The sequence below is a fragment of the Geotrypetes seraphini genome, chromosome 18 (genome assembly GCF_902459505.1).
Source record: "Geotrypetes seraphini chromosome 18, aGeoSer1.1, whole genome shotgun sequence".
In the NCBI taxonomy this organism is placed as follows: domain Eukaryota; kingdom Metazoa; phylum Chordata; class Amphibia; order Gymnophiona; family Dermophiidae; genus Geotrypetes; species Geotrypetes seraphini.
Window position 1 is genome coordinate 6,688,679 of NC_047101.1, and position 144,179 is coordinate 6,832,857.

At 42.8% G+C, this 144,179-nt stretch overlaps 2 protein-coding genes across 2 annotated transcripts; one reads left to right on the plus strand and one right to left on the minus strand.

Moving 5' to 3' along the window:
• Positions 1 to 8,622: 8,622 nt before the first annotated feature.
• Positions 8,623 to 107,571, minus strand: KCTD16 (potassium channel tetramerization domain containing 16). Its single transcript, XM_033927772.1, has 2 exons — positions 106,740 to 107,571; positions 8,623 to 9,077 (listed from the first exon to the last, which is right to left on the minus strand). The coding sequence occupies exons 1-2, from the start codon at positions 107,569 to 107,571 to the stop codon at positions 8,623 to 8,625; spliced, it is 1,287 nt and encodes a 428-aa protein (XP_033783663.1).
• Positions 107,572 to 131,354: 23,783 nt separating this feature from the next.
• YIPF5 (Yip1 domain family member 5) lies at positions 131,355 to 143,543 on the plus strand. The gene is made up of 6 exons (XM_033927739.1): positions 131,355 to 131,509; positions 133,222 to 133,338; positions 137,208 to 137,380; positions 139,606 to 139,751; positions 141,233 to 141,414; positions 142,620 to 143,543. Exons 2-6 carry the CDS (start codon positions 133,229 to 133,231, stop codon positions 142,780 to 142,782), a joined length of 774 nt encoding a protein of 257 aa, XP_033783630.1. The 5' UTR covers positions 131,355 to 131,509; positions 133,222 to 133,228; the 3' UTR covers positions 142,783 to 143,543.
• The last annotated feature ends 636 nt before the right edge of the window (positions 143,544 to 144,179 follow it).

The window sequence follows — 144,179 nt, forward strand, 5'->3', positions numbered from 1 at the left end:
GATATACATCTTTCACTATCCTGTTTGTAATCCAAAACACTCATAAGAACATAAGAAGTGCCATCTCCAGAACAGACCCTAGGTCCATCAAGTCCGGCAATCCGCACACGCGGAGGCCCCGCCAGGTGAACCCTGGCATAGTATTAGTCCCCATACTCTAAGCTTCTCATAAGAGATGCGCATCTAGCTTGACCTTACCTATGTTCTATGTTATCTTAAGCCACTCATCTAACTTACCTTTAAACCCTGAAACGGTGGATTCCGCAATTATCTCCTCCGCGAGAGCATTCCAGGTGTCCACCACTCGTTGCGTGAAGCAGAACTTCCTGATATTTGTCCTGGACTTGTCCCCCCTTAGCTTCAGTCCATGTCCTCTTGTCCGTGTCACATTAGACATTGTAAATAATTTTTTATCGTGCTCTATTTGGTCGATTCCTTTCAGTATCTTGAAAGTCTCGATCATATCCCCTCACAGTCTTCTCTTCTCAAGGGAGAACAATCCCAGTCTCTTAAATCGTTCCTCATATTCCAAGTTCTCCATACCTTTTATTAGCTTCTTTGCTCATCTAATCTTTACTCTTTTGCGTTCCTGTTAACCGATTTGAGCTCCTATTGGTGGTAACCCAGTCTACAAATCTAAGTTTTAGTTTAGATTAGTTTTAGTTTAAGTCTTCCACAGCACGGATTTTACAGCGAGGTGAAACATGGGTTGAGTCTAAGTGACACATAGGCAGGGCACACAGTTATGTGCCTGTCTGCGGGCATTTAAGTGGGAGTACCTCTGTGATCTCTATGGCTGGCATAGGTGCTAGAGCTAACATTGGGGGGGGGGGAGGGGAAGTCTATATGTGAGTTGAACATTAGGCACCATTTCTGTGCAGAAGTTTTGGTGCGAAAAAGTGTCTAAACAGCTGACAGAACCATGTGAAAACACACTTATGTCCCCATTTATAGAATAGTGCCTATGTCAGTAGTCTCTGACTTGTGGCTCCCCCTTGGCCACATGTGGCTCCGAAGTCCTCCTTTGTAGGACTCAAACAGTTCTCTTTGACTGTTACCCGCATTGAACTGAAAAGTAATGTGGAATAGAAATAAAGCTTTGTATTAAGTTCTGCTCCTTAAATTCTGTAAAAGCATTCATTTCAATTTTGGCCACTTCATGTAGCAACTGAAAGCAATCTCCTAAGTGCGTTACTCAAGTGTCTCATTTGGGGAATTGGCTGCTTTTGGCAACCAAAAAACAAAGTGGGGATTTTAAAATATATCCTTGAAGTGTTGTGGAATCAATATTAGTGTTAAATATCAATTTTAATGTTTAATATCCAGTCTGAAGAAGCAGGTCAAAGCAGATTTACAAAATCACTAGCATGTATAAGCTTGAAATCTTTTGGTGGCCCTCGGAGCTTCTTTGTAATGACAATGTGCCTCTTTATATTAAAAAAAAAAAAAAGGTTGGAAAGCACTGGCCTGGGTGTTTCAATGCAGATCTGCACAGGGGGTGTGGCCATGGGACGGTCAGAGGCATTCCCTTAAAATGCACGCAGTGTTCTAGAACAATGCAGATTTGGACCCAACTTGTGCACCCAAATTTTCACCTGGATGCAGTTTGAGTAACTCTAACTCCTTGTTCTCAAAGCTGAGCACCGATCCTGGCACTACATACCGTTCTATAAAGGGCAGCAATCCTGTAACACCCGTTACGACAGTGTTTCGCAAACTTTTTTTTTTTTAGCTCTGGCACACTAAACGCAGCAAATGCTATTTGCAGCGCATTATACCTCTAGAAATGTTTCCCGGCGTGAGCGGCATCGTCCACCTGCTCCTCGCACTGCCCTTGGCTCCCTTCTGATGTCACATCCTGGTCCTGGGACAGGAAGTGAAGTCAGAAAGGGAGCTAAGGCTAACGCGAGCAGTAGGTGGAAAATGCTGCTTGCACTGGCAAACATTTACAGAGGTACACCGGGAAAGGGGGGGGGGGGGTGAAGAGGAGGCGAGGCACAAGAGGTGACAGACTCTTGCGTACATGACGTACACTTCTCATCTATTTTAGTGTATTTATTTTATGAATTACGAGTATTTCTTATGACGGGAATTTTAAACATAAATTCTGGAATCTCTCTGGAATCCTGGAAACTCTTCGTGGCACACCACTGTGCTGCGGCACGCGGTTTGCGAGACACTGCATTATACGATACTGTTCAGCGCCATTTATAGACTTTGCTCTTCTATGCCCACCTTGCATGAATGCACTGTACCACTTATACACATTAGCACAAAATTGAGCTAACATATGTAAGTGTTACTTTTTTTTTCTCTCATAAGGGGCAACTAATAGCAGGTGCCTAGATAAAGAATTGCCTTTCACATGTGGTCACAGATACATGGATGCACTTACCAATGTGACCTTGGGCAAGTCACTTAATCCTCTACTGCCCCTGGAACATTAGATAGACAGTGAGCCCACCGGGACAGAGAGCAAAAATGCTTGAAGTGCCTGCATATAAACCGCTTTGAGTGTGGTTATATAACTACAAAAAGGCGGTATACAAGTCCCAAACCCTGGCCCTAAATGCAGTGCGCAACCCATGCCAAGGTTATATGAAGTAGGGTGCACTATTTGTCACGCTAGCATGGTAGCAGTTATCACGCATTAATGAAAAGTCACCATAGTTATCCTCAGTCAATATCAGAGGCACTTGGACCCAGTCTTAATAAAGTGAAAGTAGAATGGTCTATGCCAGTGGTCTCAAACTCAAACCCCTTTGCAAGGCCACATTTTGGATTTGTCGGTACTTGGAGGGCATCAGAAAAAAATAGTTAATGTCTTATTAAAGAAATGACAATTTTGCATGAGGTAAAACTCTTTATAGTTTATAAATCTTTCCTTTTGGCTAAGTCTTAATAATAATATTGTCATTTATTGCGAAAGAGACATGTGATCAAGAAACTCTTTTATTTTACTTTTGTGATTATGATAAACGTACCGAGGGCCTCAAAATAGTACCTGGCGGGCCACGAGCTTGAGACCACTGGTCTATGTTCTTAGCAAAGGCAAAGTAGAATGGTTTGTGCTCTGAACTGATACTTGTATCCTTGTCTTTTCATTTTGTAAGGAAGCAGAGGCCCTACTTTGATTCCACATAACACAGTCCTTCATTGTGACTGGGAAAAAGACGGGTCAGCGTTCGGCTGATTTTGTATTTTTTAAGCACACAGATTCTGGCTACCTCAACTTGAAAGGCACCTACCGAGTTAGGCACCTAACATCCAATTAAGTGCAAATTACGTCAATTACAAGATACTATTTGTTAATTATTAGTGACAATTAAGCTTCTTCATTAATTAGCCCCCTCCATTACAAAGCTGTGCTAGCGTTTATGAGTGCCGGCCGCCACTGTAACAGCTCCAACACTCATAGAATTCCTAGGAGCGTCTGAGCTGTTACCGCTGCGGCCGGCGCTAAAGACACTAGCGTGGCTTTGCAAAAGGTGGCTAGATTAGCTAGGTGCACTAATCTAGTCGATCTGGGCAGCTACCTTTAAGTATCATTTATATATTCAGGGCCTAAATGCATTCAAGATTCTCTATTCACAAATAATGGCATAATTCTAAAAGGTGACACCTAGTTTTAGGTATAAAAATGCATATAAATATTGGTATTCTAGTCCTTTCTGCATGTACGAGTATGAGTGTGTCATTTGCATGGGCGAAGTGTGGGCGGCGTGAGAAGTCCATGCATCCTCTATAATAAAACCCTAAGCGCGCATGCGCATTTAGGGGTTTGTGATCCCTGACCATGTTCTGTGTCCTTCCGTGGTCGTATTCTATTTGCGTCTTGAGGCGCTTGCGCCGCCTTGCGCCGGCTGTTGGCGCGTGCAGGGATTTGAGGGGTGGTGACGGTTTCATTCCTGATAGCTGGCGCATAGAAGAACGGCTAGAGAGTGTCGTGCAGCTGCTGCGAGGTGTCCCATGCTGGCTGGTAAAAATTACCTCCTGGAAGGGGTGCTGCTGGACATGGGGGAGCAGGGAAGGGGTGCTGCTGGACAGGGGGGGGAGATAAAATGAAGGGAGAAGGCCTACCTCTGGAAAGGGGGAGCAGGGAAGAAGTGCTGCTGGACAGGGGGGAGCAGGGAAGGGGTGCTGCTGGACGGGGGGGGGAGGTAAAATGAAGAGAGAAGGCCTACTGCTGGACAGGGGGAGCAGTAAAATGAAGGTAGAAGGCCTACTGCTGGACACGGGGAAGCAGGGAAGAGGTGCTGCTGGACAGGGGGGGAGATAAAATGAAGGGAGATGGCCTACTTCTGGACAGGGGGAGCAGGGAAGAGATGCTGCTGGACAGGGGGGAGATAAAACGAAGAGAGAAGGGCTATTGCTGGACAGGGGGAGCAGGCAAGGGGTGGTGATGGACAGCCGAGGAAAGAGTCAGAAAGAAAGAAAGACAGACAGACAGAAAGTGGCCAAGGAGAAAGAGAGAAAAAGAGAAAGAAAGAAAGACACATCTATTCTAGCACCCGTTAATGTAACGGCTTTAAAGACTAGTAGATCATAGAATATTATATTTTATGCATGTCCTTGTTAAATGTAGGTGAGACCACTTACACCAGCTATAAGGCTTTTTTGACCACCTAATTTTCTTTATTAAACAGGTATGAAAAAGACTCATTTTGCTGCCTTAAACTAAGTGCCTTCTACATGCATTTAAGATGCCGCGTTTGCAAATAATACGCACTACAAACAGAAAATGAAATATAACCAAAGAACGTTCTGTTAACATTTTTGTTTCATTTACAAAATAGCTTTCTTCGTTGATATTTTCACAGTGTTTCAAAAAGAAACCACAGCCCTATCCAGAAATGCAGATGCACAAGTGGAAATCTATGTGAAATATCAAAAAAGGCACCTAGTTTAGGTCTGGGCAGTGGAAGAGAAACTGGGACTGGCTTAACATGTCCTCCATTGCCAGGCGCCGGTGCGCAGCAGAAAGCTTGGGGTCGATATCCCAAGGAATTTAACCAGCCGGATAATGCTCCTGGCTTGCTAAATTGTCTGTTTGGGGCCAACTGTTCATTTTCACCGATTAGTGCTACTGAATATAACTGCTTCACCGATGAAAACATAAACCAAAAACTGTGGATACAGATGTTCTGGAGATAATTTATTATACACTGACATATAAAAACATGAAAATTCAATGATAAAAAATACAGTGATAAAAATCCAACCGGACCCTACACGCCTTCCTCACATATAAAGAATTGGACTGAAAACAGTCTATTGTCTTTAAACATGTGAGAAAAGAACACCGCAGACAAGCTGAAGTAGCAAAAAAAATACTTAGTATGTGTTCTTTGCTCACAGATTTAAAGACAATAGACTTTTTTCAGTCCAATTCTTTATATGTGAGGTTGCAAACCATTGGACCCCTGAGGAAGGCGTGTTCGCCGAAACACGGACTGTGTAGGGTCCGGTTCATAGACAACAGCGCGAAAGACAAAGGCGCGCGCCGACAACTGAGCGCAAGACGGAGGCGCGCGCCGAAGAAAATTAGTTTTTAGGGGCTCCGACGGGGGTTTTTGTTGGGGAACCCCCCCACTTTACTTAATAGACATCTCACCGGTGTTATGGGGGGTGTGGGGGGTTGTAACCCTCCACATTTTACTGTAAACTTAACTTTTTCCCTAAAAACAGGGAAAAAGTGAAGTTTTCATTAAAATGTGGGGGGTTACAACCCCCTACAAAGCCCCCACAATGCGGTGCGATGTCTATTAAGTAAATTGGGGGGGTTCCCCAACAAAAACCCCCGTCGGAGCCCTAAAAACTGTAATTTTGAGCGGCGCATGCCTCCGCGCTGCGCTCAATTGTCTGGGCGCGCCTTTGTCCCGGTGTGCTTTTGACCTGACACCATAGGGTCCGGGTGGATTTTTAATCACTATATTTTTTAGCATTGTACTTTTTTCATTGAATTTTCATGGTTTTATATGTCAGTGTTTAATAAATTATCTCCAGAACATCTGTATCCACAGTTTTTTTGTTTTCATCGGTGTCTCCCCATTTTTCTTTGTTGTGGAACTGCTTCACCCCAAAGTGAAAACTGGCTATTTTAGACATGTCAAAACAATACTGGGGAAATCAAAAACTTTTGGTCTAGTATCACTGGGAGTGATTGAAGAAAGGTATCCGAAAACTGTAAAAAAATCACTCTCCTATAAGACATTCAAACTCCTTCATTTGCTAGAACCCCCGATAAAAGAAGTTCTTTCGTTATAGTTCAATTAATTATATATACCATCATTTAGACTGCATAAGCAGCGAAGGAAGTACGTTTTTTGAAGCTTGTTCATATATATGCAATGATTGGGTGGTGAGGCGACATTCTTGGGGTTCGCCCCTTGTTTCTGCCTCTATGTCTCTGAGCATATTTTTGAAGATATCTCTAGCAATTTAAGGAGTTTGAATGTCTTATCGGAGAGTGATTTTTTTTGCAGTGTATTTTAGAGAGTCGGCAAATGGCGGGTTAAGTACTAAGTCCTATCTTTATGTGGCAACTCCCAGACAGTTACGTGCTGAATATTGCACTTAACCAGTTGGGCATTAGGGCGATCAGATTCTAGAATGGAAGCCTTAAAAAGATTCACGCCGACTCCACGTTGACTCACACTTAGGGCTCCTTTTACGAAGCTGCGTTAGCGGCTTTGTCGCGCGTGCCTTTTTAGCGCGCGCTAGCCAAAAAACTACCGCCTGCTCGAGAGGAGGCGGTAGCGGCTAGAGCGGCCGGCAAATTAGCGTGCGCTATTACACGCGTTAAACCGAGCCCTTAGGCACCCATTCCAGAACTGGGCTTAGTAGTGCCTAATTTAAATCTTAGGCTCCTGTACTGTAGGCCAGGATTTAAAAGGCTTACATTATAGGTGCCTAAATCCTTCTCCATCCTTGAACACGCCTACTTTGGTGTCAGGCACCACACGATAGGCCCTGATCTTTTGTAGACTCACACCTAAGAAGATAGGTGCCTATATCCCAATTTAAAATTTTTTTTCATGAAGCCAATTTACTTTTATAGAATTTCCCTCTAGCTGTCTCTGGAAATACAGAAATTCAATGTTGGACCTTAGACTCGATTGGGGATTGAATGCCTGGGTTTTACACTGCCACAGTCATCAAACCACCGATCGATGCCAGCTGAATATCAGGCTTCTTGGTATTCAGACCAGTTTGGATCAGATATTTTTTTTTTTTTGTCTGACAGACAAATTTATACTGGCCAATCTCGCTAACCTAAGCCCCAGAATAGCCCATTTCTGTCTGCACTGCAACGATGTTCATCTTTTCCTGTTTGTTTGCTCTTAAACACCAGAAAGTGACATCAAAGTTTCAGCCCAATGATTAACAAGTCTAGCCTGACACAGTTTTCAAACATAATACCGAAGTGTTGAACACCTCACCTCCCTGAAGGCAAGGGAGGAAAGAGGATCGCGAAATAGCTCTCAGCCAAGGTCTGGAATGTTTTCTTGTAAGCGACGATGCCTTAAAATATTATTTTCTCACAACTGTCAGTGAAAGATCAGATGGCGTTTGAAATAAAAGCATCAGATGGTGGGAAATGAGGGGGGGGAGGGGAAGAAAGGTTGTCATAACTCACACATCTGACCATCCTAGAAAGAGGAAGTCAAACAACCATGGATTATCTGAGCTCGCAAAGTAGCTGTCCTGTGTTTGTTTCTTAAAAAGTGCATATCAAAGACAAATTATTTATAGTTTTATATACGTGGATGTACACTGTCATGGCAATTTTTTTTTGTTTGTTTTGTAATCATGTATTGTGAATTATTTCTCATTAAAAAAACATGCACAATAAAGCAGAACTCCTAACTAGAGAACGACACGGTGACAAAATTCGTCACCGTTCCCGTCCCCGCGGATAACCACGGGAAACCATCTTCATGTCATTCTTTGAGGAGAGAGGGAAGAATCAGAGTATGAATGGCCACAACCACTGACCCGCAAGCTTTGCTTTAAAGAATGCTGAGATTGAGCAGCAACATTCCAGAGCAGATATTGTGATGTCATAATGCCTCATTCCACCAGTGCCTAAGAGCCAATCACATCAGTGATGTCACAATGGCTTCATTATCCTTGGCTCACATAAGAATCAGAGTATGAATGGCCACAACCACTGACCCGCAAGCTTTGCTTTGAAGAATGCTGGTGTAGAAGGACCGAGGTTGAAATAGACACTAGAAAATGACATGGGAGTGTTTCCCGCGGTTATCCACGGGGACGGGAACGGTGATGAATTTTGTCACCATGTCATTCTCTACTCCTAGCATTACCTTTCCATCATGAATTTCCAAACTTGCATCTGTGCACTAGGATTGTGTGTGTTTGTGTGCGTGTGTGTTTATTCTGTGGCTGTTTCTTAAATTAAAAATATTCAACCTACTCAACAGATCGCCAACAAAAGCTTTTTAACTGTGCTTCCACGACTGGAAAACATCGTTGATACCCTGTGATTATAAATGTTAATGTGAAACAGGCAGATTAGAGGGTACTTGAGATAATGTGCCGTGACCTAACAAAAGGAATTGTAAATTTATGGATGGCATTGCTGCTTTGCGATGCCCCCTATAGGTGATACTTTCGGAGCAGATCAGACTGCCAGGGGTACTTCCTCTCTGGAAACCTGTCAGGTATTTTGATCTTCATAAAATCCTGGATGCATTTCTCCAGCTCTTCCTCGATGGACAGTTTTTCTTTCGCCGCCTTCTTTTTGCCGGAATTGGACTCCCTGGAGCCGCTGGTCAGAGTCCGCAGCAGGTCGCTTTTCCGTCGGATTTCGGACTGCTGCAGCAGCTGCACGGGGCCTTTTTTGGCAGGTCGGTCCAGAGTCTGTATGTTGGTTTGGCGGGTTACGGGACCGCAGATAACTGTCTCCTGGGGGGAACTGGCCTCCGACTGGCTGTCGCAGCTCGACGTGGAGAGTTCATTGCAGGACGTGCCGCTTTCCCCCTCCTTCTCCCCTTTGCCATTTTTACAGCAGCAGTCACAGTGGGGCGATGACCACCGTCGTGAAAGTCCCCCTAAAAAAAAAACCATACATATATAACAAATTAGTAAAGCCCTGGAATAGCCAGTCGGTGTCTGTATTATGATATATTGAATGCACAATATTTTTATGGAAAATAAGCACTAAACCTCAAATTCTATGTATTTTCACACTTAAATTTACATTTAACGATCAAATTTGCATGTAGCAGTTATAGAATGGGGTCAGTTGCATATGTAAATTAATGTAACAATAAGGACTAATTGACATTAATCACAATGATAGCACATAAATAACCTTAATTGATGTTAATTGGCACCAGTTAGAAGTGAGGTGTGCAACTGCCCTTGGTTGGTATTCTAGAAGTTGAGTATACAACATCTGTTGCGTGCAACTTTTAGTGGTATGGACAGGTCAGGGACAAGGACAGGATGAGTGCTATCATTTATGATCGTAACTGATATCAGTTAGGGAAGCGCACTTACACCAGTCATTGAACTGTCATAAGTGTTCACGCTTAAAGTTACTACGTAAATGAACGCTTACTCAAGTCAATACGCAGTATGCTTCAGCTGCTGACGTCAGCATTCCCGCGCATCTCAGTTCTTGTTGAACGGAGTGTGCGTAGGAGGGCCAGTGGATGTAGCTGAAGCATGCCACTGCCTTGGACCCCTTCAGCTGCTGGAGCTTGGACAGCAAAGGTAGGACTTAACTCCATCGAGGGGGACGGAGACCTGAGAGGAAATGTGTAGTCTAGGAGCGCTATGAACCAATAAAGTTTGGGAACCACTGCCATATTCTGTAAGTTGCGCACCCAAGCTCCACCCCCTTGCGAAATGTGTTGTCCAATATGGCTGCTTAACTTAGGCAGTTAAATGCTGACTCAGCACTCTGCACAAATGGACTGAGGCGAAGGTCAGCAGCAATTAATAATTCAGCCAGCCCAACGAGAGTGCGCACTGAGGCAGCCGGCCAATGATCACAATGCATGCAAGTAAATCATGGTGAGCCTCTCTCTCTCTCCATGGTGTCGCCAGCAGCCAATCTGCAGGCAGATGCCTGAATATTCAGTACGCCAATCTACCTCTGTGTGCTAGATAGAAAAAAAGCCATTAAAATATATATATATATATATTTTTAATCTGGAAGAATGAATTGATCTAAAAATCATAACAGTCCCAACATCAAGAATTCCACAGTTGTGGAAAATGCCCAATTTATTACTAGCCTGTAGACACGACACATCTTTTTAATTGCATTTTTAATCTAAAATACATGGTCTGGTTAACACAATGCTCTTAAGCTATCCTCCCTTTGCACTGCAATCATCACAGTGATTTGTTTATGGATTTTTATTAGAGGCAACATTACTGGCAGATGCCTTAAGTTTCTGTTGAATTATAGACCGGCTGAGAAAATACTCATCAAAACTGGCAAGCTAAATAGAGAGCTTTTCCGTGCTCCTCTTATCACAAAGCAGGCGTGCACAGCGTCTCCGTCTTCATGGCTTTCAAATTCTGGTTGATCACGGATGAACGCTCTCAACTCACATTTTAGGAGCAGAAAAAGGCTTTGCTACTAAGTACAAGTACAATCTGCTGGGTTTTATTGCAATCTATGCCTGCCATGTATGTACACTGATTCTCCTTTTCACAGTTAAAATGATTTTTTTTTTCTTTACACAGCATCAGATATACTGAGCATGTCATACTTAGAGAAAAAAAAGATTCAAAAATAACGCTTTTAGTCCCATTGATGTGGAACGGAGGAGTAACCTAACGATTAGCACAGTGGACTGAGCCAAAGTCCCTTGTGACCGTGGGCAAAATCACTTGATCCTCTATTGTCTTTGATACAAAAACTTAGAATTTGAGGGCCGGATCCCCCATGGGAGGGGCCATAGGGATTTGGCCAATGGGAGTCTTAGGCCACTCCCAGTGCATCCAAGAATGAACTGGAAAAGAAGTGCACTGGTTGGCCCAGGTGCCTAAAGCCCCTCATGTGATCATTTAGTTAAGGTTGCTGGAGCTGAAGAATCAAGCAGCCATTTTGTTCTGGCTCAGTAGCCACGCCCCAGCGAATATCAATTCTATTGTATACTATTTAAAATACATTTTGGAGAAATTCCAGATAATATACTTCAACTCTCTAATTTTTCCAATAATCCATCTTTGCATCTGAGAAATAATGACACTTTTCGGTATCCAGTCATTAAGAATATAAGATACAATAGATTTGGCCAATGGGAGTCTTAGGCCACTCCCAGTGCATCCAAGAATGAACTGGAAAAGAAGTGCACTGGTTGGCCCAGGTGCCTAAAGCCCCTCATGTGATCATTTAGTTAAGGTTGCTGGAGCTGAAGAATCAAGCAGCCATTTTGTTCTGGCTCAGTAGCCACGCCCCAGCGAATATCAATTCTATTGTATACTATTTAAAATACATTTTGGAGACATTCCAGATAATATACTTCAACTCTCTAATTTTTCCAATAATCCATCTTTGCATCTGAGAAATAATGACACTTTTCGGTATCCAGTCATTAAGAATATAAGATACAATAGATCTTTTAACCCCACATGGGCTTATCAAGCAGGAAAACCTTGGAAAATTTACCGACTAATATTAACCAGCAATATAATTTTAAGATTTTCAAAAAAAGATCTGAAGACCTATCGATTTCAAGAATTTGTTATTGATAATTCCTAAATATTATTATGCTATTTAATAATTTGTAGCTTCATAATTATTTATGTAAACCACTGTGAACTTCATGGAGGTATTGGCAGTATATAAATAGAAATTGTATTGTACTGTATTGTTTGCATGTTGAATGTGTGTGGGTCTGGGGAGTGAATGTTGAATAGTATGGTTTGTGTGTTTGTTAGTGAGTGGATTTTTTGTGCGTGCATTTGGGGGTAAAATTTAAAAGGTGGACGAATGATAAGGTCCACTGCACGCTCTTTTTCATTACTTTATAGATTGTTGATTGGACGATGTACTTTTTTCTTGTTTTCTGGTAAGGTTTGTCTTATACCTGATATCCTTCTGTACACAATTGCCAATATATTGTTCACTCTCTAAAATTGAAAGGGGATAGATTCTGTACGAACATAAGGAAGTTCTTCTTTACCCAGAGAGTGGTAGAAAACTGGAATGCTCTTCCGGAATCTGTCATAGGGGAAAACACCCTCCAGTGATTCAAGACAAAGTTAGACAAGTTCCTGCTGAACAAGAACGCTCGCTGGTAGGGCTAATCTCAGTTAGGGTGCTGGTCATTGACTAGAGGGCCGCCGCGTGAGTGGACTGCAGGGCACGATGGACCACTCGTCTGACCCAGCAGCGGCAATTCTTATGTTCTTATGTTCAATACTTGTTGATTCTTGAGAGTGGTTTGCTTTGTATGCATTCTACCACTGTTAATAAAGTACATTAAAAAATAAATAAATAGTGTCTATAAAATTGACCCAAACAGATATCTACTAGAGAATGACACGGTGACAAAATTCATCACTGTTCCCGTCCCCGCGGATAACCGCGGGAAACCATCTTCATGTCATTCTTTAAGGGGAGAGGGAAGAATCAGAGTATAATTGGGCACAACCACTGACCCACAAGCTTTGCTTTGAAGAATGCTGAGATTGAGCAGCAACATTCCAGAGCAGAGATTGTGATGTCATAATGCCTCATTCCACCAGTGCCTAAGAGCCAATCACATCAGTGATGTCACAATGGCTTCATTATCCTTGGCTCCCATAAGAATCAGAGTATGAATGGCCACAACCACTGACCCGCAAGCTTTGCTTTGAAGAATGCTGGTGTAGAAGGACCGAGGTTGAAATAGACACTAGAAAATGACATGGGATTATTTCCTGCGGTTATATGCGGGGACAGGAACAGTGATGAATTTTGTCACCGTGTCATTCTCTAATATCTACTTGTCCATCTCATCTAGGTGGCCTGTTATAAAGCAATCTCCATCTGTCAACTGAATAAGAGCCCCACTTCACGCAGATTATCAGTCTTTGTTCAGAGGAAGGCTCTGAATTCTGAAAATACACATCATATTCTGTGCACAGTAAAGCCATATGTAGACTTTTGTTTCATGCGCTGATGCTTGGTGACCTTTCTGTGACCACACCTCATTCTTGCTCAGAAGGGCTAGGCAGCTGCAATTACAAAACTCTTCTGTAGCTGAACGGCTGCTCAGATCATTTATCAACTTGCATTTGGCAAGTTATGTGCTCATAGTAAAATGTAATTATCACCTCCTGTTTGCACAGATTGGCAAATTTATTTTAGTAATAAATAAATAAAATTGCCCAAGTCATGCCAGGGCCCTAAATCTGGAAAATAACACTGAACAAAGCACACTGCTTATCATAAGGTAACACAATCCTTCAAAGAGCCATGATCCTAACATATTTTTCTCCACGAGTTTGCATGACTGGCTACTATGATTATGTGATAACTGTGATATTTAACAACACACCATCTAAGGAAGTGATATACATCCACATATGCTATAATGTAACACAATGGTTCTTAGGACACACCTGTCTCCACTCCTAACAAAAATGAAGACAAAATAGATTGCAAGACTTCAGCACCATGGACAGTTCCATAAGGATGACACCCTTAGGACTCATAGTAACATAGTAACATAATAGATGACGGCAGATAAAGACCCGAATGGTCCATCCAGTCTGCCCAACCTGATTCAATTTAAATTTTTTAATTTTTTCTTCTTAGCTATTTCTGGGCAAGAATCCAAAGCTCTACCTGGTACTGTGCTTGGGTTCCAACTGCCGAAATCTCTGTTAAGACTTACTCCAGCCCATCTACACCCTCCCAGCCATTGAAGCCCTCCCCTGCCCATCCTCCACCAAACGGCCATACACAGACACAGACCATGCAAGTCTGCCCAGTAACTGGCCTAGTTCAATATTTAATATTATTTTCTGATTCTCGTGCAAAGTATTTGGTTTCACTTGGGATAAAACGGTCTGGTCAGTTCACAATAGCAACATTTGTTTAAGTGTGCGTGGGGAATTAGACCATCATGGGGTACATCCGACAGGCATATCCCAAACTCCTGAAAGCTGATGATTTTAGGATTTTTTTTCAATAAAGCATTATTCTTATTTTCTGATTTCTCGCAAGCTGTCTGAAAATAGGGACTTTCTTCATCTATCGCAATCTCTTAATTCAGACACAGAATAGATTTTTTTTTTTGGGGGGGTGGGGAGATTTAAACTTTTCTCAGATTCCACTGTATATCTGTGATATACAATGGAGCAGGAAGGAGGAGGAAGTTTATTGTCTGAGAAAAAGATTCCATACCGAAGATGCAACTGCAGGCATTCAGACCACTCCCCAAACAACACAGGATATCCTTATTAAGTAAGGGAATCTCTTGAAAGTGCCGGTAATACAGTAGGTGCATTTAACTCCTGTCCATGCAATGGTTGTACATTAACTGAAGCTCATTTACACAGAACTTATCCCTTTTATGTTTCCCCCCTTTGCTCCCTTTTTCTATCCCTTGGATGAGCTAAGCCGGCTTTGAAATTCCACTTTTCATAACTAGCCTCCCAACTGAATGCTGAAAAAAAATCTATCATTCCTGTCTATTCTTCAACTTTCACTTAAAAAAATACAAAAAAGAGTGTGCAAAAGCGGCAATTCTATAAAGCTTAAAGGCCTGATTCTGCAAACGCGCATCCTACCACTGTTTCTCAGCCAATCGGGCCACACTTTTTTTTTTTAAAGGGGAAGGACACCTACATTGTAGGCGTGTGTCGTACATTTATGGAGATGCATAGGGATGCTTAAGCACACCCAAGGCAGGGTGGGGATGTGGTTTTGTCCAGAAGTGGCCTTGGGCTTAAGTGTCTCCATAGGTGCAAGATAGACGCCTTAACATTAAAGTGTCTGTTAGCGATTTAGGACCTCGATGAGTGATTGGCAGGCATTCGACCAGATTGGCGTCCTATAGATGCACTGATGCACTGGCAAGCCAAAAGATAGGTGAGCCCACTTACAATAGGTGAACAGCTGGTGTACACGTGTGCCAGTCAGTGTGTGCAACTGACAGTATTCTACAAGTTGAGCACACACCCAGGACATAGAAACATAGAAATAGACGGCAGATAAGGGCCACGGCCCATCTAGTCTGCCCACCCCAATGACCCTCCCCTACCTTTCTCTGTGAATAGATCCCACGTGTCGATCCCATTTGGCCTTAAAATCAGGCACGCTGCTGGCCTCAATCACCTGAAGTGGAAGACTATTCCAGCGATCAACCACCCTTTCAGTGAAAAAGAATTTCCTGGTGTCCCCGTGCAGTTTCCCGCCCCTGATTTTCCATGGATGCCCCCTTGTTGCCGCTTCTCCTACATGTGTGCACTAAACAAAATTTAGGAGCACTCCAGGTGATTTTCAGCCCGTTCCAAGCAGAGCAGTCTCCACCCGACTCCGGCGCTCAACCTGGAGTGGGCAAAGATAGGACTGCTATTTAAGCAGTTTGATTTACCTGCTAAACTTAGCCAGCCTCGTTTCTAACAAAAAACAGGGATAATATCCTATATTGGAAGTCAGTAAAGTCGTTTTATAAAACTGAAGGAAACTGACTAGAGTAAGCAAAAATCTCAAGATTGGAATCATTGTGTGATCTTTTTTGAGCGATTAACATTCACGGACATCAAAATTGTGTGTCAGCTGTTATTTGTTCGAGTGAGAGCTATATAAATTTACAGCTGGGTCTCCTGAAGCAGATATCGAAACGGGGCCGCATTGGGACCCTAGAATTATCCCTTAAAAGATAAGTTCAAATACTTAAAGGGTATTAACGTAGAACAAAATCTTTTCCAGAGAAAGGAAAATGGTAAAACCAGAGGACATAATTTGAGGTTGAGGGGTGGTAGATTCAGGGGCAATGTTAGGAAATTCTACTTTACGGAGAGGGTGGTGGATGCCTGGAATGCGCTCCCGAGAGAGGTGGTGGAGAGTAAAACTGTGACTGAGTTCAAAGAAGCGTGGGATGAACACAGAAGATTTAGAATCAGAAAATAATATTAAAGATTGAACTAGGCCAGTTACTGGGCAGACTTGTACGGTCTGTGTCTGGGTATGGCCGTTTGGAGGAGGATGGGCAGGGGAGGGCTTCAATGGCTGGGAGGGTGTAGATGGGCTGGAGTAAGTCTTAACAGAGATTTCGGCAGTTGGAACCCAAGCACAGTACCGGGTAAAGCTTTGGATTCTCGCCCAGAAATAGCTAAGAAGAAAAAAAAAAAAATTTTTAAATTGAATCAGGTTGGGCAGACTGGATGGACCATTCGGGTCTTTATCTGCCGTCATCTACTATGTTACTATGTTATAAGTGAGGTTTTTTTTTACCAATGTTCCAGTGATTTTTTGAATGCAAACATATATATATATGTGTATATATATATATATATATATATATATATATATATATATATATAAAAATAGAAAAAAGAACAAAACTTGTTTTTTTTAATATTCAAGAAGATACAAAGTGCTTGTTACATCTCAGAGAGTGACCTATTTTATAACAAGTACACTATGACTGGATGGTAAACTCTTGCTCCAAGAGGGGGTTACCTCCCCCTCGTCAGAGTTTCACTTCTCTGAGCGCATTTAAAATATAGGACCTCTCTCTTGAGATTTTTGCTTACTCTAGTCAGTTTCCTTCACTTTTATAAACTTAGCCTGTCAGCACTGAATATTTGCAGCTAGTCATTAACTGCAAATATTCAGCAGAGATAACCTGCTATCTCCTGCGAAATAATAGCAGTTAGCCAGCTAAAATAAGAACATAAGAACCTAAGCAATGCCTCCGCTGGGTCAGACCTGAGGTCCATCGTGCCCAGCAGTCCCCTCACGCGGTGGCCCAACAGGTCCAGGACCTGTGCAGTAATCCTCTATTTATACCCCTCTATCCCCTTTTCCAGCAGGAAATTGTCCAATCCTTTCTTGAACCCCAGTACCGTACTCTGCCCTATTACGCCCTCTGGAAGCGCATTCCAGGTGTCCACCACACGCTGGGTAAAGAAAAACTTCCTAGCATTCGTTTTGAATCTGTCCCCTTTCAACTTTTCCGAATGCCCTCTTGTTTTTTTTATGTTTTGAAAGTTTGAAGAATCTGTCCCTCTCTACTCTCTCTATGCCCTTGGCGAGAGCCGCTCCTGGCCTGTTAAATAGAGGGGCATTGTTTATAGAATAGCATGTAGCATTTTTGCAAGTAATTGTCAATTGTCAGCATCGGTCAGAAGGATCTGCGCGCAGTATTGGCACCTAGCTTTAAGTGAGAAAAAGAAGGAAAAAAAAACTCTCAAAAGACACTTAGGGCTCCTTTCACTAAGGTGCGCTAGCGTTTTTCGCGCCTGCTACACCGCCACGTGCGCTATCCCCACGCTACACGGACAATACTAATGCCAGCTCTATGGAGGCGTTTGCATCTAGCGTGCGTGCTAAGCATGCGTCAAAAACACGAGCGCCCTAAATGTGAGTTATGATACCTCCAGTCTATGGTAAAAATGAGTCTTTATTCGCAAGATCAATTAGAAAGGAGGACGCGACACGGCCGTGTTTCAGCTAGGCGGCCTGTCTTAGGAGTCACACCGAATAGAAATCCATACCTTATTGTAAATCCTAAGCGGACATGGATATGGGCTGAGGAATCTATGCATCATTTTTCATAAGTTTCTTCGGAACACAGCCGGGCCAGACCTAATTTTGCTTATGATTTTCTTCAGCCTGCATTCCTGCAACCTATCACTCTGTTCTTCTCATTATCTGTCCGCTGATAGCTGTGAACACCGAACACACCATTTACAGACCTAGGAAAGATGACTTCCCCTCCTCTCGGCATTTCCATTGTCAGTGATGAAGGAGCCCTGCAGTCTGCAAGAAGTGTGGGCAAATTTAATTTATAAACCTGCTAGAACACTTTCTCTCTGTGCTGTGGGAAACAGAAAGAGTCAATAATGGTTCAATTGAAAGTTTTAATATTCTAGCTTTGGGAAAGGCAGTAGATTGATGCTTGATAAAACCAAGTCACGAGAACCCTTGCCTGAGATCCCTTGGTTTTTTTTTTTTTTTCAATAAGTAATGTGGTTAAGAGCCTAAAGAGAAATTCTTCCAATCCTTAAGGGACATCAGATTTATTATCCATGTGCCACCGATGGCTGAGTGGACATTTTACCTAGAAGTGTGAACACACAGGCTCATTATCTAATCCCTGCTCTCTCACTGACTTTATGTCACTCTAGGCAAGCCACCCTACCAATAGGAACAAATGAGTGGCTCGACATCTATCGATTAGAACCTCATCAGGTTTGGGCATTTTAAGTAGGACATCTAAGTTTGGACATCCTGGGAAAGACGTCCCGAAATCCAGTGGAGAAAATGTTTATTTTCAAAACTACAAGATGTAAATCTTTTTTGTTTGAAAATGTATTATCTAGATGTTTGGACTCTTAGTATGTCTATCTTTTTTGGCCATTCTCGAATATAAAGATGCCCGCATAAAAAAAACAACCCACTCAAAAACAATCTTTTTGGTCATCCAAACAGCCAGCATTCTTAGCAAACTGTTCATAGACAGCTGAGCACAGCAGAGGGGCACTCTAAGGATTACTGCAGAGAATGTCATATTAAAAGTCCCAGGTACAGATGCCACTATAACTTGCTTATATTGTATGGTGAGCCCTCCAAAACCCACCCAAAACATACTATACCCACCTGTACACCACAGCAATAGCCTTTATACCTTCAGATGGCATCTTTATGTGGGTAGAGTAGGTTTTGGAGGACTTCCCATACATCGGCATCTCACAGACTTTCCCTACCCCTTTTCATCCATTATATGCTCTGTATTGTGTTTCATTTCTAGGAACCCCCTCCTGCCACAGCCTTTGCTTGCTGAAGGCTCCCCATGTTTTATGTAAAGTTACAGCCATCCTGTTGCTCCCCATATTCACTGCACAGTCTTTGCGATTACATAGAAACATGATGGCAGATAAAGGCCAAATGGCCCATCCAGTCTGCCCATCCATAGCATCCACTATCTCTTCATCTCCCTATTGGCTAAGGCTCTTAACATTTGCATCTCCTCTTCCTATAGGCTAAGGCTCTGTGCACCTGCATTGTGAGGTCATAGAGCTTTATGGTTAAAGAAACAGAGAAACATGATGGCAGATAAAGGCCAAATGTCCCATCTGCAGCATCCACTATCTCCTCTTCTCCCTATTGGCTAAGGCTCTTAACATTTGCATCTCCTCTTCCTATAGGCTAAGGCTCTGTGCACCTGCATTGTGAGGTCATAGAGCTTTATGGTTAAAGAAACAGAGAAACATGATGGCAGATAAAGGCCAAATGTCCCATCCGCAGCATCCACTATCTCCTCTTCTCCCTATTGGCTAAGGCTCTTAACATTTGCATCTCCTCTTCCTATAGGCTAAGGCTCTGTGCACCTGCATTGTGAGGTCATAGAGCTGCCCATCTACAGTAACCATTATCTCTTTCTCTCTCCGAGAGATCCCATGTGCCTATCCCAGGCCCTCTTGAATTCACACACAGTCTCTGTTTCCACCACCTCTTCCGGGAGACTGTTCCACGCATCTACCACCCTTTCTGTAAAAAAGTATTTCCTTACATTACTCCTGAGCCTACCACCTCTTAACTTCATCCTATGACCTCTCGTTCCAGAGCTTCCTTTCAACCGAAAGAGAATTGACTCAGGTGCTATTAGCATGGGATACACGCAAAGCTTCTACCACACTTTAGCAGAAGAGCACCCTCAGTTTCCGAGCCATTTCAACACACCTATTTTCATTTGACAAGCTCTAGTCCGTCCAGCACAGAGACTGTCTGCTGTTATGGTTTTAAGCAGCAATAGACTGTTGTCTATATTAAATCTCTTCTGACATTCTTTCCTGCTTATTTCCCTTGATCCTCTTACAACAGAAGTGAATAATTAAGCCATGCATAGCTAATCATAATTATTTGTTACTGGTTTACTATAGATAATAAGTACAAGACAAATTTTCAAACAACTCCTGATTATTTGCTCCTCATCTCGCAACCACCCCCTGCTCCCGTTGTCATTACATTCAATGAATTGTTTTGTTGTTCGTTTTTTAAACTATTTCCATGATTTTATTTTTTACATCCCCATTTTTTTTTTTTTTTGTCTTCAGGCTTCCATCTCCTGCAAAACATTTTCTATAGAAACCCCTGAAAGAGCAGCTGGACAGCGAAGTCAACTGGCTAATTTTAAAAGGTCGCATTGTCTAGAAAGCCAGCTGTTGCTAGCCACTGCGGTCAGATGTAGGGAAGTGATTTCTGTGACTCCACTTAGGCAGACAAAGGTAGACATTTAGGGCCAAATTCTGCAAAGGACGTCTAAAATGATATAACGGCACTAGAAAAGGTTCAAAGAAGAGCAACCAAGATGATAAAGGGGAGGGAACTCCTCTCGTATGAGGAAAGACTAAAAAGGTTAGGACTCTTCAGGTTGGAAAAGAGACGGCTGAGAGGAGATAGGATTGAAGTCTACAAAATCCTGAGTGGAGTAGAATGGGGACAAGTGGATCGATTTTTCACTCCGTCAAAAATGACAAAGACTAGGGGGACACTCGATGAAGTTACAGGGAAATACTTTTAAAGCCAATAGGAGGAAATATATTTTCACTCAGAGAATAGTTAAGCTCTGGAACGCGTTGCCAGAGGATGTGGTATGAGCAGATGGCGTAGCTGGTTTTAAGAAAGGTTTGGACAAGTTCCTGGAGGAAAAGTCCATAGTCTGCTATTGAGACAGACATGGGGGGAGCCACTGCTTGCCCTGAATCAGTAGCATGGAATGTTGCTACTCCTTGGGTTTTGGCCAGGGACTAGTGACCTGGATTGGCCACCGTGAGAACGGGCTACTGGGCTTGATGGATCATTGGCCTGACCCAGTATGGCTATTCTTATGTTCTTAAGTGAGCCAAGTATAGGACAATCAAGCCATTGTAACATCACTAATGAGGTTGGCTCTGAGGCATTGGTGGAGAGTCATTATGACATCACAATCTCAGCTCTAGAATGTTGCTCTCATTGGGGTTCCAGAATCTTGCTACTCTTTGGGATTCTGAAGGAATGTTGCTACTCTTTGGGTTTTGGCCACCGTGAGAACAGGTTACTGAGTTTGATAGACCTTTGGTCTGACCCAATAAGGCTATTCTTATGCTCTTATGCACAGGCCACTTTCAAAATAGCAGAGGGGAAAAAAAGGAAATGGTTTAAGGTTTGGTATAATTAGCCATGACAAGTACAGCTGTGCCAGTCTGCTCCTTCCATAATCATATTCTCAGCTAATCGTTCTACTAATTAGTGACGTTCAAACTTCATTTCTGGTTGTCTTGCAGATTGACTGCAGTCCCTGAAGATTAGGGAAAGGAGGAGAGAAGGGTTGTGGGGTGAATTCCAACCTGGCATATATTTTAACGAGAAAAGAAACAAGGCAGAGACTTTCTTGGGGTGGATTTTGCATTGGTACAATGAAGGACACGTAGCTCTAAAGAGAGGCAATGAGATATGAGAAAGAAAATTGATTTCAGTTAGAATCTTATATTGCCGAGCAGTGCCCCTACTAGAGCTGCTTCATACGCTCCATGGAGTTGGCGCTTAGAGTGTTTCATTGTTTATAAACAATGGCAGTCAATGACAAATACGCCCCTAATTACAGCCAAACTCCTATTGACCAGCTCGTATCTTAAATTTATTTCTTTAGTGATTTATATATTAGGATATGTTTACCACCTTTTTGAAGGAATTCACTCACGATGGTGTACAACAAGAGTAGATCAAACCTAGGCAATTATGAATTACAGCAGTAAAAATATTCAAATAACAATACAAAATGTAGAGCATTTTAGACAGCATAAGGTGTAAGCAAAGATGGAACATATAGATAGAATAACAGGATTTAGAAAATAAGGGGGTTAATTATTTTTTTTAAAAAAAGTTTTGGGACCCTGGGCAAATCAATTAATCCTCTGATGCCCCAGGTACATTAGATAGATTGTGAGCCTGCCAGAACAGACAGGGGAATATGCTTCAGTACCTGAATAAATTCATGTCAACTGTTTTGAGCTCCCCTGGGAAAACAGGATAGAAAACCAGAGCTGCTATTGTGACATCATAATGCCTCATTCCACCAATAAGCGCCAGCCTCATCAGTGATGTCACAATGGCTTGATTGTCCTATATTACTACATTTTGATTTCTAGAGTAGCTCAGTGGTTAAAGCTACAGCCTCAGCCCCCCCCCCCCCCCCCGAAGTTGTGGGTTCAAACCCTCACTGCTCCTTGTGGCCATGGCCAAGTCACTTAATCCTCCACTGCCCCAGGTACGTTCGAAAGTGAGCCCACTGGGACAGACAGGGGAAAATGCTTGAGTACCTGATGTAAACCGCCTAGACAGCCTCCACTGAGAGGTGGCATATAAATAATTTTAAGAAATTAAGAAATAAAAAATACATGTGGTCAGAAAGGTGCTTGACTATTATCTTAGCTAAAGTACGAGTGGAATAACATGGCCTGCTATAGTGTGAGCAGCCAATTCCACTCCTTATGTGGGTGTGTGTGGGTGTGGGTGGGTGTGTGTGGGTGTGGGTGTGTGTGGGGGTGTGTGTGTGTGTGTGTGTGTGTGTGTGTGTGTGTGGGTGTGGGTGTGGGTGTGGGTGGGTGTGGGTGTGTGTGGGTGTGGGTGTGTGTGGGTGTGTGTGTGTGTGTGTGTGTGTGTGGGTGTGGGTGTGTGTGGGTGTGGGTGTGTGTGGGTGTGGGTGGGTGTGGGTATGTGTGGGTGTGGGTGGGTGTGGGTGTGGTGTGTGGGTGTGTGTGTGTGTGTGGGTGTGACCAGTAGGTTAGTTATTTCTTCCGTTAAATCCAAGTTTATTCAAATCTTACTATCCTGTACTGGACCTTCTGGGAGGTTTACAATTTAAAATTTAATGGAAAACCAAGGAGAATTGCTGACACAATATATCACATAATGACATGAAAGTGTGGTTAAGGGGGAGAACTACATTTTTGAAAAGCACAGAAGCGAGGATAAACCCATTAGGTAAGCTTTGTATTTAGCATGACTCCTCCACTGTGATTAAACATCTGTCATATTTGACATGCGTCTGAAAAGAGGAATGTTCTTAATCAGTTTTAAACTTATCAACGGAAGTCAGTAGTCAAAGAGATAAAGGTTCGGAATTCCAGAGCTGTGGGCCATGTACGGAAAAAGTGGCAGCTCCAACGTGTTCCTGAACAATTTCACGGCACGTTGGAATTATAAAATGATTTTGATTTGCTGAGCTAAGCGATCGCAAAGGTGCGTAAGGACTGGTTGAAGACCCAAGCTTTCACTTGCTTCCTGAAACAGAGATGGTCTTGTGTTGAGTTTGTCCTTTCAGGGAGTGCATTCCCGAGCGTGAGGCTCGCTGGCGGGCATCATTTGTAGAGGGTGTGGTTAGGGATATATAGGTTTCTAGTAAATGTCAGCAGATTAAAGACCTGCCATTGGTTACATGCATTATAAATTCATGATTAAGTTAAATTGACCTTTTTTCTTTGATATTTCTGGGCTATAGACCACAAAGTCCACCCGCTACGTCCCGAAGAGAAATGAAAACCCTGCTATTCAGAAAATTTGTCAAGATAAACTAATGCTGTACCTTAATTATCCCTGATCCTGTAAATAGTACCTAATTCTGTAAACCTCCTGGCAATCTCCAGCTTACCTCTTTTGCACCTAGAACTGCATTGCCTGTTGGATAGTTCGTCCACGCTCAGTACAGCGCTGGGTCTTTAGTTGTGTGGGCAGCCATGAGGTCAGAAACATGGACGCTCCATTGAAAGATTGCACCATCGAAAAACAACGTGCAGTAGTGCGCTTTCTTTGGGCAGACGGAGTGAGATCTTGTGGAAATTCGCTGTCGGATATGGGCTCAGTATGGTCACAGCACCATGAATCAACGAAAGGTTTATAAGCGGGAAGAACAGGTGTAACGGGTAAAGGTCATTCGGTCGCCCATCAAACATCACACCCAGAAAAGCACATTGACAGGGGGGATATCTGGTGGTCTTCTCTAATCAAGGAAGCAAATTTGGATATTAGCTATGGATCTGCATTTACCATAATGCACGATGACTTGGGATACAGGAAAGTCTGCGCCCGCTGGGTTCCCTTTCCTCTCCCTCTTACCTTTCCACCTCCTCTCTTTCCCTCCGCTTTCTCTCCCCTCTTACCTCTCTTTACAGTCGCCTTGAGTCTTTATAGGTATGAGCAACAGCGTGTGGAGGTTGCTACAACATGAAAAAGAGCCAAGTAGTCTGGAGAGAATGATCACCGGTGATGAGACATGGGTGCATCACTGCGACCCAGAGAGCAAAAGTCAAAGCGTGATGAAGTAAAGGAAGCGGCGCTCACCTGGCTTCGGGAGCAGCCCAAAACCTTCTTCTCGGCAGGAATGCTGAAGCGAGTTGAGCGATACAACAAATGCATACTTCACCCCCTCCCTTCTCCCCTGTTTTATCTCTTTACTCCCAATTCTTCTATCTTTCCCCATCACTTGAATTGTACGTCGCCTTGAACCTATGTAGGCAAAGAGCGACTCGCAAATCGATTTGATTAGGTTAGAAAGTGATTAAAGTCGTTAAATGTATTGTGCCTTTACTTTTTGATTTACCCTCGTATAATGCGGCTTGTGAAACTCAACAGAAGCTGTATTATTTGATTCACATCATAATGAGGTGGACATGAGCCAACTTTTCTAAATTATTAGGGGTGCTGAATAATATGGCAATTACCTCTTTCTGGACACAGTCAAGAATATTGGGGTGCTCAAGTCACCCACAGAGAGTGGTGGACGCTTGGAATGCTCTCCCGGAGGAGGTTGTGGCGGAGACTACCGTTCTGGGATTCAAGGGCAAGTTGGATGTAGACTTTCTTGCAAATCACATCAAGGGATACAGGAAATCAGGGTCTCCAACAGGGAGAACCTAGCTTGGCCTCCGCGTGTGCGGGTCACTGGACTAGATGGACCAAGGGTCTGATCCAGTGAAGGCGTTTCTTATGTTCTTACATAGTAACATAGTAACATAGTAGATGACGGCAGATAAAGACCCGAATGGTCCATCCAGTCTGCCCAACCTGATTCAATTGAAAATTTTTTTTTTTTTTCTTAGCTATTTCTGGGCGAGAATCCAAAGCTTTACCCGGTACTGTGCTTGGGTTCCAACTGCCGAAATCTCCGTTAAGATTTACTCCAGCCCATCTACACCCTCCCAGCCATTGAAGCCCTCCCCTGCCCATCCTCCTCCAAACGGCCATACACAGACACAGACCGTGCAAGTCTGCCCAGTAACTGGCCTAGTTCAATATTTAATATTATTTTCTGATTCTAAATCTTCTGTGTTCATCCCACGCTTCTTTGAACTCAGTCACAGTTTTACTTTCCACCACCTCTCTCGGGAGCACATTCCAGGCATCCACTACCCTCTCCGTAAAGTAGAATTTCCTAACATTGCCCCTGAATCTACCACCCCTCAACCTCAAATTATGTCCTCTGGTTTTACCATTTTCCTTTCTCTGGAAAAGATTTTGTTCTACATTAATACCCTTCAAGTATTTGAACGTCTGAATCATATCTCCCCTGTCTCTCCTTTCCTCTAGGGTATACATATTCAGGGCTTCCAGTCTCTCCTCATACGTCTTCTGGCGCAAGCCTCCTATCATTTTTGTTGCCCTCCTCTGGACCGCCTCAAGTCTTCTTACGTCTTTTGCCAGATACGGTCTCCAAAAAGTCTTATGTTCTTATGATGAGGTGCCTTAAACTGATGCATATTACAGGCAAAATCATGCAACTTTTGCACTTTTGCATGCATTAAGAGGCAAAAATCGTGCATTATTTCCTTAACACACCTTGGTAACTACCTTCCTGAATTAGTAAACTATTTTAGTATAGTTGCCTTAAGAGAAATGGAAGAACTCCTTCTTACACTGTTGTCAAAACAGTTCAGTCTGCACGTTAAGACAATAATACCTGAATGACGCATTATGGTTTAAGTTACTAACCTCTGCAATAAACACTTATGTCTGTTGCAGAAAATTCAGGCTTACACTGCCAGCCTCTGAGAACGATCGTGGGTGCATATATTGATCAACTGATAAGTCTTTTTTCACCATAGCATGCAATCAGCTCTCAGTGCGCTGGAAACCAATTCAAAGATTAGCAGAGTTTTAGTGCTGCTAGCGGGTGAAATACAAAAACTCCTTCTAGAATTGTGACAATTCACAGAACGCCAGGAGAATATTCTTTCTGACAGCTCTTTGTAAGGAAAATAAATGCGCATAAGAATACACAGTAAGAGCTAGTCGTGATCAACTCAAGGGTTCCTGGAAATGTATTAGAGTTACAGATATCCAACAGGTTTCCTGTGCCGGTCTCATTGTACACCTTTGAATGAGCAGTTCCTGAAGGGCAGCACAGCTTCGTAAAACTCACATGATTACCTTAGAATCGATATAGCGATATAGTCACAGCAAGAAAATAAAGTTCAGAAGCACAGTCGCAGAGAGGTCGATTTTCAAATGGAGTTTATGCATTTGCCTGTGCTAAGGGGGTAATCGTACAAAAAAGGCACAAATTCTCTAAATGGTGCTGTTTTTTTAGGCACCCCCAGCTCGGTGAAAAACGCCACTTAAATGATGTTTTTCACTGATTTTCAAGGCGCCTACTGGCACCCAAAAAAACATCGCTGGAATCCACCTCCTTAGGCGCTTTATGGTACCTAACGCCCCTGTAGGTGTGGCTAACACCAGAACTGGCATTAGGCGCCGTAAGACGCCTACAGAGGCGTGATTCACGTCAAAGGTAAGTGCCGGAAATGTAGGTCTGGAAAACCCTGGCCCCCACTTTATACAGATCACGCCGCGTTGGGGGGGGTTTGGGGGGTTGTAACCCCCCCACATTTTACTAAAAACTTCACTTTTTCCCTAAAAAACAGGGAAACAGTTAAGTTTACAGTATAATGAGGGCGGTTACAACCCCCCCAAACCCCCCACAACGCCGCTGCGATCTGTATTAAGTAAAGTGGGGGGGGTTCCCCAACAAAAACCCCCATCGGAACCCCTAAAAACACTCTTTTTCTTCGGCGCGCGCTTCCGTCTTGCACTCAGTTGTTAGCGCACGCCTTTGTCTTCGGCGGTTTTGTCTATGAACCGTACCTATGACGTCCCCACTTCTAATGATTCTCAAAGAAGGAAGAGCATAAAAAACCCTCCCTAATGTACCCCTCTTTTTACATATTCTACTCTATTTACAATTGCATTTCATCCCACTTTTCCACTCGCTGCTCTACGTCATGTCACGTCATGTGCCTTTGTTTTTATCCCCCGAAATTTTAAACTTTTTATATTAGAACCTTGTATACCGCTTACACGGCTATTATAAGCGGTATATTCATTTATAAATTTATTTAGCAATATTGACTATGCAGTTTACAGATTACATATAAATCAACTTAGGCCATATAGAAAGAACAGAATAACAGGAATAACACAGGAAGGCATTCATAGTCAGATGCATTTTCAACATATCATCCTCCCAGCACAATATCATAATAGTCCAGGAAAGCATTAACAAATGCAAAGAGGTATTAGCAGAGGAAGGCATTCACAAATAGTTGAAATGAATCCTCCCAGCTCAAAGTCACAGGATACCAGGCAGTGCATTCTAGAACTTAGCACCTACCCCAGACACCATTGTTGCCCCAATCCTAACACGACACAATGGCATCTAGCTCCCCTAAACTCAATGCCAGGCTATTTAATGATCTCAAACATTTCCTGGGTTGGTATATCAAATTTTAATAAACATGGAAACTTGGAAATGCCACCAAAAAGGTAATGAATGGAAAATAGGTGGTAAAGAGGACAAGTACCAAAATAACTCTTAGGGGTCCTTTTATTAAGAAGGTTAGTTTTCCCACTAGCTCTGTGAAGTGGTACCTGTTGGCGTTCCATGAAGAATGAGTCTGACACCCCTCCATTGTATGAACACTGCTACGATATCCCAAAGAAATATGAATCCGAGAGGAGAGAAGCAGAGATACGCAGATTCGCTTACTCTTCAAGAGACTGTTGGAAGGTAGAGTACTTCCATATTTATGGGGGTTGAATTATCAATTCTATAGGGTACCTGGTCCCCTGCTCCCAACCCCCAAAAATTCAAGAATATGAATCTCAAAATTTAAGAAACTGGATTCCAGCAGGGAAAGCAATGAGCTTTATCACTCAGAGGACAAGAGTAGAGGAGCCTTTGTCTAGTTCAATAATTTAGGCCATCAGCCTTCAGGTAGGTTGCCAAGGAGATCCACTTAGTTTCCGAGCAAATGGATGCTGGCTGGCTCTTGTCTGTTTGAGCAGAACTCTCTCCCTGTCGAAAGAAGATTTTCTCGAAAGAGATCTGCGTTGCCCCTGCTGTTTTACTTACGAGAGAAAGGAAAGAGCGGCCAATTCAACAGCAAATGGGGAAAAGAGAAATGTTATAAAATCTCCTGCAGAACTAAAGGATGGAGAGAGCTCACAAGGGGAAAGAAAGAGACAGAAGGAAGGAGAGGGATAGAGAACTTAAAGGGGGAGAAGGAGAGAGAGAAAAAAGACAGAGAACATACAAGGGTGGAGAGAAAGAAAACTTACAAGGGGGAGAGGAGAGAAAAAAATGACAAGTTGCAAAGAGTGACAGAGAACTTAAAATGATAGATTTAAGAGTAACTTAAAATGCTTTCTTTTCAGAAATGCCTTTAAGTATAGGAGATTGCAGGGACAAATCTACCCCCTACCTATTTTCTAATGCAGAAGAGAGTTGCTATAGCTTGTTTTAAGGTTTTCCAACTCTTTCCTGTGGATTTATGTTCCTGGCATTTAAATACACCATTTTGAAAAATATTTTGCCACAGGAATAGAAATAGGGTTTATTACGATAACGTATTTATTTAAAAAAAAAAAAAAATCAAAGAGACACCCCCTTAAGAAATGAGTATAAGAACTTTTCTATAATATTAGCTAAAAGGGTCCATATGTGAAAGGTCCAGAAAAGCACCTATTTATAAAGGCAATTAGGCGCCTGTAACCCTGTCTAGCAAAGGTGGAACTATTTCTAAGGGTGCACAATTCTCTCACACAAATTTACACCTGTTCTGAAAGGGGTGCTTGTCTATGCCCGCATTCTATCCATGTAAAGGTGTGCATTGGCTCGTGTGTGTTGGTAAAGCGTCACCTTATATTTGCCCCATTTTTCCAATTCAAGCTACATGGACTTCTGAGGACGGCTTAGTGCCCTTCTTGCTGACTTACAAGTGCATTCACTCTGAAGCCCCCCCCCCGCCCCAATATCTCTCCTCAGTTATGTCCCCCTATGCTGTCCCCCGTGATCGCCGCTCATCAGGCAAGCCCCTTTTATCTGTACCCTTCTCTTCCACTGCCAACTCCAGACTCCGTCCCTTCTTTCTTGTGGCGTCGTGTGCCTGGAACGGGCTGCCTGAATCAATGTGCGTGCTCCGTCCCTGGCAGTGTTCAAATCCAAGCTAAAGGCCCACTTTTTTTGAATCTGCTTCCAACTCTTAATTCCCACTCACTGCTGTCAGATACCTAGACCCACTATAATCTCCCCAACCCCGAAATGTCCTGTCTAAATTAGATTGTAAGCTCTTCTGAGCAGGGACTGTCTATTGTATGTTAAAATGTGCAGTACTAGTAGTAGTGCCAAAATACTGACCATGTTGGGTCCTTTGAACAGCAATTGTCCTGTTGATTGGATTTTCTGTGCATTCATAGCCCTATTTGTAAAGTCTTTTTTTTACATGTTTTTTTTATATTTTTTTGTTTTCTAATCCTTCCTGTACTTTTTATCCACTTTCTTTTTTTTTGGTACAGTACTCCTTTTAGTGCATTTTTCTCCCCTCCCCCCTTTTCCAGCTGTCATTATAAAATTCGGCCATTTTCTTTTTTAGCAGCCATTTTGCACATGTAAAATATGTTTTATAGAATTATTGCTATATTGTATTTCCTGCGTTCAGCAACTAGTCTTTTTCCTGCCATTAGACAGGCATAGCGTGAGTGCTCTGCAAAAGTTTCTCCATTGATTCTGGTCCCCTTCCAACTCTTAATTGTTTTCTCTGCTCTTGGTTTTATATCAATTAGTGTCTTTTCTCTATCTATCTGTCATTAGTCTTTAGCCTTCAAAATGCACTCTTCATGAGCTGAGATGTTAATAATTTTTCAGAACTGTCAAATCTGTTGTGCTTTGTTAGCTATCGTGAATTAAAAACCTCACTGCAGTTCAAAATTGAAAGAAGCGGCACTGGCTTTGGGGGGGGGAGGGGTTTGTTCTTTCTAGAAAAGCTATACTGCTGTTCTGGTCTGAGGGTGTGGAAGGATACTGGTGAAGCTCCAGAGATGGGTTGGAAAGATATTTGTGGGGATAATGGTGCTGAGTTCATAAGAACATAAGAATAGCCTTACTGGGTCAGACCCAGTAGCCCGTTCTCACTGTGGCTAATCCGGGTCCCTAGTACCTGGCCAAAACCCAAGGAATAGCAACATTCCAGCATCTCAAAGAATAGTAAGATTCTGGAACCCCAATGAGAACAACTTTCCAGAGCTGAAATTGTGATGTCATAATGCCTCTCCACCAATGCCTAAGAGCCAGCCTCATCAGTGATGATACAATGGCTTAATTGTCCTGTACTTGGCTCATATAAGAACATAAGAATAGCCTTACTGGGTCAGACCATTGGTCCATCCAGCCCAGTACCCCATTCTCACGGTGGCCAATCTGGGTCCCTAGTACCTGGCCAAAACCCAAGGAATAGCAACATTCCAGCATCTCAAAGAATAGTAAGATTCTGGAACCCCAATGAGAACATCATTCCGGAGCTGAGATAGTGATGTCATATTGCCTCAGTCCACAGTGCCTCAGAGCCAACCTCATCAGTGATGTTACAATGGCTTAATGGTCCTATACTTGACTCACGTAAGAACATAAGAACAGCTTTACTGGGTCAGATTAATAGTCCATCAAGCCCAGTAGCCCGTTCTCACGGTGGCCAATCCAGGTCTCTAGTACCTGGCCAAAACCCAAAGAGTAGCAACATTCCATGCATCCTTCTAGTGTGCGGCTGTCAGACATTTTCCATCATAAGATTGTTGGGTTTCTTCCAATGCATGGCCACAGGGCTTGCGCAGATGACCACGGCACAACCAGGATCCCTCAAGCATGTGCTGTCTAGTGCAGGGTCCTTGGCATCCTTTAAGCATGGAACTCCAAGTTTTGTCCTGTGCAGGGCAGTGGCGTTGTAAGGGGAGGCAGGGGGGGGGGGATTGTCCTAAGGATACGCATCCCAACTCCTCTCCACCCACCCCCACCATCGTGCTCCTCTCCTTGCCGCACACGTGCACCCTTTGCCTTCCCCAATATCTTTTTTATTTCCCCGGCGTGAGCATTGGCGCTCTCTGACATCACTTCTGGGATCCCGCGCCTAGGATATGATGTCAAAGGACAGGCCGACACTGATGTGGGCATGCTGTTCATGCTGGAGAAGTTAAAAAGGTAGGGGAAAGAGAATGGGGCATGTGTACAGCCGGGGGGGGGGGGGCAGGGAAGGGGTGCCACTACCCCGGATACCGCCTACTACTGTTGCAAGTCTAGCGCATCTGCTGATATCATCAAAGCAAGGGAGTACATTACATTACATTGATGTCTTCTATCCCGCCAGTACCTTTCAGTTCTAAGTGGTTTACAACAAGAAATTAGCCTTGGCATTCCCACGGAGATTACAAGGTTGATAGCTATAGTATGCGTCGGGATCTGGGAATGGTCGATACAGTTTGGTTAGATCATTTGACAAATTTCTTGAATAGTATGGTTTTCAGTTCTTTCCTGAAAATCTTGTATTTGGGCATCGTGGTCAACAGAGTAGCCTAACAGAGCAGCAGGAGAGAATCGGGGATGCCCAGGTCCCGATCTCACTGTGAGATCTTGGTCAACTCACGTAATGCTCCATTGTCTTGGATGTAAACTGAAGATTGTGAGCTACTACTGAAAAAAGGCAAAAGATAAATCCAATCTATGTGTTCGTCAAAAGACAGGTCAACCCTTTAGAAGCCACACGGCATTGAGGACTATTATTAACCTGATTTTCGAATGGGGTGCTTTAAAAACTGCTTATTTCGCTTCGTTAAAGTTCATGTTTTAGTGAGAGAAGGGTTTAGCAATACAAGACTAAAAATGTTCTATCTAATGCCTCTGTATTGCTCGATGATGTGACTCCACCTTGAGTATCTCGTTCAGTTCTGGTCTCCTTATCTCAAGAAAGATAGAGCTGCACTAGAAAAGCTTCAAAGAAGAGTGATCAAGATGATAAAAGGGGATGGAACTCCACTCGTATGAGGAAAGACCAAAATGATTAGGGTTCTTCAGCTTGGAAAAGAGATGGCTGAGAGGAAATATGATTGAAGTCTACAAAATCCTGAGTGGAGTAGACCAGGTACAAATGGATCGATTTTTCACTCCGTCAAAAATGACAAAGATTAGGGGACACTCGATGAAGTTACAGGGAAATACTTTTAAAACCAATAGGAGGAAATATTTGTTCACTCAAGAGAATAGTTAAGCTCTAGAACGTGTGGTAAGAGTGGTTAATGTAGCTGGTTGAAAAAAAGGTTTGGACAAGTTCTTGGAGGAAAAATCCATGGTCTGCTGTAGAGACAGACATGGGAGAAGCCAGTGCTTGGCCTGGATCGGTGGCATGGAATGCTGCTACTATTTCGTTTTTTGCCAGGTACATGTGACTTGAATTGGCCTCTGTGAAGACGGGTTACTGGCCTAGATCGACCATTGGTTTGACCCAGTAAGGCTAGTCTTATGTTCTTTTTATTGTATTTTAAATATTCTATCATTCTTTTCAAAAGATGTGTCTACAGGGTTTAGTAAGGCAGGACACAAGTCTACACATAATGGAATAAGCACATCATTTAGATGAGATGTAAAATAATTTATGGGTCTTTCAACCATCAGAGTGCTCAGATAATCAGAATATGAATCATTTTTGCAGGATAATTAATCAACTGTGGGTACGATGAAGAATGTATAGCGGAGATTCAGGTGGGGTTGAGCACTGCTGCCCCAGAAGAAAGAAACTGATGGGATCCTTCAGAAAGGAAATATTAGAGCTGACCCTGACTATTTTTACTAGAATGAAAGGTGTAATTACCCTGAAAGGCTTTGGGAAAGAAAAAAAAGACCTTGGTGCCGCATATTGGTACAATTAAAGAAATAATTACGTTCTTCTCTTGGTCTTCAAACTGCAGTGACAATTCTAGGGATGAGCTTTCATTTAAGATTTAAAAAAAGGAAATGCGTCAAAGGCATTTCTTATTTTGTTTTCTTAAAACTGAAAACGAGAAGACATTTTGTTTTGTGATGAACTCTCTTTTGGCCACTTACGAAAGGCTCCTTTTATTAAGCTGCGGTAAGCAAAACACGCGTGTTTATTAGTGTAGCGGTTAGAGCTACACCCTCAGCACCCTGAGGATGTGGGTTCAAATCCCATGCTGCTCCTTGTGACCCTGGGCAAGTCACTTAATCCTCCACTACCCCAGGTACATTAGATAGATTGTGGAAAAATCGACCATTTTCGAAAGTGTCAAGAAGCTTAAAAGAAGGTCCCTGGGATTGCACCCATTCATAGAAACATAGAAACATAGAAATAGACGGCAGATAAGTCTAGTCTGCCCACCCTAATGCCCATCCAGTCTGCCCACCCTAATGTCCCTCCCCTACCTTTGCCCTGTGAATAGATCCCATGTGCCGATCCCATTTGGCCTTAAAATCAGGCACGCTGCTGGCCTCAATCACCTGTAGTGGAAGACTATTCCAGCGATCAACCACCCTTTCAGTGAAAAAGAATTTCCTGGTGTCACCTCGTAGTTTCCCGCCCCTGATTTTCAACGGATGCCCTCTTGTTGTCGTGGGACCCTTGAAAAAGAAGATATCTTCCTCCGCCTCGATGTGGCCCGTAAGATATTTGAACGTCTCGATCATGTCCCCCCTCTCTCTGCGCTCCTCGAGCGAGTATAGCTGTAATTTGTGAAGCCGTTTTTCGTATGGTAGATCCTTGAGTCCCGAGACCATCCGGGTGGCCATTCTTTGCACCGACTCCAGTCTCAGCACATCCTTGCGATAATGCGGCCTCCAGAATTGCACACAGTATTCCAGGTGGGGCCTCACCATGGATCTATACAATGGCATAATGACTTCCGCCTTACGACTGACGAAACCCCTTCGTATGCAGCCCATGATTTGTCTTGCCTTGGACGAAGCCTGCTCCACTTGATTGGCAGACTTCATGTCCTCACTGACGATTACCCCCAAGTCTCGTTCTGCTACCGTTTTTGCTAGGATCTCGCCATTAAGGGTATAAGACTTGCATGGATTCTGGCTGCCCAGGTGCATAACTTTGCATTTTTTGGCTTTGAAGTTGAGTTGCCATGTCCTAGACCATCGCTCCAGTAGGAGTAGGTCGTGCATCATGTTGTCGGGCACTGAATCTTCGTCTGTTGTGCATTTGCCCACTACATTACTCAGTTTGGCGTCATCGGCGAATAATGTTATTTTACCTCGAAGCCCTTCTGCCAAGTCTCTTATAAAGATGTTGAATAGGATTGGGCCGCCTTCCTGGAGCCCCCACCTTCCATGTTCCCCCTCCTGTGGATTCAAAGGGAGCAGAAAGCTATCCCAAGTGGTACAATATTTTCAAAATGTGAGCAGAGGGTCCTAGGATGTGGGGGAAATGTGTATGAGGCAGGGTTTCCTTAAAGTTTCTTGTAAAATATCACACACTGGAAAAAAAAAAATCCAAAATGAAATGTTAAAAAAAGATATATTTGATGAAATGGAATGGAGCCTTAGCCCTAATTATGAAACAAATCAAAAACATGATGGAAAAAAAAAAAAAATCCCTGCACATTCAAAATGGATTCTACGAGAGACAGTCATGCTAATACCCGACAGTCTTTCACTGTGCGATCAATCACGGCCTTCTATCTCTAAACCCTGACGTGCAGCAGTGAAGACGATGAATGACAAATTAGCAAGCGTTTTAAGTGATTTTGAGTTCCTTACTACCCAGCTCTCTCAATGATGAATCTTGCCAACTTGGCAATCTAATATGACAGGGATACAGACACAGCTGAAATAAGCAAAGCGATGGTTTCACGTTGCAGGGTATCGGGGCCATCGTCCTTGATTCAATCAAGCAAAATCTAATGCAAATGCTCTGCTCCCCAAATCATACGGTTCAGCTAAGGTTCGTGAAGCACCATTTTCCTACCCATCAATCATATCTCCTGGTTTGCTTCTCAAGTAAAAGCCCATTAGCTGAGCCCACCTCATAATGAATCTCATGCACCATATTAGAGAATCCTGGCAATACGGTAACAGTGGATGAAGACACATAAAGAACAATATGGTCCACCCAGTCTGCCCACTAAGGTTGCTGGGATAGGACCTTCCATGCAGTGTAGGTTATTTTTCCCATGGCTTCTTTGGATAAGCAGAACTATTGTGTTGAATAGATGTTTCTATCTCCCAGTGAGAGGGTTAGTAAACCAAGAGGAGGGTATGCCTGATGGATCTAATCAGAAGTAAGATCCGTTGGAGAATTTAACTCTATTTTTCGGAACAACTCAGGATGATATTTCCGAACGCGCCATCCTCTTGGTTACCTTCGCCTTGTAAAAGTATTGTCTTGAAAAATTATTTCTTGAAAAAAGATTTCCTGTTTTGTGGGCAGAAGCTACAAATGTTTCCAGCTGTTCTCAAATTTGTAGAGATCTGGAACGAACTTCCCGACTCCATTAGGCTTTTAGGCCAGCTGCAATTATTTTGTAAATTCCTGAAAACTTTGTTGTTCTCACAATTTTTAAATGGTTTAACTACAGCCTCAACGAAATGATCATATTATAACTATTTTTCTTATGCTTTTCTTATGTACTTTAGTTTTTAATTAGTTCTTCCTTCTCTTATGTTTTCTGCTATGTATTCTAGTCTTAATTATATGTGAACCGAATCGAGCTCCACTGGGACATGACCTGGTATATAAACCAAAGATTAGATTAGATAGGCGGAAACAATTCCTTCAGTATAAATCTCAAGTACTATCACTGGGAGATACTTTTTGTCCTATACAGTAATTTCCTGCCAAATGTATGGTTACTTATTTAAATATTTTGTATGCTTCTTTTGAACCTGATCAGTTGGAAAGATTCCTGTTAGATAGAAAGACGGATGTTCGAGGTGCTCCATTCTTGTCTTCCATCCCACTGCTTTTTGAATTCCAGCACCGTTCTTGCCTCTACCACATCCTTCTGGAGGGCATTGCAGGCTTCCACCACCTCCTTCAGGAGGTTGCTTTTAGCCTCATACCATACTCCTTAGCTCTAGAGTTTCCTTTCGTGTCAGAACCAGTTTGATCTTTTTTCTCTGTACCAGCTGTCTAGTCAGGCTATTAAATTTGGGAGGTGTCTGAGCCCTTAGTGGAGGGAGGCATAAAGTTTTGCCCTGCCACCCTAATCTCTGTGCTCCCTCCCATGATCCCAAATACCTAAAACAGCTAGCAAGGATGCCCAAGCCATGCCAGCTGAAAAGGTCCCCTTCTGGTGGTCTAGAGGTGACAATACTTTCTTTGGGCTGATGCTATCTTGCTAACCCCTCTCCCAACTGAATGTGGCAGACCTTAGAAAATGCTGTTTAATGCCAGGCTGCTGCTGGAGGACCTCGTCGGCTATAGCAGCAGAAGCCCAGTATTTTCACCTGGTATCATTCTCTATGACATTTTTTTGTGTTAGCCACATGCATTCCCTCTATGACCCATATTTCAGCAAGGAACACAGTTGGCTAGCTCCTTATTTTGTATCAGGTTTCTGGCAACAAAGATATTAGCATCTGCCCAGTAGCCAAGAAGAACGTCTTTTAGGTCCAGGTTACTTCCTGTCTTGCAGGATGGAATCGATAAATGATCTAAAAAGGAATTGTTTTCTCTGCTTTTGTGCTGTGATTATTAGTATTCTTTTGATAAAGAATCCTTCCATCTAATGAGGAGAATTTCTCATTCAATTTTCTCAGACCTATGATTGCTCCCTCCTCTCATTACAGTGTGTCCAGATGCCAAAGTCATGGTTCGTGTGATTTTATAATAAGAACATATATCACTCTGTTGTATGTAATCATGAAAACACCTGTTTCACTTAGCCCAGCCAATGGCTCAGTCACTAGTGGTATAAGGGACCTGCTAGCAATCCGAGCTAAACTTAGCACCATGAGTGGATTATGAGTAGAAACTAAAGGCACCTTCACAGTAGGACTCCAGGCTTATAGATTGCCTTTTATACAGTATGGGCTTCATAACATGGGACAGGCTAGGGAAAGGAAAGGAGGAGTTAATGGATGCTGTGGATGGGCAGAATGGATGGGCCATTTGGCCTTTATCTGCCATCATGCTTCTATATACATAAAGCTCTATGACCTCACAAGTGTTAAAAGCCTTATCTTATACTGTAACAATAATGCTCTATGACCTCACTAAGTATGTAGGTGTAAAGAACCTTAGGGCTCCTTTTACTAAGCTGTGATAGCGTTTATAGCGCACGCAGGATTTTAGCACGCGCTAAACCTGCGTTACATGGCTAGAACTAATACCAGCTCAATGCTGGCGTCAAGGTCTGGCGCGCATGCTAAAACCGCTATCACAGCTTAGTAAAAGGAGCCCTTAAGTCTATAGGGATAGGAGGAGATAGTTGATGCTACACAAAGCCAAACTGCTACTGGCCCAAGGGAAGCTAGCACCCCCTACTGGTGAAGCGTGAGAGCAAAACTCAAGTGAAGAGGCCGGTTGGATGGGATAAGTTCCAGGAGTGAAAGTTTGATAAGTTCAAGCAAGGGAGAGCTAAAAAACTGAGTTACCTCCAAATGAGAAGACCAAAAAGATAAGTGATATTGATGATTTCTTGATATAAGATAGCTAAAGGATGCACAAATGTCAGTCAAGTGGTTTAGGTGGTTTGGGACCGTGAATGTGACTTGTAACTGATTAGTGCGTCATTAACGTGTAACCCTTTTCACTTACAAAATGGGTGGTAGCAAATGCTCATTCACTAATGTTTGCTAATGTCCACACACTAATAGCAACATTATTTCTGATGTCTGGTCATTATTGCCCGAAATCGGCCATTTTCTAGCTGCTGGAAGAAATAGCCTTAGCACGTGAGAAAGATCCTCGTAAGGGAACACCAAGGCCAGTTATAAAAGGACCCCAGAGTGAGGAGTGAGACACCAAAGCCTGCGTAAAGATTGAACAGAGGTAGGACCTTGAGACATGTCTTCCCCCTTCACTCAGGATCTCAAATAAGAAGTGAGGAAGATCTCTACCTTCATTACAGTAGCCTTGGACCTACCACACAAACAGTCCACGAGAGAGCTGCTATATCCCAATGTAAGACTGTATTGTAAAAGCCAGGTAGTGGGCACGATAAAATAAACCACCTACTAAGGGATGATATAGTGAGATTATTGAAGATAGAAGTCAGTGTGCTTTATTCAAAAATGGACTTTTCCCATTTTTACTCACTGGTAAAAAAAAAAACACAAAAAAAACCCAAAAGTTTTTTCGAGTAGGTCTCAGGGGATAATACTTTTATTCAGTACAATGTACAGACACATCTAGGAAAACAGAAGGACACTTTGGTGTCATTCATTTGTGGCACAATCTCCTCCTCATTTCATCTCAAAGCCTTCCTAGAGAGGAAACCAGCTGCCATGGGAACAGCGCATTCCCTTTGAAAAATGTGACTGCTCTTGACCAGAAAAATATTTTTTGACAATGGCTATATTTTCATAACAGGATTAACTTGCATTAGTACTGACATCAATTCCTAATTAGGGGCTCACAATAAAACAATCCCTCAGCAAAAACTGAAAAGGGGACGGCAAGTACATTTGGGGATTTAATTAAGCCAGGCTTGCATTTGGCAGCATTTGCTCTGCTCATAGGCAATGAGAACTATATTTCCCATTATTCAGTTCCACGTAACAGGATGTGAATTCATACCGGTATTTTTCTTTTTAAAATTTATAAGAGTCAATTATTCAACCAGCGGCGACTGGCATTTTGCTGAATGTTGCCAGCGAAATCTCTGGAAATTTGATGCCAGGCCATGTCCAGGCTCCAGAATAGAGAGTTGCGCGGGGACAGAAATTCCAGCAGCCCTCCCTCCGACGTCAGCGCTGACATCGTGGAAGACTACCGTACCGATCGGCTGTGTTCTGCGGCAGAGCAGGTAGGGAGAAGATGAGCCTCGCATCCAACCCCGCAGGAACCCCACGACCCTCGGAGGCGTCCCCACGGGATCCCCGTGACCCAAAGGGGGAACCCGCGGGATTCCCGTCGTCCCCGTTCCCGTGCAGCTCTCTACTCCAGAATTGAATTTCTGTACATACGGAATCAGCACAGCTGGTGCCAGGAACATTACAAAAGCATGGGGGGGGGGGGGGGTAAGAGAAGCGGGTTTTGAAAAACTTCCAGCTCAGGACTGTGTCGTGAGGACTTCTGCACGTGCGCAGATGCAATGCGTCATGTGCCTCATCACGTCACACCGATGCATGCACAGAGGCCCTCCCGACGCGGCTCTGAACACAAGAACAGGTTGATGGGGGCGAGACTGGGGCAGAAAAGGGCGTGACTTGGGCAGAAAGGTGTGGGGCTGGGAGGAACTGGACAGGCCTGGGAGTGGGGCCATGAGGTCAGCAGCCATTTCTGGCCAGTTAAATCACTGTGAATTTTGACCCTATAGTTTTTATCTGGTTTTTCAGCAATTGCGTGCAATCTTATTTACTTTGTTCGAACACATGCTTTTTAAAGATTCTACTCAACAAAACATTACAATTTTTAACCATGGATGGAACGACTTGATTAAGAGAGATGAAATAGCCTTGGTGAAGAATACCTCTCGTCTTTAAAAAGAAATATAGAATATGCCAGCGGGTGATAAACAGCGTGTTCATTTTCAAGCGCCGTAATTGATTTGCAGCCTCACCTTTTGGTTCCCCACAAATCTGTCCATGCTTTTCCCATATTGATTTAATCTCCATCACCCTCCTCTGGCAGGCTGTTCCATTCTGCCGCCACCTTTCCTATGAAGAAAGATTGTTGACGGTTGGCAGGACTGGGCTTGAAGTTATGGGATTCTGGTTACTTGCTTTCTCTTACCCCTGTTGAGTATCCTTTTTATATTTTTCTCCCCAGCATCCTTTTGGCAACCGTCCCTAAATTCTGTCCATCCATTTAACGACTTCCTAACTCTTCTTATATCTGTTTCATGGAAGCCTAGAAGCACATGCTTGGGCCTGTCTGCTTTCTCAGGTCAGAAAAACAAATCAGACAGATATTTGATCATTGCTGATCATAAATGATGTATCTATTACATCCAAGGGGGGGGCGGTCCGCTCTGATTTAGTTTCCTGTGTCTTTACAGGAGCAAACTTGTTCGGAACCCAGATCCCACTGGAAGAGAGAACATATTGTGAACGAAGGGTGGGTTGGGCAGGGAGCCAGGTCATCTCAGCCAAAGCTGAAGCTTTGCGGCAGAGTAAGTTTTGGAAAAACAGGAGGGCAGTGGCGTCGCGAGGGTAGGAGAAGCTCGGGGCGGTGGCAACCCCCTGCACCCATCTCTCCGCCCTCCCCACTCCTTCCGCGACCCACGTCACACTCACCCTCTCCCTTCCCATTCCATAGCTCCTTAAATCTTCGCCGGCTTTCCCTCTGACGTCAATTCCATGGCCTCGCAACCCGGAAGTGATTTCAGAGAGAGCCGGGCCAGCGCTAGCAGCAGGCCAGAGTAGTTGCTCACACATGTGCAAATTGCCATATTTTTACGCATAAAACACGCGCGCTATACAAGATTTTACAAACACGGAATAAGCATGCGCGTTATATCCGTGAGCGCGTTACATATTTTTTTTACATTCTGAGACACCCATACTGCAGAGACGGCATTTGCCGCCCCGAAAATGGCGCCCCTTGCCGTATGGGTAATTTTGGCCCTTCCCAGTCCCCGCCGGTGGAGCTAAGGCACTTCCTGGGCCCCTCTACGCCATCGTCCCGGGTCTTTGTTAATCCCTCTACTGGTTAGGTCTGTGGGCCAACTTTATGAATGTAAGCGCCCCTATTCACCTGGTTGAACGCAAATTGCCCAGCTATGAAAGAGTTAATCTGCGGTCCAAATGGAGCAGCGGGAGGAGCATGCGCGGTATACGCATGGGCAGCTATACCGAAATTATTTTACATAAATGCTTGGTTCCCACGCGCTGTACGAGTGGGCACATTTTACACATATGCGCGTTATTTGCGTAAAAATACGGTATTGCGCTAACAAGCCATTAACTCGCAACAAATCAATGCGAACATTTAAAAAGTGCATCTAATTGGCAGTAATTAGATTTTGCATGCAGATTTCCTGCACACTATTCTATAACCCCCATGCACTTAAATCCCCTAGTGTAAAACTCAAAAGGGGACATGACCAGGAACAGAGTAGGGGCGGTCCATAAAATGGCAAATGGAGACCTAGAATGCTGCCATTCCCACGCCCAAATGCCAAGAGTTGGACGCTGACATTTACACCAGGTTTCAGGTGGGGTAAATACCAGTGCTCATATCTGGGCATGAGAGAAGGCTCTAAGCGTTCTTTATTGAACCGTGCTTCACGCTGATTTTTTTTCTGGCTCCCAAATGCCATTTATTGAATCCGGTCCTGTGAGTACGGTAACCCTCCCTACACTCCACCCATGTAAACAGCCCTTTGAATCCACAATAGTGGTGCATGCATGCATGCACTCTGTTGCAAAATTGCCCTTTTCGACTTGCATCTTTCTAGCTCTCCTGTTAGCCAAGGTCTCCCTGAGGAAATGAGCGTGATTTTATCTGGGTAACTCCGCTGAACAAGCTTTCCATGCCCATTTCGGGCGCATTTTGATAACACTGTGTTAAGAGTCAAAATGTTTGAAATCTATATCTTATAATTTGGGGAGTATTTGGATCAGCTTTCAGGTTGCAAGCCTATGGTTAGGTAGGGTCAGACCTGACTAGTAGCTGGATGGGAGATCATCAAGGAATGCTGGTCAAATCAGAGAAAGCGATAACCCTTAGCCAAGCAGTTTAATTTTCAGTTGCAAACAAACAGAAAAAGGAGAGACATGGATGACCTAATAGTTTTACAGTTTCAATGACAGTTCAACCAATAGGTTTACTTACTGTATATACATGAATATAAGACAATCTGAATATAAGTCGAGGAACCCTTTTTCCCCTCAAAAAGGAGGAAAAAAGGTTGACTTGAATTTAAGCAAGGAAGGGGGGGATTAATATTCATGTGCCCTGCCAGGATCTGCACCCAGCTTTCCTCACTCCCTGCCAGGCTTTGCACCCTATTCCCTCTCCCTCCCTGTCAGATTCTACACCCTGTCCCACCTCCGAACCCTTTGCCCTGTCCCCCGTCCCCCCTCTCTCCTGTATCCATGACATCCTGTTTGTCTGTCTTGCCTGTTTAGATTGTAAGCTCTTTCGAGCAGGAACTGTTTTCTTCTTTGTGACTGTATAGCGCTGCGCTGGTAACGCAGGAGTGTGGAAAGCTCGCTCCTGCCCGGTTCACCACTGGACCATCAGGGATTCAAAAAGGTACAGGAGGGTAGGCGAGAGGGAGGTAAAAAAATGTGGGGAGACGGGAGAGATCCCTCATGTTTCGGCCCACCAGATCATATGGTGGAGGTGGAGGTTAGCAACAAGTCCATGAGGGAGGCGGTTGGGCTCTGACCCGAATACAAGACAAGACCCCTCATTTTTGGGCCCCAAAATCTCATCCTACATTCGAGTATATACGGTATTTAAGTGGCTTTCATTTCAACACCTGGATGCTATGTTAGAAATTGTTACATGGGTCAATCACTGTGTATCTTCACTTTATAAATACCAGCTCTGGCCAGAGAATGACCCATTAATCTTCCAGAGCATCAACCACACAGGCAGCAAGCCTCGCCACTTTGAAGATTACTTAGGATTAACTGGAAAAGTGTTGTTGTTTTAATTTTGATAATATGTATTTATTTTGCACCATCCAGATAGGCGGCCATTTTGAGAGTTTAGCCTGACAAACTTGATGCTGCAAAATAAGTGCCCTGTAAGTCGGCAGATTTCCATCTGGCAGAACAACAGCTTAACGAGCAGCAGTGTGCAATGACAGTGACAGAAAGTAGAAGCTGGCTGGCAAAATGAGCTTTCCAAGTTCCACATCTGCACAGTGGGGGCAGCTGCCAATCACTGTCTCCGGAGACGGACTGATTTGGATTCCTGGCCACGTGCAGAGCCACGTCCTGCTACGTTAAAAAGCCAGCATGGAAAAAAAAAATAAATAAAATGAATTGGTCTGGTTAGGGAGTGCTGAACAAATGTGGCTCTATGAGAAACAAGCTGTCATAAACTGGCAAGGAAAAAGTAGCAAATTAATTTGAAAAATATTTTTCTTCCTGTACTGCATGCAATTAACTCTTGGTTCGCTCATAGTTTTTCAGAAAACCAGCCCCCCCCCCTTCTTGTCAGGAAGTGTGCTCTCATTCTGCAGTCAATAGACAAACTTTCGAAATGAGAGGACCTTATTAAAAATATGATTAATTTAAGTAGAGCAAGAAAACAGTAAAAATAAACCTTTATTAATGCCCCTCCCTCCTCATATGTCATGTGCCTTTGATAACTCAGTTCATGGAACAGAGCCTAAAGTTGTCTTTCTCCATGCACCCAAGAAAACTGTGTGTGTGTGTGTGTGGGGGGGGGGGGTTTGTACCAGCCTTGTCAAGGTTTGAAAAGGCTTCAGAGACAAAGGCCGCAAGCCAGTGAATCGGAGAACTTGTGCACATGTTGCCGTTGAGTTGCCTTCACTAAGCTCCGTGCCGTAACGAGACAGTCCCTATTTTATGCTTCAATTATTTTTATAGAGTTAAGAGTGGGGAAGGAGGGAGGGAGAGATTCTTTGTCTTTACCACGCTTCTCAGTAAGACAGATTGTGAGGATTTGGAACATAAAAACTGTGCTGGCCTTGTGCAGCAGTGATGAAGTCGTAAATTATTTCTGGGTTTAGTCAGCTGAAAACTATTGCCTCCTGAAGGCCAGGTGCTAGTCTTAGTGAATTAAGCTGAGGGTCTCAGTCCAGTTCCCAATGGACATGGGTCCACATATCACTAGACGGATGCCATGAAAAGCAACTTGCTGGAATTCTCAGCAAAGAAGTCAGATAGCAAATGGGAGCTAAGCTAATTGATCTGCTCATCCTCAAACTCCCTCCTTTTGCTTCTTCTAGGCACAAGGTAGGAGCTATGCTTCCTGTTCCATCAATCCAGCAGCTTTCATTAATACAACATTCAACATGTCTTAATGGTAGCTCACATTGATAACTTCCCCCCTGAAATACAGAAAAAAGTGTCTCTAGAAATTGAAATCGCTGCTATGTAACAGAAGAGAGCTAAGTATAGGACAGTCAAGTCATTGTGACATCACTGATGACCTTGGCTCTTAGGCATTGGTGGAATGAGGCATTATGACATCACAATATCAACTCTAGTTCCCAGAGACTGAAACTCTTCATACTAAAGGAGGACATTATCAATGTGAGCTACTATTAATATCGGTTATTTTACCATTAACTCATGATGCTTTAGCACAGGTCCCATTTTATGCAGCGAGACCAACTTATTACTAACTGGGGTTAACAGCAAAATAAGTCTTAATAACACCCTCCTTTAATTAAAGAAAAAAGAAATTCTAGAAATTTAAATCACTGCTACATGTAATAAAAGTGAGCCAAGTATAGAGCAGTCAAGGCATTGTGACATCACTGATGAGGTTGGCTCTTAGGCATTGGTGGAATGAGACAGTATGACGTCACAATCTCAGAAACTGGTTACCAGAGACTGAAACATTTCAGACGGAGGGGAGGGGAGGATTATCAATATTTACCACTAACTCATGCTGTTTTATACATAAGAACATAAGAAGTGCCTCTGCTGGGTCAGACCAGAGGTCCATCACGCCCAGCAGTCCACTCGTGCGGCGGCCCAACAGATCCAGGACCTGTGTAGTAGTCCTCTATCTGTACCCCTCTATCCCCTTTTCCTTCAGAAAATTGTCCAATCCCTTCTTGAACCCTAATACCGTACTCTGTCCTATCACGCCCTCTGGAAGCGCATTCCAGGTGTCCACCACCCGTTGGGTGAAGAAAAACTTACTAGCATTGGTTTTGAATCTGTCCCCTTTCAACTTTTCCGAATGCCCTCTCGTTCTTGTAGTTTTGAAAATTTGAAGAACCTGTCCCTCTCTATTTTCTCTATGCCCTTCATGATCTTGTAAGTCTCTATCATATCCCCTCTAATTCTCCTCTTCTCCAGAGAAAAGAGCCCCAGTTGCTCCAGTCTCTCAGTTTAGGAAAGGTTTTCCATACCCTTTATCAAACGTGTCGCTCTCCTCTGAACCTTCTCGAGTATCGCCATATCCTTCTTAAGGTACGGCGACCAATATTGGACGCAGTACTCCAGATGCGGACGCACCATCGCCCAATACCTTGTTACTAAAAACTGAGGTTAACAGGCAAAATGACACGTCAATACTAGCTCAATGACGAAACACGCTGGGCATTTCATTTAGAAATGGGGGTTGTTAATGAATACACCATAGGCCTGTTTTACAAAGCCGCGGTAACGGCCCCGAAGCCCATGGAGATTTAAAGGGCTTTGAGGCTGTTGTCGCATGGCTTTGTAAAACAGGCCCTATATGTGAACAAGTTGATGCCATTTTGCTTATACAGGAATATTGTTTCATGTATATTTAAATTACCTCCAATTAAACTTCTTTACCTAGCTGGTTTGCCTACTGTTAGAATATCCCCTTGCTTTTCATTATGCAGTGGAGTTAACCTTTTTGCTGGAGACCTTTCAAAATGCAATTTGAAAGAAATCAGATATAGAAGATAAAACCCACGAGTAGACCAATTCATCCTGATAAAAACTGAAGCTCCTAGGCAACCATTGAAACAGCTACATCCAAGCCCATCTTGGCCCATTTAAGCCCTACTTTATTCAGTATCTTTTTGGCTTCCCTATTCACACGTCCCCATATGCTTACATAGACGATATCCAAGTCCTCACATGCTCAGTCCATCTTTACGACCCATCAATCTAACTTCCCACTCTTCCTGTCACACATCCTGGTCCCTAGAAGAGCTCTCAGATCTAGGCTACAAGCCCTGTGAACTGCTTTTAGAATTGCCTCCACACTGTTTGAAAAGTTCTACCTTATTAGAGCAAGTGCAGGAAAGGAAATACTGGGGCTTTATAGACACAACAAGAAGGCTTCTTCGGTTTACAGAAAATTCAAATTCAAGAATGATGCTAGATGTTCTGCTTTAGAACATATTTGGCCACATGAACTGGGAGAAGTTTTAGATATGGAGATCTGGGCAACTTTTTGGACTAGAGTCTGTCGTCCACTTTTGTCAGCTTCCATTACTCAATCTTTGTTTTATGTTGCCCATCGTGCTCTCTGGACATCGTGGAAAGTGTCTAGGTTGCCAAGGGATGGATCACCTTGTCAGTCGGAGACGGGGACTCTGCAACATATGCTGTACACTTGCTCAAAGGTCAAGCAGTTTTGGTGCGCCTTACGGGGTAAAATTTTCAAATTTCATTGACATACGTTTTATGATCTTTAGCTTTATCACATATTTTGCAAAAATTGGAAGCTAGGTTATTAGATATTTTATTAGGAATAGCGATACAACAATTAGCAAACTGGACAAAATAACTCCGTTTTGTCTGAACGTGTTTGCTGGAATGCTGTTTGCTGAGTAAGGAAATACGAAGAGAGCTGCTGTTAAAATGCCCAATTTATCAAATTTTAACAAGGTTTGGAGACTTTTAGATGACTATTGTCAGACTTCAGTTTAATTTATAAGTACTGTTTAAAAAGGAAACTGTGACTTGGAAGGGCGACCGCGAAGTTCGTTATTGTCCCCTGAGGAAAGCGACACTTGTCGCCGAAACTTGGATCCTAGTCGTGACTTTATTTGACATATTTTTTTACATGTTTCAATTTCATTAAAGGACACGTGACCATGAGTTGGTTCTGACATCTCCGTTGCCTTTTTTCGATTGTAGTTCGAGGCCTGGTTCTTTCTTTCCTTTTCCCCCATGTCAATTTGGTTCACATCTGTCTATATAAATTCAATTAAAAAAAAAAAAAAAATTGAAACAAACAAACAAAAGATTTGCCTCCTTAATTCCATTGTACAGCATATAGCATTGAAACAGAGTAAGCATTTGTTCTGGCAAAAGTGCAACCATGAAATCAGTCAGACTGAACATCAGAGAGACAAGAATGTCATTTTCACTAGGTGACAGACGCTATTGGGCAAAGAGGTAAAACAATATATATATATATACTAGTCTTAAACCCGTTACATTAACGGGTGCTAGAATATATTTGTCTGTCTTTCTTTCTTTCTGTCTCTCTCCCTGCCCCTGTCTTTCTTCTTTTCTTTCTGTCTCCCTCCCTCCCACTATTTGTCTTTCTTTCTATCTGTCTCTCTCTTTGCCCCCTATGCAGAAGCATTTCTCTCCTCCCCTCCACTTCCCTGTGCCTTAGCCACAGCATCATCCCCCCCCCTCCATTTCCCTGTGCAGCAGCATTTCCCCCACCTCACTTCCCTGTGCATCAGCAGCATTTTCCCCCCACCCCACTTTCCTATGCAGCAACTGCTGCAGCATTCCCTCCCCTGTCCATTTTCCTGTGCAGCAGTCGGCATTTTTTTGAGACCGCGAGAAGGGAAAGGGGGGGGGGGCGGCAAGGGAGTAAGGGAGCCAGCCAGATCGTGGAAAGGGAGGGTCGGATGGGAGGGTCAGACCGCGGTGGGAGGGTCGGATGGGAGGGTCAACGGGGGTTCAGGTGGGTCGAGGAGGTGTGTGTGTTGGTGGAAGAGAGAGAGAAAAATAAACTTTGTCAGTCTGTCCGGAGCCGGTAAGCCCGCTGCGAGAGAGAGAGAGATGTGTGGTAAGCGCAAATGCGCACTCCTGCCGACTACGGACCTACAGATCAGGGATCAGGGAACACGCCGGTAAGAGTGCGCATGCGTGCTTAGCATTTTATTATTATAGATATATATATATATATCTGTCTATATTTAGATCAGCTTCAATGGCCCTTTCCTCCTGATAGTATAGAAAGAGGTTTTACACATCAATTTCATATTGCCCAGAGAATTCTTGCAGAGAATCAATTCCAACTATGAAGATTAATCTCTCTGCCACCGTACCATTTTGTTTCATCTCATCGGGTAGATCCAGTAATTAATGAAACATAAAGGCCACCATCTTAATACATTTCTTATCATTGATTCCTGCACCTAAGCTTCTGAGATCAAAACAGCATTAGGAAAGATAAGGTCGTCGATGAAAATAAGCTGTTTGTAAAGATATGGGGGCCATTGGAAAAGTATTGTGATGAATAGACATTTCTTTTCTGTTCCTTTTCTTTTTCATTCTTAGTTTTATCTAGCACACTCAAGGGGGAGGGTGGATTTGGGATGTAATTTAATACAATATGTTATAATATGTTGTATAATATAGTATATTCCATTTTAGTTGAGAATGTGATTTAAGTACGTCACAGGTCGTGTCGAGCTGGAAAACGATATATTCTTTCCCAAGGGACCCTCGGTCACAAGGGGGCACCCGCTCAAACTCAGAGGAGGGAAATTTAGTGGTGACACCAGGAAGTATTTCTTCACGGAAAAGGGTGGTAGATCACTGGAATAAACTTCCGGTGCAGGTGATCAAGGCCACCAGCGTGCTCGATTTTAAGAATAAATGGGACATCCACGTGGGATCCCTACGAGGGTCGAGTTAAGGAACTAGGTCATTAGCACTCAGACTCAATGGGGTGGGTCACTAGAGTGGGCAGACTTGATGGGCTGTAGCCCTTTTCTGCCGTCATCTTTCTATGTTTCTATGAAGGGTGGGTGAATGGGGATACTATAGTGCTATATGGAAATTACTTTTATGATATATTTTTGTGCACTTATTGTTTGAGTTGAAAATGAATAAAGATTTAAAAAAAAAAAAAAAAAGAAAAGAAGCTGTTTGTACAAAGCCAAATCTTTGTTGTACGTGCAAAAATCGACTAAATCAGCATTTTATTATTTTTTTTAATTCACATATCTGCAGGGCAGAACTCTCACAGCCAAGTTGGCACTAGCAAAAAAAAAAAAAAAAGTGGGTCCATATTTTCAGTAGTGGCAGTGACCATACCGTCATAAAAACTAACGCCGTTGTTCAAATGATTGCAGAAATATTTTGCACCATTTATACCGTCGAATCTGGCCAATAGCTTCTATGGACGGTGGCTGAAAATCACCACTATCTAGGTCAGGGGCGGCAAATGTCGGTCCAAGAGGACCGCGATCCAGTCGGGATTTCAGGATTTCCCCAATGAATACGCATGAGATCTGTTGGCATACAGGGAAAGCAGAGAATGCAAATAGATCTCATGCGCATTCATTGGGGAAATCCTGAAAACCCGACTGGATTGCGGCCCTCGAGAATCGGAGTTGCCCACCCCTGATCTAGGTTCTAGTGGTGCTCTGTCCCTCTGCTGTACAGACAGTGATGGAGCAGTTAGATGGATTTGGAGTCTGCACTAACTGTTTTGTGTCTGAAAAGCTATGAAAAAGGAAATTACTGTATATACTTGAATATAAACCGACCCGAATATACCCCAACTGGGGAATTTATATTCAACTGCCCTGGTTTGCTCCCAGCCCTCCTTTCCTCCCTCCTTTGTTCTCTTCCTTCCTTTCTTTCCTACCCAGCCCCTGATGCCCACTACAGGCCGGCCTGAAGCCCTGGTGGTCCAGCAATGAGCTTGGATAGGAGCCAACTCTAAATCTATGCTTCTGCCCCATGAGAGCCGTTCTCAAAAAATACCTGCCACAAGTTCCTGTAGGAAGATTGCTCCTGCCTTGCTTCACTGCTAGACCACCAGGACTTTAAAGGGAGGCAGAAGTGAGGTGGGGTGGTTTAGAGTTGACCGGAACAGGGTGCTGGAAGGATCCTTCCTGTCCTGGCTTACTGCTGGACCACCAAGGCTTCAGGCAGGCCCACAGGAGGCCTACAACAGGTCTGGGTGGGGGTGGAGGGGGTACAGACCAGTTGCTTACCTGTCCTACCTATAGTACAGCCCTGAAATTAATATAAAATACCATACTTTTTTTTTTTTTTTTTTTAAATAGGCACAGATGCCATGCGGGTATTACTGTCCCATTAAAAATTAAAAAATGCAAGCCAAGCCACCCTCCCCCCAAATGACGAGCTGCCACACCCCCTTCCCAAAGACAACTGTGGGTCCCTGAACCACCTGACGATGACGGCCGCCCCCGTGACAGCGACGCCCCCTGAGAGACAGGAGAGATGCCCATTCCCTCCTGCCACTGTGAAAAACCCCTATGCCAGCCAAAATTGGCAGGAGAGATGCCCATTCCCTCCTGCCACCGAATGTCCCCTGCCTCTTCCCAAACCCTTTACCATACCCCTGAACCTCCCCTGTACCTTGTTATTTGATGACAGCAGGAGAGATGCCCAGTCCCTCCTGCTCCACAGGCCGCCACTGCAAAATGGCAGGCCTTCTCCTTCCTGGTGCATCCTGGGATGTGCAGGGAGGGGCCTAACCGGCTCTGTGCATGTGTCAGTTGCTCTCTCACAGTTGCACTCACAGCGACTGATCAGACAGGATTCTGGCGAGCCTCCGTACATATCATTTGCATGGAAACTTGTTGGAACATCAGTCGCTGTTCCAGAGTCAGCCAAAAAAAATCATCCAACAGCGACCCGCATGCTCTTAACGGCCGTGTTTTGTGCATCTAACCCTCTGTGACCTGAAGAGAGACAGACAGGCTTGGTGCGCTTTGGAATGGCAGGTGCTGCCAAAGTCAGAAGAAATTTGTTTTTACTCCAGGTTTCAAGAAAACGGAAATCTACAAAGGAGAAATTGTTTAATGTAAATATTTAATTATCATACAGTGAATGTCATTTCACGGATGCTTGCATTATATGCTGTGATAAGTGTTACTTTACGAAGGGTACGTTTAAAACCGCTGTGTAAGACAAAGCCTCCATTTGTCCAAACTGCAGTGAAGCATTACATCAGGCCTAGCTCCATAATAAGTGAAAAATTCTTTTTACATAAATAATTTAAGAGCAGAGGTCCATCCCTTTGCCTTAGCTGAAACCATTTCAGACGCGAGTTCTGATTTAAATGCCTCTCATAATTGCATTACTCAATCGGACGCTTAGTCTTGCAGTAAAATTTATGAGACTTTTCACCCAATACGCTGGTAAAATGAAAGAACATTCTAGAACAGCTAAAAACATTAAAATGCAAAATCATGTTAATGAACCAGCTATATTTCAATCCCCTCCTTGGGTATTTTTAAACAGGATTGCAACAGGCTGCTGTGGAGTGGAGAGGTAGCCTAATGATTAGAGCAAAGTCAGGGTTCAAACCCCAGCACTTCTCCTCATGATCTTGGGCAAGTTCTTCAGCCCTGCATTGACTCAGGAGCAAACTTAGACTATAAGCCTTTGAGGGAAACTGTCTACTGTACCTCGGGTCAACATTGAGCAGGCTTAGACCTTTCATTTCCGCTCGCAAGCCTTCTTTAAGAAAGGTTCAGGGGAGTGTGTGGTGCAGAAGTTAGAGCTACAGCCTTAGCACCCTGAGGTTGTGGGTTCAAATCCTGCACTGCTCTTTGTGACCCTGGGCAAGTCACTTAATCCCCCCATTGCCCCAGGTACATTAGATAGATTGGGAGCCCACCAGGACAGACAGGAAAAATGCTTGAGTACCTCCTAGCTACTAAAGCAGCAAAACTTGACCCCTCCATATCCAACCTATTGACTACAAAAACAGACTATAAAGCATTCCGAAAAGAAATAAAAACACTACTATTCAAAAAACATATTCGGTTAACCTAGCCTAACATGAACCCCATCATGCTGGAATCTTCTTCTCTATGTCACAAAATAACCTGAAATCTCACTATGTAACTTGAAACCAACTACCTTCTAATGCAATGTAATTTCATGGAAATGTCCAACTATCTTCAAATGCATCTTCCTGGAAATGTCCAGCTGTCTTCCAATGTAATGTATCTTCCTGGAAATGTCCAGCTATCTTCCAATGTAATGTAACTTCCTGGAAATGCCCAGTTATCTTCCAATGTAATGTAACTTCCTGGAAATGTCCAGCTATCTTCCAATGTAATGTAACTTCCTGGAAATGTCCAGCTGTCTTCCAATGTAATGTATCTTCCTGGAAATGTCCAGCTATCTTCCAATGTAATGTAACTTCCTGGAAATGCCCAGTTATCTTCCAATGTAATGTAACTTCCTGGAAATGCCCAGTTATCTTCCAATGTAATGTAACTTCCTGGAAATGTCCAGCTATCTTCCAATGTAATGTAACTTCCTGGAAATGTCCAGCTATCTTCCAATGTAATGTAACTTCCTGGAAATGTCCAGCTATCTTCCAATGTAATGTAACTTCCTGGAAATGTCCAGCTATCTTCCAATGTAATGTAACTTCCTGGAAATGCCCAGTTATCTTCCAATGTAATGTAACTTCCTGGAAATGCCCAGTTATCTTCCAATGTAATGTAACTTCCTGGAAATGCCCAGTTATCTTCCAATGTAATGTAACTTCCTGGAAATGCCCAGTTATCTTCCAATGTAATCCGCTTAGAATCGCAAGGTACAAGCGGAATAGAAATCCGTAATGTAATGTAATGTAATTTGAAGAAACAGTAGAAATAAGATTGGCAAGATAGAATCAAGATTTCTCAAAAATAGCCTCATGAGTCAATGTATTTTAAATTGAATGTAATATTGAACCGGAAGTCAGTATAATTGTATAGAAACATGATGACAGATAAAGCCCAAATGGCCCATCTAGTTTGCCCATCCGCAGTAACCATTATCTCTTTCTCTCTCTGAGAGATCCCATTTGCCTATCCCAGGCATAATATGCCTATCCCAGATCCAGCTCTCTTGAATGTAAACCGCCTAGAAGTCGCAAGATTGTGGCGGTATAGAAGAATAAAGTTATTATTATTATTACCTGAATAAATTCATGCAAACCATCCTGAGCTCCCTTGGGAAAATAGTATAGAAAATCATATAAATAAGTAAATTTATGTGCCCCACCCATGCCCATGTATATGCCCACTGTCAAATCAGACCCCATGTTATAGAACTGCAGGCAGCCAGAATACTGGCATTCATTGCATATGTGCACACACGTCAGTATTCTGATCATTTATGTGCATTCCTGGTGCATGAATGCTGGGACCTCTGCACAGACTTACCCCCTTAATGCAAAATGTTAACAGTGGGGCCAATAATGGCAATGCAGTTAGCTATACTGAGGCGGCATTAAATTACACTGTTTTATCTGCCGTTATATCATTTAACATGCAATAAGAATCTGCAACATTACCTGCAAAGCACAGCCCCCACCCACTGCACCCCCCCCCCCCCACCCCTCTCATAGCAACTACCGTGCTAACAGTTATCACATTATGGGCATGGAGCCCTCCCAGCAATTTCTATTAAAAGTGCCCTCATTTCTGAAGATGGTTTTAGATTCATTTGCAGCCCGGAGTCCACTTAAAATGTCTTGAGAGATGGGAAATAGAAGAATTGATCAAAAAGAACAGAAAATATTGAGCTTTATTTTTGACCCTTTGGCAACTGTAGTTTTCTGGATTCTAAGGAAAAGGAAGGTGGGTAAAAAGTTTTTTAAAACAACAAAAACAAATCAGTTCCTGCATTTGGGATTTACTTAATTAGTTTTCTAAATTGCCTTCTTTTAAACAAAAACTGTGCAGAAAAAAAGCAATCCCCATTGATCTAATTAGTGGTTGTCCCAGAAATACAGTAGATTCTTCCCATTGCCGTGAGCAGAATATTGGAGAAATCTGAACACTTCTCTTACAATTTCAATCTTTTTTTCTTTCTCAGCACAAGCTGCGCTAGAGGTTTTTCCTGTGGGCCGGCGAGGTAAGTGCTCCAACGCTCCTATGAATTCCTATAAGCATCGGAATATTTATCGCTCCAGCTCGCACAAAAAACCTCTAGCGCAGCTTGATAAAAGGGGCCCTAAATTCAGAGAAATCCACATAAAAAAACAGAGGAGTCCCATAAATTGAAGTACAGTACTCCTTAACAACCTGCGTCTTCACCCCCTGACGGATGGATCTCAAAGGCAAGATACACCCACCTACTATAAAAAGCTATGTTACCTCCATGTTATATCTACACTGTAAACGCTGCAATTTGAATCTACCTTATGTCTACTAAGTCTGTATTTTTAAGTCTGTATGTTATGTCTTCACTGTAAATCAGAGGTGTCAAAGTCCCTCCTCAAGGGCCGCAATCCAGTCGGGTTTTCAGGATTTCCCTAATATTCATAAGATCTATTATCATACAATGAAAGCAGTGCATGCAAATAGATCTCATACATATTCATTGGGGAAATCCCGATTGGACTGCGGCCCTCGAGGAGGGACTTTGACGCCCCTGCTGTAAATGCTGAAATCTAAACCCTCTTTGTCCATACTGTAAATGCTGTAAAGTCTGTATTTCTCACTAAAGTTTGTCCCACCCATACCATGAATGACCTCTTGTAACCCATTCTGGGCTCCTTTGGGAGGATGGGCCAAATAAATGACTAAATAAATTTTAATATTAATGACCTCATTGTCCTATATTTGCATAGTAGATTCGCAGGCTGCTAGAAAGCACGGAAAAAACCACGGTGAGCTGTTTTAATAATTGGGCAGTAAAATCGGTGTATGTAACGAAGGTTTAGCGCCATCTTTAAATGCACGGTGACTTTAGAGAACTGGCTTCTAACTCAGGCTGGGTCGCACCATCCGAGTTTAACAAGAAGTTTCAAGTTTCAAGTTTCAAGTTTGACCTTTATTTGATGGATCGCTTATAATAACATCTAAGCGATGTACAGTGTTAAAAACCATCAGAATGTGGTAATACATTTAGTTTATAATAGTCACTCAAAAGACAGACAAAATTAGACAAACAGGAGGGGGTGGGAAGAAAGGGGAAAAGTTACAATGTTGTTTTTTGTTAGAAATTGACATCAAAGGGAAAACACATCGGGTAATAATAGGTTAGGATGGGATAGGAAGAATATTGGAACTTAAAAGATGATATTTCATGTGTCAAACGCGTCTTGAAATAAGTAAGTTTTTAAAATTTTTTTAAAAGCAACCAGGTCAGTTTCGTTTTTAATGAAATTTGGAAGGGAGTTCCACAGTGTAGGGGCTTTTACAGAAAATATATCATTTCGCCTAGTGCCTATGACTTTTAATGAAGGGACTGAGAGCAATTGTGATGAAGAGGATCTAAGAGAACGAGAAGTTTTGTGTGGGACTATCATTTTTGTAATATATTGAGGTTCACTGAAGGTTAATGTTTTGTATACCAGAAATAAAATTTTAAACGTAATTCGATGGGTTATAGGAAGCCAGTGTGATTTAATTAGTAAGGGGGTGACATGGTCAAATTTCTTTGCGTTATGAATTAGTTTGATTGCTGTATTTTGGATAATTTGGAGACGTCTATTTTCTTTTTGAGTTATATTAATTAGAAGGGAATTGCAGTAATCCAATTTGGAAATAATGAGAGAGTGAACTAATATGTTGATAGATTTAGTATCCAAGAATGTAGAGATTGAACGTAAAAGCCGTAGTCTGTAAAAGCATGATTTGACTAATGCACTGATATGATCATGATAAGATAGATCTACATCAATTGTTACACCTAGGATTTTTAGCTTAGATACTGGTTCAATAGGAATATTGTCAAGTGTGAATGGTGTTTTTTGGAATATATCTCTTTTCCAAGTGAAAAGCATGGATTTTGTTTTTTGAGTGTTTAGAGCCAGTTTGTTATTTTTTAGCCAGTTTTTAATTTTTTCTAATTTGTCATTGATTATTTTTATTTCTGCAGTGTTTTCTGGGTTGAGAGGGTGCATTAGCTGAATGTCGTCAGCGTAAGAAAAGGTTGTAAATCCTAGTGATTGTGACAAGGTGATAAGTGGGGATAGGAAAATGTTGAATAGAAGAGGAGAAAGAATTGATCCTTGCGGAACCCCAAAAGATGAGGAGAAGAATTCGGAATAGGATTCATTGAATTTAACTCTAGAGAGACGATCCGATAAAAATGAAGTTAGCCATTGTAAGACTTGGCCCTCTACCCCTAGTGATTGTAGACGATTGAGAAGAATTTCATGATCTATGGTATCGAAGGCTGCGGATAGATCTAGAGAAAAGAGAGCTACAGATTTGTGATGGTCAAGGAAGTAATGAATGTTTGTGACAAGACCAATCATGGAATATTCGGTACTGTGATATTTACGAAAACCTGTTTGGTTTGGATGTAACGCGTTAGAGGATTCGATGAAGTCAGATAGTTGTTCGAAAACTAGTTTTTCCGTCAGTTTCATTAGGAATGGAAGATTTGAGATGGGACGGTAATTAGATGAGTCCTTTCTACTAGACGCTGCAATCTCTAGCCTCTTAAGGTGATCCTGTGAGGGAGTGTTAACTAAGAGGGACTGACAACCTCCTGGTCACACTCCCACCTATTAAAAAATTTATAAAACCGCTCAAAAATCAATGCGATGTACAAAATAACATACATATTGTAAAGATAAACCAAATGTACATCAAACATTAACATATCAATCTTTATCAAGCTGCAGCTCTTACTTCATCTTGCAACATCACTACATTAACCCATAGGGACAACGCAACGCCAGATTTATTCAGCGTTCAGTCTATACATATTACATAAACGCATCGATTAACAGGTGGGTTTTCAACTGGGAAAATGTACGATCTTTACACAGTTTCATAACTCGAGAAAATGTTCCAAAGTAAATTTATAAAAATACCTTCACTTTGAAAACCCTTCAAATTCCACAGAAAGAAAAGTATGTGATCCCTTTTCTCCAGCTAGTGACGGTTATAAAACTACCCTCTGAATTTCTTAACAAGTTTTTGCAAATTGATTCCTCTTTTAAAAAACTGATTTGAAAGAAAGTAGGACAACCATGCGGAATATAGCTCATAGAATACATTCCAACTGCCCTGTGTGCATCGCCATAAATACATTTATATCTGTGTTGCTTCTCTATATGAGTATCTCTGTTGTCTCTGACCTGAAAGGAGAAGGAATGCGGTGGTTTGAATGAAGCAGTGCTCACTGGGTTGAACAATAACTGAAATAATATATCTAACCATTAGGTGTCACTGTCAACAGATTTCAAAGGATGAATTTTAAAGTTTATCCACAAGGTGTCATTGTCCCAAAGCAATAGGTACTGCCCTACTTCTCTACCATTGGGAGGCAGTACACATAGCAATCAGTTGCAAACTAAACAGTTCAGTCAGTAGGTTTCACAGCAGAATTTACAACACAGAAAATAAAATACATATTGTAATTGTAATTTATTTCTTATATACCGCTCTGACTCAGTAAGAGCCAGCCCGGCAGGAACAGGGATGTGGCAGCAGAAGGCAAGGAGCTATGTCATGTGGTAGGGAAAGCATGCAAAAAACATTAATCAATTATTCCAATTCCTCTGAGTGTGTGTCTACGCCTGTGTATCTGTGCATATATCTGTGCTTGTCTGTGGGTGTATCTCAGTTTCTTTTCGTGTGTATCTGTGTTTGTGCATATGTGTGTGTAGCTTTGTTGGCTCTGTATGAGCCTCTGATCAAGAGATCTAATCTAATCTAATCTAATCCTTAGGTTTGTATACCGCATCATCTCCATGTTCGTAGAGCTCGACGCGGTTTACAGTAGGAGAAATAGGAAGGAACTACAACAGAGGGTTAGAGGTAGAAGTGTGAAGAAAATTTAGAGGACTTGGGATGCCAAGATATAAGAGTTTCCTTGATTCCTAAGTTGGAGGGAGACTTACATTTTTTGAGAAAAGCCAGGTTTTCAGATGTTTGCCGAAAACTTGGAGAGAGCTCAAGTTCCGAAGAGGGGAGGTAAGGTTGTTCCAGAGCTCAGTGATTTTGAAGTGGAGGGAGGTCCCTAGCTTTCCTGTGTGGGAAATGCCTTTTAGCGAGGGGAAGGATAGTTTTAATTTGTGGGAGGATCTGGTGGTATTAGCAAAGGAAATATAAATCGTGAAAGGAGCAATTCCCAAGCTGAGAAATGCATTCTGCCATTTTTAAAGGAACTTTACTTCTCTGAAAACCCCAGTATGACCTGGTCCGCTCGAAATTCAATGTGCCTTTTCTCAGGCTCTTCCCCCCGCTAAATTCTATCCCACCTTATTATGTTTTGGGCAAGTTATTCTAACCCCATTTAAAATGGACAGAGAAACAGACAGACATTCTCGACCTGATGAATAATTTCTTTCCAACATTCTGTTGGGTTGGAAAAGAGAAACAGGTTACACGGATATTTCTGTGCTCGAGAGCTACTGAGAACTTCTTCAGAAAGGCAAAAAAATATTCAAATGCGTGGCAAAACCTCTACCAGGTCGTCCAGATGGTACTGCCTTCACTGGAACATTTTTTTTCCCCTGTTTTACATCCATTGAAGCCATGCTAGAAGCTTGTACTCCACTTTCCTTAAATAGAAGTCAGCACATCAATCCTAGAACGCTTTTCAAGGAACATTAACCCATGTTTGGGCAAACCTGTCCCACAGAACACTGAACCGCAACCTGGCTGTCATTAATTCTCCTGAAAGCTTTCACTGCTACCAGTGTTGTCGTACTTCTTATTAGGGACGAGCGACCAGAAAATGGTTGTTTTCATTTATTTCCCTTGTCATGTATGGGAACGCTCGTTTTATTTGGGGATTTCTGGGGAATTGTTTGTTTGGGGAGCTATATCGTCAACAGTGTGCACACTTTTTAAAAGAGGGTGAACTGAAACTATATCCAGATGCGTGAGGTCTATAAATGCACATCTGTTCCCTCCATGAACCATCCAACATTTGCAGGAAACTTAAAAAAAAAACGACCAACCAACCGGCATGAATCACTTGATCTCTCAACCTCAAAAGAGCTCTTTTTTTCATCTGTGTTGATCTTCTGGTCACACCTGGAAAAGGCACTATGCTCACTATTTTTAAAGAAAAACTTAAAAAAAAAAAATCTAACTATTGTGCATACAATTCAAACTCCTCTTGCTGATGTTCAAGTGTATTCTGCAACTCCACAATATGAAAAGACCCTCACTTATTATGGTTAAATCATCAGTCTGTGTATTTCTTAATCAGTCTAAACGGAAAAATTCTTCATTGGATTCAAGAACTGACCACAAACTCATCAAATATTAGTTACTTATCCTTTATTGTAGTAAAGTTGCTTGCCCCAACGGTTATGTGACCGATGGGACCCGTTTCGCCCAAACAGGCTTTCTCAAGGGTTCCAACAGGGAGCAAATATAAATACAAAAGACATTTTAATACAAAAAATGTGTTATATAATATAATGTAACCCTAAAACTGCGTGTTAACTCATACATTTCTCTAAACACATTTTAAATACACAATCTTACATAAATCTAAAATTTTATAACTCAGAATTTAATATTTCAGATCTAATATATAATAAACTCAATAGACACCCTCCACTTTGTACATTTAAGTTTTCTAATTTCATCTATTCAATCCTGAATTAATACCAATTACATGATAAAATGTAAGTTAATAAACACTTATTCATTCAAAAAGATGCTTATCATCCTAATTCACCTGCAACTCCTCAGTATCTCTCCTTTCTTAGTAATCCCTATAGTCCCCCTAGGAAACTGCGTTTGTCAGACAAGTCCCTCCTGTCTGTACCCTTCTCCCCTCCTGTTAACTGCCATCTCCGTCCTTTGTACCTTGCTGCGCTGCGTGCCTGGAACAACCTGCCTGGCTCGTTATGTCAGGCTCCGTCTCTGACAGTATTCAAATCCAGGCTGAAAGCCCATTTATTTTGAACTGTGTTTAAATCCTAACCCCTACCACCTCTCCAGGGTGACCCATCAAAAGCGCACCGGACATTGGCGCACTGATAATCACACCCCGACATTTGTGCGCAGGACAAAAGCGTGCTGCTGCTCTGACCACCATCAGGCCTTCCTGTTTGCGCTCTGAAGGGGGGTGGGGGGCATACACCCCACTACACTTACAACTCCTTGCGCTTCCATTGAGGGGGGGCTTGGGGACTGTCCACTTAAAACTCATGCTCTCCCTAAGCCCGACTCTTCTGCTCTGAGGGTGTGTGTGGGGGGACTGGGGGGAAGAGGAGGAGGGGGGAGAGGGGGGGACCTCCCCACTAAAATTGCACTCTTGTTCAGGGCATGCCGACATGGTCTCAATTTGAAGATTGCCACAACCCCCCCCAAAAAAAAAACACGTACAATTGCACCCCGAAAATCCCACTTCCTTCATGCATGCACTTGTCGGTACATGCATTTGACAGAGCGCAATTGTCCTGCATGCTACTAAGGGTGTACCCCTCTCCAGTCCCCTCTAATGCCCTTCATGAGAACTAAATTCAGCCTCCCCTTTGTCCTTTGTGAGTCCACCTCATCGTCCCCTCTCCTAATTTCCTATATGAGCACTGTGTTCTGACTCTCCTTTTGTCCTGTCTATCATAATTAGATTGTAAGCTCTTCTGAACAGGGACCGCCACTTTGCATGTACAATATGCAGCGCTGGTAGCGTTATAGAAATAATTAATTGTTGTTGTTCTGCATCTCAGAGCCAAGGGTAAATGCCAAAATTGCTTTTATAACTAAATCCCCTTGCATTGTCTCCAGGAAGGTTGATAGATCCCCCATAGTTGACTTAATCAACTCTGGGGGATATCCTATATTCTAGATATTTTAATAGGTGATTTTTATTCCGCCATTACCTTGCGGTTCAAGACAGATTACACAAGAGATTATCTGGACATTTCCAGGAGAGTTACAAAGTAGAGCGGGTTTCTTCGGGGGAGGTCTGTACATTGTATCAGGGTCATTACAAGATAGATAATTTCATTAGAAGGTTGTTGTAGGATCTGGGGAAGATTAAAATGCTTCCTGCTGTGTTAGTCTTGATGGATTTCTTGAATAGAAGGGTTTTTATTTCTCTTCAGACTTGTCCACACACTCGTTTTCTCAGTGGTCAGTTACGGATGCAAAAGCTGGATACTGCGGAAACAAGACAGAAAGAAGATTGACTCATTTGAGCTTTAGTGCTGGAGAAGGATTTTAGGCGTGCCGTGGACTGCAAGAAGAGCTAGCACTTGACGCCCAAATTATGAAGTTACGACTGTCTTATGTCAGTCACACCATCAGAAGAGAGAGATCACTGGAGAAGGACATCATGTTTGGGAAGATCAAAGGAACCAGGCGTAGAGGGCGCTCTGTAATCAGATCTTCAGCATTCCCCTCAAAAACATTTCCCACAATTCACATGGCAATAAGAATGTAGTCTTACGAAAATATGCAAATCTGTACTCCATAAAGAGTACTCCAAATTTGTCACCTTATTGTAAAGGGATAAACTGTCTTCTATTTGAGCAGAACCACCCTTGCATCTCCAGTCATAACCTCCCATATATAAACTAAACTAAACTAAACCTTGGGTTTATATACCGCACCATCTCCACGAATGCGGAGCTCGGCACGGTTTACAGGAAGAAGGATGAGAGAGGAACTACAGTGGAGAGATTAAAGAGTTAGGTGTAAAGGGGGAAGGTGAGAGGCCTAAGAGGGGGGAAGTGTTACAGTTTTGAGAATAGCCAGGTTTTTAGGTGTTAGCGGAAGAGTTGGAGGGAGCTTGAGGTTCGGAGTGGGGAGGTGAGGTTATTCCAGATCTCAGTAATTCTAAAGGGGAGGGATGACCCAAGTTTGCCTGCATGGGAAATACCTTTTATAGAAGGGAAGGATAGTTTAAAAATTTTGGAGGATCTGGAGGAAGTAGGGGTTGGGGAGTTCCAGGATAGAGGGATAACGGCAGGAAGGATGCCATGTAGGATCTTGTAGGCCAGACACGCACATTTGAAGTGGATCCTGGGGATTACTGGGAGCCAATGGAGCTTAGACAGGAGTGGTGAGACGTGATCAAATTTGCTTTTCGCGAAAACAAGCTTAGCTGCGGCGTTCTGAATCCGCTGAAGTCTGTGGAGGCTTTTCTTTGTTAGGCTGAGGTAGATAGAATTGCAATAATCCAATCTGGAGAGGATGATGGATTGTACTAGGACTACGAAGTGTTTTTGGTGAAAATAGGGTCTGACTTTCCTTAGCATGTGAAGGCTGAAGAAGCATTTCTTCACCAGGGATTGGAGATGTTCGTTGAAGGATAGAGAAGAGTCTAAGGTGACACCCAGAACTTTGCTTGAGAACTCAAGCTGTAATGGGGGGCCGGAGGACAATGGGATGGAGGAAGGTAGATGGTCTAATTTTAGGCCGAGCCAAAGGAGTTTTGTTTTGGACTCGTTTAGTTTCATATGCATTGTGAATGCCCAGGATTGGAGGTTCTTTATGCATGAGGATATGTTCGTGGAGAGGTTAGTGAGGTTCGAGTCGGTCTCAAGGAGGACGAGGATGTCATCAGCGTAAGTGTAAAGAGTTTCAAGGGGGGATAGTTGGAGTAGTTTCAGGGAGGACATGTAAATGTTAAAGAGGATTGGGGAGAGGGGTGAGCCTTGTGGGACACCACAAGTCGGGGTCCAGGGGGAGGATGAGGTGCCGCTCATGTTAACCATGTAAGAGCGGGAGCGCAAGAATTTGGAGAACCAATCAAGAACTATGGAGTTAATGCCTATCTCGGAGAGTTGGAAAATTAGAATGTCGTGGTGGACAACGTCAAAAGCTGCAGAGAGGTCGAATTGTAGAAGGACAGCAAACTTGTTACGAGAATGCAGTTGCTGAACCTTAGAGATTAGAGAGGCCAATAGGGATTCAGTGCAGAAGTTGGGTCTGAAGCCATATTGGTAAGGTAAGAGGATGGAGAATCTTTCTAAGTAGGAAGAGAGCTGGGTAGATATGATAGACTCGAGCAGTTTGGTGAGGAGAGGGATATTTGCTATTGGACGGTAGTTGGATGGTATGGAGGGGTCTAGGTCAGCTTTTTTCAGTAAAGGGGTCAATGCGATGTGTCCCATTTCAGTGGAGAATAGGCCTGATAATAGGGCAGAATTTATGAGTTTGGTAAGAGATGTGATATATATGATATATGATCCTGTGGTTGCATTTGGTGTCAGCAGCTCACATATAAGCTCCCCATCTGGCATCAGTGGAAGTAAAACACATCAGCATGTCCCATCGGTGATCTAGTGTACAAGCTCAATGTGAGAATAAGTTCTCAAACTGGGCATGAGGTACCCGTCTTCAGGTGAGCATCGATTGGGCCTCTAATTGACGCAGTGTTCAAGGAAGAAATCCCCTTTCTCTTGGCTTTCTTCTTCCCCATAACTTAAAGGAAATCAACCAAGGACTTGGAGCTCCCTCGATGAGCAACCTAGTATGGTGCCATCTTGTCATGGCCCCCCCAAGGGCCCAAAATATTTTTTTTAAAAAGAAAATCACTTCCCAGATATTTTGAGAGTTTCCACTTCTATTGTTTTATTTTTCGCGCTGTCTCGTAACCTAAAAATAGCAATCTGACATGGTAGACTTTTGCAAATAATTAATACCTGGAACAACAGTGTAGGCCAACTGGCCACCAACTCAACGGGCATCAGTTGACAATAGAATCCTGCTGAATGCAGCCACTGATACAGAGCTTTAAAACCTGTTATCCTCTGATTCTCTGTTCTATCAGAGATGGTGCATTTTGGCCGCAGTCGTTATCAGATAATTGCCAAAGCCCCCGTCTTTAAATGCCCTTGCCTTTGGCTCAGCACATCTAACTGATCCGTACTGTCTATTGATCTTATGATGATAATGGACACTGCCACGGGAACTCGGATGTAAATCTTATCACAGCTTGACTTGTCGTCACCTGTCTATTCAGGCTCTGCATTTCTTTTAACATTTTTAGCTTCTTCTTTTTTATTTTAGACTTTTAAAAGAAAACTTCAAAGCTGAAGGACCAGAATACATTACAATGCAACGGACGATGCAAGAGGAACCATGCACAGAGCGTGAGCACGTGGAAGCCTATTTTCCATAGATCACAGGGATTGGAATTGAGACATCCAGGTTGGCACACGCTGAATTCCGGTGGTATTTTTGAAAAGGATTGCCAACACAGAATCTTTTCTAAAATGCTCGCTTAAGTTTATTTATTTAATTTCTATCTCGTTCTCCCCCCAAAGAGCTCAAAATGGGTTACAGGTTAGCATACATAATATACAGTTGACGGGTTACAATTTGCCATAGTACAGTATAAGTTTTTTTGATACAAGTTTTAGCCTAATTTGACACATACTAGGGATCTGACATGGGATTAGAACTGAACATAAGAAAGACGAAGATCGTGAACATGGAAAATTATGAAGATTTTGAGCTTGAAGGCGATAGAATAGAAGTTGTAAAGGATGTCAATCTCCTGGGCTCTTTTGCAAACAGAAAGAGAGCCAAAGGTGGATACGAAACATATGCAGAAAAAACACTTGTTCCTGTGGATATTGAAACACACTAAACGCTGGTAGTCGCGGTAGCGAAGGGGAACGGCCAGTATAAAACCATGGGTGAAGTATTGGTAGAGTATATAGAGTAATCTATTCCCTCGGAAAATATGACCACATAACTAACGCCTACCTAGACTCACATTGGCTACCGATTAGAGCCAGAATCCAATTCAAACTATACTGTCTAATCTTCAAAGTACTCAACGGTACAGCACCTGCCTATCTAATCGATCGTCTAAACGTAACCTTCCACTCAGAATAAGAAGATCACTGACACCATTCTCATACCCACCACTCAACGGCACTCATCGCAAAAAGCTTTATGATAACCTCATAGCAACACATGCAGCAAAACTCGAACCCTCCATAACCAGATTGTTAACCTCAACATCTGACTTCAAAGCATTCCGTAAAGAAATCAAAACACTACTTTTCAAAAAGCATATTCAAAACACCTAATCTCACTCTCCTCTTCCACGTACACCGACCAGGTTTACCCACTCCCTGGCACCATACCCTCAACTGACCAAAAAATAAAAAAAATAAAAATAAAAAATAAAAAAAATTAAAAATAAAATTAAAAATCAAACACGATTCATCCTACCGAATCATATTACCTACCAACGCCTGGAAAAGATTTGATATGTAATGTAATATAACTGCTTTCATCTAATGTTACTAAGAATATACTCATTCTGTTACTATGTCTTACCCTAAATGTCATGTACCCTCCTGGAAATGTCCAGCTTCTTCTTATGTAATCCGCTTTGAACCGCAAGGTACAAGCGGAATAGAAATCATTAATGTAATGTAATGTAATGTATATAGGATGGGTCGGGTGAGAGGCAATGCCCTTTGGAACACAGTACTTGATTTGGGTCTCTAGGTGCAACTAGTGCCATTCTGAAATGACAATTTACGCACTTACGTGAAACGTGCACGCAGATGCCACCATCTACAAATGGGGATGATTCTACAATAACGGTCAAAACGTCGGCCAGCCACATCAATGCGGTGCAAGTGAATCGGTCGGTGTAAGAGAACAGGAAGCTCACGGGCTGAACTGAGTCGGCAAATGAACCCCAGAAATAAGCGGTCTAAAGAGCACCTTTGCTTGTCTGCAGTGTCCTTGGCCAATACTGCGAGGCTGCCAACCCATTCTTGAAGCAATCTTTGCATCAATAAAGGCTTACAGGACTCTTTTGCATCCATAAATAATATATGCGTTTGAAAAAGAGTTCTCTCCGGGAAGCACCAGAACATATAAAGAATTACACCATTTTACGCTTTGCATTAGCTTCATTTCATTTAAAAATCAACCTCGCAGCGTGCATACAATACTAGGCATCGCCCATTACCCTGACAAACGTCTGCTGGAGAATCTAGCCATCAGAGGGATGGCAGTGTTGACTGAAGGAAATAAATACAGGAGAGAACAAAATTGGCACATGTGCCACTCAGTTTTCATCCAGATATCTAGCGGTGGATGTTATTCAGTGGCAAGCAAGACCAGGCAACTGGCTTCTTATTTTTAATTCCAACAATATCACAACTAAACAGTGAACTTATGGGCAAGGGGCCTGACGAGGTAAGAATACAAAATGACTTGAGAATCTATGGAAAGGAACTCATGCAAATTAGTGTACATTCATTTAAAAAATTAGGTCGCATGCATGCCAGCATTTGTTTTTCATGCAGATAGAATTTTCTTACATAAGTATTAATGTAGGTTTGGAAATGTCCTCTACACATGAGTATAGATTGTGAGCCTTCGGGACAGTAAGGGAATTTTTCAAGTACCTTTCTTATTTCTAATCTTAATGTATATTTTCTGTAAACCGCTTAGAACCTAACGGATGTAGCGGTATATAAGAAATAAATTACATTACATTACATTACATTACAGTATTTCCCCTGCCATCCTAACCTTGCTGTTTCCTCTTAGAAACATGGAAACATGATGGCAGATAAAGGCCAAATAAATGGCCCATCCAGTCGGCCCATCCACAGTAACCATTATCTCTCTCTCTGAGAGATCCCACATGCCAATCCCAGGCTGAAAGTACATATGTCACAGAACAAAACTTTTTATAATATATATACTACTTTTTTCTGCATAAATATGTTTTAATATATACTTTTACCTCTTCATAGGGGGGAGTGCGCCTTGAAACAGCCATTCTGGCGAAACATGATCGTGTCAGCAGTTACATTCCCCTCCCCGACGTGACTACAGCTAAGTTTTACAAGTTACATTACAAAAGGTGATTTTTATTCTGCCATTACCTTGCAGTTCATGGCGGATTACAGAAGAGGATTTCTGGACATGTCCAGAGGTGTTACAGAGTAGAGCGGGGTTGCTTCAGAGGATTGAAAGTTCCATTCGGTGTTCGTTAGTCTTCATGGTCTTTATTACTTTTGATACTAAGGGCTCCTTTTACTTGCGTTTTTAGCGCAAGCTAAATATTAGTGCACGCAAACCACGCGCTAAACGAAAAATACTAAGGCAAGCTCTATGGAGGCGTTAGCGTTTAGCGTGTGTGGCATTGTAACATGCACCTTAGTAAAAGGAACCTTAAGTCTTAACAAGTTATCTTGCTATTTTGTATTGATTACGTGGCTACAAACAGGCAAATTGCTTAAGCACTTCTAGCACTTACAGTGATTTTTAGAATAGAAGGATTACATGTACTGTATGCGTATGAAGAGAGGAACCTAAGTTCAGAGCTCAGTAGAGATTGCTGATAGGCAAAAAAATAGGCGAAATACCCATAATCCTGTGCAAATGAAGCCCTGAGGGACCCCAATGTTACATGACAAGGAAACTGCTATTTTATTCATCTATTTACTTGTTTTTATGGCTACTTGATATATCAGCTGCAAAAGAACCCACCTATTTGAAGATGCAAATGTCCGTCTCAGAGAAAACTATTACCATCGGCACCCACGCTTCTTCACACATTTTTATCACATGCAGTGCGCACTTCTGTTTTAGAAATGAGCCGGTGTATTGTCATCTGTTGATAAATAGCCCAAATCCACCACCCCGGTGGCAGCTGCCACTTGGCGCATTTCCCACAGCATTCTGTAGAAAAAAAAAAAAATCTGGCTTCGTAAACAAATGGAAAACTGTGGGGCTTTTTTTTTCTCTCTTAGTAATATAATAAAGCTTGGCTCTTCTTGTTATTTGGAAATGACTAAAAGAAATTTGATAGTCGTTAGAAATCAACAACAGATAATGAATTCGTTGTGCGGAGGCTGAGTTTGTGGCCGTATGAATGTACCCTCTGGGTGGCGTTGCTATAATTTGAAGGCTAGTTAATCCTTTTTTCCTTTTTCATCTGGGAGAGGGAGGTTTCTGTGCTCCAGTTTGGGATTTGAGGTTGGTTTTATATTTGTACAATTTCTGGGTTTTTTTAATATTATTTTTAATGTTGGTAACTTATGTTGACTAGGGCAGAGTCCAGTCCAGATCTTCCTGGAGCCCTACACACATGCACTCACTTTAGAAGGTGCAGCAAAATGTTTTATTGAGACTTCTACCTGAGCCTGCTTAAAAGAGCTTGCAATCTAGTCAAGACAGACAAACTGGACAAGAAGGTGCATCGATACACAGTGCTCAGGTGGGGGAACCATATATGATGTCATCAAGAATTCTGGGTATGACCCAGATGCATTGTGATGTCATCAAGAATTCTAGGTATGACCCAGATGCATTATGATGTCATCAAGAATTCTGGGTATGACCCAGATGCATTGTGATTTCACTGAGCGTCCAGACAGCTTCTACCACTATCACTAATCCTTTCTATAGAGTTACTAGACATACATAGCGCTGAACAACAAAACATAGAAGAGACAGTCCCTGCTCTAAAGAGCTTACAATCTAGTCAAGACAAACTGGACAAGAAGGTGCATCAATACACAGGTGGGGGAATTACAGAGGGAACGAGAAGACAGATATTGGTGTTTAGAAGGTGAGTTGAGATTTGGACCTGAAAGGAGCTTCAAAGAAGTGGGATTTGAGTCTGGATTTGAATACTGCCAGAGACGAAGCCTGATGTACATCTGGCATAATCTAATCTAATCTAATGCTTGACTTTATAGACTAAGTCATCATTCAAGGAAAGCTCGACTCAGTTTACAATAGTTAAATTATCGAATAAAAAACCAGAAAAGAATTAGACTAAGGGGTCCTTTTATCAAGCTGCAGTAGAGGTTTAACGCACGTCATACCGCACGTTAAACCGCCTGCCGCGCTAGCCGCTAACGCCTTCATTGAGCGGGCGTTCGTTTTTTAGCCGGCCGCGGGGGTTAGCGCGTGATGAAATGTCCAACGTGCTAACCCCGCTAGCACGGCTTGATAAAAGGAACCCTAAGTTTGGTAAAGTTAATTTTCAAAGTGTTTAGCAAAAAAAAAGTAGTTTTTAAGGATTTGCGAAAAGGTTGAAGTGAGCTGGAACTCCTTAAAAGAAGTGGAAGGTCATCCCTCATAAATGGCGACATCTAAAAGTAACAGGTGTGCAGACAATGTATAATATTCTGTACATCCCTAATCTTTGATTTTATAGACCGATTCATCCCAACAGGAGGTCTCAGCTTGGTTAACAAGATATTAATAAACTAGTATTTTAGCCTGTTACATTAACGGGTGCTAGAATATATGTCTGTTCCCTCCCGTTGCCTTTCTTTCTGTCTATCTCTCTCCCTGGCCCCCTTTGTCTGTCTGTCTTTGTGAGCCTGTACTTTGAAGTCTATGTATGAGCCAAGCTCTTCTAAGTACAATTAAGTCTCTCTGCTGTGATCTTGGCATAAATCTTTATCAGCAGCTACAGCAGCAGCATCCCTTCCCCCTCCATTTCTCTCCCCCACTTCCCTGTGCAGCAGCAGCATTTCCCCTCCCCCCCCCCCACTTTCCCTTCACGCAGTCTGGCCTGCTCCTTTATTCCCTTCCCGCCCCCCCTTCCCTTCCCACGGTCCCGACAAACTGGTGATTCCAGCAGCGTCTGCAGCACTCTACACACGCTGCTTCAAGCCCTTCTACTGCCCTGATTTACTCTGGCACGTCCCTGATGACATCATCAGAGATGCAGCAGAGCAAATCAGGGCAGTAGAAGGCCCCGAAGCAGCAGTGTAGAGTGCTACAGACGCTGCTGGAATCGGCAGGTTTGTAGTCGGGACCGCAGGAAGGGAGGGGGGGGGCGGTAAGGGACTACGGGAGCCTGTCAGACGTCGGGAGGGTCAGACCGCGAAAAAAACGTACCGAGTAAGTGGGGAGCCGGCAAAGGAGTGTTTTTGTTCAGCGCTTCTCTTCCCAGGCCGCTATTTGGTTTCTGCTGCCGCGAGCGTGGGGGTCATTGTACGCGCACATGCGCACTCTGCCGGCCACGGAACTACAGATCAGGCAACATGGCATTAAGAGTGCGCATGCGCGCTTAGCGTTTTATTATTATGGATTGTACAAGAGATTAGAACAGAAACTATCCCTCTCTTTTACAAAGGTGCGCTATGCATTTTAGCGCGTGATAAATCCTATGGACGCATTAGCGGTTAGCGCACATGTTGATTTAGCACATGCTAAACATGCACTAAAACGCTTAGCACGCCTTAATAAAAGGAGACCTATATCTTTTAGGCCAAAATTTTTTATCTTTTATGGTTGGTTGAAAAAGAAGGATCAGTAGTAAATTTCCAAAATAAATATGTCTTCAGTACTTTACGAAAAGTGGATAATGAGAGAGAACTCCAATTATAGAAGGAAGGTCATTCCAAACTTTTACGAATAAAAAAGGAAATGATCGACAGAAATTGGCCATAGTTTTTCTTCCGTTAACAGTTTATATTTCTGAGAACTCCTAGAATTAGAGATTTCTTGTGAATTAAATGAGACAGGAACCAAAGGAGAAAAAATACCATATAGGATTTTGGAAAATTACAGTAGACAGGAAGCCAGTGAAGGGATCTCAGTAACGGTGTGACATGGTCATATTTATGTCTGCCTTTCCTGTGGTCAGTCCATGCTCTCCCCCTTACAAATGTATACAATGCCATTTGCATGCCTTTTGGTACAATACCACTTAAGCACCCAAAGGGATACATTTAGACACACAACTGGCACATGCATACATGTAAGCGACTTGTTCTGAACAGGGACAGGGAAATTCTTCATTTTCACCTACTACAGAAAAAAGATTCAAACAGATAAATACATCATAAGCCTGGGTCACACACGAGTTCTGTGATCCATGACTAATTGGAGCTTGGAGCTCTTTCTTTACTTTCTGATAAACTTAAGAAAGCTGAGAGACTGAGCTGTCCTGCGGTTTCCATGTCCGGTAATTGCTAAGCAGAGATGCAGATTGCATGGGCTAAAAAATAAACGAGGCTATCCAACTATTTTGCCTGAGTGAAAATGGGTAAATGTAGCGTGCAGAATGTTGTAATTGGATTTTTTTCTCTCTCTGAAATTATAAATAGGTCTCTGATTTGATGTTTATAATTTTAGGGCTTTCCATTATTTTCATGTACTTCAGAACAACGGTAAAAACAAAGGCTGGTGACGAGAGAAGGCTAAAATCCGCTCGTAGCTACTTTTGCATTAGATGGTGTGATTTATTGCATAGACACATAGGGTTCGCTGCCTTGGTAAGGAGTTGGCGTTTCAGAGCACTTTAGGCTAAAAAAAAGTATCATTTTAAGATAATTAATATCTAACGACTTGTCAAAATATTACTGATAGCGCCTGAACAGAATCATAAAAACATAAGAACAAGGGCCTACCTGGAAGTGCCAATATGGCCACTCACAGGGGATCTCCACAGAAGCTTTCCTAAGCGGGAGAGAATAAATTTCTCTCATCAAATGTCACTGAGCAACTTGACCTGGTAACCTTGTACCAAATCTCAGTAAGGTGATCACTATAGCTGAACAGTAACAAGAAGGGAAAAGAAATGCTCCTACTGACTTTTATTTTTAACATTTTTCGTGACATCACATAGCTATAGTTTGGGTTCCTCTTTCCCACCTGTGTCACTTGCTCACGTTAAACATCACCTGCCATTTTGTTGCCCAGTCTTCCAGTCTCACGAGAAGGACAGGGCTACAACACTTCCAAGTACCATCACTTACATGGGACATACAATACACATTTCAGGAATAATCCCACTGTGAGAATTTCATCACTTCTTTCCAACACTCTGATTCACTGTCCTTTATTGCCTGGTTTTAAAAATGGTTTGGACAATTTCCTGGAGGGAAAGTCCATAGTCTGTTATTGAGAAAGACATAGGAGAAGCCTCTGCTTGCCCTGGATCGGTAGCATGGAATGTTGCTGCTCCTTGGGTTTTGGCCAGGTACTAGGGACCTGGATTGGCCACCGTGAGAACGGGCTACTGGGTTGAATGGACCATTGGTCTGACCCAGTAAGGCTATTCTTATGTTCTTATATGAGCCAAGTTAAGACAATTAAGCCATTGTATCATCACTGAAGAGGCTGGCTCTTAGGCATTGGTGGAGAGGTATTATGACATCACAGTCTCAGCTCTGGAAAGTTGTTCTCATTGGGGTTCTGGAATCTTGCTGTTCTTTGAGATGCTAGAATGTTGCTACTCCTTGGGTTTTGGCCAGGTACTAGGGACCCGGATTGGCCACCGTGAGAACAGGCTACTGGGCTTCATGGACAATTGGTTTGACCTGTATGGCTATTCTTATCCTCTTACGTGTGCCAAGTGAGGACAATCAAGCCATTGTAACATCACTGATGAGGTTGGCTCCGAGGCATTATGACATCACAATCTCAGCTCTGGAATGTTGCTTTCATTGGGGTTCCGCAATCTTGCTGTTCTTTGAGATGCTGGAATGTTGCTACTCCTTGGGTTTTGGACAGGTAATAGGGACCCAGATTGGCCACCATGAGAATGGGCTACTGGGCTTCATGGACCATTGGTCTGGCCCAGTAAGGCTATTCTTATGTTCTTATGTTCCAGCATCTTTCAAGGGTAACATCTCTGTATCCAACAGTATTCATGCAGCCAACTCAATATGATTTTACCAGGGATGCCAATAGTCTGTAGATTAGCTGTTCATTTTAGCTTTATTTTGTATTTGGTTTTTTTTTTTCCCTCCTGGTCCCTCTGCCTCCATAGTCATATTGGTTTACCTTATGCAGTTCCCGCCTTTGTATGTTTGATCTAATCTAATCTAATCTAATCCTTAGGTTTGTATACCGCATCATCTCCACGTTCGTAGAGCTCAACGCGGTTTACAGTAGGAGAAATAGGAAGGAACTACAACAGAGGGTTAGAGGTAGAAGTGTGAAGAAAATTTAGAGGACTTGGGATGCCAAGATATAAGAGTTTCCTTGATTCCTAAGTTGGAGGGAGACTTACATTTTTTGAGAAAAGCCAGGTTTTCAGATGTTTGCGGAAAACTTGGAGAGAGCTCAAGTTCCGAAGAGGGGAGGTAAGGTTGTTCCAGAGCTCAGTGATTTTGAAGTGGAGGGAGGTCCCTAGCTTTCCTGTGTGGGAAATGCCTTTTAGCGAATGAGTCATTAACCTTTTCCCACCAACAGCTGTGTTGAGTGTTATATTCAGAGATGTTGTGTATACTCACTGAATCCACCAGCTCTAATTGCTGATGCTAAATAAATGCATCGTTCTAATATTCTTTTCTTCCTCCCTTTCATGCATGTCTATCTTTGCAATCGTTTGATGTTAGGACTGCTCCGATTTCATATAAGGGATATACAGTCTCTTTGTAGCTGCAGTTTTAAAATAAATCTTGAGATTTCTCGTCCAGTTTGAGTCTCTTAAGGTTTCAGTGAACATGTGGAAGTGTTGAAAGCTATCTGCTTTTCAGCAAAAAATGCATTTGTAAGCGTTTTAACTGGCATCATTAAAGGACATACAAATAGCCATCTGGCTTGTGTGCTCTCTTTTTTCTCTTGTCTAGTTTTATAAAGGTTTAGCCCAGTGGTTAGTGCAGCGGCCTGAGAATCTGGGGAATTGGGTTCAATTTCCACTGCAGCTCCTCATGATCTTGGGCCAGGTACGAAACTTAAGAATATAAGAATAGCCTTACAGGGTCAGACCAATGGTGCCATCAAGGCCAGTAGCCCGTTCTCACGGTGGCCAATCCAGGTCACTAGTAACTGGCTAAAACCCAAGGAGTAGCAACATTCCAGGCTTCCGATCCAGGGCAAGCAGAGGCTTCTTAACAACTGACAATTGATTCTTCAAGTGTCCACTAGTGTTTGTAAATCTTGATGCAGTAAAAAAAGTTGATCCACTTGTACCCGTTCTACACCACTCATGATTTTGTAGACTTCAATTATATCACCCTTCAGCCGCCTCTTTTCCAAGCTGAAGATCCCTAACTGAGAGGAGTGCCATCCCCTTTATTATCTTGGCCGCTCTTCTTTGAACCTTTTCTAGCGCCGCTATATCTTTCTTGAGATAAGGAGACCAGAACTGAACGCAATATTCAGGTGAGGTCGCACGATGGAGCGATACAGGGGCATTATAGCATTCTTAGGCTTGTTAACCATCCCTTTTTTAATAATTCCTAGCATCCTGTTTGCTTTTTTGGCTGCCGCCACACATCGGGCGGAAGGTTTCATTGTATTGCCTACTAACTAAGAAAGATGGAAAATTCTGGGGGTTTTTTTTTAAAAAAAAGTCATTGGTTGAGTTTTTCTTCTAGATAAAATGTACAAGTGTGAAATGAACAGCAGTGTACACTGAAGTCTGTCTCCTGTCCCCAGCAGGGTTCCTCATCCCAGCATCCGGCTAATGACCTCAGCTCTGATGGTTTAGGACTGAAGATCTGATCTTCTCCCCAGAGTGTGAGGGAAATCAGCCTGCATGCTGTTTGAGTGCTTCAGCATGGACAGAGAATAGGAGAAAGCCTTTTGAAAATGGAGCCTAGAGGGTATTTTTGGGGGGATAAAGACTGCCTCTTATCAGCAGGGACTCAACCGCAATTACCATTTCTTACTCTTTTTATTATTTTTAGGACCTCCAATGACTAAGGACACAATTTCAGGCTGTTATTACCCAGACAGTAGATTTATATCATTTTATTTTTTTCCTATTCACTTCATTTTTCTTGCTGAGAGTTTAGTGACCATTTGCAGAAGGTACCCACCAAATAGTCTAAAAAGCACATGCATTAAAGAATGTAAAAAAAATATATTATGTTGCCATTAACAATATATCATGAAATCAGGTTTCTTCAGGAGCAATATGGCTGCTAGGCATTGAGGGATGTGCATCGTGTTTGGGATGGGGTAGGGAGGGGCTATGAGGAATGGATCAGGTGTTTAGGAGACATTTTGGGGTTGAGGGGAAAGGCAGTGGAGACTAGAGGAGAGACGACGGAAGGGTAGGAGTGGGTCCAGGTAAGTTGCCAATCTTTGGCAGGAGCAACTGGGAATCGCTTCTGCCCCATTTGAGACCCCTCAGATATGATGAGCTAAGAGATGGGGGAGGGACATGATGTTCTTGTTTTGTTATGTTTGGTCTATGATGGAGTGGGATTTTTGTAAACGTCTGCTTTTCTTTGATTTTAATTAATTTATAAAACAGAAAATGAAATAGGAAATTAGAGAATGGCAATTCAACGTTGGAATTTGTTGCCAAAGAATGTGGTGAAATCAGTTAGCTTAGCAGGGTTTAAAAAGGTTTGGACAATTTCCTACAAGAGAAGACCATAGGCCATTAATGAGGTGGCTTGGGGAAATCCACTGCTCATTCCTAGGATAAGCAGCGTAAAATCGGTTTTACTACTTGGGATCTTGGTTGGCCACTGTTGGAAGCAGGATACTGGGCTTGATGGAACTTCAGTCTGTCCCAGTATGGCTATTCTTATCCCCAACAACTCAAATTCCATCCCTGCAACAGTAGAAAATCTAATTTGTACCAAAAGTGAGTAATTATTTTTCATTGACAATGATGGAACCAGCGAGGTAGAGTTTGAGTTTGGGGAGAACATGGGAGGGGGGGGGGAAAGGTCAACACTTGCAGAAAAGGAATTCCTATGAGAATTTCATATTTGTTTCAAACAGTGCATCCCTGTCATCCAAAAAGTCCCCTAAGAAATCCATAGTTTAATAGCCTGGCTCAAAAGCATTTGGACTTCCACTGATCATGGCAAGGAATTTCTAATGCTTCTAAAACTCTGCAAAAGGAGAAAAAAAAAATCTCCCAGAAAAGGAAATACAGTAGACTCTCTGTTAACCGGAACTCAAGCAACCAGAAAAAAAATTAAAGAATGTATTACTTTAAAAATGAAAATAAAATCCATTTCTGACAGAAATTTAAGTGTAAACTTGGCATGCCACACCTGAGCACGCCCATGCTTTGCCTACCACATGTCCGGTAGTGTGTCTGGAACAGTTTATGGCATGGCATAGTATGGGGTATAGTATTAGTTAGGCCTATTTTTAATAGTAACTCTCAAGCAACTAGAAACTCCATTTGTCCAGTATCTAGCAATTCCCATGGGTGCCGGTTTACTGCAAAGAGGTGGGAAACCTCAAATCTTCACTTTTCTTCTCTCTAAAGTGCCTCCCTTTCTATTCTTAGAGTGGTAGATGAATAGAGGAAAATGTAATTATGGGAAGAATGCATTTTGCCAGGGTACCCACAATAGATTTCATACAAATCCAAAGCCTGGAGAATGGCAAAATGACTATTTTCATTCTCTGCCCCGACTTTCACTGTGTCTACATGAGCAGCCTGTTCATTACAGGTTTTCCATCCGCTTCTATGTCTTGTGAGTCATCTCTGAAATGTAAGGAAGAAATTATTAAATTACAACTAAGCCATGAAAAAAAAAAAAACCCTAACATAGTGGGTTGAGATTTTTTTTTTTTTCCTTTCGATTCATTGTGAAGCCTTTCAGCTGTCGACAGCTGAGACAAGCAGCTCTGATTAAGAACGGAAATTATTCCTTACTCAAGCAGAACCAGCCGCCCCATCCTTGTGGGAGAAGAAATTCCAGGTAGACTCCTTGTTATTTGTAAACCTTGTTTCTATGGCCTTGCAAATTCCCAGGAGAGAGGCGGAACAATGTCCCTTGGGCGAGGGTCATTTTCTTCCTTCCTAAGAATTTATGCACACTAATAGATGCTATTTTCCTCATTCAGGTGTTTTAATGAATAGCACATTAACTATTTGCTGAATTCATGTAACTGTCAATGATTTGAATTTTCTGGCTTCTACGTACGATCATTTGTCACTTCAGAAAGACACATGCTGATATTTCAAGGTTCAGAAGCCTATGAGCGTATTTCTGGTAATAGGAACTGCATGAAAGCTACCAAAAGGTGGCAGAAGAGAGCAAACATTTCAGAGGATGGAGGCCTGGAGATACCACTTTTGTGCCTTCTCCAGCTAACTCTAAACTCTTAGCAAGAAAAGCAAAGTGGACAGAAAAAAAAATACCAATATTATATAAAACAAGTTTCTAGGCTGCAACAGTCTGAAATTGTGGATTAAGCCTTTGGAGGTCCTAAATAATAATAATAATAATTTTTAAAAAAGAGTGCTAGGTGAAGATTTCAGTTGAGTCCATCTTCATCCATAAAATATGCTCTAGGCTCCATTTTCAAAAGGCTTTCTCCTATTCTGTGTCTACAGTGAAGGGTTTCGGGGAATATACAAGGAAAGCAGGATTCAAAGAGTTTTTCCAAAATATATTTTAATCTGTTGGTCAGTTACTTATAGAAAGGCAGAGTACCTGGGAATAGAAGGCCAAAGGCTATCTGAGAGAGAGAGAGAACGCTCCCTGAGAACTTCAACCCCAACTCACTGTTTAAGATGGACTTGGAAAAATCCACTGCTTATTTCTAAGATAAGCAGCATAAAATCTGTTTTACTCTTTTGGGATCTTGCCAGGTACTTGTGACCTGGGTTAGCCACTGTTTTAAACAGGATACGGGGCTTGATGGACCTTTGGTCTGTCCCGGTATGCTCTTATGTGAGCCCTAGTATAGGACAATCAAGTCATTGTGACATCACTGATGAGGTTGGCTCTTAGGCATTGGTGGAATGAGGCATTATGACATCACAATCTCAGCTCTGGAATGTTGCTACTCTTTGGGTTTCTGCCAGGTACTTGGGATCCGGATTGGCCACTGTTTTAAACAGGGTACTGGGCTTGATGGACCTTCGGTCTGTCCCAATATGGCAATTCTTATATTCTTATATGAGCCAAGTCTAGGACAATCAAGCCATTGTGACATCACTGCTGAGGTTGGCTCTTAGGCATTGGTGGAATGAGGCATTATGACATCACAGTCTCAGCTCTGGAATGTTGCTACTCTTTGGGTTTCTGCCAGATACTTGTGATCTGGGTTGGCCACAGTTGGAAACAGGAGACTGGGCTTGATGGACCTTCAGTCTGTCCCAGTACGGCAACCCCTTATGTTCTTAACTACACATCCTTAATAATGAGAGCAGATAGGCAGACAATGCACATTGGACAGGGCTGTTCCTGCAGAGGCCATTAGCACACATTAACCCTAATGCTCCTTAGTGCACAAACCTCTTAGATAGTAATTCAGCTTCTAATTACACTACACTCTCAAAAAAATACCAAAGCCTGTGTGCTAAAGCAGGTTTCCTTTTTCTAAGTTTAGCATATGGCATAGAAAATAATTTGGTTTAAAAATGAAGCCTGCATTTCAGCATTTTGCATTCCAATATGCTCACTGAAACTTTTCTTTTTAAATAGAAATCCTTAACAAGAAGATCTGATTTGCATTTTAATTCATTGCTATGATTTTTTTTTCTAGAAATGTTTAATGAGAAGTCTGCAGAAAAAGAGATGAATTCACATTTCTGTAATATCAGCCCCATCGTTTTTTTTTCCTCCTCCTGAAACTGAGATTTAGACAAAAATTGGCTTCTATGTGTGACTTGGAGAAAAATGACAGTATTTGAACAAATGTGATGTTCATAGGGGCTACAATTAAAATATCGCCTGTATACGCAATGGAACATTCCCGGGGAATGAGAAAAATAATGAAAATTACCCAAATATGTTCATTTATAGATGTTTGGCTCTTTTGCTGGAAATTACATATAATCAGTTCACCCAGAGATCTCACATACATCAGAGAGCTTATACATTATTTATTACGGTTGTTTTAAACGTAAAGAAACCAACATGGTAATGAGTCAGATATTGGCTAGACATCTAAAATGGTCCCCCCCCCAAAAAAAAAAAAAAAAAAAAAGCAAAAGAAAGGAAAAGGTTGGGAACTAGAGGCCAGTAAGTCTGACTTCTGTAGTAAGTAAATTAATGGAAACACTTTTAGAGAATAGTAAAGTTTTTCAGGTTTCACTAGAGACAGGTCAAGTCAGACAAATCTGATTCGTTTCTGTGATACCAAAATCTGCAATAGAGTAGACACTCCTGATAGTTTGGAGAGCATGGGGAAGGACCTAGCGAAGTTTGAGGAATGGTCTGGAATTTGGCAGCTAAGATTTAATGCTAAGAAATGAAAGGTCATGTATTTGGGCTGCAGAAACCCAAGGGAACAGTACAGTTTAGGGGGTGAAGAACTTTTGTGCACAAAAGAGGAGCTAGTCTTGGGTGGCATTGTTGTGATGATCTTAAGGTGGTCAAGTAGGTTTAAAAGACGATGGTGAATGCTTGGGTGCATAGGGAGAGGTATGGCCAGTAGGAAAAAGGAGGTATTGATGCCCCTGTATAAGACTCCGGTGAGACCTCATTTAGAATATTGTGTACAATTCTGGAGGCCACACCTTCAAAAAGATATGAACAGGATGGAGTTTGTCCAAAGGAAGGCTATTAAAATAGTTGATGGTCTACATCAGGGGTCTCCAAAGTCCCTCCTCGAGGGCCGAATCCAGTCAGGTTTTCAGGATTTCCCCCGTGAATATGCATTGAAAGCAATGCATGCACATAGATCTCATGCATATTCATTGGGGAAATCCCGAAAACCTGACTGGATTCGGCCCTCGAGGAGGTACTTTGGAGACCCCTGGTCTACATCATAAGGCGTACAGAGACAGAGTTAGAGATCTCAATATGTATACTATGGAGGAAAGGCAGGAGAGGGGAGATATGATAGAGACGTTTAAATACCTCTATGGCATAAATACACAAGGCGAGTTTCTTTCAATTGAAAGGAAACTCCACAGTGAGAGGGCATAGAATGATGTTAAGTGGTGATAGGCTCAGGAGTAACCTAAGGAAATACTTTGTTACCAAAAGGGTGGAAGATGCGTGGAATTGTCTCTTGGTAGAGGTGGTGGAGACAAAGACTGTGTCTGAATTCAAGAAAGCGTAGAACAGGTAGGTGGGATCTCTTAGGGAGAGGAGAGGATATTGGATTCTGTGGATGGGCAGACTGGATGGGCCATTTGGTCTTTCTCTGCTGTCACGTTTCTGTGCCAAGCCGGTATATAGACAAACGCTACTGCAGCTTCGAAGCACTAAGAATGCTGGCTGAGCCGATGTGAATGCTAGGACCAAGCCCTGCTGAACGCTCTCAAATAATTTTCCAAAATTAATTTCACATTTTAAAAATACCATCTTTTAAAACTGGTAAGTAAACATCAACTAATAAGATTGGAATATGAAATATGGAACAAAACCCAATTGTTTCCTCTGGGTAGGAGATAATTAAACTCTTAAGCTGCAAGAAAGGCCAATATTTGAAAATGTCAGACAATATGGGGAAGTAATAATATCACAAGCTTTGAGGTTAAACAAAGGAAGAGAAGAATTCTAGAACCGGAATAAACAGGGGCTTTTGCTCTCTCATCTACCAGAATCTCCTCTATTGCCCAGCCTGCTATGAAACAAGTTACTCACTGTGAAGCATCTTCCATCTGTGAAATCTACTTCCACTGCATTTGTGATGGGAACTCCGACTGCTTGCCACCGGATATCCAATGACAGGCCGTTTCCAGCGCCGGCATTGAATATCTGGTATTTTTTTTTTTGGCTGCCAAACATTTACCTGGTTAAGCGGTGACTTCTCGGTTAAAGATAGGACTGCTATTTATGTGGGCCACTAATCTTTCTGCTTTTTATCAGCCAGGATGGGAATGTTCCAGGTGGATCATAACTTCTTCCCTTCCTTCGATTCTCACAGGATCCTGATCCCAATGTGTTTCCAGTACACTGCTGAACCAGAACGTACGCAGGTAAGGCTAGTCTCAGTTAGGGCACTGGTCTTTGGTGACGGGACAAAAGCACGCGAGACAATCGAGCGCCGACAATACGGCGCAGATAATCGTGCGCAGGGACATCAGCGCGCCGGACTTAAATTTTAAAGTGCTCTGAGGGGGAACTCCCTCCCCACCCCACTTAAGTTAGTACTGTTGCCACTGCTGTTGGGGGTGTATGTAGGGGGGGGGGAACCCCCCCCCACATATTACAGAGGAAATTGATGTTTTTCCTTTAAAAAAAGGGAAAAATGCCTCTTCCCTCTATAATTGGGGGTCCCCCCCCCCCCCAACGGCAGCGCAAACAGTACTAACTTAACTGCAGGGGTTCCCTCCCCAAACCCCCACTCGGACCACTTTAAAATTAAGTTTAAGTCTGGCACACTGATGTCCTGCGTGTGATTGTCTGCTCCGTATTGTCAGCGCTCGATTGGCCTGCGCATTTTCGACTATGAACCCTGGTCTTTGACCTAAGGGCCACCGCGGGAGCGGACCACTGGTCTGACCCAGCAGCGTCAATTCTTATGTTCACTGATACTGTAATACTTACAGAATTTCCAGTGAATGAGACACGCCACCTTGTCATGTCATTCTGCATAAAAAGGTTTCCGCCATCAGCAACAGCCAGCCATGAGATGAGTAACTGTTCCCAGCTCTTTCTTAAGAGAATCTACAGATGCCTGTTGCACTAGTCTTTTCAAAGATTGCTGGGCTATTACTATCAATTGCGTATCCTTAAGTTTCAGTTCCCCTGTCCTTATCCGTTCATTGCTCCAGTTTTGATCAACGAATGGTTCCTGGACTAACACTTTGCATTCCCCGCTGTGTCGAGTTTTTACCCTGCTGATCCAATTCCTTGAAGAGATTTTTTTTTTTCTTCTCTTCCTTTGCAAATTCTGTATCTTCTTTCCCTTTTGGTACCAATGGATTTTCACCCATTTCCTCTACTCATTGGACTATTTGTCCAGGTTTATAAAATGGAACTGGATTCTGGAAGTTTTCATTCATAGTTCAACACTTTTGTGAATTGGAATCTGATGATACTTTTAAGTAAGCTAGAGTCCTATGATATTAGCTCAATAGGTATAATGTATTTCTATGAGACCCATTCCTCCTCTTGGGGCAATTCTATAGACATCTCCAGTTAGGCAATGAGAAGGTGTATACTATGGAGTTTGTTCTATAAAGGAAAGTAGGTGCCTAGATTCCATTATAAAATATTAATTTCATACAGCCTATTGCTAGTAGATAGCTAGCATACAAACTCTGCAAGCCAGCTAGGCCATAGGCAACAGAACTGGGTGGCCCACAGGGAAAATAGCCCTATCATTTTTACAATGCACTCTGCTGCGTTTTAAAACTGAGCGGCACTTGTTTTGAAAACTAATCTGCAAGGATATATTCTAGTGAGACTGAGCAGATCTGCAAGTATATTTTCCAACAACAACAACAAAAAAAACGGTGTCGTTTTTCAGGATTTGTTCAGACTCCCGAGGAAGGCCATTCAGCCGAAACATAGGTCTGTGTCGAGTCTTACAATTCAATAAAGCTTTGTGAATTCAGAACAAGAGGCCCTTCTTGACTTTGTCAAGGCTTTTTATTGTCGTCAGCCTCACTGTGGTTTGCTCCCTACCATTTTTCCACACATTCCGCATCAGTAACAAGAGAAATGTGGAGGACAAGACAGAGTTTGGTTTGTTTGGCCCTCCCAAGGAGAAAAGCGTCCCACTGCCTCAAGCTAGACTGTACAATTATTCTGTAAACGATGACCTTTCTGGTTTGAAAATTATAATATTGGTTAGGAAGACCTTAAACTCATTTCACACATAATTTTCAACGGTAAGAACGGTTCATTTGTACCCGAGTCTTGTCAGAGTCTATGGTTTCAACAAACAATAAATGATTCTTTTGTAATACAACCTTTAGACGCAGCTTTAAATTAATGCACTTAGATGTTATGGTCAAGTATTTATTTGGAGGATATTGGTACCCTCAGGACTGAGCCATACTGATGACTCCAGAAGGAATCGTGTTAAATAGCCATAAGAAAAACAAAACCATTTTCTTGTTTCACAGAAAAGCGACATTTCAATTGGAGCATAAAGTGTGAGACTTTAATATTTTATAACTGGTTCATCCATTCATTCAGAAACAGCTCCACGAATGTTCAAATATTTATACTGTACAGTCATAAGAGAGTACACTGAATTATAGTGCTGTGTTTTCATCTGCCACTTACTTATGATTCAGCCAAGATCCGATAGCCAGAAAAGAGTAATTGAATTCAGCAGAAGAATGAGGCAGATGTTAAGTCCATGAGTTCCTTCTGGAGGCAGAGGTTGATTTTGAGGTCTATGAACAGTTACAATTGAATAAATAAATAAATAAATCGTGTCCAGAAAAATGGCCTCCCTGCCGAGCTGATAATACACCAATGGATATTCGTAATACATCCATAGCGTGCAGTCCATCCATCGGCATGGCTTTGTTTGGTTCTGTTTTGGCATTTTTACACTGCCTTTCTGTGGTTTTAAAAATCTATATATCCAATGTTAAAGTCAGGATCAAACACCCTATATTTTGTATGCCACTCACAACTCAAACCACACCCTACCGCCCACCTAAAAACACGGAAGTCGATATTCAAAGCGTTTTTGCCAGCCAGAAATGGAGAGGGTGATGGATGCCTGGAATGTCCTCCTGAGGGAGGTGGTGGAAAGGAAAAGAGCTTGACTGAAAAAGTTTGATCGTGTCACCCCTTTTTTTTCCCATGAATTGCATCGGTTGCCAATCAAGGCTCGTGTAAAATTTAGGGCTCCTTTTACGAAACTGCGTTAGCGTTTTTAGCGCACGCAACGCAGCTGGAACTAACGCCAGCTCAAAGCTGGCGTTAAGGTCTAGCACACGAGCGTTAAAGCCTTAACGAGGCTTAGTAAAAGGAGCCCTTACATTTGGTCGCGTTTGTTAAAAGGTATTGTTCATCCTTGCATCTAATTATCTTGTGGATTGAGTCGTATTTGTAAATCCAAAGCGCTCTCGATGCATGTCTGCTGTATTTACCTTTCCTTCAGTCAAAGATTGTCAATATATATATTTTTTTTAAAAATCGTCTTCTGTCGTTTCAAGCTGCAATATGGGATAAAGATTTGAATTCTCTAATAGCGACCTCTTGGTTCACATCAGCAATTTAGGAGACAACTGAAAACGTTTCTGTTTACAAGATTCTTAGGAAATTAATGTATTATATTCAACTGTATATGTGCAGGTTTTTTTATTCTATTTTGTAAACTGAATAGAATTTAATGGTATTGCGGTATAGAAATAAATTTTTAAGTTGGGTGGAAAAGGGAGAGCGTGAGTATGGTGTGGGAGGGGGGAGAGGTGCCAGCGTCCGCACCAAGATGGCGCCCATGGCGGTCCGCCTCCCTGCGCCTCATGACATGAACACACCGTGCAAGGACTATGCAATACAATTAACTATGCCACATGTAATCCAGTGCCTTAGATATCTCAGTTAGAAATGGAATTTATTTTAGGGTTGCCAGATTTTCCGATTGGAAAATCTGGACCCCCTAGAACCGCCTCCAGGCCCGCCCAGTTACGCCCATAGGAGCACGAGGACTTCTAAATGTAGTCAAGGGTTCCCCTCCCCCAAAAACCCCCTCAGAGCGTAAAACAGAACACCTCAAAGCGGCGGAAGCGGCGGCTCGCTTTTCTCCTGCGCTCAAATGTTGGCGCGGGGTTGTCGGTTCGCCGTTGTCCTCCGTGCTGTTGACGGCGTACCTCGTATTTACCCCAGACACCTGGAATTGGAGAGATCATCAGAAAAGTAAACCTCTAAGTCTTTGGTAAAAGCTGGAAATAAAATACAGTACTAGCATCTGCTTAATGGTCTGTGGGTTAAAATTTCCAAGCCTTGACAAGACTCAAGGGGGGGAGGGGGAATTTGCTGCTCTCCAAAATTAGGCAGCAGGTCTGCAACTGGTGGAGATTTATTTGGGTGTCAAGCAAGAAGATAGGTTAGTAGGTGTCCTCCGGATTCCCGCTTGCTAGTTGTTTGCATGTCCTCTTGGGGATCCGTCTCTAGGAAGAGATAACGCAGCTTCTGCCACACTGGCCTGGGAGTTATTCTCCTTGGTGACAAAGAGAAGCCGATTTTCCCGCAGGAGGGAAAAGAGACAGAGGCAGCCTGCTGCGAGGGGTTAAGCTTGGAGAAGGGCAGGAGCTCCACATTTGCCATTAAAAAGCTTTTCTAAATTACTGCAAGGTGTGGGAAAAGTCTAGTGTTAAGCTGCATTTAATGGCGATTAGATTTATATTATGTTATTCACGCCACTGTTTTGTCTCACATGGATTATTCAACATCAAACATGACAGCAAAGCTGATGTTAAGGGGAAAAGCCTTCCATCACGTGACTCCCTATTTGTTAAAACTTCACTGGTTGCCAGTTATGGCAAGAATTGATTCTAAGCTGTTGACACTCGGGTCAGTGAATAGCAGAGGATAGATTCAGATCCATTCCAGAAATACTCCATGATCTGTCTTGGGCATCCCATGTTCAGGGTCTTCCACCGTTGTCCACCCTGACCTTTTCGCCGTTACATCACCCACTTTATGGAATTCCATGTCTGTATTTAGATCAATTCAAGTCCAATCTAAAACTTTTCTGTTCCAGAATGCTTTTGGATAATAACTGCCCTTCTAAGGACAAACAAATTTTTTCTGGTCTTTTCTCTTCCTATCGTTCTTCCCTTTTAATGTTCTTTTTTTTTTGCAAATATTGTAGTTCTTGCCCATCTCCTTATGTCCGGTGTAGGTCCATAAGTCAAGTAATTTGTTGTACTAACATTCCCTAGTTCATTTTATAATTCTTTTTTTAATGTATCTTTTCTATGTATTATTCGTATTTGTACACTGCCTAGAAGCCTGATATAGGCGGTATAAGAAAATTTTAATAAACTTGAACTTGAAAAAGTTTGTTTCACCCTAGGATCTTTAGGACAATTTGACTTTAGATTTATCAGTAAGCAATACTTCCAACCTGCTGCCTCCCTCCTCTCCCTCTGAAATCACTTCCTGATTGCGGGACCAGGAAGTGACATCAGAAAGACAGCCGAGGACGGTGTGGGCAGCAGATTGGAAATGCAGCTCACACTGCCAATGAGTTAAAGAGGTATGGGGGAAGGGAAAGCATGCACAGTGGGGGGATGGGCTTCAGGGGGTTCCGGCAGGAGGGACTGGGCATCCATCCTGCAAGACAACTTTGCTGGGGGGCGGATAGGTTCCCTGCCGTGGCCGCTAAACTGATCACGGCAGGGAGATTCCCTTGCCGTGATCTGCTTAACGGCTGCCTCTATTTGAATTGTAGGCCTGCATTTTGCTGGCCTATATTTCAGGCACCTATCACGGCCATAGGGAGATGCCTTGGGCAACCTAAGCTCACCTAAGGCCACTTCCAGGCGAAACCACACCCACGCCTAGCCTTGGTCAAGTTTAGACGGCCTTACATGTCTCCCTAGGCTCATGAAAATGCCTACAATGTAGGCTGTCAGCCTCGGGGTATTTTTTATTTTTTTTTAACATGCATCCCGATTGGCTGGTTAGACAGTGGTAGGATGCCAACTCCCGCCTACTTTTGGGACACCAATTATAAAATTTGCCCCTAAGAGTATAGTCCTCGATGGAGACTGCCCCTTCTTTGTTGGCTGGGGTGAACTTTTCAGCCTTGTATATGTGAATACAACTATATTGGCAGTGAATAATAAAGAAATTACAGTATATTCATTGATGTGCATTTAATATCTGTACTGGAAGAGTCACACAAGCTCCTCCATCGTTTCCCAGGGGTCAGAGAGGCATTCCAAGGATTAATAGCAAGGATAATTAATTCCTTCTGTAGGTCTTCACCCCCTACCCCTGAATCTGCTGATAAAAAGCAACTTATCAGAAGCAAATAGAATTAGTTCAATCATGCACCGGGGCAATTTTGCATCCTCTGGAAATGGTGCACCAGGCTGCTTAAATTCCCTCCTTGTAATGATAAAAAGAAAAAGATTTCAAAATTTATAAGAAAAAAAAAAGGGAGTCAGGGAGCCAAATCGCTTTCCATCTTATGTTCTGGTGATACATTGAAAGAACCCTGCAGTGATTTGATTTGAATGATTGCAATCTTAACACATAGAATAATACTGCTGTCACCCGGATCTCCACTTTCTATAACAAAATGGAAAATATTAAAGAGGGATAACGAGAAACTGAAAATGAATTTAGATACTTCTAGGCCCAGATATGAAAGATGCTCAAATTGACCAAACTTCATTAAGGTTTTGCACTTAAAGCAGAGCAACAGCCATAGATAAGAGATACAGTCTGGTCAACAGCACTTAACCGGTTAAATGAGAATTATAGCGCATGAGATAACTGGTTATTTATTTCATTTCTTCCATTTGTGCGTTGCATATACCGATACAAGCTCTAGGCGAACCCTAATCCTCATCGGAACCTTATCCTAACCCTAGCACAATTGATGGCGTGTCGGTGCGCGCAATTGATGGGACGCGATTGTCCTTCATGCATTTGTCGGTGTACCATGGTGTTAAGTATGAGCCCACCAAAACCCTACTAAACTGCCATATAGGTACCACCTGCAGCCTTAAGGGCTATTGGGGTGGTAGACAGGTTGGGGGAGGGGGGAGTTTTGGAGGGCTCAACATAAATTATAAATGGTATATGGTGAGATGTCCATACCATACAATTTCTTATACCCCACAATAAGACATCAGAAGTTTAACAGTTACACTTAGGGCTCCTTTTACAAAGGTGCGTTAGGGCCTTAACACGTGGAATAGCTCGCTCTAGCCGCAGACAGACAGTAGTTTTTCGGCTAGACCGCGCTAATCCGGTGCGTATGCTAAAAACGCTAGCACACCTTTGTAAAATGAGCCCTTAGAGCCAGTTCTGGGTGTTACAGAGAGAAGAGATACATTTTTAGCATTTTCCTGAACCTGTAGTATGAGGTGATCTGACGCAGACGTGGCGGCTGGCTATTCCAGTCCTTGGGATCTTGAAATTCAAAGGTGGAATCGAACATAGAAAGAACTACAATTTTTTTTAAAAAAAATATACAAATTGATCACCAGGAGGTCAATGAATAAAACCCTTTAAATATCAAGCATTGAATATTTTATGCTTCTGGTTTTAATGTCTCCTTTTGACAATGAAGCCAAGGGATGTTCCTCTTCAACGTGCCATTAACTGCCTTGCGGGACTCCAGCTGTACATTGGAAGGTGATGAATTTCAACTTTACTCCATTGCAGAGGCTCAAAGTTATTTTAGGAGTATTCTGCTGTTTCCCTTCTGCTAAGTCAGGGGTAGGCAAGTCCGGTCCTCGAGAGCCAGAGCCAGGTCAGGTTTTCAGGATCTCCACAATAAATATGCATGAGATAGATTTGCATCTCAAGGATATCTTGAAAACCTGACCTGGCTCCGGCTCTCGAGGACCGGAATTGCCTACCTCTGTGCTAAGCTATTTTTATAATCAATCTCTCCTTCCTAAATCTCAAAAATCTCAGAAGAATGGAAAAAGATAATGATATAAGGTCCTCTTTATCGCAGTAGCTGGAACATAGTAACATAGTAACATAGTAGATGATGGCAGATAAAGACCCGAATGGTCCATCCAGTCTGCCCAACCTGATTCAATTTAAATTTTATTTTATTTTTTTTTTTTTCTTCTTAGCTATTTCTGGGCGAGAATCCAAAGCTTTACCCGGTACTGTGCTTGAGTTCCAACTGCCAAAATCTCTGTTAAGACTTACTCCAGCCCATCTACACCCTCCCAGCCATTGAAGCCCTCCCCAGCCCATCCTCCACCAAACGGCCATATACAGACACAGACCGTGCAAGTCTGCCCAGTAACTGGCCTAGTTCAATATTTAATATTATTTTCTGATTCTAAATCCTCTGTGTTCATCCCACGCTTCTTTGAACTCAGTCACAGTTTTACTCTCCACCACCTCTCTCGGGAGCGCATTCCAGGCATCCACCACCCTCTCCGTAAAGTAGAATTTCCTAACATTGCCCCTGAATCTACCACCCCTCAACCTCAAATTATGTCCTCTGGTTTTACCATTTTCCTTTCTCTGGAAAAGATTTTGTTCTACGTTAATACCCTTTAAGTATTTGAACGTCTGAATCATATCTCCCCTGTCTCTCCTTTCCTCTAGGGTATACATATTCAGGGCTTCCAGTCTCTCCTCATACGTCTTCTGGCGCAAGCCTCCTATCATTTTCGTCGCCCTCCTCTGGACCGCCTCAAGTCTTCTTATGTCTTTCGCCAGATACGGTCTCCAAAACTGAACACAATACTCCAAGTGGGGCCTCACCAATGACCTGTACAGGTCATTATATTCTGGATTCAGGTTAGCTTGTCCTGGGAAAAATTCCAAAGGCTAACAGCGACACTTTCCAGGCTCCGGGGATTTTCAGCTGCAACGCGGCGAGGGAACAGGGACTACATCGCCGCATGGAAGCATGTTCAGGCTGCTCAAACCGGGGAGTTCGCTGCCAGCATCCTCTCATCAGTTGCACAAGGCTGAATAATAAAAGCATTCCTGCTGGTCATTTGGCAAAGTAAAGACAGTTTTCTTATTGTTCTCATTAAAGTACAAAAAGGACCAAGAAAGTCCAGAAAGGATATCAGTTCATGATGTGAAAAGGAGTAAGGAGACTATAAACCACGAAATTATTCCAGAAAACATACAAATTCATAGCACCAGTTCAACCTGCAGATAATCAGCCTCTCATAATCTATGGCTTTTACTAAAGATCACTGGCATAATAAGGGGGTTTGCGAGGGGAAGGGTGCGGTCTTTGTAAAGAGCACAGGCATCCGTCCTCCTCTCCGCCCATCACTTTAATTTTTTCCCGCACAAGCAGCATTATGACCTCGCTGCCCACATCGGTGTCACCTCTCTCTGACATCACTTCCGGGAAGTGACATCAGAGGGATAGCTGACACGACCTGGGCACCAAGTTTGTGCTGTTGCTCTCGCCTGGAAAATTAAAAAGGTACGGTGAAGGGAAGTGGGGGGGGGGAGGGGTTTGCACGAGAGGCAGGGGGGGGGTCAGTAAGGAGCGGGGTAGCGGGGTGTGGAGAAGAGGGTGGGGGGAGGGATGTCACCACTCCGGACACCACTTACTCTTGCTACACCACTGCTAAAGACCATACCAATGTGATTAATAATGGACATGCCTTTGTCATATCACCAAGAGATAACATAAGCAAACCCAGAATCAGTGATTTCACATTTTGTTAGAAAACAATACCTATACATTTTGTGGGGGTGTACCCAAAAAATCAATCCATTATAGCAGTGGTTCCCAAACTTGTCTTGGGGGACCCCCCAGCCAGTCAGGTTTTCAAGATATCCCTAATGAATATGCACGAGAGAGATTTGCATACCTGTCACTTCCATTATATGCAAATCTCTCTCATGCATATTCATTAGGATATCTTGAAAACCTGACTGGCTGGGGGTCCCCCAGGGCAGGTTTGGGAACCACTGCATTATAGGCTGGCCTCATTTAAGCCCCAGACCATATCCCTCCTCCCCTCCTTTTACTAAACTGTGATAGCGGTTATTAGCACAGGGAGCCGCGCTGTTCCCAAAACTCTATGAGCGTTCAGCGCGGTTCCCTGCGCTAATAACCGCTATCGCAGTTAGGTGCAAAGGGAGGGCAGGGGTAAGTCTCTGTGTGTTCTCAAATCCTAGTTCTAAGTTTGTAAATTCACTACTCTTTGTAATTTCAAGAGTAGTGAATTTAGCACGTTCAAAAATCTGCCATCCAGTTCTGACAAACGAGGTAACCTGCAGATAAAACAGATGCTACAATTACTCAAGAAAGGAATGATTACTTTGAGAATAAACGTACAGTTGTGACACTATTTTTCACATTTAATTAGACAACCGAAAAAGCAGATACCCGATGTAATGAGTTACGGCAGAGAGTTCAGTTGAACAGCTAATGGATCTAATTGGATAACGTAACTCCAGCTACTCGTGTCCTATATATACTTTATCGAAAGTCCGCAAGGATATTGAGAAACCTCCAGACAGGCCTATTATCCCAAGAAATTATTCTTCATTATGCAGTAAAACCTTGGATTGCAAGTAACTTGGTATGCAAGTGTTTTGCAAGACAAGCAAAACATTTTATTAAATTTCAACTTGATATACAAGCAATGTCTTGCAATACAAGTACATACAGTATACACACATCACAACTGAGCCAATGGTTCTTCTCTCTCTGACGCTGCAGGAGTTTCGTGACTGTTCTAAACGAGCGAGGTCTTGCAATACGAGTACATACAGTATACACATGTCACATCATCACAACTGAGCCAATGGTTCTTCTCTCTCTGACGCTGCAGGAGTTTCGTGACTGTTCTAAACGAGCGAGGTCTTGCACTACGAGCACATACAGTATACACGTGTCACATCATCACAACTGAGCCAATGGTTCTTCTCTCTCTGACGCTGCAGGAGTTTCGTGACTGTTCTAAACGAGCGAGGTCTTGCAATACGAGTACATACAGTATACACGTGTCACATCATCACAACTGAGCCAATGGTTCTTCTCTCTCTGACGCTGCAGGAGTTTCGTGACTGTTCTAAACGAGCGAGGTCTTGCAATACGAGTACATACAGTATACACGTGTCACATCATCACAACTGAGCCAATGGTTCTTCTCTCTCTGACGCTGCAGGAGTTTCGTGACTGTTCTAAACGAGCGAGGTCTTGCAATACGAGTACATACAGTATACACGTGTCACATCATCACAACTGAGCCAATGGTTCTTCTCTCTCTGACGCTGCAGGAGTTTCGTGACTGTTCTAAACGAGCGAGGTCTTGCAATACGAGTACATACAGTATACACGTGTCACATCATCACAACTGAGCCAATGGTTCTTCTCTCTCTGACGCTGCAGGAGTTTCGTGACTGTTCTAAACGAGCGAGGTCTTGCAATACGAGTACATACAGTATACACGTGTCACATCATCACAACTGAGCCAATGGTTCTTCTCTCTCTGACGCTGCAGGAGTTTCGTGACTGTTCTAAACGAGCGAGGTCTTGCAATACGAGTACATACAGTATACACGTGTCACATCATCACAACTGAGCCAATGGTTCTTCTCTCTCTGACGCTGCAGGAGTTTCGTGACTGTTCTAAACGAGCGAGGTCTTGCAATACGAGTACATACAGTATACACGTGTCACATCATCACAACTGAGCCAATGGTTCTTCTCTCTCTGACGCTGCAGGAGTTTCGTGACTGTTCTAAACGAGCGAGGTCTTGCAATACGAGTACATACAGTATACACGTGTCACATCATCACAACTGAGCCAATGGTTCTTCTCTCTCTGACGCTGCAGGAGTTTCGTGACTGTTCTAAACGAGCGAGGTCTTGCAATACGAGTACATACAGTATACACGTGTCACATCATCACAACTGAGCCAATGGTTCTTCTCTCTCTGAAGCTGCAGGAGTTTCGTGACTGTTCTAAACGAGCGAGGTCTTGCAATACGAGTACATACAGTATACACGTGTCACATCATCACAACTGAGCCAATGGTTCTTCTCTCTCTGACGCTGCAGGAGTTTCGTGACTGTTCTAAACGAGCGAGGTCTTGCAATACGAGTACATACAGTATACACGTGTCACATCATCACAACTGAGCCAATGGTTCTTCTCTCTCTGACGCTGCAGGAGTTTCGTGACTGTTCTAAACGAGCGAGGTCTTGCAATACGAGTACATACAGTATACACGCATCACATCATCACAATTGAGACGATGGTTCTTCTCTCTCTGACGCTGCGGGAGTGTCGTGACTGTTCTAAATGAGCAAAGTCTTGCAGTACAAGTACATATAGCATTTGGGGTTAAAGTTGTTGGGTTGTGGAACGAATCATCTTGAGTTTCCATTATTTCCTATGGGAAAATTCACTTTGTATACGAGAGCTTTGCATTACAAGCATGCTTCTGGAACGAATTATGCTCACAAACCAAGGTTTTACTGTTTAAAAATGTGCAGAGTTTTCCTTAAGGAATTCCTCTGTCATTCTCCATCACACATTAGAAAAACATCACTGGTGAAGGATCTTTCTGGAACTGACTAGATTCATCCTTAGCCACTCAACACGTGTGTCAATCTACCAACTTCCTTTGAGAGAAAGCTTTAATGTCGCCCACACACTGAACATCTCTGTAGTGGGTGGATATGGATTCTAATGAGCTTGAGAGGGTGGCCAGTGTTACGTCGATTTTTAGAAACGGTTCCTGGGGAGATATGAGAAATTACAGATTTCAGTGCTGGGCAAAATAGTGGAAACTATTGTAAAAAAAATAAAATTGTGAAACACGTAGACAAACATGATTTAATGAGACAGAGTCAGCATGGGTTCAGCCAAGGGAGGTCTTGCCTCACTAGTTTGAAGGCGTGAATAAACATGTAGATAAAGGTGTATATAGTGTATCTAGATTTTCAGAAAGCTTTTGATAAAGTTCCTCATGAGAGGCTCCTGAGAAAATTAAGGAGTCATGCGATAGGGGGCAAAGTTCAGTTGTGGATTAGGAATTGATTATCGGATAGAAAACAGAGGGTAGGGTTAAATGGTCATTTTTCTCAATGGAGGAGGGCAAAGAGTGGAGTGCCACAGGGATCTGTACTGGGACCGGTGCTATTTAACTTATTTATAAAGTTGTTAAAACGCATGCAGATTGGGAAAAATCGCAGGCAGACCTTAGGGAATTAGAAGACCGGGTGTCCAAATGTCAGCTTGAATTTAATGTGGACAAATGTAAAGTGATGCAGTTGCCTTAATTTCACAATCTAGGCAAGGGCATTTACACGTCTGTGTTGGTGCTAAAATTTGCACACTTATGTGACCTGTTACACTAGGGTTCTGTAAAAGAAAAGAAGGCACCTCTCATATCTTGAAAGAACAGACTCAAACCCCAACCCCTCCAGAAGCCTAATTCCAGGGACTTGCCCCCTTCCTGTCCCACAGTTTTGTCATTAAGACCAAAATAGTATAGAAAGCCTACAAACATTTATTTCTGATTTTATGCCTTTGTTAATACCCTTCCAGGAAATGATGTTTTCTCTTTATCCTTGAAATAAAAATTGCCCAATTTGGTGTTTTACTTAGCCTTTAAGCAAGAAAGCCAAACTCATTATTAGGGCAGATCCGTGCAGTGACCCCATTAACTGAGAATATCCCAAGGCATCCTCAACATCCGTTCATCTTTACCAGAATTCTCACCATCAAAGGATTTGTTTGCAACAGGCTTTTCTGATTCTCGACCGCGCAGTTTTGCAAAGAGTCGCTTTTAGCCTCTGATCCACGAGTCTCTGAGGCAGGACTCTATCCTGAAAGCAGAAGTAACTAATTACTAGAGATCATTAACAGCTGGATCTGGAAAGGCCCATCGGTCTCCTCCCCACCCCCCACATGCATCCCCCCCCAAGTCCCCTACCTTAAATTACCATTAATAAAATCACCCAACAACATCTTGGAAAAATAGAGTCGCAGCTCTGTTTATTATAACAAGAAATAACATAGTATTATAAACAACCAGCAAGCTACCATACAAGTACATATAAACAGCTTTTTGGCCCCCGTGATCCCGCCCCTGTCAGGAAGGGTCCGGAGGGGTGGCAGGTGCCACCCTGCTCCTTCGGTCGGGTCACCAGCTTCTGAACTAGCTGCCCTCCTGCCACTCATCTCCGGCTTTTGGTAGCTCGAACCCCGCCTGCGACTCTTGAGCTCCCTACCCAGAAACCAGCCACCCCTCAAAGGGAGGGAGGGCGGGAAAGCCGCCGCTGAGGACCAGAAAATACCTAACACTCGGCATCTGCCGGCTATATATAAGCCCGCCCCCGAGTCCTGCCGCTAACCAATCTCTAACCACTGCAGGATACTTTCTAGCCTATCCTAAAACCCCCTTCTTCCTTTAACCCTCCTCCTTCCCCATCGAGAGCCAATCCCAATGGGTTGACACGAGGGCCTTCCAGCCCAGTGTTATACACACCCATCGAGACTCGATCTTGGGCTAACTTTAGAGGAGCAAATTTAGAGGAGGCAAAACACTCGTAACTGTTCATTTCCCTAGAAAAGAACGGGAGTATTTCACCGTGAAGAGGATTATGGAAAAATAACAAACGGATCAACTATTTCCTGCAAATATTTCATGTTTTCTTTTCATTCCAGAAGTGAGGAAAACAAATTATCCAATCTCTTTTCTTAGGCCCCTGTTTACCAAGGTGTGCTAGGTATTTAATGCGGAAATCAACATGCGGTAACAGCACAGTGGCACATGAATTAGCAGGTACTAATTACTGCGTTCAACTAATGTGGAAAATACTGTTAAGGGGATGGAATTGTCACCACTGTTCCTTCACTTCTGACACAAGTGTTGCCTACCGCCCCAAGGGGTTTCACTTGTCCCAAACACGCAAATAGAGTAGGGAAAGACCAATGAATTTTCAATAGTTAGAGAAAAAGGAAGGGAAGAGAATTTTTGAGAGAGAGAAAGTGCCTTTCTTTATATTTCAAACAATATAACAAGTAAAACACTTAGCACAGAAAAACAGATATAAGAATATTTTTCATAGCTAAGCAGGAAACATCACTTACAGAAATTAATTAACTCTTCCTTAGGCCACAACCTTTAGGAAGGAGAGGCCCAGTATCTAGGAGAAGAAAACGCAACTTGCTAGAAAACCCGATCCAAATAGTCAGTTAGCTAGTTCTCATTTCCCTGAAGAGATTCTTAAGGTCCAAAAAAGATCTCAATTGATCTGGGATGAAAAATACCAAGATAGTGCACCATATACACTAACAAAAAGGATGCCCCCAGTCTCTTTACTTCTCTCATTGAAAAAAACATTATTTTCTTTTTCTACTATGAGTTATTTCTATAGCACAACCAGACATACGCAGCGCTGTACAGAGTCACAAAGAAGACAGTCCCTGCTCCAAAGAGCTTACAATCTAAACAGACAAACAGGATGTCATGGATACAGTTAAGGGGGACGGTTAATCTGCTGGCTGGGTTGGAGGACAGAGGGGAGTACAGGACAATCAATCCATTGTGACATCACTGATGAGGTTGGCTCTTATTGGTGGAATGAGGCATTATGACATCACAATCTCAGCTCTGCTTCCCAAAGACTGAAACTCTTCACACTACTACTACTCACGACACACTGGTGAGGAGGAGAGTCATCCACGCCAGCTGCATGCATACAGGACATGCCTCTCTCGCTGCGAGAGGCACGTCCTGTAGGAAGTCAGCCAGCGCAGATGACTCTCTTCCTGGCCGGCGTCTCTCCTCCTCTCCCCTCGCACTTCCAGGTGCCTTCCTGTACTGGATTTAGCGTGCCACCGGCCAGAAAGTTTGTGGGACACTGCTGTATACTTTTATATAATGAATTGCAATAATCAAGGTGACTGATGACAAACGCGTGAAGAATAAAGTAAAGATTGAATTGAGCGAATACGTCGTAAATTATAGAAACAATTTTGAACAACTGATGATTTCTGTGTTTTAAATGATAATGTAGAGTTCAGTATGGTACACCTACGTCATCAACTCTCTGTGCTTGAGGGCCTCTTCTATCAAACTGCGCCAGCCGTTTTTAGCGCACAGAGCCACGCTGAATGGCCTGCGCTGCTCCCGATGCTCTTAGGAACTCTATGAGCATTGAGAGCAGCGCGGCTCACCACGCTACAAACTGCTAGCGCAGCTTGATAGAAGAGGCCCTGAATGTAACTCGCCTTCAGCTATTATGAGTTAAAGGCAAATAAATAAAATATTGAGTTTACAAGGACAGATCTACCAAGTGGTTCCCCCAAACCTCCAATTCCTCGTCGAGTGATTAATGCGTTCATCCCAAATGTTATGTAGCTCTGATTGCTGTGAGCTCCTCGGCTCTGCTTCAGACATCCTAATACCCAGCTAACTAGTTGTTTTGAAGCATTTCCTGTGGCTTCAGTTCATTAACCTGAATGTAACAGAAGGATGAATTACTGCATCTAATTACATAACTATTGGTAAAGAACCATGGAGAAGCTGTGTGATCCCACTGGAAATCCAGCTGCTACTTCCAGTGGTTATAAGTCAGGAAAGAAGTTAAAATCGACTTTGTAAAGGTCGACTGGGAAAAAAATGAATTTCTGTAGACTATAAGCTGTTTTATGATTCCTTTGTTTGCTAAAAAGACACAAAGTATCCCAAAAGTTGCAAGGCTCTTAAATAGTATCTAATTGTATCTCCTTGATATACAAGATGTAACAGTTGGAGCTAAAGAGCCCGAGAGCTGGTCTCGATGGTCTGGATGGCCCAGGTTGGTCGCCCATGGAGATGCGGCTCATAGGATGGAAGGGAGGGGGGGGTTATGGTGGAGGAGGAGCAGGGCGTGATGGGAGGGGGATGAATACTGCATGCCTCTGAGGTTCAGGGTCTTTCCTGTCCCTCGGAGGCAGTTTTCCCTCCCACCCTCCCTTTTAGCACCGGAGACTTTCTTAAGTCTCGGGGTGCTTGGGGCTGTCGCAGCAGTGGTGATCCCGAGCTACAAGGCTTGGCTCATCAGAAGATGAGCGGTTACGTGGTAGTGTGATCAGCTGAGGGGTGACATCACGGGTCATGTGACCCGGCATGGGGGGCATGGAGGTGCATGCCTACCCCCCTGCAGGCTCATCTGGGGATGAGTCATTAGGGGGAAGTGAGCTCAGGGGAGCTAATAGGCTTTTAGGCATGTGTCATGGAAAAGGGGCATGGAGGTCCGTGCCACCCCCTAGGCTCTTGCTCTCATGACGGGGTCAAGTGGAATATAATTGTGATTTGTCAAATTGCATTGTTTTTGTAGCTCGGGAAGTGAAGCAATTGTTAATTGCTTATTTACTTGTCCCAATAAACAAGCTGCGGTCTGGTTATTGCCATCAATAAAGAGTCTGTGGTTATTTATGGTGGTCATTATTGTTGAGGTTATATGAAATGGGATAACAGGAAAGTGAGGAGTTTTGGTGGCCAAGAAGGTAAGGGGGTGATGGGGGAGGCGGGGCGACAAGTGGGCTATTCCAGATCCATATGTTAAGACTTCAAGAGGCAGCTTTTCCTCCCACCCTCCCCTTTATAGAGGGGGTTCGCTTGGGAGGTGGAGGGCTTGGGGATGTCGCAGCTGTAGAAATCCCGACCTACAGGGTTTTGGCTCATCAGAAGATGAACGGTTATTTGGTAGAGAGCTCAGATGAGCGGCAATGCTGTGGTTCAGGTGACCCTGAAAGGGGGCAAGGAGGTCCATGCCTACCCCTCAGACTTATCAAGGGATGAGCGCTTAGGAGGAAGTGAGCTAAGATGAGCGAATATTCCTTGAGGCAGGTGGCACGAAATGAGGGCATGGAGGTCCACGCCCACCTCCTAGGCTCTTGCTGACATGGCGGGGCCAGGGGAATACAATATGGAGTCTTTGTCAGATTGCAATGTTTTGTAGCTTGGGAGGTGATGCAATTGTTGCTTGCTTATTTATTGTTGACATGATTGCCGAGGTCATATAAGCATTGATAATGAAGTAAAGTGAGGGCCTTGGTAATTAAAGGGGTCTTGGGGGGAGGTGGGGTTGTAACTCGGCCCTTCCAGATCCATACGTTACGCATGAGAATACAGGAAAGAAACTCTCAGGCGAGACCAATAACTTTGCGTCCCTTTGGATACTGATCTTTGTTTTTAAGGACGGTTTATCTTATCATTGCTTTTGAATAGATTTGTACATTTTGAGAGAGCCAAATGAAAGGTATTTGTTTGATTGCAAATCAGGCTCCCTTCCACATATTTTCAATGTAACTTTATTGTGCTTAATAAGGACCTTCTCTCTAACATTGATAACCTACCATCAGGGGACCCTTAACCAGGATCTGAGGAAGTTTCTCCACTTGGCCACAGACACTGCTTCTGGCAGTCACCCTCAGTTCCAACTATATAAGATTAGTAGATTACTTTGTTGCTAAGTTACTGTAACGTTTAGAAAAATCCACTTTGGAAGAGAAATACTTAAGCCATACCTCTTTTCACATATAATCCCTAGCACATTAACGCTAGCGGGTCACCTGGTGACAATTTCCCCTGTGTGTCTTCTGATCATCAGTCTTGTGGGACCTCACTTCAGAGACGCACGGCTCGTTGTAATCCAGCCTGTGCTTGTCGGCAGGATGACACAGGGGCGTGTGGGGATGCCCTTCGGGGAGCCTCTGAAGTCGGCAGAAGGTGGAAACGTGCATTCATGCTCGTGGCCCAGGAATAAGCCCGGCCACATTTTCTTAGTTTATATTTAGGTTTATTAAAAGTTTTAACCGCACTTCGGTTTATCAAATATATGGTGTACAAAATATATTTAAAAAACAAGAAACAAAAAAAAAAATATAGGAAAGCAAAGACAAAAGAAGAAACCAAAAATTAAAATCAATTAAATTTAAATAATCTAAGTAATCTACAATAAAAATAATTTTGTTTAAATCTTGTTTAAATAGTTGCCAAAGAAAACAGGATCCCAATTCATTTTTCTCATAAAAATGCTTAGTCCATTTGGGGACATTTCCTAGTCTGCCTAGTGACAGGGCTGGCCCTGGTGGCTTAAAAAGGGTAATTCCTTGCAAACATGCAGCCCAAATTGAGACTACTTTCTCTATTGATGAATCTAGCTTAGATATGTTGATCTCTCTGTCTCCTTGTCTGTAAAATAGTCTTGAGACCCCTAAAAAGTTTATCTCTACAAGATAAGTGCATCAATATTCCAGTGAGATTTATTGTACTTAAGAGAGTCAGAATTTACATGGATTAAGTTTAAAACCATCAAGATAATTTTTACGATTTTTACTAGTTCTCAGAGAGTGATAATTTGAACAACATATGCAATGACTGGACGGTAAACTCTTACCCTAAGAGAGGGTTTTGACCCCCCTCTTCAGAGTTTCACTTTTCTGAGCATACCTTACAAGTGATTTTCACTCTCTCTGCACTGGTTTACATTATAGTCAGGTCTTGTCTAGATTTAAGAACATAAGAACATAAGAAGTTGCCACCACTGGGTCAGACCATTGGTCCATCGCGCCCAACGGTCCGCTTTCGCGGCGGCCCGTCAGGTCCATGACCTGTAATGTGGTTCCTGTCCGTTTCTGTAACCTACCTCTTCTTTTTATCTGTAACCCTCAATCCCCTTTTCTTTTAGGAACTTATCTAAACCTTCCTTGAAACCCTGCAATGTGCTCTGGGCTATCACAACCTCCGGAAGCGCGTTCCATGTGTCCACCACCCTCTGGGTAAAAAAGAACCTCCTAGCATTTGTTCTAAGCCTGTCCCCTCTCAATTTTTCCGAGTGACCCCTTGTGTTAGTGGTTCCCCACAGTCTGAAAAATCTGTCCCTGTCCACTTTCTCTATGCCCCTCAGGATTTTGAAGGTTTCTATTTCATATACATATTTTGACTGACTTTTGCTATAACACTGTCCCTGTGTGTAGTGTGGACTCAATGTTGAGGCAGGAATTTCTCTTTATAGTCTTGCTGGGTTAGATTAGGATCTTGTTTTGGAAAGGTTAAAGTTCTTTTGGGACTCCTGTTGATTGGGCCAAGCGAATCATATCAGATTTGCAGTTATATTCTTTTTCAGGGATCGTAATAGTTAGGAAATATATATTGGGATCACCTTAATTTTCCTTTTTGGTGAGCGAGCTTATGTTTAACTTATAAATATGAGAAAATGAATGCTGGGGCATAATAAGATATTCAAATTAGTTTGGGGTCCATTGACATCTTTTGTAGATTTGCTATAGTTGTCCTTTATCTTTATTTTCTGTTGTTTTTCATCTACACATCCGGGGGGGGGGGGAGCGGGAGGGGCTATATCTTTTGTTTTGGTATTATTCCTGATGGTAATGATGGATGGGGGAGGGAATTTTTATCTTTTGTATAGATACTGATTGATTATAAGTGCTTGGTTGATTATCATTATTTGTATATAAATTGTATTGCACTTTTTATTGGCATTAAAAACTAAATAAAGTTAAAAAAAGGAACTATATATTGTGTGATAATTTGTCATATTTTCTATTTACTTAGGAATACATATGTAGTAGTTGTGCACTGGCCTATTGATAGAAATATTTGTGAATAATTATTAGTTTATTGTTATATACAGCTTGCTGTATATGTTATTTTCTTTATTTTTAGAATAAAAAAAGTTTCAGATATTCTCTGGTCTATCATTCCAGTAAGATCGCATAAGTCAGAACCTGGTATTTAGCAGTGGGTGGACCTAGCTCCCTAGACACGAGCACATATGCTTATCTGATTGCCTGACAGATTTATTGCACCCAAATTACGGCGACAGTTCTGGGGGCTCGTCCGTCTGACAGTCTTCTCTCTTTTGCTTTGTTTTGCTGACACCCCTAGTGGTGAGAACAGAAAGGCAGGCTGCTGAGAAAGCCCACGGAGCACTCTGCTTCCTCTCTCTGTCAGCTCTGCCACCGGCAGCTACTCCTTCTAGCATGAGACACAAGGATGAGACTGGAAATCTGCTACTTGTATACTGCCATCAATTCTTCAACTTGCCACAGTAGCTCTGAGGGTGCGGGGGGAGGGATGGAAGGAAGAAGAAAAGTGAAAAGATGAGGAAAAAAGAAAAAGAAAGTGGAAGGAATATGGAAATGCTTCTGCCACTTTGAGGCCTTCCCTTTTGTGCTCTAAGGGGGTATGTGAGGGGGATCCCCCTCCCCCCACTACACTGAAAACTCCCGAAAACAGGAAGGAGAATGGGAGTTTTCAGTGTATTGGGGGGTTCCCCCCAAACCCCCCACCCAAAGGGAGCGTGAGGAGTTCTAAGTGTAGTCGGGGGATTCCCACGCATACACACCCCCTCAGAGTGTAAAATGGCAGGCCTCAAAATGGCGGAAGAGGTGGCATGCATTTGTCCTGCGCTCACATGTCTGCGCATCATATCCTCTGCGCTTTTGACGGCGTACCCTCTGTAACATTCCCGTCGCGAGCAGCAACCCCCAACCTGCTGTCACGCTAGCGTCGGCTCATCCTCTGACATCACTTCCTGGGCGTGGGTCCCGTCAACACTGGTGCAACAGTAGATTACATAGTAACATAGTAGATGACGGCAGATAAAGACCCGAAAGATCCATCCAGTCTGCCCAACCTGATTCAATTTAAATTTTTTTAATTTTTTCTTCGTAGCTATTTCTGGGCAAGAATCCAAAGCTTTACCCGGTTTTGTGCTTGGGTTCCAACTGCTGAAATCTCTGTTAAGACTTACTCCAGCCCATCTACATCTACAGGTTGCGGGTTGCTGCTCACACCAATAACGTTACAGAGGTATGGGGGAAGGGAAATGGTGCATATGTGCGGCAATGGGGGCGGAGAGGAGGACAGGTGCCTGCGATGGCTCCTAGGGCGGACCACCACCCCCTGCCTCCCCCCACCCCCCCTTACTATGCCACTGACTGCATGTGTGTGTCCCTGAGGCCGTCTTGGGCTGGTTACGTTTGTTTGTGCTAAAGACAGAACAGACGGTAAAAACTAGAATCAAAAGAGAAGATGAAAAAGTGGCAAGACCATAAAAAGGCACCCAAAAAGCTGGAAATGCTCAAATAAAATTGGATTTTAGCTACTAAAAACTCCAGTGGAGGAGAACAGAACCTAACCATGCCATATTCCAAAAGAAACTGAAAACTCATTTATTTGACACTTAATCACCTGCATCCCCTCCTTCCCCCTTCAAGATACTGAAGGGAATAGACTTAGTGGATAAAGACAGGTTGCTCACCCTCTCCAACGTAGAGAGAACGAGAGGGCATTCTCTAAAGTTAAAAGGGGATAGATTCCGTACAAACGTAAGGAAGTTCTTCTTCACCCAGAGAGTGGTGGAAAACTGGAACGCTCTTCCGGAGTTTGTCATAGGGAAAACACCCTCCAGGGATTCAAGACAAAGTAGATAAAGACAGGTTGTTCAACCTCTCCAAGGTAGGGAGAATGAGAGGGCACTCTGAAGCTGAAAGGGGATAGATTCCGTACAAACATAAGGAAGTTCTTCTTCACCCAGAGAGTGGTAGAAAACTGGAACGCTCTTCCGGAGGCTGTTATCAGGGAAACACCCTCCAGGGATTCAATATAAGAAAGTTCTTCTTCACCCAGAGAGTGGTAGAAAACTGGAACGCTCTTCCAGAATCTGTTATAGGGGAAAACACCCTCCAGGGATTCAAGACAAAGTTGGATGGGTTCCTATTGAACCAGTACGTAAGCAGATAGGGCTTATCTCAGGGCATTGATCTTTGACCTAAGGGCCCTCATGGGAGTGGACAGCTGGGCACGATGGACCACGGGTCTGACCCAGCAATGCTGAATGTAGCTCCAATTTTAAATCGTTCCTCACTCTTCGCCCATATCTTCTTATTTCCTGTTATGATTTTATGTACATGACACATATATAGGTTTTGAATATAGGATGTTTTAATCAATTGATTGTCCTGTGTCCCTTTCCCGCTCCTTTTTCCTAGTCATTGAAGTTAACCAGAAGTAAATAAAACTGAATATGGTGAGTGGTCTAAAACAGTGGATCCCAGCCCTGTCCTGGAAGACCACCAGCCAGTCAGGTTTTCAGGAGAGCCCTAATGAATATGCATGGGGCAGATCTGCATGCCTGTCACCTCCATTATATGCAAATTTCTCTCATGCATATTCATTAGGGATACCTTGAAAACCTGACTGGCTGGGGGGTCCCCAGGACAGGCTTGGGAAACCCGCAGTTAGACTATCCCTGTCCTTGAGGTACCACGCAGCAGTCGCACCAAATGTTATGAGTGCAAAAGGATTGTAGTGGTCGTGTTAGACTCCTTGATATCGGTTGAGAAAAGCACTAGGAAGCACATTCTATGTTATATCACTTTATGACAGGGGCGTCCAATGTCGGTCCTCGAGGGCCGCAGTCCAGTCGGGTTTTCAGGATTTCCCCAATGAATATGCATGAGGTCTATTAGCATACCATGAAAGCAGTGCATGCAAATAGACCTCATGCATATTCATTGGGGAAATCCTGAAAACCCGACTGGACTGCGGCCCTCGAGGACCGACATTGGACACCCCTGCTTTATAAGAATAACTTAACAGATGTGCCACTAGCTTTCAAGAGCTATTCTTTCTTCATCAGGTTAGTGACTCACTTCTGCCAACCCTCCCCTCCTGTTTACTGAGCTTAATGGCTTTATGAAGGCAGCCAAGGATTCAATTTCCCTTTATTTGCTAAACCCAGCGCAACTGCACTGATTTTTCACTCATTTGATAAATTAGGGATAATTTTAGAAAGCCGGTCATGGATCTATTAAGTTAGTTCAACGGAAAGGTCTCACCTTTCAATTTGTTTATTGACCTTATTTTGCCAGGGGTAGCCTAAACTCACACAGAACATTGACTGGAAGGGTAAATGTTGCTTATCAAAACACGTCCGTGAGTTTGGCTAGCCCACGACTGCATCCTGTATTCTCCAGGCTTCTCCATCGAAAGGACCCAACGGTTGCTTACGGGCATGGCCGCCCACCCTTCACGTTCTAAAACAGACCAGTTTTTAGAAGGAGACAGGAACAGGCCTTAATTCTCTATTCAAATGGTTCAGCCTAGAAGAAACTTATGAAAGACCAGGGAACAATAACGGCATGATGATATTTTCACCCAAAATGAAGGACTCTGCCTTCTCACAAGGGACGCACAACCACTCTACAGCATAACGCTATGCGGTTGCAAACCACGAGGGCTGATACAGCAAGGGAATCTAAGCACGTTTAAACATTTGTTGAAACATCACCCGTTCTGTCAGATGAAATATAGGTGCTAAGAAAGAAGAAAATGTAGTTTTTCAACTTGACTGTTTAAACGATATAAAGAGACAGGAGCGGGTAATTGCGTGAGGGTGGGGGTGTATTTTATGTAGGACAAGGCAGTTAAGGCAAGACGGTGCTTGCATGTATGTGCTTTCTGTCTGAAACAATTTTTTATTGTCGCCTAAACAGAGCAAGCAATCAAAACACAGAAACAAATCAGTACAGATCATGAAACACAGGAGAAAATGATCCACCCAGAAGTCATCAAGGTTTCACCCAGTCAACCCCCAACCCTCCCAAACAAACAGGAACACCAGAGAAACCAAGAGAAGCCGTAAGGCACTTATACTCTTAGCACCTCATGGCAAACCCAAGCCCATAAACCACCCCTCCACAGAATCCACCCTTCCCCCCAGACCCAAAACTAACCCACCCTAGGTGGGTGTGCACCCAGTTGCTATGTGCTTTTTGTAATGTGCGTATTTTACTATGTACGTGTTTTTTGGAACCCGCGTTGTAAAAAGCAGGATATAAATAAAAACCATAAACCATATAACCCAGTCTTCACTAAGCATGTCCCGTCCATCTCCGGCCCCAGTCCCACCCTAGCTCCGCCTCCCTGCTGCCTGCATTGGTCGGGCAGGAGGCAATCTGCTCATGCGATTGAGAGGAGGCTTTTCAATACCCGGACAAAGTGGCGGGTTTTGAAAAGCCGTCCGGACATCTGTTAACCCTAGTGGTGGATCTACATAGAATTTGCACATTGCTCCATTGTTGGTTGGGTTGAAAGAGGTCCGACCGCCTTCCAATTGTCTTGTAGTTCACTCAGTCGCCAGCCTTCCTCAACCTACCCTGGAGACTCCACAGACAGCAGAGCTTTCAGGACATTCACCACAATATCAGTTTCCCTATTCTGGGTCTCCACTGTTAGCAAGTTGATGTCATGCATTTTCATGGGAGTTACCTTGAGAACCCAGCTGCTACGACAGGTTCAGGAAATCCCTGCTTAATAACCGAGGGAAAGCTCCCCCCCCAAAAAAAACATGGCCACTTCATTAAAAGTGACAAAAGCTTGCTTTTGGAAATATAACGGCTTAAACTTAAATAATCCCTTAGTATGAAGTTGAAACATGTCTTCAGCTATGAACACTAGAAACAGATTACCCCTGATAATTTCATATGACAAGCTGCAAAATATCCATACATTTGATTGCATCAACTAGTGCTCCTGTGAAAAGAGGCAGTGGGCCACGGTATAAAACCGTACCACGAAAAAGTTTCAATTAACATAGCACTACATCAGCTCCTGGGCAAATATGCAAGGCAGGCCTTGTATTGGTAACAGATACAGGAACGAGGGAAACAGGAAGAGAAAAAAAGACCTGTTTCTGGTAGTCTCTGCTGCCCTCTAGCTAAACCAGATTAATTTGGTCCAAGCAATATTGTAACAGCAATTTGCCTTAAAAGTCCAAAGAGCCAGGGGAACTTCATTTACTAACCAAAATGCAATCAATTGAGTTCACTGTACATCACAATAACATCGCTCTCAGTATCAGACAGATTTATAGAGAAAGTTGTCCACAATAAAGCCAGAGCTCCTACCCAAAATGCAAAAGCAATCATACTTACGATAGAAGACATATTCGGTGTAACTTGACCAGATCTTGTCATCCGTGTACTGATTGATGAAAGATGCCGTCACTGAGGAATTGCAGGCCACCATATGAAATCCACATTCAGACAACATGTCAAAAGCCCTTTCCAGGTGCTTGAACTTGAGATAGAACCTGGAGGTATATCTATCTGGAGCTCGATCAGGGTCTCTGCTTTCATTCAAAGTTTCACCAAAGACCTCTTTCGTGAGGGCAATCCTTCCACAAACCAGAATCCTCGGGACCCTCCTAAACTTGGCATCTGCTTGACTTTCTCTGCCCATGGTGCACGAGCCCCTGTACCCAACCGTGATAAAGCCCCATTTCCTGTCAGGCGCTAGCAGTGATGCTGGGGGGCAAACTCTCGTATCGCTCCCTTGAGAGACCTCTTCGTAATCACTGTGGCAATGGTCATCGGGGCTTTGCTTGATGTCATCGGGGGCCAGAAGCTTGACCAGGTCCGGTAGCTGGAAGTACTCAGCCTCACGTTTCAGCCTTCCTTTCTCTGGAAAGTGATCCGGGAGGACCACCTGCCTGTCCCGGAGAAAGTCTAGTACGTAACGGAAAAGGAATCCGTCACGGTCAATGAAGTACCTTCCCTTGGCATCCTTCGCCAGGTCATTAGCTGTATCTCTCTTTGGGGTGAACATTTTCCAGAGAAGGGAGTGGGGCACGCCTAGTAGGGTAGAATGTCGAGTGAAATAAACTTGACCACCAACATTCAGTTCAACCACATCAGGCAGAGCATGCGAAAGAGCGCCTTGCTCCCTAGGAGGGGGAAAAGTCCTACAGTTGCCCCCTAAAGCCATGGTACTTTTCATTAAAAAAAAACAAAAAAAAAAATGCAATCACCAGGAAGCTGCAGTCCTCGCATGAAACAGCAAAAATAAGGTTCCAGAGCCACACCCCTGCAAAAAGATCCCGATATCTGAAACCTACAGCTTCCAACGAAATGTCCAGGGAGAAAAGAGGGCTGTGATGCTAAGCCACCAGCTCAACGGCAGAAGAGGAACTGCGATATCAAATTCATCATTTCTCTAACTCATGGCCAGCTTGCCCAGGCTAATGCCACACTCATTCAGCGAGATCTGTTGAAAGAAAAACAAGCTAAGGTTTATTTACACAGGCATCTCGGAAGTGGAAAAGTACAACCTACTCATTTCTGGATGTGAATCAAAATGTCAGATTGAATGATTTGCCCCCTTTTTTTTATTTTTTTTTTTTTAAAGATGTTGCATTTTAAGTTAAAATTCATTGTGCATATTTTGTTTTGCAAATCGGAGTTAATCACAGCACAAGCTCTCTAATTTAAGGTTTTCTAACAACCATATTTGGAGTTGCAAACCCTCATTACGGATTCCATTTTTAATCATACCTAGAATCCAAATAGCAACAGTTTCAGGTGAGGCTATGCGAGACCTTCCAAAATTGCAAAATAACTTTCACCCTAAGCCTAAAACATCTCCTGCTCTTCTGAATCAGTGACTTGTTGAGGGTGTAGGAGATGAGTCACTCACCTGAGTTGCAACCTCATCTCGAAGGAAGGTGATTTCCCCCCATCCCCCCTCCCCAAAAGCCAGAATACTGAGTCCCGTTCAAGTAACATCCAAGAAAAGAGGTCAAAATGTAGTTTCTAGAACGGGTTAAAAAGAGACATCGTCATTGACAGTCATGCAGAGCCTCCAAAAGTTAACGGTACGGAAAGGAAAATCATTATTCCATGAAAAAAAAGAAAAAAATTCAAAAGAAAAGACAAAGAAGTTGCCAGCTGGGATGCTGACTTAGATGTCATGTAGAAAGCCCATCATCTGAAAAGAGCGAGGGACCAGATGTCAGCCTGGTGCCCTACACCTGAAAAACAGCGAGGTCCCCATGTCTCCAGAAAGGAGAGCGCGAGACAGGAGGGGAGGGGGAAGGGGGGAGATACCAGTTTGCAGGTGGCTCCCAGTCTTGAGCTGGGATGCTCGGCTGGCCGTAGCTGCTGCGCTGGGTGGTTCCACAGCTCCCAGTGCAATTCAGAGATGCTGTTATTTGAGCAGTGCAGGGAAGGAGCCATCCGGGGTGGGGGGGGGTGGGGGAACCTATTACATCATCTTAAAGGAAAAGTGCTTCGAGAAACCAGTGTGAGGAAGGATGTGGCTTTCTGGTTCATTTACCACTTAATGATAATATAAATGACAGCAGATAAAGACCAATTGACCTATTCAGTCCTGTTTTATTCAAAATAAGAAAGCAGATGGCTGGCACATTAAGAAAAGATCGTACCATGACATTTGATGCCGTTTTGGTCCTGATGCTGCCTGGATCTCCTGGGTTGGTCCTTTAGCCTTTTAAGTTTCCTGTCTGTCCTTGTATGGCAAGATTAATATGTACCGTATCTACGGCTCTAGGCCAGCCAATTAAGATCAGAGTCCTTTCCCTTTGTTAATTGCTGCTATAAATAAACGTAGGACTGTATCAACAGAGCCATCCTTCAGTAGACATCAAGAGATTAAAAAAAAAAATAAAAAAATGCCATTCGGGTCTGGGAAAATCATATGGATTTTATTTTATTTTTCCAAAGCAGCAATCCTGGAAATAAAAGCTAAATATTTCATGCCAGCTTTGCTGGCAGTTGAAACTAATCAAGCCTTTTCTTTTTAAAATGCCGATGAAATGGGAGAAGTCAAGTGGACATAATAGCGAGATACGATGGACAAAATATATCAGGTTATCAAACGATCTCTCAATTATCCTCCCCCAGATCATCTTGTCATTTTTGGGTTCTTTCTTCTCTTCCAACTTAACTAACCCCCTCTTTCACTAAGACGTGCTAGCACTTTAGTAAAAAGACCCCTAAATCTAGGGTTGGGAATCTGGGAACCATGAACCTCTGGACTGGTCCAATCATTAGGCCAGATTAAGCAGCTGCCTAGGGCTGCAGCTTCTAGGGTGGGGGTGGAAAGACTGAATGAATTATTTCCTTTGGTCTTTATAGAAGAAGATGTAAGAGATCTACCTGAACCAATCAGGGACTTCCTTAGATTTCTCCCTAAAGAAGTGTTTGATTGGCTGAGGCACCCCAGGCCACTCCCAAGGGAGTAGCCTGAGGCGCCTCAGCCAATCATGGTCTTAGGCCTCACCCCATGCATCATACGATGCACCAGGGCATGGCCTAAGGCCTTAGACTCAACGCGGGAGGCACGGGAAGTATAGGGGTGGGGGTGGGGAGGGGACAGGGGCGTCTGGAGGGGTGGCAGGAGGAAGTTGGCATTCCTCCTGCTGTTAGTTTTTGGGTGGGTGGGACTGATGTTAGGAGGGAGTGGGAACCCTCCTGCCATAATTTTTTTAAACACAGCTGTGGGGAAAATTTTTAGGGGGTTCAGGGAGGGAGAGGGGCTAGTAGTAGTAGATATGACAGGAGGGAGTGGAACCTTCCTGCAATAATTTTAAGAGCCCGGAGTAAGGTATGGGCTCTTAAAGCAAAACAAACAACTACAAAAGAGAGACATTTAAAAAAAAAAAAAAAAAAAAAAGTAAATAAGGTGGAAATTTTCAAATAACCTCATTTATCCAGGTTCTTTTGGAAAGGGTGTTGGGGCGATCATGATTGTTTGGGGGAGAGGGTCACAAGCTGAAGGTTCGTCTTGAGTGCCTTTTATTCTTGCACCCACCTTCATGAACCTTTATTCACATTTACTAAGAAGAAGCTTCCCGAGCAACAGTATAAAGTATCTATTTATTTATGTGTTCGTTCATTTTTGTTTATTTCTTAGGAGGTGTTTTTGGGGGGTTTATTTTTTTAAAACTTTCTTGAAGAAATTCAGCAAAGAATGACCCGGACCTAGTCAAAACAGAAATACAACACAAAAATAAAATAAAAAGAGACTTGGGAGTACTGGTCGACAAGTCGATGAAGCCGTCCGCGCAATGTGCGGCGGCGGCAAAAAGGGCGAACAGAATGCTAGGAATGATTAAGAATGAGATCATGAACAGATTGGAGAAGGTTATCATGCCACTGCACCAGGCCATGGTGCACCCTCACCTGGAGTACTGCGTCTAGCATTGGTCGCCCTACATGCTATGGAAGTTGAAGCTGGAGAGTGGTGAGTGCTGGAGCCCAGTATGAGATGGGGGTAAGGCCCAAGTCCAGGGTAAATCCTGACCTGTCTAGTCCAAGAAAAGAGAAGCACAAGGGGTTGGGGGCACAGTTAGTAAGAATATAAGAAGAGCCTTACTGGGTCAGACCAATGGTCCATCAAGCCCGGTAGACCGTTCTCACGCTGGCCAATCCAGGTCACTAGTACCTGGCCAAAACCCAGTAGCAACATTCCAGAATCTCAAAGAGTAACAAAAGATTCTAGAACCCCAAAGAGTATCAAGATTCTAGAATCCCCAGGGAGTAGCAACATTCCATGCTAATGATCCAGTGCAAGCAGTGGCTTCCCCCATGTCTTTCCTCCAGGAAATTGCAAGATTTATAGAGTACAGAGACGCTTTTAGAGGTGTGTGTGAAGAGTGTAAAGCCATGCCCTATAGAGAGTATAAAAAACCATGGAGAATGATTGTTCACTACCCTGAGAGATAGAGAGGCGCTTACAAAGGGGCAGAGGGGCACAGTACTCGTCCAGCAGAGAAGGAGTGAAAAGAGGTGCCGGAGGACCATCTCAGAGGAGAGCAAGCTGACACTTTTCCCGAACCTTTTACCTTGTTTTGATACCTCGTCACTTTCATCGCTTCATATTTTGGCACTTGCAAAGGACTAAATAAATGGAGGTTTTATTTATACTCTGTCCCAGTCTCCCATGTCATAAATGTGTCTGTCAAGCACTCTGTTCCAAAGAAATGACCAGTCACCAGGGGACCCTTTATTCCTCTCTGTGCTTAGGACATGAGATGTATATTTTGGCCACCGACATCTTTAAAATTGTTAGAGAAGTGTTCTCATCATGAGCATTAAAATTGCTTGCGTATCAGCCTCTGAGGTTGTCCTCAGCGCCAATTATATCCGAGAGGGCCACGACGCCAGCTCACCCTCCCCTTGCACACTGTAGACATATGGAGGCCTAGGCAGCCGCCTACAGTGACAGCTTCCGGAGCAGGGGAGGGGGGTCAGCAAAAGAAGAGCTGCGGGATGAAGCAAAAGAGGAAGTCCTGGAGCCAGAAATAATTTTAGAGATAGAAAATAACACTTATTCAATTTTCCCCGTATTTAGGTCTTTCATTTTCTCTCCCGTCTGCCCCAAGGAGCTCAGAAGAGGTTACAGGCTAACGTACATAATATACAGTTTACAGGATGCAAATTGTCATAGCTACAGTGCAAGGTTTTATCAATACAGCTTTTTGTCCTAACTCGACACAAACTAGGGATCTGAAACCAATATAAGAACATAAGAATTGCCGCTGCTGGGTCAAACCAGTGGTCCATCCTGCCCGGCAGTCCGCTCACGCGGCAGCCCCCAGGTCAAAGACCAGTGCTCTAAATGAATCCAGCCTCACCTGCGTACGTCCCAGTTTAGCAGGAACTTGTCCAGCTTAGTCTTGAAACCCTGGAGGGTGTTTTCCCCTACGACAGACTCCGGAAGAGCGTTCCAGCTCTCCACCACTCTCTGGGTGAAGAAGAACTTCCTTACGTTTCTATGGAATCTATCACCTTTCAACTTTAGAGAGTGCCCTCTCATTCTCCCTACCTTGGAGAGGTTGAACAACCTGTCTTTATCTACTTTGTCTTGAATCCCTGGAGGGTGTTTTCCCCTATGATAGACTCCGGAAGAGTGTTCCAGTTTTCCACCACTCTCTGGGTGAAGAAGAACTTCCTTACGTTCGTACGGAATCGATCCCCTTTTAACTTTAGAGAGTGCCCTCTCGTTCTCCCTACCTTGGAGAGGTTGAACAACCTGTCTTTATCTACTTTGTCTTGAATCCCTGGAGGGTGTTTTCCCCTATGACAGACTCCGGAACAGCGTTCCAGTTTCCACCGCTCTCTGGGTGAAGAAGAACTTCCTTACGTTTGTACGGAATCTATCCCCTTTCAACTTTAGAGAGTGCCCTCTCGTTCTCCCTACCTCGGAGAGGGTGAACAACCTGTCCTTATCTACTAAGTCTATTCCCTTCAGTACCTTGAATGTTTCGATCATGTCCCCTCTCAATCTCCTCTTTTCAAGGGAGAAGAGGCCCAGTTTCTCTAATCTCTCACTGTAAGGCAACTTCTCCAGCCCCTTAACCACGTTCTGGTTCAGCAGGAACTTGTCTAACTTTGTCTTGAGTCCTTGGAGAGTGTTTTTCCCTTATAACAGCCTCTGGAAGAGCGTTCCAGCTCTCCACCACTCTCTGGGTGAAGAAAAACTTCATTACGTTTCTACGGAATCTATCACCTTTCAACTTTAGAGCGTGGCCTCTCGTTCTAAAGTTCAAAGGGGATGGATTCTGTACAAACGTATACAGTTTACAGGTTAAATTTGTCTTAGTTATAGTCGGTGGCGTAGTAAGGGTAAGTAGCCCCCAGGGCGGTGACACAATTTCAACTTATTTAATATACCATAAATATAAAACCAAAAGGCAAATCTATGGGGTTTACAATAAATTTAAAAAAAAAAAAAAAAAAAACAACAAAAGACAAATTAAATAGGGTAAGAACGGAGAGACAAAACGTAAGGAAAACAATTGAGAACATGGGGAAAGAGGGAATCAGAGATGGTCTCGGGACTCAAGGATCTCCCGTACGAGGAACGGCTGGATAAATTAAAGCTATACTCACTCGAGGAACGCAGAGAGAGGGGTGACATGATCGACACATTCAAGTATCTCACGGGCCGCATCGAGGTGAAAGAAGATATCTTCTTTTTCAAGGGTCCCGCGGCAACAAGGGGGCATCCGTGGAAAATCAGGGGCGGGAAACTGCACGGGGACACCAGGAAATTCTTTTCCACTGAAAGGGTGGTTGATCGCTGGAATAGTCTTCCACTTCAGGTTATTGAGGCCAGCAGCGTGCCTGATTTTAAGGCCAAATGGGATAGACACGTGGGATCTATTCACAGAGAAAGGTAGGGGAGGGTCATTGGGGTGGGCAGACTAGATGGGCCGTGGCCCTTATCTGCCGTCTATTTCTATGTTTCTAAGAATAAAAATAAAAAGCTTGGGGAAAGGGATGAACAATGTGGTAAGGGAGGGAAGAAAGAATTCAAATCTGCCCCGCACAGAAGTAAAGTAGCCATCAGGAAGAAGGAAGTTAAGAGCGCCCCCTCCACTCCTTCCCGAACCCCCTGCCGCATGCTCACCCCCCCCTTCCCTTTCCAGACGAGAGCAACAGCATGAACTTGCTGCCCGCGGGGGTCCATAAGTGACGTCAGAGAGAGGTGACAGCGATGCGGGCAGCAAGTTCATCATGTCTTAAATGTCGCAATTCTTGTCTGGTCCCGCTGAAATTGATCCTTACAGATGAGGTTGTTCCGGTACGAGGGCAGTGTCAGTATTTGGGAGTTGTGTTTGATTCCGCATTGTCCTTTAAGGCTCAGATTAAGAAGGTAATTTCTGGTGTGTTTTTCAAGCTGCGCTTGGTGCGGAGGTTACGTGACTATCTTTCTGGGGATCATTTTTGTTCAGTTGTGACGCTATCGATAACCCCTCAGTGGCCAATCCAAGACACAAGTACCTGGCAGGGTGGCAAGTCAAATGCGCACAAGACACAAACACACGGACAATTACACGAAGACCACTGAGCATAAGACAACTTAGCTCGGGACAATTGCATGCAGGAAACTACAACACATGCGCGCAGGCGCAGGAAATTTTAACAACACAATCACGCGCAAGACGTTGACGTAAGGATGTAAGGAACGTCATTGTCATACGTGGCAGTGTCTTCTAAGTGCATTTTTATCACTATGGTTACCATCCTAAATAGTAGCAACATTCCAGAATCCCAAAGAGAAGCAAGAATCTGGAATCCCAAAGAATAACAAGATTCTGGAATCCCAAAGAATAGCAACATTCCATGCTGCCAATCCCAGGTCAAGCAGTGGCTTCCACTGGGTCTGTCTCAATAGCAGGCTATGGACTTTTCCTCCAGGAACTTGTCCAAACCTTTTCTAAACCCAGCTACGCTAACTGCTGTTACCACATCCTCTGGCAGTCATTTCGAATAGTGAGCCCAGAAAGAGTAGGTGTGTCTGTATAATTTAAGCAGTTTAGTTTCCCAGGTGGGATGAAACCATTACGAGTCATGACAGCTTTTTGGAAAGATTCCTTCCCAGCAGCTCATCACTTCTTAAAATAGTAAGCTGCAGAGCTCTGCAATCTCTTCCTCCTCTCAGAAATCCTCAGAGCTAATCCCTCATACCTTCACCAGGAAGCTGTTCCACATATCACTCCCCCCCCCCTTCCTCAGAAGAATTATTTTCTTAGGTCAGTGATTGCCAATCTTTCTGAACCCAAGGCATACTGGTATTTTCAAAAATGGTGTGCAGAGGACTCATATCCCAAAAGAAAATCTAGGGAAGAAGTGAAAACTCCCATTAGAGGCTGGAAGAACTGGAAAGAGGAGGCCTGAGAGGGGAAAGAGGTTGCACTGTTTTGATAGCATCCATAAAAAGCAAATGTTGCACAGGATTAGATCTTAAGTTAGGTGTCTAGACCCTTGGAGCATCTAACCACAAGCTTTTTTTTCCTACAAGCAGCTTTCTTCCAAGCAAAACAAGAGGTTCTTACAGCCAGAGAAATTCTTAAGAACATCAGCACATTTTCAATTAGCCCATTGACCCATGTAAGTGTTTTTTGAAATTGCACTCGTTACGTACATACAAACAAAATGAAGTGTGTAATTGTACAGGGTTAGGATAGAAAACTCGTACTGAAAAACTTACACTGTTGAGGATTACTATGGCAAACTTTAACCTCTGAACTCTATTTTAGGTTTTTTTGGTATTAGACCCCTAGCATAGAAACATAGAACATGACGGCAGAAAAGGGCCACGGCCCATCTAGTCTGCCCACACTAATGGCCCACCCCCTAACTACCTCCATGAAGAGATCCCACAAGCCAATCCCAATCTTTTCTTAAAATCTGGCACGCTGCTGGCCTCAATTACCTGTTGTGGAAGATTATTCCAGCGATCAACCACCCTTTCGGTGAAGAAATATTTTCTGGTGTCGCCATGAAATTTCCCACCCCTAATTTTCAACGGATGCCCTCTTGTTGCCGTGGGTCCTTAAAGGAAAAAGAGATCCTCTTCCACCTCGATACGGCCCGTGACATATTTGAACATCTCAATCATGTCTCCCCTCTCTCTGCGTTCCTCGAGTGAGTATAGCGGCAACTTACCCAGTATGTAAAGAATTAGGACACAACCTTGTATCGTCAAAAATGTATCTAATGTACTTGGGGCAACGGGGGGGGGGGGGGGATTAAGTGACTTGCCCAGGGTGCTAAGGCTGTAGCTTTAAGCACTGCGCCACACTCTGTAACCCGTTCTGAGCTCCCTGGGGAAAACAAATTGAATAAATAAATATGGGAAGGGATTTGTTGGGATCACCATGATCCTTGATTTGATTTATTCAACTTCATATACTACTCCTCACCAAAGGCATCAAAGTGTTTTGCAATAAAACAAATAAAAATAAATGCACTCTCAGTCTTAACTAATACGTTAACTGGCTGCCCGTCAGACAAGAAAAGGCTCCTTAGCCAGACGCTGCAAATAGCCAGGTAGTTCAGATATCTCAGTGGGTAGGGTTATCAGATTGTCCGTCTAGAATAGGGGTGCACACACTTTTTGGGCTTGCGAGTTACTTTTAAAATGACCAAGTCAAAATGAATAAAATTTTTAAAAACCCACAAAGCACACTGTACGCATAGAAAATGTTAATTATCATTCCTATTCCGGGATTTTTTCAAAGAGGTCAAAGCAGAAGAGTCTATGCACTGTCACCTCAGTAACAACCATACAAAAATAGACAAATACCCCCTCTCCCTTTTTACTAAACCACGATAGCAGTTTTTAGTGCAGGGAGCTGCGCTGAATGCCCAGCGCTGCTCTCGACGCTCATAGGCTCCCTGCGCTAAAAACCTCTAATGTAAATGTAATGTAATTTATTTGGCTGGGGAAAGCAGCAAGAATTGCCATGGTATCTTTACAAAAACCAATTGCGGAGGGTAGGGTAAATTTTCCCAACTTTTATAGGTACCATCAAGCCTATATTATGCATCAGGGTATGTACTGGATCCTCCCTGAGCTCATGGAAGAATTCCCAGATTGGTTGACATTGGAATGGCAACTCATGTTTCCTCTGAGATTAAGCCATGTTCTCGGTATCAAAATGCCTAGGTTATATAAAGAAAATAGAACATGGAAAATGTTAAGATATGTTAATAATTTAACACCTATTTCAATATTTAAATCAACATATCAGACCCTATGGCTAAACTCCAAGATTAAAATTGGCGGATTTAAGGTCATCTGGAAATATTGGATGAAGGCAGGTATACGCACTTTAGATGATGCTATTTCTAATAGTACGCTGCTTGACTTTTCACAATTGCAACACAAATATGGTCTTAATAAATCACAAAATTAAAAGTGGTTGCAATTGAAGCAGGCCATTCAGGTAGGGTTCCCTGAATGGAAAAATCTTAGTGATAAGTATAGTTTGCCTTTCTTGTGTTTTCAGGTGGACTTTCTGGGACACCAGGCTGCTCAGTGGCACAAACTGATATCTGGATTTATGACTAAAAAACCAAGGACTGGTCTTAGGGACATTTGGAGCATTGAGATTAAGCATCAAATTACTGCGTCTCAAGGGCCACGAATTTGGTCTTGGAGGATGAGATGTACAGTGTCTGCATCTATGAGACAAACCTGTTTTTTTCTGTTACATAGAGCATTTTGGACTCCGGTTCGTCTACAGAAGTTTGATAGCTCTAAATCTAATAGATGCTGGCACTGTCATCTTGAAGCTGGAACATTAGATCATTTGTTATTCTATTGTCCATTCATTCTTGTTTTTTGGAAATCAATATGGGGGTCAAATAAATAATTTGTTAGAAAATCCAGTGGCATTATCCTATGACACTGTATTGTTTGGCATGTCAGTGAGGGCTAAAAGCCAAATATCCTATAATAATAACAGGCTTCTGCTCATTATTACAGGGGTTACCATACAACAGATTACGAATAACTGGAAAAATTGGAAGATGCTGAATTATAGCTTTTGGTGGAACTTTTTATGCCACATATTCAAAATGGAAATGATAATTGCTTTATAGGAGGGAAATTTAAAAAAATTTCAGGTTATTTGGGAGCTATTAACAAGATACTGTAAAGATTGAAATTATTGCATAGAATAAATATTAATTCCCTTTTGTTCATACACGTCCAGGGAGGGGAAATATTTTATGATTTCTTCTGTTTATGATTAATTGTTGGCTATAAAGGAGGGGGGAATATTTGATGAAAGCTATAATTTAATGATACAATAAGTAATGTTAAAGTATAAAATGATTGTATTTGTGTTATACTTATTGTGAGTTTTAAAAATATGAATAAAGATTTATAACATGAAACATCCGGGTTTTATTTTCATTGATTTCAATGGAAGTAAACCCAGATGTCTCAATCCGTCCTCCTTTTTCTGGAGCCATATGGTACCCCTCCCTACACATGACAGAAAGACCTAGACGTCAATCTGATGATAAAGATGGTAATGCAAGAGACTGTCTCCGTGGTGAACGCAAAAAGCACCGAGGTACCATACTGTTGCCATTTATCAGCCAGATATGATGAAGCGTGCAATGTAAAAGCTTTAAACCCCTAACAAAGTTCTGTAAACACAGTCTGTGAAGCAACAGATAACCAGTGTGATTCTGGCAGGACAGGAGAAACATGGCCACTTCCTGAAAGACGCGCTGCAGTGTTCCAGTTTGCTCATCACCAAAGCGCATATGAGGGGGTGCTGAAAAGTTCTCCGCCCAACCAAGAAGAGAATGAAGTGGATTTGGTTCAATCATTGATCTGAAACAATGTCAAAAAACAGAGAATTTTGTTTCTGCAAAACTGGCACTTAACGAAATAAGATAACTCTCTTTTCAGCTACAGCGGCAAAATAACGCTCAGAATTTAGGAAGCTGGTTGGTTGGGCTGAGAACTTTTCAGCACTCCCTGGTATGTAATAAAAAGTGAGCCAAGTACAGGACAATCAAGCCATTGTGACATCACCGATGAGGTCGGCTCTTATTGGTAGAACGAGGCATTATGACATCACTGTCTCAGCTCTGGTCACCAAAGCCTGAAACTCTCCACACTACAAGGGGGTGCTGAAAAGTTCTCAGCCCACCCAAAAAGAGAATAACGTGGATATGGTTCAATCAATGTGAAAAACAAAGGCATAATGACGCTCAGAATTTAGGAAGTTGGCTGGCTGGGCTGAGAACTTTTCAGCACCCTCTATATACCCTGATTATCTATGATTTTTGTCTACAAAGTCAGTTAATTGCTATAGCATGGTTTGGTGGGGTTTTTTTTTCTATAAGTGGAATGCTCTCCCAGAGGAGGTTATTGCGGAATCCACTGTTCTAGGATTTAAAAGCAAACTAGACGCACATCTCCTTACGAGAAGCATAGAGGGATATGGGTGACTAAAATTACGCCAAGTGTACACCTGGCTAGGCCTCTGTGTGTGCGGATCGCTGGACTTGATGGACCAGAAGGTCTGATCCGGAGATGGCGGTTCTTATAATGCCTCATTCCACAGTGCCTCAGAGCCAACCTCATCAGTGATATTACAATGGAGTAGCAACATTCCAGAATCCCAAAGAGTAACAAAAGATTCTAGAACCCCAAACAGTATCAAGATTTCAGGCAGAATCTCAAAGAATAGCAAAATTCCAGAACCCAAAGAGTAGCAACATTCCAGAGCTGAGATTGCGATACGGACAAGAGGATATGGACTGAAGCTGAGGGGGGACAAGTCCAGGACAAATATCAGGAAGTTCTGCTTCATGCAACGAATGGTGGACACCTGGAATGCTCTCCCAGAGGAGGTTATTGCGGAATCCACCATTCTAGGATTTAAAAGCAAACTAGACGCACATCTCCTTACGAGAGGCATAGAGGGATATGGGTGATTAAAATTACGCCAGATGTACACCTGGCTGGGCCTCCGTGTGTGCGGATCGCTGGACTCGATGGACCGAAGGTCTGATCCGGAGATGGCGCTTCTTATGTTCTAAATAGGCAAATTAGAGAGAGGTCTAAACTCCAAAAACCTAGTCACAGAAAACAGACAGACTAGCTAGAAGACCAATCAAAGCGAAAGAGCGCCAGTCACAATTTTTGCATCTCATAGTCAGTCTTTGTTTTTAGCAGGCTTACTGCACCACCTAGTGGCTCCAGCGTATATAGGCCAAAGCACGGTGTAGACTGGACAAAAATTCATTTTTACGCTATTCAGTTGTTATTCCTTAATACTTTGAGGTCAGTATTCAAACTGCAGTTGTACATTTTGCGCCATGCTAAACACATGGAACTCTGTTTTAGAAAGGACTTACCGATTCACCTCAGAGAAGAAACTACATCAGAGAAATTCAAAGGTTTGCTCAAAAGTTTTCTCAATATAGATGCTTTTGAAAAATAATGAGTTTGTTCCGTAGGACCTACGCTTCTTCACAGTCATTGCTCGGCTACATTGAGGTCCTCTTTTGCTAAGGTGCGCTAAGCGTTTTAGCGCGCATGCTAAATCAACGCGTGGGCTAACTACTAACGCGTCCATAGGATAACATGCACGCATTAGCGTTTAGGGCGCGCTAAAAAGCATAGAGCACCTTTGTAAAAGATTGGGTAAGTGTGTATCTGTCATTTATATGTCTTAAATGTATATTTTATACTAGTGTTTTAGCCCGTTACATTAACGGGTGCTAGAGACTCCTCTTCCTCCTGCCCTTGTTCCCTCTGTTAGGCGGTGGTTTTTTTTTCCACTCAATTTGAAGCCGTCACCGATATCACTGTTAAAGCTACAAAGCTCCGTTCGCCTTTGTTTAAATTTTTAAAAAAATTTTCTTTGTAGGCTTCCTCCCTTTCCCTTTCCCCTTCCCGTCCCACCTTTCGCTTTTTCAACCCCCTTGCATTTCCCTTTGCACGGTCTCCCTCGTGCTGTGATCATCCGCTCCTTCTCCTAGCCTCACCCTGTGGCGGCACTGAGTTAACTTCTCCCTGCCTTCCCTGCTTCCCTCCCCCTTCGCGCTATTCAAGGAGATAGGGCAGCCTTTCCTCGCTTTCCCCCCTTCTCACCCCCCTTTCCTGTGCCTTTTCGGAGGGGAGGCTCTTTTCCGGGATCTCGCTGTCACGGGGGAAGGGAGCTGGCAGAAAACTCCGGAGTGGTGGCTTCGGCCTTCCCTTCCTCCCGTTTTTTTTTCTGCCTTCTTCATTGCCCCCTCGGACTTCAACTTAGAGACGATAACGGGATCAGGGCCGGCACGTGAAAAAAAAAAAAAACCATTCCCTACCTGTATCACCAACTGCCTCGCGCATGCGCACACCTGCCTGCCATGGACATACGGATCACAGATCACGCAGGTAGGAGTGCGCATGCACGCTTAGGGTTTTATTATAGTAGATTGTAAATTGCTTTGAAATTTTTTTATATAAGCGTTTTATCAAATTTTAACTTGGAGAAGGGATTCCAAATGTCTAGGTCAAGATATGGAAAATTCCAATAGCATATTACAAGAGGCCCTGACAAATATAGCACTTTTTGTGGAATGTATGCAAGAGTGCAATTCTACGCCTCTCCACATTGAGTTAAAGCAGTAATTTCAAAAGGCTGCACATGGGGAGAACACATGTGCTACACAACTTCCCCCCCCCCAGCTCGCCCCAAATGCCTTTTGAAATTGATGCTCCTATGCTCACAGTTGCCTTGACAGCATCAAGACCCCTCCGCATCCAGTTTCCCCCACTCATTTTGTTTGTGGTGTGGTGATGGTGGACTCAACACTGAAAGCATCGGCACAGTGTGCGACAGCCTCCAAGAAAGCGAACAGAATGTTGGGTGTCATTAAAAAGGGTATCACGACCAGGACGAAGGAAGTCATGATGCCGCTGTATCGTGCAATGGTGCACCCACATCTGGAATACTGTGTCCAGTACTGGTCGCCGCACCTCAAGAAGGACTCAACAGGCCGGTTTGAAGAGCAGCGGCAGCAGCAGTGGGAGTGAGGAGTCCCTGGAACACGCGCCTCCAGCTAGCGCAGGTGCCGTGAGGAGTGACACAGAAGCACACCTCACGCCACCAGGACTCACGATCGTTCAACAGCGCATGCAGGTGCTAGGGTTTTATTATTATAGATACTGCCAATATTAATTTTAAAAAGTCAAATCAAAGCAGTTAACAATAGATAAAAATCAAAGGGAAATAACTGAAAAAAACAACACAACAGGGAAATGTATACCGTACAATCAAAAATACTAGACACAAAATGACGCTCAAGGGCAGGAAAGGATTATGTTTATTTAAGATTTGATATACCGCTCCTGCATTTTACTGACCCGAGCGGTTTACAAAGGGCTCCTTTTACTAAGCTGCGGTAGCGTTTTTAGCGTGCGCTAAAGATTAGCGTGTGCTAACCCCCACGCTACACAAAAAAACTAACGCCAGCTCTATGGAGGCGTTAGCGTCTAACGCACGCGGCATTGTAGCGCAGCTTAGTAAAAGGAGCCCAAAGTATCAAACTCAAATGAAATTAGGTACTTGAGAAAAAACAGCCTATCTGTCCCGACGACTCACAATCTGGCTAAAGTACCTGATTCAAATAAAAATATGTAATACATTTCCAAGATCAAAAATCAAAGAAATAGAAATAATGAAAGAAGATAAAAAAATTATAAATAAAATAAAACAAATTTAAGAAATAGAAAAGTCTCTGCGATGGCTTGATAGTAAGTTCAGTCTGCAGAACCAGGTCAACCAGCCGCCACCAAAGAAGCAGGACCAGGAACCACGCCAATGAAGACCACCATGACACCAGCAGAACCCTGAAGTGAAGTTCAGCTTCCCTTCGATGTGTCCAACAACGCAGCTGCAGGAGTGCAAGTCCGCCGAGGAGAGGGGGAGAGAGGGTGGGCCGCAGGAGATCCTCCGACACCGGCATCAATCCACCGCTGGTGACCACGTCGGGGCTGTGCCGCATCGGGCCGATGGCTTCCCCCTTCTTCTGCTGGACAAGAGCCCAGAAAGGGAAAGCTGTGTTGAACAATATCAAGAGGTAAAACAAATAAGGTAAAAACAAGAGGATGGTGGGAATGCGAGGAGAAGAAACAAAGGAAGAGCTAAACTGAAGTGTTCCTCTCCAGAATGGATTACTGTAACTCCCTATTTAATGGCCTAACCAAAAATAATCTCAAACGCCTACAACGGGTCCAAAATACAGCTATCCGCCTCCTACACAACCTCAACTACCATGATCCTGTCTCCCCGGCACTCCGTGCTGAACACTGGCTCCCAATTAGCCAGCACTGTGCTTTCAAGGCCCTAGCAATAGCCCACAAAAGAATTTATACCACCACCCCCTCCTACATAAAATCCAAGCTTCCCATCTATACACCCACTCGCACCCTCCGCTCAAAATCGGAAATACGCCTACGCATTCCCCCTGGAAGGTCCCTCCTCTCAGAAACTGCCCGCAAACGATCCTACAGCCACTTCATTCCACATCTCTGGAACCAACTCCCCCCTCAACTCAGACAACAGAACTCATTATTGACATTCCGTAAAATGGTAAAGACCCTCCTCTTCAACTAAAGGTCACCCTCAGTCCACACACCCCTTAGACCCCCCTCTCTCTTCCCTCCCCTGTCTAACTTCTCCCTAAATTTCAGTACAGTCCTCTCTTAGTCTGTACTCGGATAAACTGTACCTAAACTCAAATAGCTTGTACTAAACTAAACTACTTATACTTAAACTCTACTCTTAATTTACTGTATACTCCCTGTATTTAACTACTTCGCAGTCCTGTATGTCCAAACATTTAACCTATAGTATATCTTATTTGTCTAATTACTCTCCATTGTGTATGTTTATCTGTAGAACGTTCTGAGCTACTGGGAGAACGGGATAAAAATCCAAATAAATAAATAAATAAGTGCCCACCTTTTTTTTTTTTTTAAAGAATGTGCACTCTTTGCAAAGAGCGCACACTCTTTGGGGAAGAATGCACGCTCTTTTCCCGATAGTTGTGCAAGCACGCACCATTTGTACATGTGTAGTGGCTCAAATGGATGCAATATCAGGGCCTATTTTGGGTGCTGAGAAAAATCCGCAGCCCGCGCTTTGGTCAGATTGTCCTTTACTGAATAGCATGCAGAGCTGATTCCCATACCCTTAGCAAAAGAGGGGGAATGCCACTAAATCACTGAGCCAGCCCTTGCCCTAAATTGTTCATCAGAAGAACGGCTTTGCCCAAGCCAAGTGGCTCTTCTCTCTTTCCCTGCCAGACATTATGGTATCTTCCGACAGAAAACTCAAATCTTTGCCTTGGAAACATCCGAGATTATGAAAATTCCACACAATCGAAAACGACCAGAAATTCTATTCCAATCAAAGAACAAAGGGCTGGTGATTCTAGGGCAGCAGAATTTTTTTTCTTTTGCAAGTGAAGTCTTGTATTTAGGGCACAGGTGGCACTTTTTCATTAACAAATAGGCTGTCATGCAGTAACCACAGCAACATCAAGGCATAGACAGAAACCCATAATTTTTTAACATGCCTGATGATGGATGGGGTATGGTCATCCCACGGTCCTGGAATAAATATTATAAAAACCCGTTTCAGCCGTAGAATAAATCAATTTCTACAGCATGCACTGCCTGTCCATCTTTGTGTTGACTCCTGAGAGGCAGCAAATCATTTACTTCTCTGGTAAGAGAAAAATAACAAAGTCTAAAATATGTGGATTCTTCAAAAAGTAATTTTCTCCTGAAGGTTTTAGTCAGCCACCACACAAATAAACACAAGACCAACCAACGGTAATTCCCGTAATCGGAAAGCAATGCCAGTTCCAGGCAGACTTTTACACTCTGTCCCCTGATCACGGTTGGACAGATTTGGATGAGCTGGAGGGGGGTTTCGATGACCACTCAGTTGAGGAACAAGGTCAGTAGTACTGAGCTAGTGAGGGGAGGAGGCGCCCAGCGTAGAAGCACCCTTCAACCTCCTCCTCTCCACCCACCCCGCTCCTTCCGCGCCATCCCCCTTCTCCTTCCGCGTCTCGCCACACTCTCGCCTTCCCTTCCCCACCCCCGCTCCTCTTTAAATCTTTGCCAATGCAAACAGCTTCTCCAGCTTTCCCTCTGACATCATTTCCTGGCCCTGCGACCCGGAAATGATTTCAGAGGGAGCCAGGCCGGCGCCAGCAGTAGGCCAGAGTAGTAGTTTGTACTGGAAAAGATTTAAAGAGGTAAGAGGGCGGGGAAGGGAGGGAGTGAGCATGACGTGAGGGGAGGGGGGCACGGAGAGGTGCCAGTACCCTTACCAAGATAGCATCCCAGGTGTCTCTCACCGTCACTAGGTCACTGACCGTGACCATGTCCTGGAAGGAAAGTTATCTCACACCAGTTAACACCTGCTGGCCAGATTCATGATGCAAACACAGGCCCCTCTCCCCCCTTTACAAAACCAAAGAAGCATTTTTTTAGCGCAGGCCAGCATGCTCAATGTAGCGTCGGGAGCAGCGCAGACTGAGCATTGAGCATGCCGGCCTGTGCTCAAAACCGCTTTGTTCCCTCTAAGCTGAGCTCGTGAGCAATCGCTCATACATTCTAGGATTTTACGCTGAGGTCGTTCGCAAAAATAATAGCAAATCTGGAAAATTGTTGGGTTAAAGAACTTGCTGCTCACACCGGGGGGGAGGGGGGAGTTTAGAACTTGTCTCTCACATGAGAAAAAATTTGCTTGCACTTGGCCAATCCTTAGAGGGGGTATTGCCTGCTGACCCAGGGCTGCGGCTGTAATGACTGGAGAAACACAAAAAATTGGATCTCAATATATTTTTCGAGAAAGGGTCCTATATTAGCAGAACAGCAATTAGTTAGATTTAAGACCCTTTTTACAAAGCTGCAGTTGCAAGTCCAGGTACTGCAGCCCATTTGCCTCGTTGGAATCACTGCCATAGCTTTGTAAAATGAGCCCTTAGTTATTATACAATATTTCTATTAGAGTACTTACTGACCCTATCAATGCCTAATCGCACCTGAGTATATTGAGATAATGGAACAGCATTGCCGAGTGCCATAAATGACCCAACGATTGGTCTAATAATGCCCCCGCTTTCTCAGGTATCATGAAAGATATTCAAAACTCATCACAGGCTTTCAGCTCCATCATGCACAGAATTACAACTGCTCGGTATTTTGTAGAGCACGCTCCTTTCAGTCCTGCAGGCTGACTTGCTATGTAGTTTCACTGCTATTATTAACATCACTCAAAAGATTTTTTGTTTTGTTTTCTTTTAAATGAAAGAAAATGGACCCATCTGTCTTAGAACAATGCAATGGCAGCACTGGTTTATTCTCACTGTCTGAGAATCAGAGCTCCATAACCCAGACGGCAGCAGAGGACTTGAATGCAGAGATGCTATTATGACTTCAAAGCTCCCTACAGTAATGAAAACCTGCGTCCACCTCCCCTCCTCAAAAGTTATGTGTTTGGGGGGGAAAATTACAACTTGCGTCTCTTCATTTTCCCTGCTGCGAAGGCCACTCTGTCAGAGGACTATAATCAAATCTAGCTTTCTGGACTGAAAGTTCTGAAATAAAATGGAAAGATTGCTACAGCTCTTTGAATTCACAGATGTGCTGAGACTGACATGACCACAGGCCGGCGGAGTTAATGGGTCTCAGCCACCTCGCAGTCCTCCCCACCTGCAGTCTTTTAAGCCATACAAAAAAATGAAAATTAATGTTTCTGTAAAGGGTCATGCACCTAGGGCATGACATCCTCTTCCGCACTTTCAAATCCAAACATGAATCAACAGCAAACACTGCAAGAGCATAATGGAAGCTATTTTTTCAGGGGGGATGTATGAATCCTGGTCATCTCTCTCTGTCTCACTTACACACTTAAAAGACAATTCTATTTCAGGGCACTAATATTTAGGGCTCCTTTTACAAAGGTGAGCTAGCGTTTTTAGCACACGCATTGGATTAGCACGTGCTATAGCGCGCGCTAGACGGAAAACTACCGCCTGCTCAAGCCCTTAATCACTATCCACCCAATATTCAACAGAGCCATGGTGAGGCCTCACTTGGAGTACTGTGTTCAGTTTTGGAGACCACACTACCGAAAGGACGTGCTGAGGATAGAGTTGGTTCAGCGAACGGCCACCAGGATGGTCTTGGGGCTCAAGGATCTCACGTATGAAGAAAGATTAAAAAAAAATTGCGGCTGTACTCACTTGAGGAAAGAAGAGAACGGGGAGATATGATTAAAACATATAAGTACATCACGGGACGCATCGAGTCAGAAGATGATATCTTCTGGCTCATGGGACCCTCGACCACCAGAGGGCATCCGCTGAAAATCAGGGGAGGGAAGTTTCATGGCGACTCCAGGAAGTACTTCTTCACCGAAAGAGTAGTGGATCATTGGAACAGACTCCCACTCCAGGTGATAAAGGCCAGCAGCGTGACGGATTTTAAGAGAAAATGGGATACTCACGTGGGATCTTTAAGGGAGTAAATTCAGGGGAGGGGATACTTGGAATGGGCAGACTTGGTGGGCTATAGCCCTTTTCTGCTGCTTTTTTCTATGTTTCTATGTAAGAGGCTTCTACATTTGATTCCATTCTCTTTCCCTACAGAAATCTTTTGTGTTTATTCCATGCATGCTTTTAGGGTGTTGAATATAAACTGATATCATGCTTAGTGCTGATTTTTCATGGCACCTGAGAACTGAGATTGTGCTGAATAATACAGTGTCAAGTCAGTGTAAATATCTTGGAGTTATATTGAATTCGATGCTACCTTTTAAGCCGCAAGTCAAGATGGTAATTTCCAAGGTACTCGTCACTACCTTATTTTTTTCAGTAACCGCCCCTTTGACTTGGAACTCTCTTCCTTTATATCTAAGAGCAGAAAGTAATTTGCAGAAGTTTAAGAGTGGTTTTAAAGTGTTTTCTCTTCAAGGATGCATATAATTGCTAATGAGTTAGCTACCTACCTTAATAAATCCAAATGTTTTTTTATTTTCAGGCCACTAATTTTCTAATCTTTTTCATGATTTTAATTCCCTTCTCCTATTGTATTTCCCTTTAATATATTTTTGCTATAAAATTGTATTTCCGCCCCTTTCCCTATTATTTCAAAGATTAGTGTTTGTCTGTGTAGTCCTGGTTTGTCTAACAATTTACCGTAATATATATATGCTTAATATTGCAGATACGTCTGTCTTTCTGTAATTTTTAAATTTTGTTCAACACTTTATACTGTTGGATAAGCGTTTAATCAAATATTTTGAATAAAGATAAAGATAAAGGTCTTTTTTAGACTTCGTTTGCTGAGAAGGTTAAGAGATTATCTGTCTGTGGAGAATTTTTGAACGGTTATTGGGGCAATGTTGTTGACCCCTAGGTTTGATTGCTGTACCTCTCTTTATTTGGGCCTGCCAAAGTACATCATTCGTGCATTATATAGTTGGCTCAAAATGCGGCAGCTCGCGTGATTGTGGAAGCATCCAAGTTTGACCCCATTATACTTATCTTGCGTGATTTTCATTGGCTGCCTATTGCTTATCGCATAGCGTTTAAAATGGTTTGTGTTAAAGGACAAATGTTCAACTCTACTTAGATCTCTTCTGCAGATGTATAATCCTCACCTGAAGAAAAGATCAGTCTTGCGATTCCATCTATTACACAGATAAAGTTGGTTGGCATTTATTAACTGTGCAGGGTATAATGTTGTGGAATGCATTACCATTGGATATAAAGAATGCTACCAGTTTACTTCAGTTCAGGAAATTGATAAAAACTTAGCTTTTCCAGGGATGTTTTGGAAAGTGATTGAGTAAGAATTATTTAAGTGAATCTTTTGTATTGTGTTATGTATGTTTGTTTTGGTAAATGACTGAATTATGAAGAATATTATTTGTTATAGTTTATGAAATGATTTGGTTTTAGGTCTTTTCATAGTTTGTCTTGCTGACCAACTCCTCACTTTAAACAATTTTCACCCAGATCTTCAACGACACCACCTTAGACCCGAATAACTCTCCACTGTCTAACGATTTATGTGTCTAATCGTCACTGGATCATTACTTTTAATTATCTTGCTATATATTAATGTATTAAATTATATACTTAAAGAGTATTTAGCTGTATGGTCTTTCTTGTAGGAATAATAGATAGGCGGCCTTTTAGAGAATAGCCCCCACTATGTACTAAGAGGGCAGACTCTTTCTGCAAGAGTGCACAGTATGCACATGTGCACAATGGGTGCTCTTTGTCAACAAATAATAAATATTATTGTTTTTCTGCTTGGTTTTGTTTGACGACATGCGACAAAGGGTATATTATTGGCATTTTCCATATTGCAAACAAATGTCAATCCCTTCCAAATTTAGTTAGCCAAAGTTATGTCAGTCTAAGACTGATGCAACTGTGGGCACTTAAATATTAGGTGTGCCCATATCAGGTTATGCTAGTATTCTAGGACACTTGTTTTAGAATACACTGCAATTGCACATTATTAAGACACCTCTCTGAAGACACTCTGTTATAGATTTGCCCCCTAAGTGACTTGCCCAGGGTCACAAGGATCTGGAATAGATTCTAAACCGACTGGTTCTCAGTCTGCTACTCTTACTATTAGGCTATGCTTTGTGTCTACTGAAATGCACAGCATTGCAATGTTGAAAATTCAAGAGCCTAAAATTTGTTCATGCCAAATAATTGTAAATGTGAATGCACAGTTCCTCGTGTCTCCTTTTAGATGTGCCTTGCATGAAAACTGTGATCAAGATCAATGCACTACAACAGAAACTCTGAGCTCAATGTGCCAGAATAAAATCATCTTCAGTGAACGTGACACATCCCTAAATAGCGAGAGTTACCATCTCTGGCATTTCTATTTTGGCTTTATCCAATTCTTTCCAAATGTGAGCAAAGTGAGATATTTTACAAGTATGTAGTTTCTGTACAGGTTCATTCTCTTTTTTCAAGAGGTGTATTTTAAGAGAGAGAGATTAGGATGTAATTGGTATAATACTTTTACTTCTTACTTTTCATAAACTCTATGGCCAGTTATAGGAGAATCATGGCTACTGAGGGGGTGGATCGTTTACTGAGCACCTTTCCTCTTCAGAATGTGAGAAAACCCAGCATCTGAGGGTTGTTGTTTTTTTCTTCTCTAGAGCAGTGGTTCCCAACCCTGTCCTGGAGGAACACCAGGCCAATTGGGTTTTCAGGCTAGCCCTAATGAATATGCATGAAGCAAATTTGCATGCCTATCACTTCCATCATATGCAAATCTCTCTCATGCATATTCATTAGGGCTAGCCTGAAAACCTGATTGGCCTGGTGTTCCTCCAGGACAGGGTTGGGAATCACTGCTCTAGAGCATTGTTCAAGTGGGAACAAATTCAGTCTGCCTAAGTTGTATGCATTTGATTCCTGTTTTTCATCAGTGAAGAGTTCCTAAAGAAATAAAACAGATCTATCTAGTGCAGTGGTCTCCAACTCTAACCCTTTGCAGGCCACCTTTTGGATTTGGGAGAGTGTGGTGCAATGGTTAAAGCTACAGCCTCAGCACCCTGAGGTTGTGGGTTCAAACCCACGCTGCTCCTTGTGACCCTGGGCAAGTCACTTAATCCCCCCATTGCCCCAGGTACATTAGACTGTGAGCCTGCCGGGACAGAGAGGGAAAACTGCTTGAGTACCTGAATAAATGCATGTAAACCGTTCTGAGCTCCCCTGGGAGAACGGTAGAGAAAATTGAATAAAAATAAATAAATAAATGTCTTCTTAAAGAAATGACAATTTTGCATGAGGTAAAACTCTTTGTAGTTTCTAAATCTTTCCTTTTAGCTAATCAGGGGTGTCCAATGTCGGTCCTCGAGGGCCGCAATCCAGTCGGGTTTTCAGGATTTCCCCAATGAATATGCATGAGATCTATTTGCATGCACTGCTTTCAATGCATATTCATTGGGGAAATCCTGAAAACCCGACTGGATTGCGGCCCTCGAGGTCCGACATTGGACACCCCTGTTCTATTTCACTGTGATTAGGGACATACCCAGGGCCTTAAGGCAGTGGTTCCCAATCCTGTCCTGGAGGACCACTAGGCCAGTCCGGTTTTCAGGACAGCCTTAATGAATATGCATGAGAGAGATTTGCATGCAATGAAGATGATAGGAGTGCAGGCCTGCCCCATGCATATTCATTAGGGCCTCCAGGCCAGGGTTGGGATCCTAGGCAGAAATGCTTGGTTGCCAGGCTAACAGACTCATTTCGCTGCCTCCTGCACTAGAAACCCAGAGGGCGAAGGGGGCGAAAAGCAGCGCCGCATTTATCAAAGCCAAGAAGCGACGCCCCGCCCTGCGCGCGCATGCGCTCAAGGCCTCCGCCAGCCCTGAGGGAGGCGGGGCTTCTGCGCCTGCGCGGCTCGTGCGACCCGGAAGTGGAACCTGCTTCCGCTCTGACACGTAGCGACGCGGTGAAGGCGAGGCGACGTGTCGGTTCTGGGCGGCGAGCGATTGCAGCCGCTTCCTCTTGACTCCCCCGGCGTCGAGACGGTAACCGATGGCTCTTTTCCCGGGGGGGGGGGTCACGCGGTGCAACCCGCGCTTTCTCCGACGCGACCTCGCCTCGGAGGCTCTTTTCAGGGCTAGCGAAGGGTTTAGAGAGGGACAAGGGGGGGGGGGGAAGAGCTTCGGCTTCGGCGATGTTGTGGCGTGGAAATTCCGCCTACAGGACTCATAAATGCAAACGGAGTGACAGTGGCTCTTGTTGCAGTGCAAATTACTCTTTGCATGACACGCTGTACGTCACAGGTGTCAAAGTCGGTCCTCAAGGGCCACAATCCAGTCGGGTTTTCAGGATTTCCCCAATGAATATGTATTGAAAGCAGTGCATGCAAATAGATCTCAGGCATATTCATTGGGGAAATCCTGAAAACCCGACTGGATTCCGGCCCTCGAGGAGGGACTTTGACACCCCTGCTGTACGTTAAACATGCAAAAGACGGTCCCTGCTGGGAAGAGCTTACAATCTAATGACGACGACCTACAGCTGCCTAAGCAGCCAAGAAAAAGCTCCCAACCTCGGCCCATAGGTGCCTGAGCCAATCAAGCCTTAGGCCCCTCCCCGATGCATCCCACAGTGCACCGGGAAGGGGCAGGCCCTCCTCATTCCCAGGGAGGCAGGCCGGACAAGGGTCCGTCCTGCCATCTTTAAAGGTTAGCCAGGAGGGTTTCGTGGGGGGAAGGGGGTTCCACAGTCTTCAAGGGTGGGGTGTACCGGCAAGGATTGGGCACCCTGCCGGCGATCTTCAGGGGGGGTTCCGGTAGGAGGGATGGGGCACCCTCCTACCGTGCTCATGTGGTGGGGGGGGGGGGGGGACTGGCGACCGCTATACTTAGCGCGGCAAGGAAATCCCTTGCCACAATAAGTGTAGCAGCTACGTGTACAATAACCCAATTGTCTAACCAGCATCTGTAACATGGACGTTGGTTACAGAATCGGGTTTATTTTAGGCGGCCTTAGGCCCGATTCTATATAGGACACCCGTTGGCTTCTGAGACCGGGCGTTCCATACAGAATCCGGGCCCCTGGGTCCAGTTCCCTTTTTTCAGGAACCTGATTTTGTTTTTAAGGATGACAATTGTTGATATTTTGAAAAGATCACTGTGTTAAATAAAATGATCAATTTGTATATTGTGGATGGATATCCTTTTCCTTGATATCTACCTCTACATTAGTACTCCCTTAGGATTTGTTTTATCAAGCATGTTCTAGCATTCTTTAATGTTGAGAAAAACCTTTGCTTCATCAAGCTCATCTGGCCTACCTTTGGTTTTTCTGTGTGACATGTACATTTTATTATTTCACATTTTGACACCCACCAAATTTTGTGGATTAGGAGGAGAAAGATCCCTCTGAATGTTCAACAGACGTCTCCACCCAGGTGGGAAGGATTATTTAGTTATCTTTACATAGGATGTACATAGATATTAATATGGTCTATCCATACAGCAGTACTTAGAGCTACTCAGCCTGTCCCAGTGATTCCACAGTTCATCAGGCTTTCAAGGTACAGTAAATATGAATGGAGAGATGCATACATAATCAGATTTGGCTTATTCATTGTGGATATCTTAAAACCCATCTCTTTGGGAAATCACCAGGTCAGGTTTGGAGAGCCCTAAGGTAGGTGAATGCCATAGTAGAGAATACTACGTCATGTTGAGACAGTTATAAACCTAATATTGAACTTTTATTTTAATAGGTTTGCAATGTCGGGCTTTGACAGTTTAAACACAGATTTCTACCAAACAAGTTACAGCATTGATGACCAGGCACAAACTCATGACTATAATGCAGGAGCGGGTGGACCATACAGAAAGTAATTTCTCATTTTGTGCATTTGACAAAACTAATCTTCTTGTGATTGTGTAGGCTAAACAAATGCAAGATAGCGTTTACATAGAGAAGCCAAACTTTATACATTTTTGTCCAGAGATTGTCAGCTTTCTTCGTGCATGGATGTGCTGTAGAAGATTTTGTTTATTGGAAGCTTCTATACTGCTACTAATGACTGGGGAGTCAATTCTGAGCGGTTTGCATGAGCTTCAGTAGTGGTGTTACAATACATGAGCTAAATATGCGTATCTTACCGATCTATGCCATCTCTAGTCATATACTATAATTATTGTTTCTGTATTGTCATATATTCATCTGTCTTTGTATTATTTGTGAGTTCACCCTTTTGTGTTTCAATTGGTGTGGGGGGGTAACCTGCTGTTTGTGCACTTTTATACCAAAGATTCTAATTTACAATTGTAGATTTCTTTATAGGGTAGGTCTGCCTTCACTCTATAGTCACACCACATCACTCTAGTGCAGTGTCTCGCAAACTTTCCGGCCAGCGGCACACTAAATCCAGTGCCCCGGCTGGAAGGCCCATCTGGCTGTGACCCACTTCGGTGGAGGGATCCGGGAGGAGAGAGGAGGAGAGATGCTGGCCAGGAAGAGAGTCATGTGCACCGGCTGACTTCCCACAGGACTCTCCTCGCCAAATAATACAAAGACAGATGAATATATGACAATACAGAAACAATAATTATAGTACCTAAATATCAAGGCACGCCTGAAATCTCAGGAGGAAAACTGGTGTGCCGTGGCACACAGTTTGTGATACACTGCTTTAGTGGCTTAATTGAGAAAGCAAGTTTCTTTGTTGTATTTTATGACTTTAGGGTTTTGGTTTTTTTTTTCTACCTGTGTGTGTTAATGTGCATTAGTATGATACAGATCAAAAGAGTGAAGGACACTAACCAACACGGTATCAAATAACCTCTCCATCATTCTGTTACTAACAGAATAGTGGAGAGGTTTATTTGATATATTGTTCATTAATAAGATAACGACACCCGTTCTTTAACCTAAGCCCCGTTATTGTCATTGAAGTAATTTACTAAAAGCATAACTCTAACTTGCATTAGAGTTAGTAAATCTAACCCTAAATTCTTGGCAGAGGAAATTTTAAAATTATATACATTCATACCACTGTGAAAATATCCCTAGTATTTAGGAGTTAATGATCAAAACTGGATTCTTTGGTGTATACTGCAAGTGTTCTTTTACCTTCAGTGCTTGCACTAGTGATTAGTGCAAAACATTATTGCCCAAGGGGAAAAAATGATGCACAGAAGATTTGCTTCTGCTTTCTTTGTGCCTAACCTGTGTGTGTGTGTGTTCTACCCTCTTCCCAGTCTGGGACTGCCTCTGTTGAGAAACCATCAATAATGTTACCTGCAGACAGTGTAATCAGTAAGCAAAGAATTAATTTCCTGACCCCAGAACACTGTTTTACTTATAGAAATATCTTTGTTGTTGTCTGGAGGCACATGGACACATAAGTAGCACATACCTACTTTAACCTATACAATTAGTGAATTTTTAGAAGGAAAATGTACTTCTACTGCTTTAAAGATTACCCCAGGGAATTTATATATACATATTTACACCTCTTTGGCATGTACAGATTTCCCAGGTTAATTTATACACATTCCCCTAGGAATGCCTAAACACAGTACAGATAAATTTGTTCACATATAAACTGTGTGTAAAAAAAAAAAAGTTTACGTTCATATCATTAGTTCAGTTTTATAAAAGCCATTTCTGCATGTTAAATAGTTTTAACCTACATAAATGCACTTTAAAAATTGTCCTACCTCTGTCTACAGGACCTTGTTTAAAAGTTCTTCAAGATAATAACATTATTTTCAAATTGCAAAATACCTCTAAATGCCATGCTTCCTACAAAATCTCAAGTAGCTACTTATTTCAGTATTTATTTCACTTTCAAAATGGAAGAAAAACAATAAATAATCTGCTTAATTTTCTTTTTCCAATTTCATGCTCATTAAAAATTTTTGAAGCACACTAAAGAGGCACAAACTGAAAAAAGAAACAAAAATAAGTTGAATTTTAAAAAACAGATAAATAACTAAGGGCTCCTTTTACAAAAGGTTTTTATCTTACTACTTATCTTAGTAAGGTGGTACAGCTACTCCGGGTACATCCTTAATCACCACAACTGCAGATTAAGGATGTATCCAGAGTAGCTGTAAAGACCACAGTACCACCTTACTAAGATAAGTAGTTTTTGTTCCTAGCTCAGGAGCTGTGGATGAAGTTAAAATCTAATGTTATATGTAATGGTGGGAGAGACTGTGAACAAGCAATGATGGTCTTTTTACACAGCTTCTCTGTGATATTTCACTGGGATATAGTTGTGGGTCTGAGCGTTCACTATTAAGCATGTATTATACTGTGTGGTCATTTTATATATAAAGAGATTTATAGATTTGGCATGAGTGACTAATCCATGTTTTTAAAACCATACCATTGTCCAGTCTTAAGTCTGAGGACCTCATAAGTCTTAGTAAAAGGAACACTCGGGGAAGATAAGGCTTATAGCAGAGAGACTAAATGAATTCTTTACTCTGTTCTTTACGGAAGAAGATATGAAGGAGCAACCCATGCCAGAAATAGTTTTAATTGCAGCACTTTGAAGGAACTGAAATAAATCTCAGTGAGCCTGCAGAGAGTGGTAGTTCAAACTGACAAAGAGCAGCAGGTCACTTGGACTGGATAAATTTAAAAATTAAATTGTAAATCTACTGCTAGTAATCTGTAACGTCTCGTTAAAAAGTCTGAAGATAGGGTGTCCACCATCACACCAACTTTTAAAAAGGATTCAGGGAGGTCAGGAAAATTACAGACAGCTGAGCCTGAAGTTAGTGCAGGGCAAAATGTTAGAAACTATTATATAAAGAATAACCCCTCCTTGGCCAGATTACTAATGGGTATCAGAGCATTTAGCTCCCCAGGCTACTTTTCGGGATCCTTCCGGGTACTCAGTGTTGGAAATATTATATGGGGCTTAATGGATCTTTCAACTGGCCCAGTATAATAATCCTTATGTTCCTAGTAAATGTATATTTGCTTGTGTGTGTATGTAAGTTTTCAATTAAGGATTGCATCCAAAAGAAAGATACATGGGAAATATTTCTCCTTTTTAACCTCCAGTAGGTAATTTAAAAAATATTTCTGTTGGTAACATGAAGATTTACATGCAGAAATAGACTTTTCATTAAATTTCCTGGCTGATACGTACTCATGAACCTGGCAACCTGGACTGAGTATAGAGGCATTCCTAAGGTGGGTCTGGCGAGGAGTTTGCTTTCTACACAGACATTGTGAAAATAAACCTGTGAATTAAAAGGTATTAATGAACAGAAGAACCTTTTCTTGTAGAGGGGGGACTCAGAATCGTAGGAAATATTTTTTCATAGAGAGGGTGAGAATGCCTGTCTGGTGGAGGTGATGAAGACAAAAATAGTGATGGAATTCGAAAAGAAATGGGGATAGGCACAGAGGAAACGAAGCATTGAGCATGTCAGTTCAAAGCAGTCACAACTAAGAAGACATAGGTGGGTAACCTGCTATGGTGGCTATGGTCATAAGGACCATTCTGAAGTGGGCACACTAGATGGGACCACATTGGCCATCTGTTATGCTACATAAAATTTGTACATGGTCAAGAGCTTATGTAGATGCAAGTTCATAAATTTCTGAGGTACTTTTGTTGGTATCCAAACAGGGACACGAGTGCAGTTAACTCCTAAGCGTTGAAAAGTGGAGGGTGTTCATCATATTCTTTTTGTTTGTATTGGATCACGGGACAGAATTTTTTTTTTTTTGCAGGCCGTATGGTGCCTATGAGTATCCCCAGCAAGGTGGATTTGTCCCTGCAGAGATGATGCATCAGCAGCAGCCTTATACAGGACAGATTTATCAGCCAACACAAACATACACTCCTACTGCATCCCCGTCTGTGTATGGGAGCAGTTTTGAGGATGAACCACCTTTATTGGAAGGTACAACTTTTATTTTCATTAAATAAGCAAACACATTCTTTGCAATAACCTGTCATTTCTGGTAATGAACTTGTAGGAACCTAGAAAACTCTGCATGAGTTCACTGGTCACTTGAATATATTACATTACATTAGTTTCTTTTATTCTGCCAATACCTTGCGGTTCTAGGCGGATTACAAAAGGAGGGAAACTATTGGTTGGAACATTTATAGTCTGGCGATGGGGTGAGGTGATTATCCATCAGTTGGTTGGTTATCTTTTAAATAGATGTGTTTAAGAAATTCATAAATTACATCCCCCTCTTTTTTTTCAGTCTGTTTATCTTCTCTTAAAATTTTGATTCCTCTTTTTCTGCTTTTCTGACTTTCTTGTGATATGCCAGATGAAGAATGTGCTGAAACCACTTTGTCCTCACAGGAAGAATAAGAGAGCATATGAATTGTTTCTATACACACTCTGCCTTTGCTAACACAAGTTCTCCATTAGGTTAGCCACACAGCTCAATCAACTAATTAGTGTTAACCACACACAGCTCAATCAACTGATTTAAACCGATTCTGCAATTCCTAGAGAACATTGCTTAGGTTTTAGGAATGTAAACAGTAAACATCTGGCTTCGTTGAAATTGTGTTTACTTGAGAAAGTATCAGAAACACAAATTAATATATATGTAGGCTGAAAGGGCCTTTTCCTTTTCTTTCGCATCTTTCTGTTTTTGATCAACATCTCCCTTGATGACATGCCTGATTAAAGCAGGGAACAAATGTTTGTGGCTCTCAGGACAGCCTGACACCTCATTTTTGATCAGCAAGTGTTTCCATGGCAGTGGCGATCTTCCTCTTTCCACAAATTACCTAAACCGGCTGGCTCAGAATTGATAATACAAACAACAATATCGTAGTTCGTGTCCACCGCATACACGTTGCCAAACAGCTCATTAACATACAAGAGTTTAAAAAAAGAGGAGAAAGAGACCTCAGAAAAAGAATTATTCTCCTTATTTTCAGTACATCAAGTCCTGCAATGGAGCTAGCATAGTCATTGGTCTCTCAAAAAATGCCACAAAATGCACCAACTCTTTCCAATATTTTAAATAATAGTAATAAATATGCAATCAGGTAAACTAAACTAAACCTTAAGTTTGTCTACCGCATCATCTCCATAAAGATAGAGCTTGGCATGTTTTACAGGTGATTCAATAAATGAGGGAAGGACATATTAAGAAATGAGAGGTTATGAAGAGGAGAGCTAGCTTTACATTTTGGAGAAAAGCCAGGTTTTCAGATGCTTTCGGAATAATTGGAATGAGCCTAGGTTCCGCAGCGGGGCAGGGAGGTTATTCCAAAGCTCAGTGAATTTGAAGAAAAGGTACTTATCCTCATAGTTGCTAGGGACAGTCCATCATAGGTAGGAAGAAAATTCTGTTGATGGTCTCCACTCCATAGAAAGATACAGGCAAAACAACTATTCGGCCAGACCTAGCAGCGGTCCTGTTTCGCAAAAATGCTTTATCAAGGGCTCTGGCTACTACGTCTTCCAAAAACAGCAACAATAGCACAGGAAAAGAGAATAATCCCTTCAAAGACTCACCGGTTTTTTGAACTCTTGTATGTTCATGAGCTGTTTGGCAACATGTATGCAGTGGACTTTTGATTATAGCTGCCGCAAACCACTATATTGTTGTTTGTATTATTGTATATTTATAGTAGGAGTTCACTATTTTGGGTTATTGCTAATATCAGAATTGATGTCGCATTTAAGCCGAGGATTTGGGCTCAGCTTTTTCTCTTTCTATTAATGAAGCTTGCATAAATGAGGTTTACTTTCCCAAAATATACCATTATTTACAAAGCTGTCTGCCTACCAATCACACATGCACCATCACAGGGTACACCTCGTCTGCTAAACAATTTTAATATGTGCAAATAGCACACAAGATGTACCCTGTGATGGTGAGTGTGTCACAGAGCAAAATAAGCTCTGGGAAAGTTTAGAGCTTTCTCCTGTAAGGCGTGGTTAGCTCATCACTTATGACTTCACACTGAGAGTACCCACACATTATTAATATTTTACAAATTTTGAATTCTTTTTGTATGCTCTTGTGTAGGAGTGCATATAGTCTTTTTACAGAAAAAAAAACTTTTGAGTAGTTCTTGTAGTGGTAATAATCATCTCTCGTCCCAAATGTATAGAATTTTTGCATATCTATTATTGTAATGTTGCAGAGCTGGGGATAAACTTTGACCACATCTGGCAGAAGACACTAACAGTATTGCACCCGCTAAAAGTTGCAGATGGCAACATCATGAATGAAACGGATTTGGCAGGACCAATGGTTTTCTGTTTAGCCTTTGGAGCCACGTTATTGTTGGTAAGTTTCTTTTTCGGACTTTCATGTTAAATTTCTTTTATCATTTTGGAGGCTGTGGGGCTCATAATTGAAACCGTAATACATCTAAAAACCCGCCCAAGTTGGCACTTGGATGATCAAAAAAGACTTAGCAATTTAAAAACAGGTATAAATGCCCAAAAGGTATTCAGAGTGACCAGAGAACCACTGCTAGCGGTATTAAGTCGTTTGCAGGAAGTTCTTGAAATGATGATGTACAGAAGTCAGGGATTTAATTGAAAGTCGACAAATGTATTCCAATGAACCCTTAAATAATAATACAGAGTGGATCAGATTGCTTGATAGTGCAACTGGCCTAAACGTTGGTTATGCAAGAATTAGTTTATGAAAGGGCAGGCTGTTTCCTATGATGATGAAATTCCTTAATACACCTTGTCCAAAACAAGAGGTGAGGTTTCAAAACTGCCGAACTATGCGGTTGGGCACTTAGGTTTGGTTTTGAAAACTTTACGGCTGCTGATTGGATACATGGATGAGTAGGTGGCTTCATTTTATTTAAAATGAAGAGATTTGCAGAGAGCATTCCAGGGCTGGGGGCGTCATAGCCAGCTCGTGCTGCAGCCAACCAAACTTTGGAGTACTTTGAGCTGCAGCCTAGCCAATTAGACCGAGGCTGAAAATGTGCTTAAACCTGAGCCAGCTGTGGTGTCGCTACAATCGCCGCTCGCTGGCTTTTCGTTCAGTGTAATGGGGTCTCTTCAATCAGTTCACAGCAGCACCAGGCATAATTTGTGGAAATTGTTGGGTGGCGAACAGAATGCTAGGAATGATTAAGAAGGGGATCACGAACAGATCAGAGAAGGTTATCATGCTGTACCGGGCCATGGTACGTACGCCCTCACCTGGAATACTGCGTCCAGCACTGGTCGCCGTACATGAAGAAGGAGACGGTACTACTCAAAAGGGTCCAGAGAAGAGCGACTAAAAAAGGGGCTGGAGGAGTTGTCGTACAGCGAGAGATTAGAGAAACTGGGCCTCTTCTCCCTTAAAAAGAGGAGACTGAGAGGGGACATGATCGAAACATTCAAGATACCGAAGGGAATAGACTTAGTAGATAAAGACAGGTTGTTCACCCTCTCCAAGGTAGAGAGAACATTACATTACATTAGGGATTTCTATTCCACCATTACCTTGAACGAGAGGGCATTCACTAAAGTTAAAAGGGGATAGATTTCGTACAAACGTAAAGAAGTTCTTCTTCACTCAGAGAGTGGTAGAAAACTGGAATGCTCTTCCGGAGGCTGTTATAGGGGAAAACACCCTCCAGGGATTCAAGACAAAGTTTTAGACAAGTTCCTACTGAACCAGAATGTATGCAGGAGGGCACTGGTCTTTGACCTAAGGGCCATCGCATGAGTGGGCACGATGGACCACTGGTCTGACCCAGCAGCAGCAATTCTTATGTTTGTTTTTAAATAACTGGTTTCTTTGCTTAATTGCAGGCTGGCAAAATCCAGTTTGGCTACGTGTATGGGATCAGCGCAATCGGATGTTTGGGGATGTTTTGTCTTCTCAACTTGATGAGCATGACCGGCGTGTCATTTGGCTGTGTTTCCAGCGTCTTGGGCTACTGTCTTCTTCCTATGATTGTACTTTCGAGCTTTGCAGTCATTTTTTCTTTGCAGTGAGTATCAGCATTTTCCACCATCTGTTTTTTATTGCCAGTCTTTTTTTTTCCTTCTGTTTCTTTCTAGTTCTCAGTGTACTTAGTCACTTGATGACCGATATAGATACTGTCCATTTTCTGATTCAAGAATTAAACAGTTCACTTTCCAAATTTACTTTAAGAACTAATACAGAACGTGAAAGTACATTTGTTCTGAACCATTTAACTTCAGAATTAGAAACATTTCGGTTCAAACGTCTGGTTTTTATGTCTTAAAATCAGTGGTTCCCAAATTTATGTTGTATGCTTTTGTTATGTCCATAGATACTGTGTATATGAGAGATTTGCTTATATTAGAACCCATCTCATATTATATGTGCATACCTGACAGTGGGTTTGCTTTAAATACATGACTGAGCCCCTCCCAGTTCTCTTGCTGCTACCTATTTTACTTTACCTCTGCCTTTGCTTGCTTTGTTCAGTCACATACGCTCCTCACTGTCCCAACACTTAAAAGCTGTATTTGCACTTGGACTGTGGAATAAGTTTCTTCCCTGCCGTCCCAAACATGCACATGTCGAGGTGGAAGAAGACATCTTCTTTCTCAAAGGACCCTCGGTCACAAGGGGGCATCCGCTCAAACTCAGAGGAGGGAAATTTAATGGTGACTTAAGGAAGTATTTCTTCACAGAAAGGGTTGTAGATCACTGGAACAAGCTTCCAGTGCAGGTGATCAAGGCCACCAGCGTGCTTGACTTTAAGAATATATGGGACGTCCTCGTGGGATCCCTACGAGGGTCGAGTTAAGGAACTAGGTCATTAGTACTCAGACTTAATGGGGTGGGTCAGTAGAGTGGGCAGACTTGATGGGCTGTAGCCCTTTTCTGCCGTCATCTTTCTATGTTTCTATGTCACACACTCGATTTTATCCTTTGACCTGGCTAGGTCAGGGGTGGGCAACGAGGGCCAGAATCCAGTGGGATTTTCAGGATTTCCTCGATGAATATGCATGAGATCTATTTGCATGCATTGCCTCCCATTGTATGCTCACAAACTGAGTTTTGTTTCTTTGTTGTTTACCCGGCGGAACCCAGGATTTCAGTCCTCTGCACTAACCAATAGGCTCTTCCTCCGCTCCATAAAACCCAATCGAATGAAAAAATTTGGTCTGGCTAGTATGATTGCAAATATTCAACTGCCTTTTAATTATTTTTCCCTTACAGAGGAATGATGGGGGTCATTCTTACCGCTGTAATTATTGGCTGGTGTAGTTTTTCTGCTTCCAAGATCTTCATCTCTGCCTTGGCCATGGAAGGACAGCAGCTCCTCGTTGCATACCCTTGTGCATTGTTGTACGGAGTCTTTGCCCTTATTTCTGTGTTTTGAACTGGGTATTTGTTGATCTTGGACTTCAGTGGGCCAAACAAAAGGCGAGAGACCTTGAATAATTAAAGTGGACCTGCACTGAGAATCGCCGTCACGCAGACTTACCTCGTGACTGTGAGGACGCAGTGGATATAAACATGTATATCTGTGTTCATATTTTGTAGATCTTTTAAATATCTGATTGACAGGACTGTTCATAGCTTTAATAAAGGCTTATATGTAGACAGTAAAACAAGGAGCATTTAGTGTTTCCAACCCTCCAGCAGATCATCTTTGTTTCTTGCTTTTCTGATGTATTTGATCAAAGATAAAGTCAAGAATAAATGAATCTACCTTGCAAATTGTCATAAGGCACAGAAGAGGGTAATTATTGGATCTTAAACCAGCAAAGAGATTTTTCAAAATCCCAGCTAATTGATTTATTCTGTTCAACAGGCTCCTCTCTTGTGACAGTGAACAAATTAGGCAAAAAATACTGAATTATATCCAGATGTCAGCCCTCTGTCAAGGGGAAGCACAGGATTAGTGTCATATGTGCAAATACTTAGGAACAGTATTTATTGAGCAGTGTTAATTGTTGATTAAATGTATTTATACACCATCTTGTGACTTGAAATATGCCCGAATTCTATTTTTGAACCCATTTTATGAATGAGATGGCAGCTTGTATTTCTCACAAACTTCTCTCACTAGTTCAAGCAATTGGGGCCACATTTAAAGACCACATTTTGAGGCAATAAAAATTAATTTTTTATAAACTATACCGGGTGAACTGGCCATGATCAGAAATTTAACTCTCTATAAGGTCAAATTGCAATATTATTGAGATGACAATGTGTTAAGCCGTCTTACAAATGCATTACTGCAGCTGTTTGTTCTAAGTTAGCTATTTGCTGGCCTCCTACAGCAAAGCCAGACTCCTTGACTTGATTCTGTGTCTTAAGAATTATGATTTGGCTCACTTCATGATGGTGTTCATGTGTCTAATTTTCATGCAGTATTTTTTTTTTTTTGCTGTCTCTTCACATTCCAAAAATTAAAGCATAAATATGACAATTGGCTATAAAAGGAATGCAGAATTATTCAACTGCATGCTGCACTGTAAAAGGCAGCTTAAACCTTTACATCAAGGGCTTGTAGCAGTTAAGCATTTTTGTAGGTCAGGGTTTCTCAACCCAGTCTTTGGGACACACCTAACCAGTCGGGTTTTCAGGACACCCACTAAGAATATGCATGAAATAAATTTGTATAGAAGAGAGGTAGCACATGCAAATTCCTCTCATGCATATTCGTGGTAGGTATCCTGAAAACCTGACTGGCTAGGTGTGTCCCAAAGAGTGGATTGAGAAACCCTGACCTACAAAACTGCTTAACTGCTAAAAGCCCTTGATGTAAAG

Coding starts and splice junctions, on each gene's coding strand:
- KCTD16 (XM_033927772.1), bottom strand. CDS start 107,571: ATGGCTTTAGGGGGCAACTGTAGGACTTTTCCCCCTCCTAGGGAGCAA. Junction 9,078..106,739: donor CACCGAATATGTCTTCTATC/GTAAGTATGATT, acceptor TTTTTTTTTTAG/GGGGACTTTCACGACGGTGG.
- YIPF5 (XM_033927739.1), top strand. CDS start 133,229: ATGTCGGGCTTTGACAGTTTAAACACAGATTTCTACCAAACAAGTTAC. Junction 133,339..137,207: donor GCGGGTGGACCATACAGAAA/GTAATTTCTCAT, acceptor TTTTTTTTGCAG/GCCGTATGGTGCCTATGAGT. Junction 137,381..139,605: donor TGAACCACCTTTATTGGAAG/GTACAACTTTTA, acceptor GTAATGTTGCAG/AGCTGGGGATAAACTTTGAC.